At 31.4% G+C, this 144179-nt stretch overlaps 13 protein-coding genes and 1 pseudogene across 16 annotated transcripts; 9 read left to right on the top strand and 5 right to left on the bottom strand.

Annotated features, from left to right (window-relative positions):
- Positions 1-6193: 6193 nt before the first annotated feature.
- On the top strand, positions 6194-17654 carry LOC124846909 (lon protease homolog 2, peroxisomal). Its single transcript, XM_047324277.2, has 17 exons — positions 6194-6421; positions 7308-7420; positions 7711-7813; positions 8422-8591; positions 9151-9242; positions 9492-9671; positions 9754-9837; positions 10192-10319; positions 10611-10812; positions 10896-11102; positions 12853-12983; positions 13566-13779; positions 14330-14632; positions 14788-14982; positions 15739-15984; positions 16881-16982; positions 17235-17654. The coding sequence occupies exons 1-17, from the start codon at positions 6315-6317 to the stop codon at positions 17316-17318; spliced, it is 2661 nt and encodes an 886-aa protein (XP_047180233.2). The 5' UTR covers positions 6194-6314; the 3' UTR covers positions 17319-17654.
- A 10627-nt stretch (positions 17655-28281) lies between these two features.
- Positions 28282-28923, top strand: LOC124846910 (putative invertase inhibitor). The gene has a single exon (XM_047324278.2). It carries the CDS (start codon positions 28336-28338, stop codon positions 28888-28890), a length of 555 nt encoding a protein of 184 aa, XP_047180234.1. The 5' UTR covers positions 28282-28335; the 3' UTR covers positions 28891-28923.
- Positions 28924-36371: 7448 nt separating this feature from the next.
- Positions 36372-39082, top strand: LOC124844557 (large ribosomal subunit protein eL15z). The gene is made up of 4 exons (XM_088104786.1): positions 36372-37207; positions 37741-37907; positions 38358-38555; positions 38644-39082. The coding sequence occupies exons 1-4, from the start codon at positions 37204-37206 to the stop codon at positions 38887-38889; spliced, it is 615 nt and encodes a 204-aa protein (XP_087960912.1). The 5' UTR covers positions 36372-37203; the 3' UTR covers positions 38890-39082.
- Positions 39083-51472: 12390 nt separating this feature from the next.
- On the top strand, positions 51473-51928 carry LOC148206815 (putative invertase inhibitor). The gene has a single exon (XM_088108850.1). It carries the CDS (start codon positions 51473-51475, stop codon positions 51926-51928), a length of 456 nt encoding a protein of 151 aa, XP_087964976.1.
- Positions 51929-56363: 4435 nt separating this feature from the next.
- LOC148206814 (putative invertase inhibitor) lies at positions 56364-57162 on the top strand. Its single transcript, XM_088114894.1, has one exon. It carries the CDS (start codon positions 56395-56397, stop codon positions 56974-56976), a length of 582 nt encoding a protein of 193 aa, XP_087971020.1. The 5' UTR covers positions 56364-56394; the 3' UTR covers positions 56977-57162.
- Positions 57163-59326: 2164 nt separating this feature from the next.
- LOC148206813 (ras-related protein RABH1b-like) lies at positions 59327-71282 on the top strand. Its single transcript, XM_088104785.1, has 9 exons — positions 59327-59724; positions 60735-60805; positions 62083-62171; positions 62398-62509; positions 66885-66975; positions 67399-67495; positions 69291-69383; positions 69923-70034; positions 71071-71282. The coding sequence occupies exons 1-9, from the start codon at positions 59608-59610 to the stop codon at positions 71147-71149; spliced, it is 861 nt and encodes a 286-aa protein (XP_087960911.1). The 5' UTR covers positions 59327-59607; the 3' UTR covers positions 71150-71282.
- A 3373-nt stretch (positions 71283-74655) lies between these two features.
- Positions 74656-80442, top strand: LOC124822036 (ras-related protein RABH1b-like). The gene is made up of 6 exons (XM_088104784.1): positions 74656-74995; positions 76019-76089; positions 77370-77458; positions 78002-78113; positions 79609-79699; positions 80100-80442. Exons 1-6 carry the CDS (start codon positions 74879-74881, stop codon positions 80238-80240), a joined length of 621 nt encoding a protein of 206 aa, XP_087960910.1. The 5' UTR covers positions 74656-74878; the 3' UTR covers positions 80241-80442.
- A 629-nt stretch (positions 80443-81071) lies between these two features.
- On the top strand, positions 81072-83706 carry LOC148206812 (pentatricopeptide repeat-containing protein At1g08070, chloroplastic-like). Its single transcript, XM_088104782.1, has one exon. It carries the CDS (start codon positions 81205-81207, stop codon positions 82993-82995), a length of 1791 nt encoding a protein of 596 aa, XP_087960908.1. The 5' UTR covers positions 81072-81204; the 3' UTR covers positions 82996-83706.
- A 494-nt stretch (positions 83707-84200) lies between these two features.
- Positions 84201-86066, bottom strand: LOC148206811 (expansin-like B1). Its single transcript, XM_088104783.1, has 5 exons — positions 85875-86066; positions 85680-85786; positions 85079-85260; positions 84812-84944; positions 84201-84626 (listed from the first exon to the last, which is right to left on the bottom strand). The coding sequence occupies exons 1-5, from the start codon at positions 85996-85998 to the stop codon at positions 84423-84425; spliced, it is 750 nt and encodes a 249-aa protein (XP_087960909.1). The 5' UTR covers positions 85999-86066; the 3' UTR covers positions 84201-84422.
- Positions 86067-98306: 12240 nt separating this feature from the next.
- On the bottom strand, positions 98307-103638 carry LOC124836371 (phragmoplastin DRP1E-like). Its single transcript, XM_047311524.2, has 15 exons — positions 103330-103638; positions 103188-103251; positions 102904-103011; positions 102167-102268; positions 101608-101658; positions 101448-101509; positions 100905-100995; positions 100727-100791; positions 100377-100571; positions 100145-100264; positions 99990-100060; positions 99500-99725; positions 99299-99349; positions 98838-99206; positions 98307-98603 (listed from the first exon to the last, which is right to left on the bottom strand). Exons 1-15 carry the CDS (start codon positions 103456-103458, stop codon positions 98475-98477), a joined length of 1833 nt encoding a protein of 610 aa, XP_047167480.1. The 5' UTR covers positions 103459-103638; the 3' UTR covers positions 98307-98474.
- A 1021-nt stretch (positions 103639-104659) lies between these two features.
- LOC124836345 (putative purine permease 10 pseudogene) lies at positions 104660-105736 on the bottom strand (annotated as a pseudogene).
- A 6324-nt stretch (positions 105737-112060) lies between these two features.
- On the bottom strand, positions 112061-114220 carry LOC124836365 (putative purine permease 11). Its single transcript, XM_047311519.2, has 2 exons — positions 113900-114220; positions 112061-113346 (listed from the first exon to the last, which is right to left on the bottom strand). Exons 1-2 carry the CDS (start codon positions 113937-113939, stop codon positions 112220-112222), a joined length of 1167 nt encoding a protein of 388 aa, XP_047167475.2. The 5' UTR covers positions 113940-114220; the 3' UTR covers positions 112061-112219.
- Positions 114221-114686: 466 nt separating this feature from the next.
- Positions 114687-115654, bottom strand: LOC124836344 (vacuolar protein sorting-associated protein 55 homolog). Of its 2 annotated transcripts, none has more exons than XM_088104781.1 (4): positions 115396-115654; positions 115264-115303; positions 115117-115177; positions 114687-114990 (listed from the first exon to the last, which is right to left on the bottom strand). In XM_088104781.1, exons 1-4 carry the CDS (start codon positions 115492-115494, stop codon positions 114798-114800), a joined length of 393 nt encoding a protein of 130 aa, XP_087960907.1. In that variant the 5' UTR covers positions 115495-115654; the 3' UTR covers positions 114687-114797. The 2 variants fall into 2 exon arrangements, with proteins under 2 accessions (XP_087960907.1, XP_047167450.1); XM_047311494.2 differs by having other exon boundaries at positions 115117-115201; positions 115396-115652.
- Positions 115655-126486: 10832 nt separating this feature from the next.
- Positions 126487-130914, top strand: LOC124836343 (S-adenosyl-L-methionine-dependent methyltransferases superfamily protein). Of its 3 annotated transcripts, none has more exons than XM_088104780.1 (7): positions 126487-126764; positions 127549-128234; positions 128405-128615; positions 128811-129093; positions 129299-129685; positions 130205-130282; positions 130368-130914. In XM_088104780.1, the coding sequence occupies exons 2-7, from the start codon at positions 127590-127592 to the stop codon at positions 130603-130605; spliced, it is 1842 nt and encodes a 613-aa protein (XP_087960906.1). In that variant the 5' UTR covers positions 126487-126764; positions 127549-127589; the 3' UTR covers positions 130606-130914. The 3 variants fall into 3 exon arrangements, with proteins under 3 accessions (XP_087960906.1, XP_087960905.1, XP_047167449.1); XM_088104779.1 differs by having other exon boundaries at positions 126487-126813; positions 127563-128234; XM_047311493.2 differs by having other exon boundaries at positions 126488-126764; positions 127563-128234.
- The last annotated feature ends 13265 nt before the right edge of the window (positions 130915-144179 follow it).

Here is a 144179-nt window from a genome sequence, read left to right as displayed (position 1 = left end):
TCCAACGTTACGTGTGAATTAATTTACATTACAATTCTTAATAATAGAACTTGAGTTTTTGTAAAATGAATTATATTATAGTTTAGTTTTTTATTTATAAAATATTTATATGTTATTTTATTAAATCTTTCATAACTTTTTAAAATATCTCTTTTTTATACAAATTTCATATAAATTTTAATTGTACAATTTTTTTTCAACACATTTTCTTATTCTTTACATTCTAAAAAATGTTTCAAAATATATTAAGCTAAACAGATAAGTACTTTAAAATATAAGTTAGCAACTTAATACTGTTTCCTAAAAAAAAATACAATCCATCATCTTTATAATGTTTATAGATTAATTTCTTTCATTTTATCAAGGTGCTATTATCACCTTCCGTTCTTATTTCTGCACGCATATATATATATATATATATATATATATATATATATATATATATATATATATAATATGATGGCAAAAGAAAGATAAGAAAACAAAGGACACACTAAATGCAAGGAGAAATTAATTTTCATAAGAATAACGTCAATCTAAATACATTATATATTTTATAAATGTTATAAAATAATATTTGATATATATAAAATTTCATATATTTTATAAATGTTGTACAAAATAATATTTGATATATATAAAATTTCATAGGAAAGGTCAACGATTAAACATATCATAATATATATATAGATTTTTACTTTTAGAAGACTAGTATATTGAATAGACTCGTGAGACTATAGTCCCTTCATATTGACCCTCCTCCCCTTTTTCTTTACAATAATAATTCAAATATAACATCATATATCTCAACAAATATTGCAGGGTTAATTTCACTAACTTATTGAATATGATAATCTTTCATATCATATCATATTCCTGTGAATCCTCATTCGACTCTCATAATCTAGTTATTTTCTTTTACTGTGAGTTAGATACTGTAAGACCCATGAAAAATATTTACCTTAATTGTAACAATTCTATTACTAGTAGTAATATATTTATTTGTGAATGGAAAATATAATTAATAAGTTTATGTAAAAATAAAATGTGGAAAGTTAAATAAGAAATTTTGATAGCTTAAATGGTAGAAAATTGTGGTGATTTCAAGAACATGGGTTCAAACTCTTTTCTACCTTTTTGTTAAAAAAAAAATTTAAAATATTGATACTGGATGAAGCACTCCAGATTTTAAGGCATTATTGAGGGATCCAATATGTAAGTGGTGATTAAAATAATAATATTAAAAAATTGTTGAATAGTAAAATTTTTGGACTATAAATAGCCATGAGAGGGGAGACTATTTTGCATAAAGAGAGGAATAATTAAGTGAGAAATCTTGAGAAATAGAGAAGAAAAAGTTAGGAAGAAATTTTTAGTTGTAAGAAGAGTAGAGGTTCTGGAGGGTTTTCGGAGAAACGAATTCTGAGCAAGAGATTAAGTCTGGAATAGAGGTAGGGGACCTAAATTTTCTAAGCTTTTACATTATGATTTAGTATTGTTTTATTACTATTCATGTCTTAAAATTCTGTGTGAATACTGTTAATGCTTACTGTATATCTATCTATATTGAATTTCTGTGTTAATATTATATGCTGTTGTTTTGAATCTGTAAATAAGAAATTTGTTAAAGCTAGTTGAGGAACACTTTGGCTAAGGAAAGACTTGGTACTTAAGTTGTCCATTGTGACGCACCTCTCTTTCTTGGAAGTCTACTCGACCAGTTTTTAACTTAAATCTTGTTGAACAGATTATGTACTATTAAATTATTGTGCAATATATCTTGTTGGAATAAAAACTTCTGATGAATTCATGTTATTGTGGTAGATATGGAATTATGAATTATAATTGTGATGGTAGGATAGAGGAATCTTAAAAACCGGAGTTGGTACATCCCTGATCATAGAGCAGCCCTGGTCAAATCCAGTAAGTTGTGACTAGTCATATGTACTGACGTTTATGGTGAGTTTGATTCGTCAAACATTTGATTTTTCTCCGGTGACCATTTATGGTGATATTTTAGTATTGTTAATTTATTTTGTGATATATTCATTTTGTATGATTTCTGTGATGATTTTAATTTATTATATTGGATTTGAATTTATGCATCTGAACATGATATGAGTATTATTGGGAGATTTAGTAAGAGTATAATATGAGTTGAAGAATGTGAGCATGGTATGAGTATCGTGGAGAGATTCTGTAATGATATGGTATTTGTGTATATGTTGATGTTGAGGGTCCTAATGTTGGAGGTTATCCTGATACTCTAATAATCATCCAGTCTCAAGTAGAGAATGATGAATTATGTGGTGAGAGGGGCAGGAGGTCCTGGTCTATGTGCCGGTTTTGGACATAGTGTTGAGGACTAACCTTGTGGATGATATGGAGTATTTTGGAAGTGTATTTGTAAGAAGAAGTAGAAGTTATCACAAGTGCATAACCTCCCGTGACCACTCATCAACGTATCATCCGGATAAGTGTCTATTGGGTATTGTGGAATGAGTGTCTATTGGGTATTGTGGAATGAGTGTCTATTGGGTATTGTGGAATGAGTGTCTATTGGGTATTGTGGAATGAGTGTCTATTGGGTATTATGGAATGAGTGTCTATTGAGTGTATCAAAGTAATGGATGCGATTGTTGTATGATGGTATGAGGGTGTCTGACATAATTATTATATGAGGTTTGTTGAGTGTATCAAAGTAATTATGCATGTTTTATAAATGATTAGTTGCATGTTAGCTCACCCTACTTGTTTGTGTTTGTGTATGTGGGATAATCGTATAATTCGTTATACGGGAGCAGATGAAGGAATGTCGTCTGATTCAGTGCCAATGAAGAATTTTCAAGTGTGAGATTATGGGATATTTACCTTAAATGTAATGCTACAATATATAAATGACGAATTATCAAATGTGAGATTACGAGATGTTACATATACTAGTAGAGTCAGATAATCTCACACCTCAAGCCTTCTTCAATACACTTAGACTCAACTTTAATTAACATTTCTCCTTAAAAATAACCAAACAACCGCAATACACTAAAAGTCTTCATGCATATATATAATAAATTTCTTTTATTTTAAAATTCAACATAAGATCTCAAATTTCAAATTAAACTTCACTTATAAATGTTTTTCTTACCACAATACTTTCTCTTATACAACTTCACACTCAAAATCCTTTATCTACACAACAAAAGGCCTGATGAATGATCAATATACAATTTTTGAGTTTCTACCAGAAGGGATTTTAACAAGAAGGTCACATGCAATGAGAAAAAAGTTGCATTCAAAGAAAGATTAATATATCATTAGAAAAAATGACAGGAAATAAAATTACCTAAAAGGGAGATTGATAAAGAACTTTGATGTTCGCATATATAGCACTTCCTTTAAGTGGATTATTTAAAAAATAAAAACAGTTTTAGGATTTGGAAAGAGAATAGAAAGGTATTTCGGGAAAATAAGATTTAGAGAATAAGAAAAAAATGATTTTCGTTCTCAGAATCTCAACCACTAACTAATTCTTTTTACTGGGAAAATAGTATAAAATTTATTTCACATAATATACAATTTTTTTATATTACTATATTATTATATAAATTTAACTAAGTTACACTGAAACTAGTTTTAAACTCGTGTAAACACACAAGTTGATGTTGGTTTATGTGTTTAATGAAAATGAATTAGATATCGAAGAAAAAATAATAATAAATATTTTTAAGTTTATAATTAAGTTTTTAACAGAAACAATCCTACAAATAATTTGTAGTTTAGAAAGTCAATATGTATATAAAAGAAAAAGAGGGGAATAGAGATATAAATTAATAATTGTAACTCAAAATATAACTATATACAAAAGAAAGATAATAATGCATATTTAAACAAGTAATAAGCTGTAAAGAAGCTGATTTTGTCAATTAAATTATGTTTAGATAAGTAAAAATTAACATTATCAACCAACTTATTCAAATGATTAAATCCTAAGTTTCTCAATTCAATACCAATTCAAATAATGTAAATAGTACACAAACATTTTAAATAACCAGATTTTCAAACATCTCAAACATCAATAACTAATCAAACATTATCAACCAATCAAACATGAAATTTACAACTCTCAAAATATCTATGACTTTTAACATAAGGCAATTAACTTTCCTTATCCGAAAAATGATCAAATGGATCTAGAACCTTATAAAATACCCCTTAAAGTATAGAAAGTTCTATATATGCTTATGAACAACACAAACATGATCAGAATACACCATTAGAATCATTGATCAATAGAGACTTTTAAAGAAAACTCAAATGTCACATGCCATCCTAGATGGTTCACATGCATAGAAAGATTAAATAAACCAAAGAAAGAGGCAAAAAAACCAACTTACTATTTTAGAAAAACTGATTGGATGAAAGTAGAAAGCTCATGTCAAAGATCAATATGACAGTCTCTAATATTTAAACAAACAAACAGAGATATAAATTCTCGGAGGTGAGAGAGCTTTAAATAAAATGGATTTTGAAGAAATGATATGATTTTAAAATAATAAAACTTATTTATAAAATTTTATTTATATTTTAAACTTTTAATATTAAAATAATTGAATTTTATTATTTAAAATCTATTATCAATTCTAAAACACAATTTTCTATACTCTTGGTTTGTTTTATGAAAGTAAATGTAAATCATTATTCACACTAAACAACATGTGAACATCATATTTTAATTCAGTGTGAAACTCCATTTACTATATGAGAAACCGTTTATGAGAAACCGTTTATGAGAAACATTACAAATATCATTTGTGGAGAATGAAGTTTTATATTAGTATTGGTAATTGGTAATATTAATTCTAATTCTAATAATAATAGTAATAATAATAATTATAATAACATTAATACAATTAATACTAATATTAATATTAATTTAAATAATAATAATATTATTTATATTACTAAAAATAATACTAATACTAACAATTAATATTAATAACAGTAATAATAATACTAATATTTATAATAATACTAACAGCAATAACATTTATATTAATATATCAATAACACCAATACTAATACTAATAATGCTAATAACACTACTAATAGTAATACTACAGTACTAATAATATTATTGTTATTGGTAATACTATTTCTAATGTTAATAATAATACTAATACTAATACTAATAAAGTTAATATCATGACTAATACTAACATTATTTCAAAAAATAATACTAATAATATACAATATTAATTATATAATTAATACACATAACAGTAATAATACAAATATTTATAATAATACTAATAAAATTTAAAGGTGTCAGAAAAAGTAATTATGGACATTTAAGAAATTTTAATTGTACATTCTATTCTTTTATATATATATATATATATATATATATATGTGTGTGTACCGACGTAAGATATAATAATTAAGAGTACAGATACAGTATATTAACTCAATACGGAACTTTCTTCCAAGAACTTCATAATTTTTATCCTTAATAAGCACACCCCTTTGTCTCCTAATAATACCACAACAGTTTTTATATATGGATTTTTACATGATAAAATTACCCACTTTTATAATATTTTTAACAATTATACTTTAAGTAATAGTTAAAAAAATATCTAGGGGATTCAACTCACCGTTTACACATGCAGTTAAATATTGAAAATTTTACCTTTTTTCTAATAAAATATTCAATATTTTTATTTATATAAGAGACGCATTGGCGATTTTCTTTTTGTCATGGAATTGCATAGCAAAAGTTAGACTTATGTTTGGAGACGTATTTGCGGCTGCCTACAAATATCTTCCTCCACCATACCCTTTTATCTTAATTTAAAAATATGTTATATAACATTTTAAAGCATTTAATTTAAATATAATAAAATTGATAAATTTAAAACAAAGTCACATTTATAATTATATGAAACTAAATATTTGTAAAACTACAAATTGTGTTCCATTAAATAAATTAAATTATAATAAGTAGAGGAAATGATAAATGATTGAAGTTTTATTAAATGCTTTCTAGAAAAGTTTTAGATAATATGACATATGTCAGTGATAAAAAATATAGTACACGTGAAATAAAATAAAAAGATAATAGAAGATACTAATAAAAAATGAAAATTGGGAGGAAAACAGAGGCAGTTAGTTCCTATCGTTTGTCTGTTTCGAATCGGATTCTGTATTTATTCCCATCGTTGGTTCATCTCTTCACCCTTCGCTTCTCTTCTCTTCTCTTTTCCTCTCTTACAAATCAATCCAATCGAGGGCCCTTTTTTCACTGAGTTCCGACCATGGCCGAATCGGTGGAGCTGCCTAGTCGCTTGGCGATTCTCCCTTTCAAGAACAAGGTTCTCTTACCCGGCGCCATCATCAGAATCCGCTGCACTTCCCCTACCAGGTACCTCTCCTTCTCCGTTTCCCCTTCAAGTTGGCATTTAATTAATACGACATATTAACTTTTATTCCTCCAATTCTTGTTTTGAGTGCTTGTTTTGTTTGATCCGGAGGAGTTTTTTATTACTATAATCCGCAGCTTTGTCTGTTGATCTCCTTTCGAGTTTGCTCCTTAATTTACCCCAATCAGTTAAATTACAGTCTCCGAAAGTTATTTAGGTGGCTACTTTAGTTCTCAAATTACAAGAATTAGGCAAACATGGCTGAGTGTTGTTTTTTTTACTACAAACTTTAATTTGACAAATTAAAATAAATGAATATTTAGGGATGATTGATGGAATTTTTGGGTGAAATTAGACTCCATAGTTTAAAAGGATCAGCTAAAATAAATGATATTTGGAGAGGATTAATGGAATTTTCGTTTTCAGGATGAGAGAAATATTGGCAAGATAGTTTCTAATACTCTTTTTTCAACTCTTGAACGCGTCATTATTGTTAGCTTGGTATTTATTGGTAATCCTAAAGTTATGGGTCCCTCTTAAACACGTTTTTGTTGTCTGGGTATTTGCTAGTGGGTACTCTAAGTTATGGGTCAACTTTTTATTTGATGTCTCACTAGCTCGCAGTTTTGTGACTTTAAGTACATTTCATTTAACAGTAAAGAGTGCTACTGACATTGAAATTATGTTTCTAAGGATTATTTTGTCAATTCATGTAAAAAGAGGATACTTTGTCCACTTGGTATTTACTTGTTCATTTATTGTTTTTGTTTTAGTTACAATGGTTTACTAAAACAAAAGTGACTCATTGACTGTACCAAAAAGTTCAACATTTTTAATTTCTCGATGTCTTTAAGCATTACCTGTGACTGTTTCTTTCGTTTACTGAAGTGTGAAGTTGGTGGAACAAGAGCTTTGGCAGCGAGAAGAGAAGGGGTTGATTGGCATCCTGCCAGTGCGGGATGCTGCTGAAATTAAGCCAGCAGGTCCTACTGTATCTGAAGGTGATAAATTGTTTTTTTTTTAAGTTTAGTTTTTATACACTATTATTAGTGTAGAAATATTTACACTGTCAACCAATACAAATGTATATTATTGGCATGACTTTTAAGATAGTTATTATAGCATTCAACAATCATACTTCTTTATCATGGAAGACAATGGGGGATTGAATATAAAAACCTTTACATTGTTAGGATAAGAAGAACTATTTACTCTTTTTTGTTTTCACCTCGACCAAATAAAACCTGGTTTGCCAATGTTAATTTTTTTCCCCTCTTCCTTATAAGCACAGGCACTGATTCTGCAAATCAAAACACAAGAGTTCAAGGTGGTTCATCGGATTCTCATAAGCTTGACACAAAAAAGCAGAATGATGTTGTTCATTGGCACAATAGGTAAGACTCAAACGAATACCTTTTGTGTCATTCTATAATCTCAGATCAAGTTAGTTGATAATAAATGTTATACATTCTAACAGTTCATCACTCCATCTGCAATTTGGATTAAGTGGTATAAGTTGAACGTTTTTAATGATGTTATAAATTGTAACAGTTCAAAAGTCTGTTGTCTTTTTCTTTTTTGCCTGAACTGATGGCTTCTTTTGTATATCTACCTTTAGATGTTGGTAATTACAAAAAAGTACAATAATTTTGTAATTCTATCAATTGAACAACTTATGGCTTGTTTAGTTTGAACAGAATGTTTTCTATTTTCTCTGATGATAACTACTATTATCACCTTATTTTCACTTTATTTCTGATTTTCAAACATTTGTATAGGAAATTGTGTAACAAACATTTTGGTATTTTCTCCATTTCATGTAGAAATCACTAAAAACAGGAAACAAAGTGAAAAATAGGTGGAATTTGTGTAATAATTAGATAAAACAGGAAATGGAAACAGAAAATGTTTTCTTAAAACAAACTAGCCCTTACTTATCTGATCAAATGTTGCAAAATGAAACCTGAAAATTTCGGTGGATTTTTATCAACTTTGGTTCCAGGGGAGTAGCTGCCCGACCCTTACATTTATCAAGGGGAGTGGAGAAACCAAGTGGGAGGGTTACGTACACAGTTGTTCTTGAAGGTTTATGCCGATTTAGAGTACAGGAACTGAGCACAAGAGGAATATACCATACTGCAAGGATAACTTCCCTTGAAATGACTAAGACTGGTAAGTTGTTAGTACTCTTTCTTCAGTATTAGCTTCTGTGTCGGAAATCTATATTGTAAGAGTTGTATATTCGACAGTGATGGGTTCCACCAGAAATTTGATATTTTATTTTCTATAAACAGTTAAATGATTATTTGGAGACCTATGCCTTCCACTTGATGTAAACACTATAAACTGAAGTTTTGGTTTTCTGACTGAACATTTAATTCAAAAAACAAATCTTTAGAGAGTTATTCCCCTTCACATCCCTTTTAACAACTTCCTCCAATGTTCTTCATGATCCTCTACCCCTTTCATGTGACTAAACCATACCATTTACTGGTGCTTTCAAGGCACTTCTTAGTACCTGAACTTTAATACCTTTTAAACTAGCATGCTCTTTCCTCGTGAGAAGTATACAGTAAAAAGAATTTTGTTGTTTTCAGCTTAACAGTGTGGCTTTTAGCATTATGGTAAAATGGAAAAAAGGAATTTTATACTTGTTTCATGATGATTCAACCATTGATAAAATTTAATTCATTAACTCTGAAGACTAGTTGCTTCCATTTTTATAATCTAGAGCTGGAACAAGTGGAGCAAGACCCAGATTTCATAATGTTGTCTCGCCAATTCAAAGCTACTGCTATGGAGCTTATTTCTGTTTTGGAGCTGGTAAAGCTTTTACCTTTAGCACTTAACATTTACTGAAAATACAAAATTGTTATTTGAGTTTTTAGCTCTAGAAAACCTAGGATAATATAAATATTAGTTGAATTTACCATTTCAGTCTATGCTTGCCTAAAATATTTTGGGTTATTGATGTTAACTTCTGTTTTATAGTTATATGCATAAACTGTTAATTTTAATATTTTGGGATTGCCATCCTTTCTGTTTAGCTAACAATTCCTTGCTTGTTTATAGAAACAAAAAACTGGTGGAAGGACAAAAGTCCTTTTGGATAACGTTCCAGTTCACAAGTTGGCTGATATATTTGTTGCTAGTTTTGAGATAAGTTTTGAAGAACAATTATCTATGCTGGACTCAGTTGACCCCAAAGTGAGGCTTTCAAAAGCAACTGAGTTAGTTGACAGGCATTTACAGGTGAGTAATAGAGTTACTGACGCTTGACTTGGCTTGGTCTTTTAGCTTCACTAATTCTACTTGTGCCTGTATATGCCAACAGTCAATTCGTGTGGCTGAGAAAATTACTCAAAAGGTTGAAGGACAATTGTCAAAATCTCAGAAAGAATTTCTTTTGCGCCAGCAGGTTAGTTTTCTTGCACCTTTTTTCATGATTTATTTGTCATATACAAATGCAAGGGTATAGGTGTTATACTGAGAGGAGAGTTACATCCTTCTAAAATTCAATTAAATGTTTCAAGCCAATAGTTTTTTCAGATTATTATGACAAGTAGGAAGTCCTCGTGCATAGTATGCTTTAATAGATAATTTTTCTTTCCTTAATGACCGGAATATATATATAAATATGTGGAAAAATAGCAATGTATTTTCTCTCGGTTTAGATAAATCCTTGCAGGAAATGCTGCATTGGAGCATTTTTCTGCTTTGTTTATGTGTGTTAATTTAATTGAAATGTTCTCTTTATGTATTATATATTTAGATGAGGGCCATAAAAGAGGAGCTTGGTGATAATGATGATGATGAGGATGACCTGGCTGCTCTCGAAAGAAAAATGCAAAGTGCAAGAATGCCACAGAATATATGGAAACATGCACACAGAGAGTTAAGGTACTTCTCAATGGAAACATAGTTAGATGTAGTGATAAACTTAAGATTTATCTTTTTAAGGGAATAATTTGTTACATATGATTTGCAAAATGAAAAGGATAATATCAAAGTTGAGGTACTTCTCAATGGGAACATAGTTAGATATGGTGCTGAACTTAGGATTGAACTTTGTGAGGGAATAACTTGTTACATATGATCTGCAAAATGAAAAAGAAAATGATACTATCGTAATTTAAGTGCTTTTGTAGCCTCAGATAGACAATCGGTTCATTTTACTAATTTGTGTCTCAGGAGGCTTAAAAAAATGCAGCCACAGCAACCGGGGTATAACAGTTCAAGGGTTTACCTAGAGCTTCTTGCTGACCTGCCCTGGCAGAAAGCTAGTGAAGAGATTGAGCTGGACTTAAAAGCTGCGCTGAAGCGACTTGATAGTGATCACTATGGTTTAGTGAAGGTTAAGCAAAGGATAATTGAATACCTGGCTGTTCGCAAGGTTGTCAAACAACTCTTACTATACTTTTCTAGTGTATTTGAAATTTAATTAGTTACTAATTTAAGTACATGTATACTTTACAGCTTAAACCAGATGCAAGGGGTCCTGTGTTGTGCTTTGTTGGGCCACCAGGTGTTGGGAAAACATCTTTGGCATCTTCTATTGCTGCTGCCTTGGGAAGAAAATTTGTGCGCATATCCCTTGGTGGAGTCAAGGATGAGGCTGATATTAGAGGACATAGGAGAACATATGTTGGAAGCATGCCTGGGCGGCTCATAGATGGATTAAAGGTTCAACTGAATTTAAAATTTCTGACATTACTTGTAATAGCCTCTGATTTGCATGACATTTACAAATACACGGGTGAGGTTATTGATAGTTTTAGATTATGAGAGATGGAATGCTTTCATTTTCTTGTTTTCTCTGGGCCTAGGCCTTTTGGTTTTGTCCTAGTGTGTGTGACTAGAATTGAGTCAGTTTTAGGATAGGTTGGATATAGACTAAATCCGAAATTCCAAAATGCTTATGCAAAACTGTAGTACATAAATGTTGATTCAGTTAGAATACAAATGGAGGAGTTAACAGGAGACTCGGTATATTTTTTTACTCGACATTGGAAGGGCCTCTTGTACAGAAGAAAAGCTGCATTTATGAGGATTTGGTGCATTTGAATGGATTATTAGGAGCGAATCAGTATTAGTTCTAGTGAATGAGACAAGAACTTACTCAGAACTAGGATGCATCGAGACTAAACCTCTATGAATGAGTTATTAGGACTAGTGAATGAGGCTAAAACTTAGTCGGAATTAGGAAAACTGTATTTATGAGGGTTTGGTGCATATGATCGATGTATTAGGACTGAATCAGTGTTACTCCTAGTAAATGAGAATAGAACTGAGTCAGAATTAGGATGCATAAAGACTAGATCTAAGATTCCAAAATGCTTACATAAAACTTGTATTACAGAAAATGCTTATCAGTTAGAATAGAAAGGGAGGATAAGAAAGGAGATTTAGTAATTTTTATATTGAGACTTGGAGGGCCTCATTTTTGAGTAATTGGTGCATATGATTATGACTAGAGTATTAGATCAGACAGTTCTCACTTCTTTCAGTGCACTCTCATTTGAAGTCAGAGTTATAGACAGAGATGGACTAAAACGAAAACACTATTATCTAACTTGACTTTTTTTTCAATAGAGGATAACATAAGGGATATTGTCAATTACATAGACGAGTTTCAGAAATTAGAATCAGATATGCAAATGCAATAGAGAGCCCCCTTGATCTACGTTTTTTAATCAACTCTCGTTTGCTTCTTTGTTTTTAGGAGGATACAAAATCCTCCTATCATGTTATTTTCATATATAAAAACTGTTGTGGTATTAATAGGAGACAAGGAGATACAAAATCCTCCTATCATAATATTTTCATGTCTCCTTACAACTTTTTTTGTCAAGGAGGGAGGCCACTGGTATTGAACGATCGGAATGTTAAAACGTGGGTTAACAAGTAGTTTTTACTCATTAGCGGATCCACTGACAGTTTGTTTATTCTTCTATGATCGTATGATGCTGGATATATATTTTTTGTGTAATTTATAATACTTCAGAGAGAATATGGAGTTTAATAAATAGTTTTGATTAGTGAACTCATGGGGTTGTTCTTTATTCTCTTGTGGTCGTAATAGTATCTAAGTTTTCTTTTTTCTTTACATTGTAAAAATGTTCCATCTATATAATAATATTTTTCTAATTAATGTGTTTGTATGAAATTAAGATAATTTTAGTAATCATATTTTACCGATGTACATATATAGAGTGAGAAGACATCATCTCACATTAACATAATGTTTCATACGAAGTATTTTAAAGCTTGGATACTGTTTTATTTCTTTCTCACATTATAACGTGTATTTCAAGTCATTAAGGGAAAGCATTAAGATTATACCATACAAAATTGAATATATAATATGGTTGTTGATGTGTTTTTCTCTCTTTGAATTTTATACTGATCATTTCATTTTACATCTAACTTACAGAGAGTAGGTGTGTGCAATCCTGTCATGTTGCTTGATGAAGTTGACAAGACAGGCTCTGATATTCGTGGAGATCCAGCTTCAGCATTGCTAGAGGTTCTTGATCCAGAACAAAATAAATCATTCAACGATCAGTATCCTTTACTTTTCAAGATGTGTTCCTTGAATTTGCTCTCCTGCCTTGTTAGATCGGATGATACTTTTTCAGTCCCCGACATCCTTTCTGATGAAAATTTTTCCCTTTCACGCCTCACCTAGCCACATAAAAGAGCCTTAAGTTGAAAGAATGAATAATACAATAGCTATTTCCTGGTTGGAGACACCTGTTTTGCATTTTTACCATCTGCTTGTCTGCCCATAATTGAGTTTTTTTTTTTTTCTAGCATAAACTATATTCTTATTTTGAACTTGATCTAGCTACCTTCACTTTATTTTTCTGAAGATTTCACCATCTTCCTTTTTGACATTTGATTGTTAAGGGTAAGTTAATCTTGACACAAGTTTTTTTTTTGTAAGGAAATTGTGTTAATGTATACCCTAATATATCTATTACTTGACGAGAATTGTTCACTTTCGCCCTGTTTCCCTTCTAACGCACATTGCCCAAACGATTTCTTATCCTCCTTGTTACTGACAACAAAGCATTCCCCTCACTATTTAGTAATATTTTATCTTTTACTGTAAAAAAATCTGTCGGATTCCTTAACGTTAGCTAGCTATTTGAATGTTCCATTTGATCTATCCAAGGTAGTCTTTGTGGCTACGGCAAATAGGTTGCAACCCATTCCTCCACCACTTCGTGATAGGATGGAAGTAATTGAGCTTCCTGGATACACACCTGAGGAAAAGCTCCACATAGCTATGCAGCATTTGATTCCAAGAGTTTTAGACCAACATGGATTGAGTTCTGAGTTTCTTCAGATTCCAGAGGTAGCGAATGTTTTTTGATTATACAAAAATAGTTTCGGAAACATAAAAAGTTTCTTCTCATTCAAGGAAAGGGCAAAAATAAAAGGAATAAGAAGACAAACATATGAAGTATTATTAGTTTACATGGTATTGTAAATGTACGGGTGAGCAATTGATTTTGATAGTATCCATAACTGTAAATATCTTTTCAGTCTTGCCATTGTGGAAAATAACTGGTTTTTATGTTTTGGTTGTATCTTACATTTATTGATTGAATATCTAAAGTCATTCTTTTGCTAATCCTTGCTTTCTATGTTTTGGTTGTATCTTACATTTTATTGATTGAATATCTGAAGTCTTTCTTTTACTAATCCTTGTGATTGCATTCTTTCCTTCTACTTGGTCCTTGTTCTTAAGGATGCTATTAAACTAATGAAATCGTATGTAGCATAATAGTCTGAACTGAAATTACTATAAAAGGATAATCTCAACTGAAATACTTCCTATACCATTTTGTGTTCCTAGAAAGAAAATTTGTATAGAAATCTAATGAAGGGCTATTTTGATGTAGGCAATGGTTAAGCTTGTCATTCACAGATATACTAGGGAAGCTGGTGTGAGAAATTTGGAAAGGAATATAGCTGCCTTGGCTCGAGCTGCTGCAGTAAGAGTTTTAGAGCAAGAACAAGTAGTTCCATTAAACAAAGGGATGCAAGGACTTACTACACCACTTGTGGAAAACAGACTGGCTGACGGGACTGAAGTTGAGATGGAAGTGATACCTATTGGTGTCAATAGTCGGGACATCACAAACACATTCAGGATTGCCTCTCCATTGGTTGTGGACGAACCTATGCTTGAAAAAGTGCTTGGGGTAATTGATATGCCATAGTATGTTATAATGAATGTTTACAACATTTCTTTGATATATTAAGTGTAAATGAATTGGCTTGGTTGTGATGTTACCATGAAACCTTTTTCATAAGAAAATTTTGAAGGAAATTATTTATCTGATGTCATGTAATGCAGCCCCCAAGATTTGATGGTAGTGAGGCTGCCGAACGTGTGGCTACCCCTGGGGTCTCTGTTGGGCTAGTTTGGACTGCCTTTGGTGGAGAAGTTCAGTTTGTGGAGGCTACAGCAATGGTTGGGAAGGGTGAACTGCATCTTACTGGACAGCTTGGTGATGTAATAAAAGAATCAGCTCAGATTGCTCTAACATGGGTATGCAATAAAATCCAATTTGTTTAATTATCCTTCCATCTTGATTGGTTTTATCTAGCATCGTGTTCATAAAAGTTTATCTATGGTTATGGTTTGCTAGTATTGTATCTTGAATTTTATTGTTCCTGTTTGGATCCAATTATAAGGTCCCGATCAGCTATTATGATGTGGTTCTCCCAATATTCTTATCAATTTTTATTTGGGGCTTTCCTCCATATTTCTGAGTTGCCAAAAAGTAGCATGGGTGGTGATGCTAACATTGCTGTGTTCGTTAAGACTAGTCAAAGGTTTAGTTTGTGGTTAGATCACATGGGTCCTAGGATTTTGGAATGTGGTGAGATGTTAGGATTCAATTGCAAGGTATGAGATTTGAGTGCTGTGCTAGCCATGTGGGAGTCTCACTCCTCTTATTTTCCTATCTTTCAATAATATTATATACATTTCTATCACCTATTGTGCTCTATTCTATTTCTGTGCTTTCGGTATCCATCAGAGCCCATTAAGTGTGTTTGTTGAAAAAAAAAAAGAACTGTTGTTTGAATCTCGCGGTGTGCACAAGTGAAGTATTCTTTTATTTTTAAGCCTTAATTGGGTCATTCAGATTGAAGGCTGTATCAGCATGATATGCTTGTTGTACACTTTGGCTCTCATTTTCCTTTTTATAGATGCCATCAGACTGTTATATATGCTCAACATATGGATTAAATCGGGAATCATTACTTGCTTTTATTTAACTATGAAGGATTGGTTTTGTAGGTAAGGGCAAGGGCAACTGATCTTAGGCTGGCTGCTGAGGAGGGATTTAGTCTTTTGGAGGGTCGTGATGTACACATACATTTTCCAGCAGGTGCTGTACCTAAAGATGGTCCCTCAGCAGGTGTGACTTTGGTCACGGCATTAGTATCACTTTTCAGTCAGCAAAGGGTGAGATCAGACACGGCTATGACTGGAGAGATGACATTGAGAGGTCTGGTCCTACCCGTTGGTGGTGTCAAGGATAAGGTAAAATTCTTAAATCTTTTGGACCTTTGTCAACTTTCTGAGACAGGACTATTGACCTAAATAGAATGAATTCAGAGCGTGGGCTGAAATTAAGAAACATACTGATGATAAGGACAAAAAAGTAAAGTAGGATGAAAGTAGGATGAAAAATAAGAAAAATAAGTTCATAACTTGTGAGTTGTTATGGGTTAATTTGATTTGTCGTTTTTTCATGTTCGCAATACATACTATTCAATGTGTAAGTTTTTTGGTTAGATTTTATAATTTTTTCCATTCTGCCACGCTGTCCACCGTAAAACTAAGAGTAAGTTTTGCCTGCTGCCTTCCATTGACAACACAGTACACATAACAGTAACCAATTTCACTTTCTGAGATAAAATTTGGTTGTTGTCAGAAGTTGGAATAGCTTAGCATTATTTTTAATGACTTAATTAACTCTTCGATCCCATAATAGAGTATTTTAATCTGTCCTATTTTGTATTTTTTGTTTGGTTTTGGTCGAGCTTAATTTTTTTAGCATGCTCTGTCTGTGTTTGAGTTCAACACTCGTTCCTTTGAGGAAAATGACAGATACGTATCTTTGTGAATTATTTGGGATAGACATACAGAAAATGGATCTCTTTTGTGCTTTTAGGCGCTATGGGCTTCATAGCTTATAGAGACTTAATTAACTCTATTATGCTTTTTTACCAAAAGAAATTAACCAATTGCTGGGTAGAATTATATTAACCCAGTTTGCTATTTCAGATGGAGTTAATGCTTTTGTAATAGTTAGTTTTCCAGTTTTGTGCGGCTTTAACTGCATTGATCGTATCTAATTAAACATGTTCAAGAAAGAGATTAAGAAAGATTAAGGTTGTAAAAGGTGGTAAAAATGACCTTTTTCATTATTTCAGATACTAGCTGCACATCGTTATGGTATTAAGAGAGTTATCCTGCCTGAAAGGAACTTGAAGGACTTGGTTGAAGTACCATCGTCAGTGCTAGCCAATTTGGAGGTAATTCAACAGCCATGTTTTGCTGCACGGTTGCACATTTTACGACTACGAGTGACCATGTTTCCTATTAATCTAGACAATTCAACGGTCTTGAAAATTCTTTATTTATTTTTAACTAGTATATTCAAACCTTCAGTAGGTCTTGTAAATGCCTATTTTCGTTTTCTACATTTTAATGTTTCTCAATCAGGTTTTATCAGCACTGAAATGAAGCAGAAAATCACAATTTTATCTTTTAAATTTCCTTAACAGATTTTGCTGGCAAAACGAGTAGAAGATGTGTTGGAGCATGCTTTTGATGGGGGGTGCCCTTGGAGGCAACACTCAAAGTTATAACAGAAACCTTGATACGAAGGTCGTGGTAGTACCCACACCATTGTGTTTCAAATCATTAATGGCTTGTATATCAATTCAACATACGGTCCCATTCTGATCTAAGATTCTCCTTCTGATCGCGGGGTCGAGTCCAAGTACATTGACCTATTCAAGTGGCCGTAATTGAGCAAAACTCAACAGACCAACAATTTGGATGCGAGCTGACATTCAATATATCATTGAAAATTCACTTCATAATTTTAGTGTGTAAATGCTTTAGCTTGAGATCAGCTATTGTGGAAGGTGACATTTTTAAGAGCTCTTCATGCAATATACCCCGCTCACTCCTTTTGTAAATTATTTACCTTCTCCCCATACATATATATAATTTTTTTTTAATCATAGATAATTAACTTCAAACAAGAGTGTTTCCTCTCTCTTTATCCTGGTTTTTTCAACCGTTTTTCTTTCTTACGTTTTGGTCTGTTTAGTCAGTAAGAGTTTCCAAATATGCTGTCAACTGCATGTTTGCACAGAGATGGTCAAACTTTGTCCATCGTACTTACTTCAGGATGATGGAAGGGGTGCTCTGCTCCCTGGTTTCTTCGTGGTCTCTCTTTTTTTCCCCATTATAAAAAAACTGCAGTATGAATCTTGATATTTTAATAACTTTTCTTGACAAATTTTTCACTATAAATTAGGTGTCACTATTTTATTGTTTTGTATATTTGAAATGGATCAATCACAAATTATTACATCTGTTATTAAAAAGTTGTTAAATTTTTTTTTCCTATTCTTGTTCATGTAACACGGGGTCTTATTGCTAATTTTCTAATGATTAATCATATAAGAAATAAAAGATTGAATCATTTATTGAAAGTGGAATTGCAAAAAAAGATAAAAAAATTATACAATCAATATCATCCACAAAATGATGCTAATGGGTTTTCATACATATAAATGACAAAAAAAATACTATAACTGTAACTTACACATTTTTATATCTATGATGTTATATATGTACATATATTTATGTTGTTTTTTAATTGTTCGGCCGCAAATTTTGTTCGCTAGAAAATATAATTGATATGGACATAAGTAATTTTGCAAATAATTACAATAAGTAATTTTACAAGTAATTACAATAGCTATGCAAATAATATCTACATGTATTTTGTGGAAAAACTTTCACCAAAACGTCTACAACTATTTGTTATTAAAAATATCTCACAAGAAAAATCACAGTATTTCTTCCTAATTTTATTTTTAATAAAAGTATCTACATGTAATAAGTAGTTTATAAGGGCAATACCTCCCCAACACACTAATAAATGTATTTCACCATTTTTTTTACTCACTATATAATTTTAGTAATTATTTTATTTTAAATATTAATAAATTACTTAGGAAATATTTTTATGCTAAATAATTTACATTCAGAAAATTTTTAAATTTTATTCTTAAATAGAATATTTCTATTTAAACTATATTTATTAAAATTTGCTAAACGTATTTCTAGACTCTCTTACTAGCCCTTGAAAGTGTTTAAAGATATTTTTTTCACACTTTTCACACAGTTTTTACTAAAATTTTAAAAATCTTATAATTATTTTGACATATTTCTGAAAAAAAAAGTCATTTTTAAACCTTTATGCTTTGTTCGGTTGGATGTATATGTGGGAGATGATTTGTGAGAGAGTAATTGAGGGGATTTGAGGGTAATTTATTTGTTGTTTTTTTGAGTGGATTTGTGGGTAATTGAGAGTGGATTTGAAAGTAAAGTGTGTGAGAATTAGTGTAGGATTTGATTGATGTGACTGATTAAAAGAATTTGTTTAATTGATAGAAATTGAAGATTACCAAAACCCCTAGTTATTAAATTAATATAAAATAATAATTGTTAATTTTATATTTAATTATAAAAATGTTTATAGAGAGTAAAAATTAATATTAATTATTAAAATTAATTTTAATATTGTATAAAAATTGAATTTTATTAAAACGAATTTATTTTTAATTGTTATATTTTTGTAATATTATTTACCCTATCATCAAATAAACATAAGATTAAAAAAGACAGAAAAAAACTATCAATATAATTCCAAAAAGAAATATTAAAGCAACAAACTTTAGGATTCATTTTTGGTATTCTTCTACTCTCAATTTACTGAATAAAAAACACAAACAGCAAAAAGGCATAATAAGAACTACTAAATAAAAATCAAGAAAGAAAGTAATGATGGGAAAAAGACCTTGGTGGAGTGGAGAGGGTGAAAGCAGCGTCCCTTCTGTGAAGAATGAAAGAGAAAATTGAATGAGTGTGGTGTAACCGAATACATGGAGGTGTAACCGAATACACCCCTTCACTTCTCAATACAGGAGCTAGCAATGAATAAGTTGGCTGGAACCGAATAACGTAACAAGGGAATCAAATACACCCCTTTCTCTTTTGGTTGCAGGGGTGAAACCAAATACCCCTTCCTGTAACCGAATACGCTGCTTCTGATTTTCATCTTCTTCAAGGAATTCCTTTTGTACGTTTTATTTTTCGGTTGGTATTTTACAAAGCAACGAGGGCATACTTTTACAAAGCAGCGAGGACATACTTTTACAAAGCAGTGAGGGCATACATGAGATTTTACTTCAAATCATCGCAAATCATCGCATTATGCAGAGATCATAAAAACTCATATATCTCGCAAATCATCTTAATTCCATCGTTCCAAATCATGCCAAACAAACACAGTTTTCATCGCAAATCATTCCTCGCATTTTCACTTGAACAGTGACATCCACCCAAACGAACACAGCCTTAGTCACGTAACCTTCTACTCCCACTTCTCTTACTCTTCGCTCTTTCAATCATCACTTTTCTCATTTATCTCTCACTTCTCTTTAAGGCTTTGTTTTTTTGAGATGATTTGGGGAGATAATTTGGGAGAGATGATTTGAATGGATTTGAGGGTAATATTTTTGTTGTTTTTTTGAGTGGATTTGTGGGTAATTGAGAGTGGATTTGTGGGTAATTGAGAGTAGATTTGAGAGTAAAGTTTGTGAGAATTAGTGTAGAATTTGATTGATAGGACATATTTAAAAAATTTGTTTAATTGATAGAAATTAAAGATTATTAAAATGTCCCTAGTTATTAAAGTAATATAAAATGATATTTGTTAATGTTATATTTAATTGTAAAAAATGTTTATAAAAAGTAAAAATTAAAAATAATTAATAAAATTAATTTTTAAAATGTAAAAAAATTAATAATTATTTAAACAATACCATATTTTAGCTTAGTATAATTTTAAGATTAAAAAATTAAAATATACTTTTATTTTGATGATAAAAGTTTAAATAGAAAACCTATACTTTAAATAATAGTTTATTTAATTAAATAAAGTCATTTTTTCTTAATATAATTTTAAAATAAGTAGTTATGCCTTATATTTGACACAAAAAGCGCTTCAGTGGAATCCAACACTGCACTTAAGAATCAAATACACTTTCAAACGTTAATATTATAGTTTTTTTTATTATGCAGGACTGCACATTGTCTTGGAATTTTTAATAATGGTATAGGGCATATAAGTCATTTACTCATAAATCAGTGCAAATCCTTTCGAAATGGAGAGATGGTATGAAGAGTGAAATTTGTGCAAATCATCACTTTTCTATCGTTGCACAAGCGAACACTATTTTTTCGTAAATCCATCTTCCCTAATTCGCGTAAACAGGAAATTCCTTTCATCCGAACACAGCGTAAAATTTCACATTCAAACTCATTTCTTTCTATATGATTGAATCTCACATTAGTTGAAATGCAAGAAAACATTTATACTCAATTAATTTTTAAACTACGATAAGTTTCTATTTATTCTACATATTATATATTTTTTTTTATTTATTTTATGATTTTGTAATCTGTTGAGATTAACTAAGAAAAGTAATCATCTTAACTTGTTTGATCATATATTAAAATTTAGTTAGGTTTGGATATTTTGTTCTACGTCCTTAGATTTTGGAATAATCTTGTTGCTTTGTTTCGAAAATTGCTTTGAATAAAAACATTTCAGGTAAGGAAAACTATTTGTGATTTTGACAGATGACTTAAATATGAATGTGACTTGGTCACTAGATTTTGATTTTAATGTAAGAATTGTAATTGGTTAAAAATTTGTTTGAATGTTTGAACTTGAGTGTTGTTGGATTTGGTTTGATAAATGATTACTTTGGATGTTCTGAATTTAATATTATTATTGATGAGTTGATATGGTGGTTAGATTATGCATGCTAATTATAGAGTTATTTTTATTGTGTGAGATGAGCTATCATGTAAGATCCTGTGTGCTCCTACTCAAATGTTTGAGATGTTCTTATGTAGTTCGGTCTAACCGAAGAAAGATATTTGCAGACACTCCGAAGCTCAAATCAATAGTATGATATATGTGACAAGTATGTGTATATGACCTAAAGGTAAATATGTGTATATGACCTAAAGGTAACATTTTACCTGTTGATAGGTTCCCTTTATATATCTCATTGCTTCGGGCCCTTATCTAGATGTGTTTGTTGTTTATATTTTAGGAAGGCTTAGATATTGCAATAAATACCATATCATATGATACTTGTTAACTTGATTTGACTAGAGATAACAAATAAACTCGTTCCTGTGGATACTGTCCAAACTCGTCTCTATTTTGATAGGGAATTCTCACATTGACTGAGTATGAGTAATATTCGATTTTTTAAATTGGGTATTAGGATTGAGATAAATATTACATATTTGCCTTGTCCCCATCTCTATACCCGCCTAATAACTATTCCCGTTTAAATTACTAAAATACTCATAATTTATTAGGTTATATATATAATTTTTAGTCTTTAGTTTTATAATCATTTTTTAGGTGTATATTTTTTTTTATAATTGTTTGACTTACTATGAAATCAATTCACATCTTCAAGATATTTCTTCTTCTATCAGAACCTTTGTGCAATTATGTTCTAATGATGTATGCAAATTAAATACTTTTTATGTCTATATTTGAATATTTCTACTCCTTTTTAATATTTTTGTTTATTGTTTATTTTTTTCACATGAGAATGATTAACTCTTAATTTAAGTGTTCAATAACATATAAACTCTTCATTTACTAGGTAATATAAAAAAAAGATTAAATTTTTAGTCCATGAATTTTGAAACAAATTGGAATTCGTCAATGTTTAAAACTCTAATACATTTTGATCCCTAAACTTTTGAAATGAATGGATATAGTTTTTTTCACTTAGTTATGTTAAATTTTTTGGACCTGTCAAATGCGTTTTCAAGCTCACATTGAAGTGGGAACGTGGAAAACGATGTAAAATCTCAAATGCTAGTATAAAACATGTTTGACATGTAAAAAAATTTAAACGTAATTGGGTACGACTATATCTATTCATTTTTAAAGTTTATGAATCAAAATGCATTAAATTTTCGAACAATTGACGAATTCTAGTCAAAGTTTAGTGACTAAAAATACATTTAATCCTATAAAAAATTATCTTCTTTGTTAATTTATTCTTAAGTTTTCTTTCATTTGAAGAATCCTTTTTGTTTTTCTAAAATATTTTCATCTCTACACTTTGACTAGTTTGGTATATGAAAAGTTTATTTAGATATTTAAAGTATTTTTTATCTTGTCATACTCTTAATTATACATTTGTTTTTCTTTGTGTGATTTCATTCAATGGTGTATCAAATTGCTTCTAAGAAACACATTTGACTTCTTTTTTATATTTTTATTTGTTGTTCATTTTATCATGCAAAATACTATTTTGTTGTTTTTATATAATTATTTTTATTTTTTAATTCATTATCATAAGGGTAATTCTATCATCAATTATATAAAAAAAATCATTTACTATAATATAATAATTTAATGTCAATTAGTTTAATTTACATTATTATTAGTTTAATTTCATATCAAAGTTTAAAAGATGAAAGATCTATGTTGAATTTCAATTATTATTAGTTTAATTTTTATTTTTTGTGTGATTTCATTTACGTAGTATAATATAATTTTTATTAGTGTATAAAGAAAGAGATTTCATTAGAATTTAAATAATATAGGAGTAGAAAGACATTAAAAATATTTTTAATTTGATTATCTATTTTCTTTTTGTAATTTTTTAAAATTATTTTAAACTTTATCAACTTTGTTCCATTAATTTTGCAAATTTAATAAATGTTTGTCTCATAAATTTTATTTGGTATTCTAATTTGAAATACATACGATATAATTTCTTTTAAATATTTGATACTGAATAAACAATAATATATCATTTTGATATTGAATATTTGATAATGTTATATTTTCTTTCTAAGAATTTTTTATTATTTTATAAAAAATAATTAATTGATATTGAGATAGTAAAAAAATAGGTGTGGATACGGATACAGATACGAATGTATACACACCTTACTCAGTGGGATGAGGATGAGACAAAAATTTCATACTCGTTGAATTTGGGTATAGAAATGATGATGAATATATTCTTTAGAATGATTATGGATAGTGAAACTCGTTCCCGCTCTCTCCCTCTTTATACCTAGATCCACATAACTTTTACCTATACATAATACTTTTGTTATAAGCTGAGATGATCATGGTCCTATACAATACAATTTTCTTGAATAAAGTTTTGAATACACTGTATATAAGTAAAATAAATTTATATATAGATTATATGATAGATTATGAAAACATATATTATTAACCTATAACAAAGTAACACTTAAAACATGAGCTTTGAATACTATACCTCTTGGATGCTCTTTTACAAGAGACTTCAAATGCTATTGGTTTTCAAAGGCTTGTCGGACAATAAAATTTCAAAATCTTTTTGGATATCTCTAAGACATAGAATTATTACACCTTGAGCTTAATAGTTGTTTCTTCTTATACATGTAATAAATTTGTCATTATCAAATTCTTGAGATATCATACACTTCAAGCATCTTTAAATAATGTCGGCTAATGTGATTTCAGATAAACATTTAGATGGTTCTCTTTAAATAAGAATTTAGAATTTTATTTTAAATTGAAACAACTTTAGGTAACTTTCGAATAATTGTTTAAATATGAGTTCTAATACCATATTGTCTTCAAAATTTAAAGAACCAAACATGAATTACTTTAAAATTAATTTTACAAAATATATTTGATCCAAAAGCAATTTACATAGAAAAAGAAAAGATTATAGACTATAATGAATATGTTGATTTTGGTGTGATCGTATTAGTAATGGACCAAATTCTATTAGAATTCTATTCTTTAACATATTTGAGAATGAACAATATTAAGACAGATAACCTTTTAAAAAGTCTCCGTGTTATATCCTTTTATAAAAAAAAAGAAAAAAAAAGTTTGTTGACTTTAAAAATATGTTGTTTAAAATAAAACTTAATCACAAATATTTTGAAAAGAAAAAATAAATTTAAAATAAAGTGAAATAAGTTCATGTATTTAGTAAATTTAATTTATGTATAGCTTAATAAAAAAAGTTACATGTGTAACACTCTAAATTTGTAGATTTAAAGTATCAGAAATTTGTTAATTATATAAACTATCTTCGTTTACTTTAGGCAGTGCTTATGTTAATTATATACTCTGAATATATATATATATATATATATATATATATATATATATATATATATATATATAATAAAACTAAATTATATAACTTAAAAGTAATTTTGGAAAATTTAGAGGTTCTACAATTTTCAATTCCTTTAAATATATTTATGTATTAAAAGACATTCATAATATAGTAAGACGACAAAAGACATGTAGAATACAAGAATATATTAACTATTTAACAAAAAAAGATAGAAAAATAATTTGACAGTTTATATTTTCTGATATAAATCTTATTTAACAAACTTTTATGATAAGATAATTTATTGTATATCTCATCGAGTATTAATAATTTTTCATCTTGAAATGATGTTACAATCTCTAATACATTTGTCTATTTAACTCAAGGTAGTAGTAGAACTTCTAAAAACTAAAATTTCAGTGAATCTCCAAACTTAATGTTCACATAATACATCATGATTACCACCTTAAATATGGCCTACATAATACATTTATTCATCACAATAATGCAACTTTGATTATTACTATCACAACATAACATCAATTACTAAGTGACATATATCTAAGTCACGATTTATTAGTTATAAATGTTGGTTAAATGACAAATGATCAATTTAACAATTAATATAAAAATCAATGTTACGAGTATGATTTTCAGTGAGACAATTTCTAAGAATCAAGATCATGAATTTGATTTCCAATGAAACATTTTCAAGAAAAAATTATTATAGATTTCACTGTTATCCTTATAGATCATGTTGACCAAAGGTTAGATAAATTGAGTTAAATTCAAATCATAAATATCTTTTAAAAAGAAAATGATTACTTAAATATACAATAGTATTGTAACTTAATTTATTAGTATGTTTAAATTAAATTCAATTATTAATTATAAGAATAATTTAATATGTAAATATAATAATTATTTTAATTTATTCAATTAAAAATATTAATTATTAATTAAAAACTTTATATATATATATATATATATATATATATATATATATAAACTAACAAATTTTAAAATAAAAAATAAAAAAAATGTGAGTCAACTCGGTTTTTTTTTAAATCGATTTTTGATAGATCAATTACAAATTAGACCAAAATGAGTTGAACTTCTCCATATTCCTGCCCCTACATAAAGTTTTTTTTTTCTATGATAGGTACAACTTCTCAATATTTTTTTTTAATTCCTCTGTGAAAGTATTAATTTTTTATTCTGATATGGATTTGGTTTGGTTCTAAAGTTTTTATATTTGTTTTTCTCCTTATTGTATTTGGTTTGGTTCTCATGTATGATTATTGTATAGCGTCTCGAGATAACATAAAATGAATTATTTATAAAAAATAAATAATTAAAACTTTAATATATATTTTCAAACAGTTTGGAATTTTAACAATTAACATATTTATGATTTTAAAATTATTCTTAAAAAAAATAATCTTTACAACATCAATCATTTGACTATTTATCATGATAAACGCATCTGTTCACGTAAATCTGAACCACGTATTAATTAGTTTAGCATTTATCTATGTAAACATAATAACTCTTTTGAATTAGGCAGTTCCATTTTTGGATGCTAGCAGCTTCAGACTGCCTGCTTTTATGTGGTGATTGGTTTATTTTGTTAAGCGTGAAGACGTGAAGCAACAAACTAAACTACGGCTTGCAACTTGATACATCACAATATGACCTTTTATATGTTCTTTTTAATAGTTTTTTTCATTCCTTTTAATATTTTATAATTAAAATGGAACCACAAAAACCTGAATTTTTTGCATGTGCCTAAAAACATAGTTATCTTTTAGATATTTTTATGTGAGTTTTCGGTTTTCGTGGTCTACTCTCTCAAAGTTTCCGACAACGGCACAAGTATCTCTACTTCCCATACATTGTAAAATTAGTTAATATATTAATAATGTAAGATCTATCATTTTAATAAAGACGAATTTTAAACAAATAAGTAACAGAAATTTATATATGAGTTATGACGTTTAATTTTTTTTATTTCATTAATTATTTTTCTAAAATTCCATTTTTAATGTTTTTTCTAGGATAGATAGATAATTAGGATAGCTTTGTTGTATTGATAGAATATAAGAGAAGTTAGCAAAACAAAGACAATGATAACTCGATGAAATTTTAGAATTGAGTAAGGTTACGTAGTTGTCCCTCCTATGGAACAAGTGATGCTCAAGTTATGAGAAGTCATGTGTAAGTATTGGTGAATGATATTGACGCATTAAATTGTAGAAGTTGATAAATCATATGATCAAGACTCAATTGAGAGGTTGGTAGAGGTGGTGCATGTGGCTCTACAAGTTATGAGATCATACATTTACGAATGAACGCTTAAATGACAGTGTGATTGATCAAGTATAGATTTGTTGTGATTGTTCTGTGAATAATGATAGAATGATACATCAAGGATAAAATAGTTGTAATTTTCTAAAAAGAAAGAAAGTAAAAAATTCTATTATTTGTTGATGATCCGATCATATAGATAAGAATCAACTTGCGAGAAACTGGATAAGATTTCTATATCAAGGTTTTCTTATGGCGAATGCAAGGGATCACCCTAATATTAGAAACTGATATTTACCTTTACTAATTATGTTTCAGATATTAGACTTAATTGAATCATATTTAACAAGAGTCTTTGGAAGGTTTGAGTATGGCAACTGTTTCACAAATGAGGTTCACAAATATAAAAGTAATTATATTTGTGATTTTTTTTCCTGTGACTTATATAGTATGATGATTATGAGAAGATTACCAACACGAACTCAATCAAAACAGATATTAATATAGAAAGCAACATATAATGTTAGTTTCAACCTAGCTTTCCACCTTCATTATTAATCAGGGTTGCCTTCCCACAAAGTTTTTTTCATATTAATCAGCGTGTAGCATCAGATTCCTGCTGCAACACGAACACCTAACTGGATAATATATATATTCTATATATATTCAGTAATATTTTTTATTTTATTTAGTTTAAAAAAAATTGATATTATTTTATATGAAAATAAAATATATTATTTATTATTCAAATTTAGAATATTAAAATTAAGATAATGCAAATATTTAATATTATATTATATTTGGTTCTACATATAGAACATTTTTGTTTAATATCTTTTATTTAAGTTAATTTCTAAAAATCTTTCAATTTTTCTATAACTTTTTTACATAGATATAAAAATATATTTATCTATTATTGAAATTTTAAAATTTGAGATTCATATATCTTTTCTCATCTCTTTTTCAATATATATATATATATATATATATATATATATATAATATATATAGTACAAAGTGATGTGTAGAATAAATTAAATCTCATTTTTTCAGAGACATACTCGATCGTAAGAAAGAAAAGAAGAAGCCAAGAATGAAATTCTCTTCGTACTTACTGATATTCTTTATCTTTCTCTTTCTGTTCCAAAGCTCCAGTAGTTCTAATCTTATCTCTCAATCTTGCAAGGAGGCATCGAAGAACGACCCAAATTTGAAGTATGGTTTCTGTGTTGAATCCCTTGAAGATGCCTCCTCCAAGTTGCAACCACCACCGACCAACCTCGAAGGTCTTGTGTGCATGTCAACTCAACTTACCAAGTCCAACGCAAGCAACATGGTTTCCATCATTTCAAAGCTCCTGAAGGATAAAAGTTATGATCAATACGTAAAGGCTTGCTTACGAGATTGCTTTGATCTTTACTCGGATTCCCTTTCGGACTTAGATGATGCTGTGGTTGCTTTCAAGCAGAAGGATTTTGACACTGCTGCTATAAAGCTGAGTGCTTCCTTGGATAACTCTGAAACATGTGAAGATCAATTCAAGGAAAAGAAGGGTGAAACGTCTCCTTTAACAAAGGAAAATCAAGTCTACTTCCAACTCAATATGATATGCCTGGCCTTCCTTCAAATGCTTCGCCAACATTATTGACAAAACTTAAGCATGCCATATACAATTATATAATATTACGAGCTTTCTATAGCCTGGTATAGCTTGTGCAAAATTCTTTATCTGTCATGAAGTATTCAGACTGAAATTATGTCCTTCGTATGCCACAAATGCTGTGTCAACCAATAAAGTTATTCGCCTCATTTTACCCTAAAATATTATTGTATTGGGTGTCTCTTTTTCTTGGTTTGCGTGATGATAACAGTTGAGAATAAGTTTTTATTCTTTCTATTATTTTTTTTATGGGTGAGTGATGGAATAGATAAAAGAGTGGTTAAACGTTGATCCGACGCATGGATGATTGGGACTTGGAACATGCACCCATTTTTTAACGTGGGTTGGCAGTTTTCCACCACCCCAACTCGATACGTTGGCTAAAATCAATTACATAAGTAAATCTGTTCTTTTTGGCATTTGTACATGTGTTTGTTGGAATGAGTGGAAGTGAAGAAGAATTATGCTGAAGGAGAATAGAAAAAGCCCTCATGATTGCTAACTTTACGTTTAATTTGTGCCACCAATCTTATAGGGATGTCCTTTTTTTCTAAGTAAATTACTTTACCTCATTTTTCACACATTTGTCTCACCACTAACCATCTTTCTACTACTTCTTTCTTTCCATAGGTTAGATACTTTTTAAATCAATATATTTTTAATCATTCTATTCTCACATTTACATAGTTATTACTGTACATATTCATAGATTTTAAATTATGAAGCTGTACATTAAAAAACCAATATATAGATATGATTATATAGTAAAAATTATAATAAAATGATAAGTTTTATATCTTGTTTAAACAATAAAAAATGTTGGTTTAGTGTATGTATTTCTTCTATTAATCTAATTTATTAAAGCTATCATTATTTTTATCTTTTTTTATAGGGATTAAAATTATTTTATTGACTTGTTATAAAAAAATTGCTTTGATAATTTTAATTTTTTATTATTATATAGAGAAAAACCAATGATCTTACTGGTTGGCCAATAGTAATTGATTTAGGGGTGTTACTCCCTCCACCACCACAGGTCTCTTCCTCCACCTCCCCAATTTTCTAAAATGCCAATTATATCCTCAAAAGTTAAAATTTTTTACTTTTATTATTTTAATATTTTAATTTATTTAAAATCTCTGCTTTACTTCCCTGCACCTCTTCCTCTCTTCCATTTCCATTTACCATTCTCTCTTCCGTCAAGCTTTTTCTCCATTTCCGTTTATCATTTTCTCTTCCGTCAAGCCTCATCAACCTTTCACTTCTCTTTCTCCATTTCTTTCTTCTTCATTTTCCGGAAGAGCGTTTGTGGAGCAGCCGTTGGTGCGGTGGAGGTCGTTCAGCTGGGAGAGGAGCGGATCTGCGGCGTGCGGCGTGGTCCAGGTTTGTTTTCGGTGCTTTCTGCCTTGGTGCTTGTCGCGTTTCAACAGTGTCCGCGAAAGGCCGAAACGAATGTGGGAGATCCGTAAAAGGAACACTAAGCCTGAACGGATGACATCCTTCAACGGATGTCAACACGTTTAAGGCGAAACGGATGTCAACATCCGTTTAAGGCGAAACGGATGTCAACATCCGTTTTGCCTTAAACGGATGTTGACATCCGTTGAAGGATGTCATCCATTCAGGCTTAGTGTTCCTTTTACGTTTCGTTTTTATTTTACTACGTTTTGGGGGCTCATGCGAAGGATTATAGGCTTGCATATTAAAAGGATTATTGGAAGCATTATGGGAAGGGTTTAGGGTTTAGGATTATTGGAAGGATTATGACTACATACCTGGAGAGGAACCACGACAAGGACACTACACCACAAACGCACTGCACCACATACTGCACCGAGAACAAGAGGAAGATTGCTTGATAATTCTTTTCACGATCACCAAGCTTTGCAGAAAAATATTTTAGTCATACAAGGAACTACGTAGGTTATCAGTGAAATATGTTATAAATGAGTAAAATTAAAAAACAATAATTTTAAAAATAAAATTTTACTGAGGGGCAAAATAGTAAAGGAAAGGTGGAGGAAGGGGCAAAATAGTAAAGGGAGGTGGAGGGAGAAGCTGTGGAGGTGGAGGGAGCAACACCCTTGATTTAGTTAGCAGAATGTTAACCTAACTCGGCCCAGCCCAAATCAGAAATTGACACTTGATGGATTGCGAATACGTGTAGTTAATTCAAAATGATGGATTGAGTTTAGATTTCTCATCCCGTATGTATATTGTGTTTGTTCCTTTTCAAATTCAATATTGTGTTGATTATTGTTCCATATCAAATGCATGAATCTTAGGTATTCATTTTGGACCCAAGAAGATCATGTGTCAAATTTCTCATCCCAAACACACATGATGCATGAATATAGTGTGTTTCAAACCTATAAAAATGAAAAAAAATTGGTGTGATTTTTCACATAAAAATAACTAACTATAAAATTTAGTTTATTTGCTAAAAAAAGAGACTAGAATGTAATTTTTGATTATTTTTTAAAAATATTTATAATGTAACCTATAGCAAAACAAAATTGTCTATTGAGTTTTTACGTATAACTTATACACTTTTATCATTTTTATCCGTGGAAATTCTAAGTATGATTTGTAATATTCTTTAATGGTTACTTATTAAATAATTTTTTAACATAAATAATTTATATTTTAACATTTAAAATAATAGTATTAACATTAATAGTTTGATTTTAAAAATGAATACTTTATATTTTAAAATTAAAAATCATATTTTAACATATTCTAACAGTTAAAAAGATAATAAATTTCTTTTTATTAAATATTTAATAGATTATTTTAATAATTCTATAGTATTCAAAGAATATACCATAAAAAAATCAATATCTTTTACAGAGTTCCTATAGAAGAATAAGTTAATATATAAAGATTTAAAGTTTTTTCTTCCTATTTTTTTTAACCTTTGGCAGAGTTCCTATAGAAGAATAAAAAGATTCACAGGAAAAAGAAGATTCTAAAGAAAGAAAAAAAGTTAAAAACAGAAAAAAAGATGATGTTAAAAATAAAAGAAAAAGATCGAGATAGAAGCCCTTTTAAGTGGTTTAATTTTACGGGCTCGACCCGTTCTAATGTACTTATGTCATAGATATATTTGGATCTAAACAAATTCTAATTCTCAACTCTCTAGGACATCTAGCAGAAAAATGTTTTCAGGAACAAGTAAATTAAAATTCTCTTTTTCTTTGTTTTCTGTTATCTTTTGATCTTTTGTTCTTGTAATGTATTTATCAAAATATTTATTATTAACATGAATTTTTTCTGAGTATTTTTTATCAATTTTGTGTTTATTCTTATGAATTAATGAAAGACCCATCGTTTTATACTTAAAAAATTTTTTATTATTTTTTCTAGACAGGCGAACTGGTTCGATAACAAATAGTTCTTTTTTCCTAAATTTATTATTTTTCTTTTTCCTTAAGCCTGGAAGAGTGAAATTCTTCTGATTTTGAATCATCATAATATCTAGACCTAGTTCTCCTCTTTGAATAGAGGCTATAGTAATTTTTCTTAAATTTTTCAATCTAATCAGGAGACAATATACTTTTACATTGTTAAAGATTTTTTTACCTAAGATATTTTTCCAGTTTAAATGTAAATTAAAAAAATTTCTTACTAAGAATTGAAGTTCTTCCTCCATATTGTTCTTGGTTTTTTTTTTCGATGTTCTAAAACCATTTATTCTTTTTTTCTTTCTAGTAATACTCTTTTCACTAACATTTTGATTTCCTTTAGAATGTAAATAAATAGAATGTAAATAAAGTAATTTGATTGGTATAATTTGCGAGTTACCCCTATATGTATTATAAAATATCACAAATTTGGAAAAGAACCAAAATTCCGGATTGCATATGGAACGATTTAGTATTTTTCTATTGATTCCCATCCAATTCAAATATTTTCTATCCGGATTTTTTTCCATATTTCTAATAAGAGTATCTTCTGCTATATAATTCTTGATAAAAATATTACTTATTCTATCAAATAAGTCTTTTTGATATGTATTGTAATTAGAAGAAATCAATGTGTTTTTATTTGATTGAAATAGGGATCTATATCGATAAATATATGAGTCTTTCTTATTTGCATAATTCATAAAATTATAGGATAAAAGATCATGTGACTCCTTGTTGTTCTTTGTAAAGAATTAATGTAAGACCCGTTTTTTTTGTTAGAGTAGTGGGGGGCATGGTGGGGACATGGTGGTCACCCATCACTTGCATTATTTGAATGCAATTATTGGGGTGCTTGGTTACGGGGGAGGGCTTGGAAAAAGAAGGGGAGGGTCTCATTATTGGGGTGCATTATTGGAGTGGAAGGAGAGGAAGGGAAAAAGACGGGGGGAGTGACACCTCTGTGGTGGTAGCTGGGAACGAGGGAAAACTCTCTCTGCATGGACTGTGAAGTGCTGGTCTCCAAAGCTGGATGTGTGCCTCCTGGATATGACGGTTGCTGCTCACTCTGCTGGACGGTGGACGAAGATGACTGGACGGGTTGCTGCACTTCTTTGATGGCTGGTGCTCTGCCGATTTGTCGGATCGGAGAGCATCTTCCCCACTGGACTTGGAGATGGCTGGACCGTGTTGGTAGCTGCAGCTTCTTCCTTTTCTTCCAAGAGGTAAGGGGAGTTTGATTTACTTCCTTGATTTTGAGATATTTTGTGGTTACTGTAAATCTGGGTAAAATTTGGGAAGAAGGAGATGAAGATTAAGGTTTCTGGGTTTTCTCTGCATTCTGTGCGATTCTGCAGAATTCTGCAGAATGCACGTTCGTCCAATTTTGGTGAGTCAAAATTGCACGTTCGTCCAAATTTGGTGAGTCAAAAGTGGACGTTCGTCCAATTAAAGTGTAGAACGAGTGTTCGCTCCACTAACGCTCGTAGTCGGTCTAATTAACCGTTCGGTCTTGCCTCCTTCATTAACGAGCGTTACGTTCGTTCTGGGATTGTTCTGTGAGCGTTCGGTTTTGTGTTTTAAGGTTTCGAGCGTTCGCGTTCGTCCTTAGGTGAAGTTGTTATGCACAAGACATTCGTCCAAGTTACTCGACCAATTAGTGGTTGGCAGGAATGGGTTGAGCGTTCGTTTATGGTGATATAAGGTAACGAGCGTTCACGTTCGTTGGTAATTTAGACGTTCTTCCATAAGTGTTATAGTGAGCGTTCGTCCTTAAATGTTATAGTGAACGTTCGTCCTTAAATTTTATAGTTAGCGTTCGTCTGTTATAATGAACGTTCGATTTCGTATTAGGAGAGCGTTAGCGTTCGTCCTTCATTGTCAGTGTAACGTTCGACCTTGGTTTAATTGTGTTAGTGAGCGTTCATCATTAAGCTGGTATTATTAGGTTTGAATCCTGGACGTTCGGTTTTGATGTATTAGTGTACGTTAGGCCTTAGTGTATTAGCGATTTATAGCGTTCGATCTGGATAAGGTGTCCTGAGGTTTAGATTATTAGCGTTCGGAAATATGGAATTGTATTCAGCGTTCGACCTATAGAGTATGATTTTCTAGCGTTTGCGCAAATAGTCTAAAGTCAAATGAGGTTAAGAAAATACGTTCGTTCTTGGTAGTAGCGTTCGGTCTTAATCATGCTTTGGCTTAGGCATTTAGCGTTCGTTCTTGACGGGAGAGCGTTCGGCTTTAAGGGTTCGGTTTAGATCATGAACGTTCGTTTTGATGAATTAAATAGCGTTCGGTCATAAGTTGCTTATTCTTAAGTTTGGATCATAAGCGTTAGTTCTTGGATATCAGTGAGTGTGAAGCTCGTTCTTAACTTGGTATTCTCGGGTAACAATCCTGAGCGTACGGTCTCGATAGCGAACGTCCATAGGTTGTAGAGAACGTTCGTCCTTAATCGAATATTCTAAAGTTTGAATCTTAAGCGATCGATCTCAAAATCTGTTAGTGATTGTTAGCGTCCGATCTTGATCACTTAGTCTTAGGCTTCAATCTGAAGCGTTCGGTCATATTATGTGTTAGTGAACGCTCGGTCTTGATAACGTTTCAGTTAGTGAGCGTCCATAGTGAGCGTTCGATCTTGGTGATGTTTATGGTTAGTGATCGTTCATATGGAACGGTCGTTCTCGATGATGTTTGTCCTCGGGTAGTACTCGTCATAGAGAGTGTTCGTCTTGATGGAGGTTAATCGTTGAGCGCTCGTCCAAACAGTATTGAAGTCAATAGGGTGTTCGGTTTTGAGCGTTCGGCCTAGTGTTTGATCTCTCAGTGTTTGTTCTATGACTGTTCGGTCAAGGTTCGGAGTTTTAGCGTTCGGTTCAATAGTACATGATTCCCTAGCGTTGTTCCAAGTATGACCCAATCAAATAGTGTTCGATAGATGGCGTTCGGCAGATAGCGTTCGGTCTCAGAGCGTCCGTCCATGTAACGTTCAGCAAGTAGCGTTCGACCATTAGTGTTGTTCTGTAGCGTTCGCCCAGTAGCGTTGTCAGTAGCGTTCGGCCATTAGCGTTCGTCCAGTAGCGTTGTCAGTAGCGTTCGGCCATTAGCGTTCATCCTGTAGCGTTCGTTCAGTTGATTCGATGAATAGTGCTCGTTCAAATGTATTATACAAATAGTGTTAGATTCTGAATTTGAATGGAATTAAATGTATAAAGGTTGGAATATATGCTGTAATGTGATATGTGTGAATGCATGAGATGTGATAATAACTGTAAGGAATGCATTTTATGATGTTGATATGAGATTGTGGAGAGGTTTTGTAATTATATAATGTGAATTGAGAAATATGAGTATGGTATGAATCTCATGGAGAGATTCTGAAATGTTATTGTATTAGTGTATATGTTGATGTTGAGGGTCCCGTAGTTGGAGGTTATCCTGATACTCTAATATTTCATCCAGTCTCAAGTAGAGAAGGATGAATTATGTGGTGAGAGGAGCAGGAGGTCCTGGTCTATGTGCCGGTTTTGGACATAGTGAGGGGACTAACCTTGTGAATGGTATGGAGTATTTTGAAAGTGTATTTGTAAGAAAAATTTGAAGTCATCACAAGTGCATAACCTCCCGTGACCGCTCATCAACGTATCATCCGGATGAGTGTCTAGTAGGAATTGTGGTATGATGGTAAATGAGGATGTCTGACATAAATTTTATATGATGTTTATATCAAAGCATTTATGCATGTTTTATAACTGTTGTGTTGTATGTTAGCTCACCCTTACTTGTTTGTTTGTGCCGGAAAATCTTTTTGCGATGATCGTATAACGTAATTGTTATACGGGAGCAGATGAAGGATTGTCGCGTGATCATGTGCAAAGGAAGGAAGAGATGGAAGAACAAATTAGAAGGATTCAATATTATCTTTGTAGTCAACTCTGAGCTTAAATCTTATATATAGATTCAAGTATGAGGTTACGGGGTGTTACCGTAAATGTATTATTACAACATTTAAAATTTTGAATTTTAAAGGGTGAATTTTTGGATGTTACAATTAATGGCTTTTCCATATGAATCCCATTTGGTTAAATTTTTATTTTTAGCTATACCACATTTAGTGATTCTATTTCTCCATTTTTGTGATACTAATTTGGACCAGCTACTGTTAGATAAGTCATATTGATAATAATGATTCTTTAACCAATTTGTCCATTGATTTAGTTTAGAATTGAGCAGGTTATTTTGTTTTCTTTTAGAATGAACTATTCCTTGTGCTCCAAAAAAAGAATCCTTTATTTCATTTTTAAGAAAAAAAAATTTTTTATGATATTGAAAAACAAGTCTTAACTTATATATGTTTATGTTAAGAATTCGGGTTTGTAACAAATTTAAAAATACATATGGTTGTGACAAAAAGGAGACATCAAAATAATTATGGGAATTCGCATTCCTATTATTAAAGTTTTTGTGTAATTTTAAAATAAAGGGAATTATACTTTGATTTGTTTTATAAGTTCTTTCTATAGTTGGTTCATTATCGTAAAGCCATTTATTTAAAAATTTTTTTGTTGATTCAAGAAAAAGTTGTAGCTGGATTTTCAGAATACAAATGATATATAGAAAGATATCTATGTATATTTTTTTCATTAAAAATTGAAAAAAAGAATGTGATTTTTTATTTTTAGTTAATCTAATATTTCTTCTTTGGAATATCTGCAAAATTTTTTTTCCGAATTCTATCCTTTTACTATCATAAATTTTTTTCTTCGAATGAATATTTGTCTCTGGAATTACAAGTCCTCTTTTCTTTTCTTCTTTTGTCGCATTGGCTTAAGGAGGTGGTGTACGAGGAACCCAAACCCTAGCACTTTGCTACTGCGACTGCGCGCTTCGCACGATGGGTATTTTTTTCTTCCTATCTCTTCTCCCTTTGTTAATGTGTCCGTTCGATGTGCTGTTTTCAATGTGAATCTCTGTTCATAGTTTTCACTGTGACGGTCGTGTATGTGAAAGTGAAAATGGTCCTTCTCTCATTCCTTCTTGGAAGTTTTCCGGATATGATAGGAATGCGCTATTTTTTTTGAGGGTTACGAATGCTTGTGTTTCCTTTTCATTTTTGGTTTGGTTTGGTGTTGATATAATTTTGATTAATTGGACTGACTAGATTTTATATTCTATGATGCTATACATTGGTGATAATTGACAATTTTAGACTTAACTTTTCCGTCATCGACCTCGATGGAATGAATGATTAATAATGTGTGTTTGGTTCATGTTTTTGTGTGGAGATTTGCTTTCTGTTCTTATTTGGTTCTTTAAGGCTTATGTTTGTGGGTTATGCTGATTAGCTTGTCTCATAGCATTTGGTAGACAAGTGCGTTTCCGCTTTTGGCGTGTTCCAATTGTTGAGTTGTGTTCTTTTATGTTGCAATAGGTGCCTACAAATATGTCTCCGAGCTTTGGCGCAAGAAGCAGTCTGATGTTATGAGATTCTTGCAGCGGGTGAGGTGTTGGGAATACCGCCAACAACCATCAATTGTTCGTCTGACAAGGCCTACTCGCCCAGACAAGGCTCGCCGCTTGGGTTATAAGGCCAAGCAGGTGGAAATCTGTATATGTTTTCTTTCTGTTCATTTTTTCATTGGGAAACATGGAATCGTTTATCAATAAATAAACGACATTTTTAACTGGATGGTTACAAAATTGTGGGGTAAATTTCGAAGAAGTTATAGAACACGATGTGCCTATATTGAAAAAGTTGTCTGGATGAATTTATATTTTTTTGTTGTTGAACTGCCATATTTACCAATGATCTGATGCATATTTACCAATGCCATATTTTTTGGTCATCTGACGCAGTTGTTTTTCTTCTTGCCAATTGTAGTTTTCGTTTTTTACATTAATTGTTACTTAAATAGTACATAGATTTTTTCTACCGTGCGGCATAGACCTTTTTTCATTACTATCATCTAGGCCAGTCCATTTAGTGGAGCTGCCTCAGCCTGCTTCGCTTGAATTGTGATTGTGATTATAGTATTGGTGTTATTCCAGGGTTATGTGGTTTACCGTGTGCGTGTTAGGAGGGGTGGCAGGAAGAGACCAGTTCCCAAAGGTATTGTTTACGGTAAGCCAACCAACCAAGGTGTTACTCAATTGAAGTTTCAACGCAGCAAGAGGTCCGTTGCTGAAGAGCGAGCTGGAAGGAAGTTGGGTGGCCTCAGGGTCCTCAATTCTTACTGGGTGAATGAGGTTAGTTAACATATTATTCCATTCGTGTAAAGTGGAAGCTGCTTATAGGTTGCTGATTGGTTATTGTGATGCTGTTCCTGTGTTACAGGACTCAACCTACAAATATTTTGAGATCATTCTGGTGGATGTTGCCCACAGTGCTGTAAGAAATGATCCAAGAATTAACTGGCTCTGCAATCCAGTCCATAAGCACAGGGAACTTCGTGGCCTCACTTCTGCTGGGAAAAGTAACAGGGGTTTACGTGGCAGAGGACATCTATACCACAAAAACCGTCCATCACGCAGGGCAACCTGGAAGCGAAACAACACCCTTTCTCTTCGTCGTTACCGCTGATTTTATTACTGTATTGTTATCTTGCTTCATTTTCTGAAAATTTGGAGTGCATTATAAGACTATAGGAAATTATCAGTTTTGAACGCTTCATCTTTTTTTAACCCCGAACCCCGTTTTAGTAGCTAAACTGGAGAGATTAATGATGTCAGATTTTTGCTATTTGTTAGTATTGTTTGTTATTGATTTTGTGGTACCTACATCTTTGCAGTTCTCGTGCTATGATTACTTTTGGAGTTCGTTTATGTTTTTGTTTGGTGTTGGCAATTTTACCGTGAGCTATGACTGAGATGAAAAAAAATAAAATCATAACCGTGGAACGCTTTTTTTCTGAGTTGGAAAAACTTATGTTTTAACATATTTGTCTGCTATTGCTTCCTGTACTCTTGCAATAGTTAACCTGTAAATGCGCTATTTTTTAATGCATACTTTTTTTTGAGTTATTAATTATTATAATAGTGTCATTGATAGGCTATAGCCTCGGAATATATTTAATACAAATTTTAATTTTGATAGGATTGTCTATAATCCATGTAATTTCAGTTTATATACTTTGTATCTTTACTCCGATTTTAATGTTTTAGATTTTTATGAAACGATTGTGTTGAGTTTATCTGTGTATGCTAAATTTTCATTACAGAACTCAATGGCCGAAAAAGATGGAAGATTTCTTTGTATATTGATTTGATAATAATTATGTTATCAAACTCGAGTTAACTCATTAAGTTGGACCACTTTATGCTGACCTTCTGAGTGAACTCGTTAAAATTGTATAAAATCACGAGTTTAAAAAGGTAAACAAAGAAGATTTCCTTCATATTAGTATATAATTATCTGATTAGGTTTTCGTTGTCTGCGTTCCGTTTGTAGCCTTTTTGGGTCTTGTGATTGTGCTTCGATGGCCTAGTTAGTAGCAATCAACGTTACGTTTTGTGATCCTCGTTAGCCTGGCTCGTGATCGTCGACTTGCCGTAGTTGTTGTGTGGCGTCGCTGTGGTGGTGAGTAAAACAGTTTTCGTTTCAAAGGCCTTCTGGAGTTATGAAGTTATGCTTCTACTGGAGTTATGGTTGCTTTTAAGATGTGATTATAAGTTATCACTCAAAAGCCCCGAGCTGTGCTAAAAAACTTTTACTATAAAATTATATATTTTTAATTTGATTAAAGTCTGTGAACGTGATTAAATTTCATCAAGAGATGGGAGTCTTGAATATTTTATTATATTAATGGTGCCACTGCTTATCATGAGACTGTATGTTTTTATTATAAAGTATTTTATTATATAAATAAAGTCTTCATATTATAATAAAAATTACTGTGCATATATTAGAGATTTGTTAGAGAATCAGAAGATTAGGTACAGAGAATTTGAAATTTCAATTTATGTTTTATATTATATTTTTATGAATAATATTTTTATAAATTTATGTATTTCAATTTCTATAATTTTATTATTTTATTTGAATTAGGAAGGATGTTATTTATATTTTTTTAATGTAAAGTAAACTTTTACGAATTTATAAGATAAATTTATTAATTAAGCAACTAAAGCTTTATTTCTTGAAATGAAATATGTATTGTTTGAATATGTGTATATGTATGTATACATTGCAATGTCTCAATTCAAGCCACTTTGGACAAAATATATTGAGTATGAATTAGAATTCGTTCGGGTCTGTAATTTTGATTTCTAAAGTGTTTAATTTCCTCTCATTCTGATTCTGTGTCAAGTGTCACAGAGTCTCACTGATATTACTTTACTAAATAAAAAGACTTATTTAGAAAGAGTATCTAATTTTCTAGAAAGAGTCAAATTAAAATTTTAAATCAACATATTTTCTAGCTTAACTGCTAAAAACTTGTGCTAAAAAAAAATGCGAAATGGATGAGATTTCAGAAACAGGAAGAGTAAGGTAAGTTGAGACTTATATGGACAGAAGAAAGAGCAATGCTAGCAAAAAGTTAATTTAGCGCCAACCAATGTTGTTTATTCTCAGGGTGTTACTTCCTTCATCACTACAAAATGCTCTCTCCACCTCTCCATTCCATTTTTACCATTTAATAATACTTAAACGAACATGAATATGGTTGTATTCTTAAACGGATATCATTATCCGTTAAAGGACAAACGGATGTCGACATCCGTTTATGAATGTTGAAATCCGTTTAATTCCAACTTAATCCGTTTAATTTCAACCTAATGCATTTCCTGTTCATATGTTAGACCCTTTTGGCACCCATAATTAGGCTGCAAATGCAACCACCACCTAGAGTCTGGTGACAGATTAGAAACTAATGATTTCCTGTTAAAATGGGTAACATTAACTGCAGTATAATCAGATTCATCTGCTGTATTTGGCAGGCGCAATATCAACCACTTTTGATGTTGCACATGAAGATTGTCAACAAGCCAACTGGGGAGCTCTCTTCGCATCTTCTTGGACAAAGCAACGATTTGCAGTTCTCTGCCACAGAGCCCTTGCTTCTGCTCCTGCCATTGTTTATCTATTCTTTCTTCATACTTACTGAACAAAATAGAATTATAAGTAGTTAAAAAGCCTACACTTATACCACATTTACACAAAAGATAAAAGAAATATGCAAGAAGGAATTCATATAATGGTAAGCCCAAACACACTCTACGATGTTTTAGCAACGTGCTGAGTTCCAAGGTTTGGTAAGCAACCCCACCCACTCAATTTTGTTGTTAAATAATTGTACATGTATAGCCTAATTTAAAAAAAAACATATATATATATATATATATATATATATATATATATATATATGTAAACTTACATATTTAAAAATATAATTATATATACTAAAGTTTGTCCATTATTGACTCATTCCCTAACTTGTTTCTACATTTGTCCCTGATTATAACTAAAGGCTATATCCAAGTATATCTTCATCTTTCAAATACCATCTTTGTCACCAATCAAAACCAAAATGGAGATCAAGAAGTGGAAACCGATATGAAGAAAGTGAGAGTTGGGAGATGGAAAGAAGGGATCTGGAAGTGAGAGTTGGGATGAGAACAAACGAATTTGAAAAAGTGAAAGTTGGGAGAATTGGGGGAAGGGGCGGGACTAACTCGAAAGTAAATAAATATGATTAAAGAAAAAATGGGTGTTTTTGTAATTAAATTTTTTTTGAAAAGGTTTGAGGAGGTGCAGAAAGCATTGGTGGTGGTGGAGGGAGCAACATCCTAAATTATTCATATGGACCTTCACAATTCACCTTTATCATTACCATTATGTTTGCATGTATGTTTGGAAAGGAAAAACATTGTTTTTTATTCTCTACACGGAGGCATAAAAGACATACGAAGTTTGATTATTCTTTTTAGAAGTGCTTCTAGGCTAAAGATAGACACAAAAATGTCATTCTCCAAGAGTATCTTTAATCCTGAAAGTGTTTTTACAAGGTACATTCAAAAAGATAAGAAACTCTCAATCATTCAAATTTTATGCCTATGTAATTTTATACAAAAAATAATGAAAGATAAAATATAATCCATAAATAATGGTAAATAATTATTATTCCATACATAAATTTACTCTTCATGTAACTGTCAATAAATTTACAAACAAAATATGTTTATATATAACAAATGCGAAAATTATCTATTAAATTTATTTGTATGTAAATTGAGTAATTCTACACGTGAAATGGATTAATAATCTACGGAAATGACGCATATATAATGTTTAAGTAATCTTTTATGTCACCAAATCCGTATGTAACGCGTATAATAATAATTTTTTAACATTTTAATAGCAAAAATATTTTTTTTGTTAGTCAATTGTAATAAAGTTAAAATAAGAGAAAGAAACATTAAATCAAATAAAATGAAATTATAATAGAACATCCAAAATCAAGTCATAACAACATATTTTTCAATGAAAAGCTAAGAACATATATATAAGAAGTAAAGTGATCATGTCTTTGGTGGATAGTTTTGTATTTGGTGTTATCCCAGATGTTATTAATTACAAATATGACCTGTTATATCATAAATTAAATAATAATTATTATAATAATAATAATGTTATAACTCATAAACTTTGAAAAAAGAAAGTATAAAGATCTTTTCTTAATCAACTATTAATCATATAAATAAATATTTTTTCATTTTTATGTTTCGTGACATATGATGTAATTTAATTTATTTTAAAAAATGAAGTAAAGAAAATATTCAATTTATAGTCAAATATTAATTTTTTAATTATCAGTGTTATATTATTTTATTCTATTGTTCTTAATAAATCTTTTGAAAACAGTTAATTTCATTCATTATTAATTATGTCTCATGAATTTATATATTTCTCATAGAAGAAGTGTATTTCACAAATTTCATATTTTTGGGAAAAGTGGAGCGCGTGAATTTCTCATACATTCTCAAAGGGTTTTTGAATATTTTAGGTAATATTAAAGATAATTGACTACAAATCAATATTTTATGAATAAAATTAGCCTCACCCTTGCCAAGATACTAGATTTAGTAAGAATAATAGGCGAGAAAAGAAATGGGAAAGCATTTACTATTGGATTTTTATCCTTACTCTAATTATAATGTTTGGGTATACTCTAGTTAAAACTTACTATAACAAAATATAAAATAAAATATTACTGAGTGCATTCACAATATAAAAAATATATTACAGTTCTTTTAATTAAATAATCATATTTTAAAATAAAATATGTAATTTATTTTGCATACAACAAATATATATTAATTACATAAATATTAAAGTTAAGATATTATAAATTGATAACTTATGTTAAATGTTTTAGTATAGTTAACCTTTTTAAAAAAAATTCATTTGATTAACTAGTTTTAAAAAATTGAATAAATTACAATTCTAATTTAAAAATACAGTAATATTGTAATCATTAAAAATATATTAAATAATTCATTAAAATCTCATATAAAAACAAATTATAGAGATTTCTTTTAATAAAAATAATTATGCAGTATTATATATAAACATATCCATATTTAAATACTAATATGAGTTCGCATCATATTGAAAATTATATTAATATAATAAACCTATAATATACAATAAAGATACTAAAAGTAACGTATAATTATATATACATTAATATTAAAAATGTCTTTAAAGATTTAAATACGGAGAATCTATAATTGAGAGCGATTTGATAATATTTTTATATTTAAAAAGAAATTGTAATTAAGAATTATATTAGAATTATCATATTTAAGAAGTCAGTTTTGAAATAATTATTATCAACACATATTAATATTATGTAATAACATTCTTTTTATTCAATTTTATGATAACTTTGTGTTTTTTCCTTTTTTTTTTCTCACTTTGTCATGCATTATCGTCAACAATGCTTAGAAATTACATTATAATATGCTAATTAGAAGGAGAGAATTAGTAGAGGAATGTAGGGATATAGAGGTAGCACAATCCCTAAGCGCATATTTCGTATTTCAATTATGAATTTATACCTCATTTCATACTACTTCTATACATATTCATTTTACGTCTTCTTATATGCACCTCACCATTATTACTTCAAATTCTGCTTTTTATATAAACATGTCTATATCTAATCAACAAAATATGCAAGCAACAACAAATTACTTATTATATTTATTTTAAATTTGTATAAGTTGTTTATCTTTTATCTTTTTATTGGTGTGATCCACCACCTCACATTTTCTAAATAATAAAAAAAAAATTGAAAGTAGTTGAAAAACTTATGAAGAGACCCAAATGTGAAGATGTTATAAAATTTGTTGTAAAATTTCTTTATTATTCATAGTTATGTTTGTTTCACGGTTTCATAAACAACGATAGAATGTTGCATTTGTTGTAGTCAAAACCCTGATTTACAAGTCACGACATTTTTCGTGCTCCCGAATAATTTCACTACCTCGCAAATCTCATGATTCTTTACGAGGGTTTTGGATTTGAGCTGACTTTTTTTTACTTTTCCACTTTATAAATAGAGTTGATGTATTATTCCAAAGACACGGAATAATAGATGAGTTCTCTATCTTTAGTACAGTGACACTAATTGAACTCTCTTTAGAGTTTTCACGAGCTTTTTCTCTTTATTTTCTTCTTTCTTCCCTTATGCTCTTTTGTATCCTAAGTTTCACTTTTTTTTTCATAAAAATTACTTGTTAGTTATGCGATCTTTGAACTTTTTTCAAAAAGTTCCATTGTATTTTGGAGGACTTACACATTACACTGCAGATAAATACTTAAGGACAATAATTCTAAACGTCTCAAAAAATTATTTTTCGTACTATTATTAGTTTCTACAATAGATGTGAGTTGAAGAATTCCTCTTTTAATCATCACTTTTACTAAATTCAACTTTTAAGATGACTACTTTAACAATCTTCCACATGTAATAATAAGGTTGGATATTTGTATATGGAGAAAATACAAGTAAGTTCTTACACATTATGCACGATGTAGAAGAATATATGAACATAAAATCTTGAGAGGCTTCTAAAAATGCTATGTATAAAGTTTGGTAAGATGGTGATACGAGAGCTTTGATTTATAATGGAATGAGACAATAGATAAAAAAAAAATGGAACAACCAAGATTGGTAAGACAAATCAAAGACTAATAGTGTCCATAACATAATTGATTATTCTTTGGATGCCAAAGGATTAATCTTTGCATCATTGCATTTTAAAAGAATACACTTTAATTTTTTCATTCCATTTAGAAATGTAGTTAACTTGATTATCTTAATTTACAAACAAGAGACGAATATCATTCCTACATGTGGAGGTCTTCTCCAAAAGACCCCATAAAACTACCAAAATTTATGCATGTGTGTATCTTTTATAAGGTCCAAAAGTGCTGTAAAATTATATTATCTTCTATCACTTCAAGTTTTTAATTCATTACTTCATATTCATATTATGTCTCATTTTCCCTAAAATCTCTCTTTTATTTCTTGGGATAACTATGCAAATCTTATTATTTATTGAGGCTCATCATAAGACACATGAAAGACATATGAAACATGAAACATTTTGTTTCCAACTTAGCGGAAGAAGATAAGAAATTGAAAGACATGTTATTTGATGAAAAAGAGAGTCACATTATTTATTTAGAGGGTATATGAATTTATGTTGAATATTTTCACTTAGTCACTCATCTTAATTAGTACCACCTCCTCAAATACAAATTATACCTTTCCCTTCTCAACATAACAGCATGATGATGACTAGTTTTCTTTTAAATGTATTTATTTTATAGTATTATCAGTGAAAAACATATGCTCTACAAGTCATTTTTTTATGATAATAAAAAGTAATAAAATTATTATTATTATATATATAGTTATAATTATAAAATTAAATATAAATAATTTTTAAAATTTTATTGTAAATAGTTTTTATTTATTTTGTAGGTAGTTTTATAATTAAAAAAATGATTTAGTTTAAAAAAAATGGTTACATTGAAAAAACCGTTTAAATTTAAAGAAACGGTCGCTTAAAGAATAAAATTAATAAAATAATAATTTTAATTTTAAAAAAATTGTTTAAAGGGAGGAAAAATAAATGTGGACAAAAAAAAGGAGAATCTATTTTATATATAGATATAGATTATAATTGTGATATTTATTACTATTAATTTTATCACTTAAAAATAATGATTGTGATATATTTTATTTTTAATATTTATTAGTAGTTCCCTTCCTTTAAATTCCACTCAACTAATTTGCATATGCCATTGTTTTTAGTTGCCAAAATTATTTAAGAAACATATCTATTCTCGTGATTATTACCTTATGTCAAAATTTATTTTAATTTTTTTATTAATTTAAATTTTTTTCCCTTCTTAAATTTTCTTAACAATAAATGCGTTAATAATAAATACTATTTTATATTATTTTTATAATCTTTAAATTTTATATAAATTTTATATAAATTTTCATAAACTTATTTTCAAATTCATTTTCAATCACCTTTAAATTTAAAAAAAAACTTTCAATTTATTCTTTGTTTCAAATTCATCCATTCAAGTAAACACATTCTTAAAGACACTAAGATTGTCCAAACTTCCCAACATACTACGACACAAAACCTAAAGATACTATAATCACTCATAAATAAACGTCATATAATCGTCTATATTGTCCATATATAAACACTATAGAGTTGGTCATGCTTAGACGCTATAGAGTTGGCCATACATAACACTATTGAATTGGACACATAATGTGGGCTAAGTCGTCTCTAGATTTGAAATTTATAATTTGTAGAAACCGCTGAGACTGAAACTTGATATTTCTATTTTGAATGGAACAAATTTGGATTAGTTGCCCAATAAAGGACTTGGTGCAGCAAGTGAGAGCTTTTGCTTGTGATGCTCAAACTAAAATCATAAAACTGCTTTTGATGAAATGTGATTTAAATTTTTATTAGTCATTATGCACAAGTTGCTGGATGTGGCTCCAGCCATAGTTAAACTACTATTAAATGGTTGACTAATTTGATTTCTTATAGCATTTAGTAATCACAGCTCTTATTCTTATTCCATGAATACATGCTTTAGATGATTGGGTTTGTACAAATAGTGGTATGCTATAATTCTGTGTACCGAAAAGATGCTCTTTATAAAACATATTTTCCTTCTTACAACCTTTCTGGTGTCATATAATTCTCTTAATTGATTGTTACATTGTAATGTACTTTTGTTTTAATTTATTCTGGAATATAATAAGTTCTTAACCCACTTAAAAAAAAACTTAAAAAGTAATTAGATTTTTAAAAATACTTCTGACGAAACATGCAGATAAAGAGTCACCACTTGTTTACAGGATTTTACTCACATTTATGCACATTGTGGTTTAAGTACGGCTATTTTATTTTCAATGCTTAGACTTGGTTGACTGCACATTTACATAATTAATTAATATTGAATCTGGTTCTTCAGGTAGCATTAAGTTTCTATTTTACCTCTTATGTAATTCTGTGACATTAAACATTATCTTTAAAACCTTTCACATTGTACCTTTCATATTATTATTATTTTATTTTTATTTTTATTAGTATTAGTATTATTTTTATTTTTATTAGTATTATTTTTATTTTTATTAATATTAGTATTATTTTTATTTTTATTATTAGTAGTAGTAATATTATTGTTATTATTATTAGTGTTATTGTTCATATAATTGTATTATTATTATTAGTAATAGTAGTATATAAGTATTATTATTATTGTTGTTATTTTATTAATATTATTATTATTATTATTATTCTTAGTGGTAAAATTATTATTATTATTATTATTAGTGTTAGCATTATTAGTATTAATATTATAATTATTATTAGTATTATTAATAATATTATTTTTGAATTAATATTAGTTTGGGTATATCAAAATCATTATGGCGATTTCAAAATCCTGTACCTAAGTTGTTTCGTCTTTTTTTTCCTTTCCCATCTCTTTGGAGATTTGTTTCATCATTCTTTATTTCTGAGGAAAAAAATCAAGAGAAATAATCACACACCAATGAGCGGTTCACCTCCGACTCTCCATCATTACCACAACAGCAAAGAAGAATTTTGAGTTTTTTCACATATATAGACAATTTTGAAAAATATTTTATGGATATAGGAAATTTTTTTAAAAATTACACATTTAGATAAGTCATGAGAGGTCCAAACGACTTCAATTGAAGAAGTTGTGTCTCCTTCACGACTTCACCTTGATACATGAACCATAGGTGAAGTCGTACACTCCTAAAACAATTTCAAGCCTTAATAATCGATTAATAGACCTTCTAATTGATTACAGGAGGTTGAACTCATGTAAAGGAATAATCGACTAATAAACCTTCTAACTGATAATCAATTACAAGCCTATGATAATCGATTACCAGACGATTTTAGTGTTAAAATAAAGAGTATTTTTTGTTTTTAAGGCCATGTTTGTTAATTATTAGTAATTATTAGATTTTTCATTTAAATTGTTACCAATTAAATTAGCATTTCAATTATTACATTGTTACCGTTTAAACTAACATTATTAGAATTTTCATTTAAATGGTTACCATTTAAATTATTAATTATATACAAATTAACATTTTTATTATACATTTAAATGGAAACTGTCATAATTACTATTATATATAAATTAACATTTTTATTATTATATTTTGGAAATTGTAATAATTACTAATTTTATACAAATTAACATTTCTATTATTACATTTAAATGAAAATTATAGTAATTATTAATTATATATAAATTAAGATTTCTATTATTACATTTAAATAAAAATTGTAATAATTACTAATTAAAACGGTAACAATTTAAATTGAAACTCTAATAATTATTAATAATTAACCGCCTACACAACAAAAAAAACTCTTTGTTATAAAAAAAATATGAATAATTTTTATAATTCTTTTAAGATAATTTTTATTTATTTTATAAGTAATAATTTTATTATAAATAATTATTTTACTTTAAAAAAATATTAAAAAGGTTAAATTTAAAAAGTTGTACTTAAAAAATAAAACTCGTAAGATAATTATTTTAGTTTTAAAATATAATTGTTTTAGTAAATTTAAAAAATAACGTATAATATATATTGTTAATTATTAGTAATTATTAAAATTTCTATTTAAATTGTTACAATTTAAATTAGTAATTATTATAATTTTTATTTAAATGTAATAATTGAAATGCTAATTAAATATATATATGAAAAACCTAGAATTTTGAGTTTCCTACGTTTCTTTACAAAACTAGAGAGGAAGGCGAACTCTGTTCTGATCCTACTGACGACGATGCCAAATTGCCAATATTCTTTTTCACCAATTGATTATAATAAAATTGATTAATTTTGTTGTTTTTCATATTATCTTTCATTTAAATATTATATATAAAAATTATACATAATTATAATATTTAAATATAATTATATAAGAACCATATTTATTTAATATAATTATATTTATATTAGTTTTTTAATAAAAAAATTTAAAATATATTTATTTCGCTTATTCAGTGTATTTTCTTTTTAAAAAAAAATTAAAATAAAACTTTTTACTTACCACAAAACATGATTCAATAAATATGTTCTATAATCTGATTATTTGCTATCAAAGCTCAAACAAAATGATATAAAGTATATTTAGTAGGGATCATGTTTCATAGTATATATTTATATTTTATTTTAAGAATGATTTATATATAGTATTTTATTTTAATACAATATATAATTTAAAACTTGTAAATTTTAATGATATAATAATATTATTTTACAACATATTATTAAGAAATTATTATGTTAATTTTATAATTTAACACAATCAAATTCATATTAAAAGCATAATTTCAAACAAAAAAAAGTATGCATACACGTATCATAGAATTAATGTCTATTGATATTTGTATGTATTTTTGTTTACAAAATTTAATCTCAAATTTAAGTTACTCTATTTTTTTTTAAATAGGAATTATATTTCATGTTTACATTTTAATATCAACTTTTGTGTTGTATTTATTTTTACTGGATCATATAGTATAATATATTCTATTATAATTATTAGTATTAATATTATTAGTTATACTTTCTATGATCCATTATTTTAACTTAAATAAATTAATATTAAATATTACAATATCCATAGTTAATTATTTAATTTTTTTATATTATCAATCTCTTATTTAAAATATTATATTTACAATTATATATAATTATAACACTTAAATATAATTATGTAAATAAATGATTGTTCTAAATATAAAATTAATGAATTAATTTTCTTAACACATTAATAAAACAAAAAAAGACCCGTACGTACATACTTGTGTAATCTAAATAAACCCTTAAACATGTGAAGTATATATTATTCATTTATAAATTATTTAAAAAACAACATCCCACGCATTATATATCAATTTTTATTTATTTATTTAAAAGGTCATACTTTCACATACATAAATATTGTATATCATTTGACACTATCATTTATTATTTTTCTACTCTTTTTTTAAAATAAATTACAAAAAATTGTTTTGTTATCATTTTATTCTTTGTTATTTGTTATGTTTATCAAATTAATGTTAACATGTGTTATTTGATCGGTTACACAATAATTACTAATTGATAAACTCTTTTTTTTTTCCCTTAAAGTGATTTGAAGTTGATTTAATTAATTTATCTAGTAACTTGCAGCAATTAATTAAGAGCTTTGAAAGTTATATATTAAAAATATTTCTGGAGATAGAAAGCTTGTAAGAGAATATTTCTCAAGTGGACTTTTTTTAAGTTGGAAAGATTTTTGTCTGATAACTTTTATTACTCGTGAATGAAATAAACACTGCTATCTCGACTTTTAAAATGATATCTCCCTTCTCATTATATATATATGCAAAGGGAATTTGCATTGCATCACTGTATTCCTTTGACATCTAAGTTTGGTTTTTCATAGATTTCAATTTCAATTTGTCACAAACAGAAACCAAAAGAATGAAACTCTCGGCCTTCCTTATAATAATTTTCTCTATCTTTTTCTCTCAATGCTCAAGTGTCTCGAATCTTGTCTCTGAAGCTTGCATGGAGGCGTCGAAATTTGACCAAGGTTTGAGCTATGATTTCTGTGTTGCACACCTCTTTAATTGGCAGCCACCAAGCAGCAACGTCGAAGATTACTGGGTGAAGTCAATTCAGTTACTCAAATCCAACGGAACCAACGTGCTTTCCTTCATTTCGAAGCTCTTGAACGACAAGAGATTTGATGAACGCACGAAGGATAGCCTAAAAGGTTGCTTTGATTCTTACAAGGATACGATGTCGGAATTAGATGCTGCTGTGGTTGCTTTCAAGGCCAAGGATTTGGACACTGCTGGCATCAAAGTGAGTGAATCCTTAGATACCCCACTTATCTGTCAACGCTCATTCAACGATCCCAAAGGTAGAAACCTGTCTCCTTTAACAAGCCAGAATAACGCCTACTTCAAACTCAATGTAATACCTCTCGTGCTCATCCAAATCTTGTCCAAACATTCCTAGTCAAAACTCTTATATTCAACACATGTACCTCATACTTCAATAAACAAACTAATCTAGTTCCATCATTTATTATTTCGCTCTTTTACTTCCTGTCTTGATTTTTTCCTTTTACGTTTTTATCTCTCTTTTTATATATATGCGATTTTTTTTTCTCTTTTATTTTATTAACTGTAGTGGATCAGTAATAAAATCTCACAAAATCATGCATGCATTACGTGACAACAAATTCCAGTGGTTTCTTCATAGTATATTAATATTTGACAATAACAGAAAGATTACCAAGAAAGAATTAAAACTGTGTAAACACTAAACATAACAATGTTTTAGCTCTGCTTTTGACAAACTATATATATATATATATATATATATATATATATATATATATATATATATATTATAATGTATTGGTTTATTATTGGAATGTTTAAAAAAAAGTTAAAGGAAGTTAAGAATAGAAGTGGGCAAGCATTCATGGATTCGATCTGGTCATGGGTTGATGCAATACTAATGATGATTCCTCTCTCTCTCTCTATATATATGATATAATTATAATGTATTGATTTATTATATATTGGAATGTTAAAGGAAGTTAAGAATAGAAGTGGACAAGCATTCATGGATTCGATCTGATCATGGGTTGATGCAATACTAATGATCACTAGTGTAATTTAGATTTACTAACAAATTCATTGTCAACGCTAATTAAATAAATTATTGTACTGTTATAACTTAAGTATGTTTTTTTTCAAAAAAAAAAAGGTAAATTTTGACTTCGTTCTTTAAAAACTTTCTTTGTTTTTATTTTTTAAAATTGAAAACTAGTTCATATATATTTTTTCATTTATATAACAATAATTAACATTCGTACTTTAAATAAAATGTTAATATTCTAATTAACACATATTAAATTGCTTCACATATTTAAAGACCTGTCTTACTTTAACTACGTATTGCAACTTTGTCATGATCCTACAATGATTTCCATTTCGGTCCCATAAGATGTATAGCACCATACTAAATAATGTGTTTATTGTGATTTAGCATCGAAAAGTAGAGTGAAACAGGCTCGATGAAAACTCTCTCATTGGCTAAAACTACGATTATGTTGATTTATATAATACATTTCAAGAACTGCTTGATGAATATGAAAAACTAGATGGTACTTGTAAAAAAATGAAAAATTGGAAAAGGATTTTAAAAAACATAAATTTGATCAAGCTCTAGAAGAAGTTTTGAAAAGGTAGAATTTCAAATTTAGAAAAGAAAAATACTTTGAATGTTGAATGTAACATCCCAATATCTCACACTGGATAATTCATAATTTATATATTGTAACATTACATTTACGGTAACATTCCGTAATCTCACACTTAAAGATTTACAGCTGATATATATCTATACATATTTTAAACTCAGATTTCAACTATAAACTTCTAAATATAACTCAAATTCTTCTAACTTATTCTTCAATCTCTTTCTTCATTGGTACTGGATCATACGACATTCCTTCATCTACTCCCGTATAACGAATTATACGATCATCGTACATACCCAAACACAAACAACACAAACAAGTAGGGTGAGCTAACATGCAACACTCATTTATAAAACATGCATAATTGCTTTGATATTAACATCATATAATAATTATGTCATACACCCTCAAACCATCATACCATAATTCATATCAGACACTCGTTCCACAATACCCAAAAGACACTCATCCCACAATACCCAAAAAGACACTCATCCCACAATACCCAAAAAGACACTCATCCGGATGATACGTTGATGAGCGGTCACGGGAGGTTATGCACTTGTGATGACTTCTACTTCTTTTTACAAATACACTTCCAAAATACTCCATACCATTCACAAGGTTAGTCCCCTCACTATGTCCAAAACCGGCACATAGACCAGGACCTCCTGCTCCTCTCACCACATAATTCATCCTTCTCTACTTGAGACTGGATGATTATTAGAGTATCAGGATAACCTCCAACTACAGGACCCTCAACATCAACATATACACAATTACCACATCAATACAGAATCTCTCCACGAGACTCATACAATGCTCACATTCCTCAACTCACATTATACTATTACGAAATCTCCCCATAATACTCATATCATGTTCGGATGCATAAATTCAAATCCAATATAATAAATTACAATCATCACAATTAAAATTCACAATTTCGTATCTACCACAATAACATAAATTCATTCCAACGAGATATATTGCATAATAATTTAACAGTACATAATCTGTTCAACAAGAATTAAGTTAAAAGTTTGTCGAGTAGACTTCCAGGAAAGAGAGGTGCGTCACAATGGACAACTTAAGTACCAAGTCTTTCCTTAGCCAAAGTGTTCCTCAACTAGTTTTAACAAATTTCTTATTTACAGATTCAAAATAACAGCATATAATATTGACACAGAAATTCAAGATAAATAAATAGTAAGCATTAACAGTATTCACACATAATTTCAAGACATGAATAGTAATAAAACAGTACTATATCATAACATAAAAGCTTAGAAAGGTTAGCTCCCCTACCTCTATTCCAGACTTCTCTTGCTCTGAATTTGCTTCCCCGAAAACTCTTCAGAACTTCTACTCTAAAATTTCTTCCTACTCCAAAAACTTCCTAATTTCTTCTCTTCTCCTAATTTCTCTCTACTTCTTGGTGCAAAAACTCCATTCCTCTGATCTCTATTTATAGGTAAAATTTTTTACTATTCATTAATTTTTTAATATTATTTATTATTTTAATATTATTTTAAAAATAGTATTTTAATGAACAACTTGATAAATCTTATCACATCTCCTTCCATGCTACGTAGGAATTCTTATCCTTCCAAATTTTTATATATATATATTTTTTTCTATTCACTTTTTACTATTCACTATTCACTATTCACTATTCACTATTCACTATTCACTTTTCTTAAAAATTCTGAATAAGTAAAAAAATTTGAACCTCTAAAATTACAATAATTTTATATCCAAAAATTTAATTTTTTTTTTCTATCCATAAAATTATTATTACAAATAAAATGCTAAAATTTACTATTATAAATATTTTTCACGAGTCTTACATTGAATATTAGTCGTATAATAGCATATGTTTGATATTGACATTTTAGAAAATTTGCTTAGAGAAACTGTCAAAAAATAAAAATGTTGAAAAACCTATATTTTTTGAAAAGGTTTTCAAAAAGAAAAACCTAATTAAAAGAACTTGTAAAGTATGAGTTGAACAAGGAACAACTAGCTCTTATAAATTGTCCTTTGTTACTTGTTTGTTTTTATTGCATAAAAAAGAAACACACATCAAATAAGTGAAATATAAAACATGTTGCAAGTGAAAAATATGTTTGGGTGCAAGTCATAAAATGATCTTGATATATTATTAATCCCAAAGAGTCAAACAAGTTGTTGAAGACCCAAAAGAATTGTTAAGTCATGTTTCCCGTCATTAATAATAATATAAAGCATGTCTAACTTAGTAAATCGGTTAATGAATTAAATTATGTTTAATTTGATTTCTAAACTAAACAGGTCTTTGAATTATGTTAATTTTTTTTATAAAACTTAGGTCCATAAATTAAATTGCTTTTAATTTGACTTCTAAACTAAAAAGACAGGTCTTTGAAATTAGTTTACGTCGGATAGAAACTAATTGATAGTTTTATAGAAATAACTAAAAGAAAAAGTTACTCCATTGAAAATTATTAAAAGGTTATTTGCTATTAACATAATAATTTCTAAAATTTAGAAGTTTCAAATAATTTTAAAAAAGGTGTAATTTGCCCTTCACTTCATTTAATTTAAACCGTTTTCATGTATGGATATTAGCCTATATTTATAAATCGAAACTATGGAAAGTGGCTACATTTTAGGAACTTATATGAACACACTTAATTAAGGACTATACCACACTTGCACTTTTAGAAATTCTCTTCAATTTTTTTAATTCCGAAAATGAATGCGACAACAGTATACATTTTAAACGATAACATTACTTTTATCCTTGAATAAAAATGTAATTTGTAGAACTATTTGAAAATTCTAAAATAGAGTTTAATGAAAAAAAGGTATGTTGTTGCCCGAACCTTTCGTCCGTACTGAATCTGTCATGTATATGTGACCCCACGAAGTTTCCGCAGCTAAATGGTTCCACGAAATTACTAACGAACCGTACTATTCCACTTCTGCTGAAAGTGCTGCATATCCAGAAAACACTCCCCTTAAATAATTAACCAATATAAAGGCTAAAACAGTACTCTCTCATAACTAAGCAACAACCAAAAAGCCGTTAAGGAAACTTCCGTTTTGACACTACATTTCCACTATGTCCTGCTATCCCTTCACGTACATGAACCATATATACATACCTTTGCATGCATGAGTAACACTTCATATAGACGCACCACTTTCAGTCCATACCAAACCAACGATGTCTCGGCCATTTTTACTGCTGTTCTCTTTCACCCTTTTTTCCTTGTTTATCACCACACTCTCTCTTGGAACAAGCTCCACCTGGAGAGTGCCCAAGGACATAATCGAGCAAACCTGCGAAATATGTGCGAACCAATCTATCATATTGAGCTACGGGCTATGCTCAAGTTCTCTTCCGGTAGTTCCGGTGAGTCACTCTGCAAATCTTGAAGGGTTGGCGTTGGTTGCAATGGAGCTAGCACTAGAGAATGTGAGCAGCTCGGTGGCAACAATAGAGATGCTATTGAATAGCACAAGCGTTGGTAGCTTTACTTTGGGGGCCTTAAGAGATTGCTTGGAACTGTACTCAGATGCAGCATGGACAATAGTGAACTCGGTGGGGGTTTTCTTGTCGGGGAATTATGATGTAACTAGGATGTGGATGAGTTCAGTTATGGAAACAGCATCAACATGCCAGCAAGGTTTTACAGAGAGAGGTGAAGTTTCTCCTCTGACACAGGAGAATTATAATCTCTTCCAGTTATGTGGGATTGCGCTTTGCATTATCCATTTAGCTACCCCTGCGCAGCTTCTAAACTGATGATAAGTATTGTATCTTAATAACTCAAGGAAGAAGAAGAGGTTTATCATATGCTGTTTCTTTTTATTATTTTAGTTTTTAGTAGAATTTTTTCTTTTAGCAGCGCGACTTTCTAGAAAAAAATTTCTTGATGTAAATATTTTAATGTTGTGCGATCCCAGATATATAATAATCATAATTATATAATTTAGGTGTTCACATTTCAAAAAGAGAAGAGTCAGAATAGAATAGTATATTACAATCATCCATAAAAAGACAGAACTTGAAACTTAAACGGTTTAGAGTACTTCAAAATAACACTAACTTAAATTTAGAAATCCTAAAAATAGTATACTGCATCATCAACATCCTCCAACTCTTGCTACAAGGTAACCTCCTCAACAACATCTGCTCCCATCCAAGTGGATGATCACTGCAAAGAAAAACATACACAAGCAGCACACAACAAAGAAAGCAAGGGTGAGCTAGATAAACAAGGAGTAATCATATAGTTCAATCAATAAATATCATCGTGCTTAGCTACATATAAAGAACAATCAAGGCATACCACTTTAAACCATGACTCAAACACTCACACGACTCATCTGGATTGGTATAACTGTCGAACTATTGGTCGTCTTTGCACTTGCGTAGTTCAACTGGCACTCCCCAACACTATGCAAGGTAAATCCCCCATCTGTCTATGTCTAAACTCTAAGACTATAGACGAGAACCTCCCTTTACTCTCACCACTTACACTCTATTTGAGCATGAACAGTGTTTCGAGTGTAGGGATAGACATACCAGTTCAAAGCTCCATTAAGTTATACCGAACAACAACAACACCCCACACATCACTTTCAATCATCTCACCCTGAGATGTCCACTTCATACTCAATTACATCATTGTAGTTCACATTCATATGCTTTACAACCACTCAACAACACCATACATACATCCTGTCAGTCAAACAACATCAATCAATCCAAACAGAAAAAAAAAAATGAATAAGATCCCCTCCATGCACCAGTTTACGTTTATATATATACATATATATATATATATATATATATATATATATATATATATATATATATATATATATATATATATACATATATATATATACATATATATATACATATATATGTGTACATATATATGTACATATATATATATATATTTTATGATAACAATTTATATCATACGTTTTATATATTAATATAATATATATCATACTTTACTAACTTATATTTTCATAACATTTAATAATATTATTAATTTTACAGCCCTTATATACGTTACGTACAAATAATATTAAAATAATTAATAATAATTTACTAGATGTATTTTTTTGGTAGTCTTTTTTATCTGAAAACTTTAATTGTTAATATGTTAATTTTTGGTTGGCGATAAGAAAAACTCAGAATGGTTTTGTGAAGCTGGACATTAAAGATTGCATTGTTATGGCTTCGGAAACTATTAATTTTTCAGATAATAAACCTTTTGGTGGCAATATGGCTCTCAAATGAACATAAAAAAGGCTTTTGGCACTTTGGATTGGAAATCAGATGATAAATCTTATTACAGTTTTTAGTGGGTTTGGATTTAATACCAGATTTTGCAGTTGAATAAAAACTATTCTAAATTCTGTTAGGCTTTCTCTGTGTGTTAACAGTAGATCTGTTTGTTTCTTCCGTTGTTACAAGGGTGTTCGTCAGGTCATCATCTTTCTCCCTTATGTTCTGCATTACTGAAGAAGGTCTAGGTAAAGGTCTTTTTGATGTAGTCTTCCTCTAGTGCCAAACAAAGCAGGATAAGTTATTACTTTTATCTCTTTTAATTCCTAAGCATTTAAAAGAAAAATTACGAATGATATGTACGAGAAGTAAACGAGATTAAAATAATATTTACAAGAATTAAATTAGATAATTTTTAAGTATGGTATAAAAGATAAAATATGTATGAAAACTAAATGAATAATATACTTTTAATGACATTTTACGAAACAAAAACTTGATTCTAGCTTTACTTTTTAACCCGTAAATCAAACTTGTTTAATCAACAAAATTAAATACATTTGTTTAGTTTAAGTGACGTCATTTTAATTTTAAAAAGTACTTGATCCTAGGCTGTCATGGGTAATTGCTTTGTATTCCTTCTTTAAATCAGTCTTGCCGACATGCACTGTACCGGTTCAGGCTTCCAGCACCAATTGATAAAAACAATTCCTCTTCATCAATTTTTTTTAAAGTACAATTAATAACCTATATTGTTTTTATTTTTTGTAAATGTAAATAAATCTAAAGTAGTATTTATTTTCTCAAAATTTATCTAAACAGAGCCATAAACACATTCATATTCTCAAGTTTATGCAATATTGTTGCCTCACCAGCTAAGATCGAATCTTAACAAATACTAGAGGATATAATAATAATAACTAGAGAGAGTAAGTAACACCAGCACACACCCATCATAATTAACTTAATTTCCTCTGTATTCTTTCTCTCGCAGTGCTTTTCTTTCTTTGTGAGATTGCTGAAGAGAGAAAAGCAAAATCCAATTATCGAAAGAATTGAATTGGATTCGTTTACAGAGTGAAGCGTTCCACAAATCTGAAGTGCACATTGCATTGTGGTTGATTTGTGAGAATGGCGCCAGTATCGGCTCTCGCAAAGTACAAGCTAGTGTTCTTGGGCGATCAGTCCGTTGGGAAAACCAGCATAATCACTCGCTTCATGTACGACAAATTCGACAACACGTATCAGGTTTTCTTCTCAGATCCGATCGTACTTTCATTATTTACAGCCCAGTCTTTCTCCATTCTTTATAAAATCATGAGATCACGGTTTTACTGTGGGATGGGCATGTGATCATTACAGTTGGAAGAGGATTGGTGATATTTATCGAATTTAGCTTCGTCGTTTGTTTTTAAGAAAATCTTAGTTCAACTACTATCAGAACCGTTGGATTAGTAAGGATTACTGCTTAGAAGCAATAATCAGTTAGTTAGGTTAGTTGTTAGTAAGGCTTTTCCCTTCTTTTCCTTTTTCCCCCTTCTCTGTTTGCGGAAATCCTATATGCTAGGTTCCCCTTTTCTCTCATGTATGAAAGCTTACAGATTCAGTAAGAGTTTTGAGTTTCCTTTACCTGTTTCGAGCTTTCCCTTTGCTTCTATGCTTTCTTCCATCTCCTCTGCCATGGACGCTTCTACGACGCCAATGTGTTTTGGGATGTGGAATTATTTTTACCCTTCGCCTTTGACCTTTTGAGTTTTACCATTTCCCCCTCTTTACAATACTGATTAGCATGCAGACATTTCTAATACTTTTCATCCTAAAAATTTGGTGCCTAATGCAATTGTGATTTTTATTTGTTTATGATTAATGATGCGACTCCATGTCAGGAAATAGCATAGGGAGGAGAGAAACAGAAAACAGTTTCTTGTGTAGCACATGTCTCAAAAACTTGAGCTATGTGGAGGTCAAATAGTTTAGTTTAGTAGTACATTACTTGTAAATAAAAAAACCAGGCACTAAAAGTACTCTATCCCTTAACTGGTTGTGGTTCATTGCGTCTATTCTCTCAACCTCTGTAGCACCTGTAATGCTGTTTCCACATTATGAGCAGATATAATTGTAGATATTTACTGAGTTCTTTACTTTTTTCTTGAATTATGTCTTATACTATTCTTGGTTTACGTTCATTCCCATTTTTCCAAATTGAGTCGTTTACAATTTTATAGTTCTTAAAACTTATTTTTACTTTTGTAAAACAGGCTACAATCGGTATTGACTTCCTGTCAAAAACTATGTATCTTGAAGATCGAACTGTTAGACTGCAGTTGTGGTAAGATGTTACTTGATCATTTTTGAAAACTCTACTCTGAAGTGTAAGGAATATTTACGATAAAAAAAGGTTATGGGAAGGGAAGAAAATGTTGTTTCGTCTAGATTTAAGACGGAAGGGCAAAGGGGAATGTGAATACTATTATTTTAACAATCTAATTTTCGCGTTCCTTCTTCAGTATAAAGTCATACTGGAATAAGAAATTTTGGTATCCTGAGTGAGTAAAGATAACTTCCCTGCAAATAAGGGGCAAACAATGTCTCGTGCAAATTACTGAACTGCGCACACATTATAATTTGATGTTTATCTTGTTTCTTTTGTATGTTATATTATATTATATTTTATTTTATTTTATTTTATTTCGAAGAATTATTTGCTATATGAGAATGTGCATTAGTGAAGATGTGATATTTTATGATTATTAACATTTTGCTTTCTTCCCTGAAAAATTTGGAGCAAATTAAGTTGACACTTCTTCTGATTAGCCAATATTACCCTTGTAACCCTCCATTTTTGAGATCGCAAAAAACCTTCTGAATTCTATAATGCCATGGCATCTCACCCTTGCTTCGTTAGGGAACTGTTCCCATTAATATAAGGTCGTCATGTGAGGTTAGTATTAAAGAAACTCCAAAAGCACGCACATAACTTGATTTGAAGGAGTTATATATGAATAATTTTAGACATGAAAATGCATTAAACAGATATTTTAGGTATGAAAATGCATTAAACGGACATGTACAACTCGTGTGATAACTTTACATTAACAGACACGGCCGTGAAAGGAATAGAGAATAGTTAGTGTGTAGCATTATAAAGTCAAAACAAGAAAGGTGTGAGTGTAACATAAACGGGGAAAGGTCTCGGAGTAACTTGGCAAAAAATTTATCCATTTAACTTTTAAACGTTTTTGTCTTAATCTCATAACTTTTAGCTCACTACAATGTCTATTTGCAATGGTTTCCAAATATTGTTAGCCCTTCTTGTGTATTCCTTTGTAATTTATAGTATGAAAACAGTTTATGGTTTTGAACTGGATTTTTAAGCTGAACATGATGCTATAAACCATATTATAATCAGCAGTCTTTAATTTCTTCTGCTTTTGTATATTTGGCTTTATTTCGAATATTGATGTACAGTGGGTAAAAATGGATTGAATTCAATTTGGTTGGTAGTTTTTTAGTTTCCATGCAAAAGCATGACACTGTTGTACTTTAATTCAATGATTTCAAGATTTTTTCTTCTCCAAACCTCACCTTTCTTTTCATGGGTCGCAGGGATACAGCTGGACAGGAAAGATTTAGAAGTCTTATTCCAAGCTACATTAGGGATTCATCTGTTGCTGTTATTGTTTATGACGTTGCAAGTAAGCCACATAGATGTGCTTTCTTTCACCTATTTCCTTCGCAGTTTATAGTTTCTTGGACATTTCACCACAACAATTACTGATAGATAATTATAGTTGTTTTTTTCATTCAAATAACTTGTGCATAGGTTTTGTTCATTGCTCCTAAACATAATGATGGTTTGTTTATTGCTCCTAAACATAGTGATGTGATGCTTTCTTATTATTTGCTGTTCTCATCATATAGGCCGCCAGACTTTCCTAAACACACCAAAGTGGATAGAAGAGGTGCGTAGTGAAAGAGGCAGTGATGTTATTGTTGTTCTTGTTGGGAACAAAACTGATCTTGTGGACAAAAGGTAATTGCTAATCAGTGGTAGACTGACTTCATCAAATTCTTTATATGCCCCTGTTGCATGTCATGGCTCTTTTGTCCGCAATCTTGTAATGACCTATTTCATGTTCATGTTTTGCTAATTACTAATTCAACTTTAACGGAAAGTTTGGGCTAGTTTATTTAGATATTGTTTGACCAAGGAAAGTACACCAGTACAAATAATCATTTCATTCTTTAGTCACGGGCATGACTGTGGGATGAGACTCAGAGAACAATACCTTGAGCAATAGATGGAAGTTAATAAAAATTGGTCAACCATATAAAAGAGGATTAGTGTTTCATGGTTAAATGAGTTATGAATAGTCTAAGATATTAACTACATACCTGGAACAGTTACGGTGCCACTGTTCCCAGCCTTGAATAGTTCCTTGAGAATGAATGACTCACAACAAGTCCACTATGATGAAATGAATAACAGATCAAGCTTTAGATTAGACAGATACATCACAAACTTCCTTTGCAATGTGTAAAAGATCTAGAGAAAACTAAGAATCTAGTTAGCTGACGAGTTCCTCCATTGTCTTCAATGACATTTTTGGGGCTTTATTCGTTCTCTTCTTTTCTTCAATGTATTTATGATCTGGATATGTGAACATCAGAGAGAGCGAGATATCTGGGCAAAGTGGGAGGAGGGATGCTATCCTATTTTGGCTGTCCTTGCACTGTCTGCTATATTTGCAGCAAAAACCTGTTAAAAGCGTGTCTTTTTCTTGCTAATGACTGAATATTCTTTCCTGACCTAGTGAATTTGGAACAAACCGTGCAATTGGGAAATAATATTTCTGGTGATGAAATATCTCGTTTTGTTTAGAAGTTCTGTCTTGAAGCTGCAAAAGAAAAAGTGATTACGGGCTTCCTAAAATAAGCTAACTGAAACACGCATAAAAATGTTGCGTAGCTTTTGTTAATAAATATTATAAGAGAAGAGTTGCGATTTGGATCGCGATATTCCAACAACGCCAATTTGACAAAGATTTGACAACGCCACGTGTCAAGTTTTAATTGGTCGAATTTGAATGTTTTTTTTAATTTAAAATCTGATTTAGAATGGGTTGAAGTTTGGATTCCGAAACTGCCCTCTTCGTTTTCGAACTCTATCTTCTCTCCTTTTCACTGTCTTCTCTCTCCATTTTAAGGATTTGAATTTCATTTCAACTTCTCTCTTCATAGCAGTGTTCTCCCTCCTCCATTTTTGCAGTTGTTTGTTCGTCATCATTGAAAGACCAAGTTAAGGTGTTTCTGGGTTGAGAGGTGAGTTCCTGCACCATTGACAAAGAACTGATGTTGTTGTAATCGATTACAGGGAGCTGGTAATCGCTTACCAGTAGAAAAATCTCCTTTTGTACCGAAAGTTGAAGAGTGCTACCCAGACGTGGCTTAAGCACTCCCCAGTAATATTTTGGATTCGTTATGACTGTCTTTTGAAGGTTTTATGGATGGATCATTAATGGAACACTTCAAGTTGGAATACTTCAATATTAAACAAATATAAACGAAATAATGAAGGGTATTGAGTAATGAAAAATTATAACAATATTAAAAAGCACATACATTAATAAAAAAACGTAATGACATTTCACGAAACAACAAGTTTTGAAATGAAAAGATACATAACAGTATACAATGAAATGTAATTTAAGAAGATGGTTGTCGATCAAATTGATTGCAGAAGTTAATAACTTCTTCCTCTACGAGTTGTGCAAAAACTGTCATGAACTTGAACTACCTTGGTTCGTGGTTTTCTCCAATTGAGGTGAGGTGCATAACCCATGCTGTCAACTTTGACCTTTGCTGACTATTTTAATCATAACTTTTTCCACAGACCTCCAATGATGTGATTCTTTTTTTATTAGAAAGTAGACTCAAATATCTTTCCAATGACTACTAATTTATAATTTTTGGACACCTGAATAGGTGCAGTTAATTCCTTAAAGTTAACGTTTTATATATTTCTACCACCTCTAACCTTTGCTGGTTGTTTTGCTCATAACTTTTTCCACAGACCTCCAAATGATGTGATTCTTTTTTTATTAGAAAGTAGACTCAAATATCTTTCCAATGACTACTAATTTATAATTTTTGGACATCTGAGTAGGTGCAGTTAATTCCTTAAAGTTAACGTTTTATATATTTCTACCACCTCTGACCTTTGCTGGTTGTTTTCCTCATAACATTCTCCATCGAACTCCAAATGAGTTGATTCTTGTTTTGTTGGAAAGCTCTTTGAGTCTAGATTCCAACAAAACAAGAATCAAGTCATTTGGAGTTCGGTGGAGAAAGTTAAGAACAAAACAAGTAGCAAAGTTCAAAAAAACAGAGTTGGGGAGCAGTGTTCATCTAGCTGGGGAGTACAGTTGAAGTTTTTGTACACATTACCCTTTTTCCTCTGGTAATCGATTACAAGACCCCTATAATCGATTACCAGAGGAAAAAGGGTAATTTGTACAGAAACTTCAACTGTACTCCCCAGCTATATGAACACTGCTCCCCATTCTCTATTTTTGTTGAATTTTTCCTTTTTTCTCAACAATTCAATGAGCTAACATGTTCCTACACCATACACACTGGACATATGCACTTATAATCGCTTACAGAGAAGTTGTAATCGATTACCAGGTTAAAATTGTAATTTTGTACTGAAAGTTGATCTGCGCTACCCAAATGTGACAATTGCGCTCCCCATGATTGTTTTTTGTTTGTTGTGAGTGTCTTTTTAAGATATTGTCAATGGAGGACCCTTGTTGGTCATGGTTGATGGTTTTCACAACTTGTAGTGTGAAGTTTAGTAAGTCTTCTGTGTAGGGAAGACCCATCCTGGGTGGTCTTAGCAACGCAGGTTAGGTCCTGCACCATACACACTGGAGACATGCACTTGTAATCGCTTAAAGAAAGGTTGTAATCGATTACCAGGTTAAATTTGCAGTTTTGTACTGAAAGCTGATCTGTGCTACCCAGGTGTGACAACCGCGCTCCCCATGATTGTTTTTTGTTTGTTATGAGTGTTTTTAAGATTTTATGAATGAAGGACCCTTGTTGGTCATGGTTGATGGTTTCTACAACTTCTAATGTGAAGTTTGGTAATGAATCAATGGTGTGTGCGAAAAAGCCCAAACCTTGGTGATACCAACCTCTACGGTGTGTGTGAGAAAACCCAAACCTTGGGAGAAATACCGCCAACCACAATGGGAGACAAAAGCCAAAGACTTACATAACCACGAAAATGTCGCCAACGACAATGCACGCCAAAATCAACAAAATTCCAAAATGAGGGATATATACCGCCAACGAGCCCACAGTCACAGCATCAAAAAATGGGGAAATTGAGAGAGAGACAAAATCCTCGACAGTGACCAAATGACCCAAGAAACGAAGTAAGAAAAGTCGAACTCAAACTCAAAAGGGAGAGAGAAACAACATTTCAATAGTGGTGAAGAAAAGCGAGGAACGAAGAGAACCCAAACGGTGGAGAGAGATGGATGCTTCAATGGTGGAGAGAGATGGAAGCTTCAATGGTGGAGAGAGAGTTGAGAAAACCAAACTGCAAGTGAATCTGAAAAAATAAACTGCTAAAAGGAGTTTCTATCCAAATTCATTCCAAAATTGCCCTTCTGAACAAATTCCACCTTTTAAAAAAGCCTTTTAAAACCAATCAATGAAACAATGCCACGTGGCGTTGTCAAAAAGTTGGCAAAATATTGTTGTCGAACAAACATTTTCCTTGTGATTTATACCTGTTAGTAAGACCCAATTGTTTTAGTAGTTATTAGTTATTTTAGCAGTTATTAGTAAGCGTAACTGCCTCTGAGCAATTGTTAGGTCTATTATAAGTAAATATTATAAGATGAGAATAGGGGTTTAGGCTTTTTAGTAGGACTGAATTAGTTTAGCACTTAAAGCCTAGATCTCGATTCTCTTCTTATAATATTAATTTATAAGAGGCCTAACACACTGTTATCCGTTAAAAATTAGCAGAACCCATATCCTTTGATAATCTAAGAAAGTGAGAACTTCATTTACTATTTTAGGCTTTAGCATGAACGGTTTAATCCGTGAGATGCTTCTTCAATGCTCTGCATTCAGGTTTGAATGTCTTATGAACTGTTTTGCATTTTGCATTTCCATTCAGTAGCTTATTTCCACCATGACATTGCTATGGTACAGTGACTAATAATTTTTTACAAATATTTAGAAATCCCTTATACGCAAGTAGCTGCCAATGAAATGCTTGACAACTCACCTTGCATCCTAATAATACAGGAACAAATTTGTTGCCAGAATAATGTATTTTATGCATTGTCTTTTCATTACAACTAATATTCTATAATATGAAACTACAGGCAAGTGTCTACGGAGGAGGGGGAAGGAAAGTCCCGAGAGCTGAACGTTATGTTTATTGAAGCTAGTGCAAAAGCTGGTTTCAATATAAAGGTAAACATCTCCCTTCTTTGCCATAAATATTTAACAAGTATCAGCTTGAAATTATCCAGAAAAAAAAGTTATGTTCACCACTCGGTAGTGAGAAGCGTGTATTTTATTTTTATTTTTTAACAATTTTTTTGTGTGTAGAGCCAATGTTGCTTTGGATGAGATGTTTTAAATGGTTCAAATGGGGGATAATTGATAAAAATCCCTCTAGAGAATGGTTTTAGGCGTCATTTCCGATTGAGATATGTTCTTCGGAATGAATACAACAGTTGGTTTTTTTCTATAAAACAACATAAAATTTTCCTAATGTTTACTCCTTGTATGTTGGAATTTAGATATACTTGCCGGCATTTACGATATAGATATTGCTTTATATGCTTGGTCCATACATTTTATCGTGCTGCTTTATCAAACCTACATTTTTAGGCCCTCTTTCGAAAAATTGCTGCTGCATTACCCGGAATGGAGACACTATCTACCACAAAACAGGAAGATATGGTCGACGTGAACCTGAGGTCTTCTGGTAACCATGATTCCCAATCTGAGTCGGGTGGATGTGCTTGCTAAATGTGCCTTTTCCTAAAGTTTTGTATCTTTCTGCTTCAGTATATATATTTTGAAATGTGTTTGTCTCAGTTCTGTAAAGATTCATCAGTCCTTACGACTTAAACAACTTCATGTGAGAAAAATTACTAAAATCAAGTGAAAGAACCAATATTACACATATCATTGGTTAGTTGGTTATTCATTATTGTTTTGTTTGACTAAAAGACAGAAGTTGTCATTGTCGCATTTTCCTTCTACTGTTCTTTATCATAATTCTGAAAGCTAGCAAGGAATGTATTCAAAGGTAGAAGAATGTATTACCCCAGAGTACTTCAAAAGAATAATAAGTAATTGCTGATATAGGTTTAACATCTTTATCTCAAAGCTCATATTCAGAGTTATAAATTTAACATGTAAATTTTATAAAACTTTTTCAACGTAACTTGCTGATAAATATATCATGTAGGACTCTTGAATTTTAAATAAAATATTAAGTCATAAGAATAGAAAATAAGTTTTTATGGTAAAATTAATTATTTTTTAATAAATTATAAAAGTAATAATATTAAATTAGATTTTCTAATATTCTTTTATGAGATTAAAAATTATAATGAGATCTTAAAAATGATGAAATATAACGAGAATAAAAGAGTAAAATAAAAACTTATGACATGAGCTTTAGCATGAAGATAGTTTAAGATGATATTCAGTCTTCTATTACACAACAGGAAGAAATTGATGGAAATATTTGATGAGCAAAGCATGACTGTGAGCATATTATATTAAGATTGAAAATATTATTTTCCTAAGAGTTTCAAGATATAAAATTGAATAGACTTTCTCCATTTTATTTTAAAACCTCAAATCGTTGAATGGAGATGGTTAATATTTTCATGAACATTGAAAATCGAAAGGGTAAAGGTTATATAAAGTTAACGGGCAACACAGACAAAAATGGATGAGGAAAGTAGAATGTAATGTTAATTCCTCAAGGAAAAGAGTGTTAGGGGGAAACAGGAGCAAGTGCTCTTTGCGGCACTGGAGTCATGGAAGGAGGTGCAGGAGTTGACCCAGCTTTTGGTCCAACTGGTCGTTTCTGGCCTCTCCCAACACTCTCTCTTTGCCACCTTAGCCATCAAGAAACTGTGTTCCCATTCCCTCACTTTCCCACGCGCCACTTCCTTTTTCGACCATCTCCACAATGCCGATGCGTTTCACTGCAACACCATCATCGCGCCTACACTCGTAAGCCCGATTTCCCTGCTGCTCCTTGCTTCTACTACCACAGAATGCTCGCCCGCTCCGTCCTTCCCAAACAGTGCACTTTCCCCCTCTTGATCAAACTTTGTACCGACATAGGGTCGCTCCGAGAAGGGTTAAAGGGTCATACCTAGATTATTAAACTTTTTTGTCTTAATCTCATAACTTTTAGTCTCACTGCAATGTCTATTTGCAATGGTTTCCAAATATTGTTAGCTCTTCTTGTGTATTCCTTTGTAATTTATAGTATGAAAGCAGCTTTTGGTTTTGAAGTGGATTGATTTAAGATGAACATGATGCTATAAGCCATATTATAATCAGCAGTCTTTAATTTCTTCTGCTTTTGTATATTTGGCTTTATTTCAAATATTGATGTACAGTGGCTAAAAATGGATTGAATTCAATTTGGTTGGTAGTTTTTTAGTTTTCATACAGAAACATGACACTGTTGTACTTTAATTGAATGATTTCAAGATTTTTTCCTTCCTCACATTTCTTTTCATGTGTCGCAGGGATGCAGCTGGACAGTAAAGATTTAGTTAGAAGTCTTATTCCAAGCTACATTAGGGATTCATCTGTTGCTGTTATTGTTTATGACGTTGCAAGTAAGCCACATAGATGTGCTTTCTTTCACCTATTTCCTTCGCAGTTTATAGTTTCTTGGAATTTCACCACAACAATTACCAATAGGTAATTATATTTGTTTTCTTTGATGCCGGTTAATTAAAACATAGATTTTGTAGAGCTGAGTTTGCATTCATTATTTATTTCTTACTGGGGAAGAAGAGTTATATCTGAGAGGAACATGTACTTGGAATATTAAAAGAGAACAAAAAAGTTTCACCTCATTTAAGTTATTCCATTTTCTTTCTTTAGAATGTGACTGAAATATTTATTTTTCACATAAGGTGGGTCTAAAGGTTCCTGTGGCAACTAGGTGATACATTATCAGGAACCAGAGCTTCTCAAAAGTAGCTTCCTCTTGCAGCTGCTACTTATTATTCTTAGACAACATGATCTGAACGATTCAAATAACTTGTGCATAGGTTTTGTTCATTGCTCCTAAACAAAATAATGGTTTGTTCATTGCTCCTAAACATAGTGATGGGATGCTTTCTTATTATTTGTTGTTCTCATCATATAGGCCGCCAGACTTTCCTAAACACACCAAAGTGGATAGAAGAGGTGCGCAGTGAAAGAGGCAGTGATGTTATTGTTGTTCTTGTTGGGAACAAAACTGATCTTGTGGACAAATGGTAATTGCTAATCAATGGTAGACTGACTTCATAAAATACTTTATATGCCCCTGTTGCATGACATGGCTCTTTTGTCCGGAATCTTCTAATGACCTATTTCATGTTCATTTTTGGCTAATTACTAATTCAACACTAACGGAAAGTTTGGGCTAGTTTAGTAAAGAAGATATTGTTTGACCAAGGAAAGTACACCTGCTCAAATAATGATTTCATTCTTTACAGTCACTGGCTAGACTGTGGGATGAGACTCAGATCAATGCTTTGAGCTATAGATGGAAGTTAATAAAAATTGGTCAATCATATAAAAGAGGATTAGTGTTTCATGGTTAAATGAGTTATAAATTATCTAAGATATTAACTACATAACTGGAACGGTTAAGGTGCCACTGTTCTCAGCCTTGAGTAGTTCCTTCAGAATGAATGACTCACAACAAGTAAGTCCACTAAGATGAAATGAATAACAGCTCAAGCTTTAGATTAGACAGATACATCACAAACTTCCTTTGCAATGTATAAAAGACCTAGAGAAAACTAAGAATCTATTCGCTCTCTTCTTTTCTTCAATGTGTTTATGATCAGGATATGTGAACATCATAGAGAGAGATATCTGGGCAGAGTGGGAGGAGGGATGTTATCCTATTTTGGCTGTCCTTGCACTGTGCTGTTATATTTGCAGAAAAAACCTGTTAAAAGCGTGTCTTCTTCTTGCTAATGACTGAATAGTTTCCTGACCTAGTGAATTTGGAACAAACCGTGCAATTGGGAATTATTATTTCTGGTGATTAAATAATCTCGTTTTGTTTAGAAGTTCTGTCATGAAGCTGCAAAAGAAAAAGTATTACGGGACTCCCTAAAATAAGCTAATTGAAAATTGTTTTAATTGTGATTTTTTCTTACTTCATTAGATATCATGAACTTTTTCTTGTTCTTCACTTCTAAATCCTAATCATTTGCTTAAAGTTTTTGCATTTGAAAATTTTGTTTTAAATCGTGGTTTGTCCTGTGTCTAACTTGCTATATATTATGTTATGTACAGGCCCCTTTTCAGAAAAATTGCTGTAACATTACCAGGAATGAAAACATTGTCCCGTGCGACATGGTTGATGTATACTTAAAGTCTACAACTGGCAACGCTCAATCTCAACCTAGTCTAGTGGATGTGCATGTTAATTGTAGTTTTTCATGTGTTGTCCACCTTTTGTTGTGTTTCTGGTTTTATGTAGGATTTTTCTGTAGTTTTCTACAACATTATCTAAAATCAGATGAAATAATATATACAAGCAGCGTAGGGTAGGGGTTGAATATAAGTTCAGTAGAAAAGAATTATTGTTGTTAATTGGGTATGTTTGCCATAATGCATAAAAGTATTTAAGCTCCCCAACCCAAACATGATCACTTCTTCCCAAACAATAACAGAATTGATCTAAGTAACAACATCGCATGAAACAAAGCAGGTTTACTTGTTAAAATAAATAAAAAACGACCATCGAAACAAGAAAAAGTATAGGAAGCAAAGGCAAAATAAACGAAGAGTAGCGAACAAAATTCTGTAAGGGTCTGACTAATTAGAGAACAACAAAGTTTCATACACCAAATATGGTCACTTCCTCTCAAACGACAATGGATCTAAGTAACCACATCAAAGTTGAAACAAATCAGGTTAATTTGTTAAAATCAAAATAAAACTTACTTTCAAAACAGAAAAATAGTAGGGGGCACAAAGGCAAAATTCATGGAGAACAGCAAACAAAATTATGTACAAGGTCTACCTAATAGAGCACAATAAAGTTTCGAATTCATATACCAATCATGCTCACTGCTTCCAAACAACTGCATAATTATACTAAGTAACCACATCACAGTCAAAACAAGTCAAGTTAATTTGTTAAAATCAAAATAAAACTGACTTTCGAAGGACAAATATAAATGGAGAACAAAGACAGAATAAGTGAGGAGCATCAAACAAAATTCAGGGTTTGTCTAACGAAAAAAAACAAAGTTTGATGTACCAACCATGGTCACTTCCTTCCACAGAATGTATCTGACTAACCACATCATAACTGAAACAACCCAGATTAACTTTTTAAAATCAAAACAAAATTGACTTTCGAAAGACAAATATAAATGGAAAACAAAGACAAAATAAGTGGAAGTAACGAACAAAATTTTGTACCAAATCTGCCTAAAGGTAAAAAAACAAAGTTTGATGCACCAACCATGATCACCTCCTCCCATACAACAACATAATTGATATTATTAACCACATCACAAATAAAACAACTCAGATTAACGTGTTAAAATGAAAATAAAACTGACTTTTGAAATAGGAAAAATAATGGAGAGTAAAGGCAAAATAAGTGAAGAACAGTGAACAAAATTCTATACAAAGTCTACCTAATGAAAAAAAAAAACAAAGTTTCATGCACCAACCATGGTCACTTGCTCCCAAACAGCTGCACAATTGAACCAACAATTACACTAAGTAACCAAATCACAACTAGAACAAGTCAGATTAATTGCTTAAAATGAAAATAAAACTGACTTTTGAAAGACAAATATAAATGGGAAACAAAGGTAAAATAAGTGGGGAGCAGCAAACAAAAAAATCTACATAAAAAAAAAACAAAGTTTGATGCACCAATTACGGTCACTTCCTCCCAGACAACAACATAATTGATCTAAGTAATCGCATCACAACTGAACCACGCCACAATTATTGGTTCAAATCAAAATGCAACTAACTTTTGAAACATTCAAATAAGTGGGTAGCAAAGACAAACAAAGTGGAAATCACCCCACAAAATCATGTATAGAGTTTGCACAATAGAAAACAACAGAAATCTTGACAGGATTTACAGAATGGAAAACAACAAAAATCTGTATGTTGACATAACAAATTACAATGGATGTGCTGCCACAATTTATATAATAACTAACCGTTGTAGATGTTCTTATATTAAACTTTACAACAATTTGTACAAATAAAAATTAACTAAGTCATGTTCTTTGTATTCAACTTTATACAAATGACAACTTTTACTATAAATTTCAGTGCCTTTTACTGTCATATTCGACAAATGGAGTTTTTATGACTTTTGAACCGTATTGGTGATCTAGCCATCATCTGCTTATACATATTGCTTTGCTATATATCAATATCAACTTCAAACTACGTGTTTTTGTGCTCATGTTTAATAGAAGAATACTATCATAACCTTCATACGCATATACATATTATTTTGCTCTCTTTCAACCTAGTGTTGAATTGTGTCATATCTTCTTGTCTAACCTTCAACCTACGTCTTCGTCCAGTCTTCATAGATATCATGTGTGTCATATATCATGTAAAGAGATTTGGATACCATGGTTTGCTATATAAAAGGTTACGGAACTTGTGTATAATCACTAAATCATTATGCTACTTTCGTGGTTCCAACAGAAAAGGCATAGCATCACAGCACATAGTATTTAAAATAATGTGAAGCTCATGAGTTTACAATCAAATGAAGCAATTAGCAGCCGTAGTTAGTGAGTCAAGGCCTATTTCGATACAGGTTGGTAATGTTTTTAGTAGTTCCTCTACTGGAAATATAAAGCTTTTTCCGATAGAAGAGATCTCAAAAGTTCTTCTAGATTTGTTGTATTCAGAGATATTCTTAATAAATAGGCTGTTTTTTTATTCTTTGAATAATTTCTCGGCATGTTCAAGCTAGTATTTATCGAAAAGTAGTCTAAAATCTAAAAGGCAAAGGGGAACATACGAAAATTTAAAGTGCACAAGCTGAATCAATTGTAGGATTTAAATCAAATCTAGATCATTTATTTGAATTCTTCCTTCTTTTAAATAAAATAACAGTAATAATAATATAATAATCGTTTAGCACAACAGTTTACTGGACAAACTAAACTGCAAGGAAAGGCAAATCAAATTCAAAAGCAAAGATAAATCTGAATTGTACAAGTTAAGAGCCTAGGATTAGTTTTACTAATATACATAAAAAACAACAAATCAAATGATAGTAAGGGTTTAGAAGTGGTTTTAGCCTTAACGAAATAAGGAGTTTCTTATGCAGTTTTGGATTGAATATGAGGGTTTAGGGACAAATATGGTAGGTGTTATCGAATTTATCGTACATGAAGCGAGTGATGATGCTAGTTTTGTCCACCGATTGGTCACCCGACAACACCAACTTTTACTTAGCTAGAGTTGAAACAGACGCCATTTCAAAATCGAAAACGAAAATAAACAGAGAAATCGGAAGAAGTCGAGAAAAACTCCGTGATTCGTAGGGGTTGATCTTGGACTCTAAGGAAAAGGAACAAACAATAAGACGCGGAGAAAGTTAGTTCTTGTTGCGAAAATGTCATTTAATGGAATCGCATGAGACGAGGGATAGAACCCCAAAAGTTCTATTTAAGTTTTGCAAAAGAAGAATGAAAACTCCAAATTTTGAAATCAGCCCATGTTTCTTTCACTAAATAATTCAAAAATGTAATTATTTGGACTAATGATAACGTGACACGTGACAGTTTCAAAATCTTATGAAAAACAAATTTCAACGTACACCAGCTAAGATCGAATAATTAACCAAAAACACATACTAGAGATCTGTTTTGGAAATAATAATAATAACTAGAGAGAGTAAGTAACACCAGCACACACCCATCATAATTAACTTAATTTCCTCTGTATTCTTTCTCTCGCAGTGCTTTTCTTTCTTTGTGAGATTGCTGAAGAGAGAAAAGCAAAATCGAATTATCGAAAGAATTGAATTGGATTCGTTTACAGAGTGAAGCGTTCCACAAATCTGAAGTGCACATTGCATTGTGGTTGATTTGTGAGAATGGCGCCAGTATCGGCTCTCGCAAAGTACAAGCTAGTGTTCTTGGGCGATCAGTCCGTTGGGAAAACCAGCATAATCACTCGCTTCATGTACGACAAATTCGACAACACGTATCAGGTTTTCTTCTCAGATCCGATCGTACTTTCATTATTTACAGCCCAGTCTTTCTCCATTCTTTATAAAATCATGAGATCACGGTTTTACTGTGGGATGGGCATGTGATCATTACAGTTGGAAGAGGATTGGTGATATTTATCGAATTTAGCTTCGTCGTTTGTTTTTAAGAAAATCTTAGTTCAACTACTATCAGAACCGTTGGATTAGTAAGGATTACTGCTTAGAAGCAATAATCAGTTAGTTAGGTTAGTTGTTAGTAAGGCTTTTCCCTTCTTTTCCTTTTCCCCCTTCTCTGTTTGCGGAAATCCTATATGCTAGGTTCCCCTTTTCTCTCATGTATGAAAGCTTACAGATTCAGTAAGAGTTTTGAGTTTCCTTTACCTGTTTCGAGCTTTCCCTTTGCTTCCATGCTTTCTTCCATCTCCGCTGCCATGGACGCTTCTACGACGCCAATGTGTTTTGGGATGTGGAATTATTTTTACCCTTCGCCTTTGACCTTTTGAGTTTTACCATTTCCCCCTCTTTACAATACTGATTAGCATGCAGACATTTCTAATACTTTTCATCCCAAAAATTTGGTGCCTAATGCAATTGTGATTTTTATTTGTTTATGATTAATGATGCGACTCCATGTCAGGAAATAGCATAGGGAGGAGAGAAACAGAAAGCAGTTTCTTGTGTAGCACATGTCTCAAAAACTTGAGCTATGTGGAGGTAGACATGTGGAGGTCAAATAGTTTAGTTTATTAGTAAATTACTTGTAAATAGAAAAACTAGGCACTTAAAGGAATCTATCCCTTAACTGGTTGCGGTTCATTGCGTCTATTCTCTCAACCTCTGTAGCACCAGTAATGCTGCTTCCACATTATGAGCAGATATAATTGTAGATATTCACTGAGTTCTTTACATTTTTCTTGAATTATGTCTTATACTATTCTTGGTTTTAGTTCATTCCCATTTTTCAAAATTGAGTTGTTTACAATTTTATAGTTCTTAAAACTTATTTTTCCTTTTGTAAAACAGGCTACAATCGGTATTGACTTCCTGTCAAAAACTATGTATCTTGAAGATCGAACTGTTAGACTGCAGTTGTGGTAAGATGTTACTTGATCATTTTTTAAAACACTACTCTGAAGTGAAGGAATATTTGCGATAAAAAAAAGTTATGGGAAGGGAAGAAAATGTTGTTTCGTCTAGATTTAAGAAGGAAGGGCAGAAGGGAAATGTGAGTGCTATTGTTTTAACAATCTAATTTTTGCGTTCCTCCTTCAGTATAAAGCCATGCTGGAATAGTAAATTTTGGAATCCTGTAGAGTGAGTAAAGATAATTTCGCTGCAAGTAAGGGGCAAACAATGTCTCGTGCAAATTACTGAACTGGGCACACATTATAATTTGATGTTTATCTTGTTTCTTTTGTATGTTATATTTTATTTTATTTTCTTTCGAATAATTATTTGCTATATCAGAATGTGCATTAGTGAACATGTGATATTTTATGATTATTAACATTTTGCTTTCTTCTCTGAAAAATTTGGAGCAAATTACATTGACACTTCTTCTGATTAGCCTATAATACACTTGTAGCCCTCCATTTTTGAGATCACAAAAAGCCTTCTGAATTCTATAATGCCATGGCAGTATCACCCTTTTTTCTTTAGGGAACTGTTTCGATTAATATAAGGTCGTCATGTGAGGTTAGTATTAAAGAAAACTCCAAAAGTGACACGCCCATAAGTTGATTTGAAGGAGTTATATATGAAAAATTTTAGACATGAAAATGCATTAAACAGATATTTTATGTATGAAAATCCATTAAACGGACATGTACAACTCGTATGATAACTTTACGGTAACAGACACGGCCTTGAAAGGAATAGAGAATAGTTAGTGTCCAGCATTATAAAGTCAAAACAAGGAAGGTGTGAGTGTAATATTTGCCTAAACAGGGGAAGGTCTCGGAGTAATTTGGTAAATAGTTTATCCATTTAGCTTTTAAACTTTTTTGTCTTAATCACATAACTTTTAGTCTCACTACAATGTCCATTTGCAATGGTTTCCAAATATTATTAGCCCTTCTTGTGAATTCCTTTGTAATTTATAGTATGAAAGAAGCTTTTGGTTTTGAAGTCGATTGATTTAAGCTGAACATGATGCTATAAACCATATTATAATCAGCAGTCTTTGATTTCTTCTGCTTTTGTATATTTGGCTTTATTTCAAATATTGATGTACAATGGCTAAAAATGGCTTGAATTCAATTTGGTTGGTAGTTTTTTAGTTTCCATGCCGAAGCATGACACTGTTGTACTTTAATTGAATGATTTCAAGATTTTTTCCTCTCCAGACCTCACCTTTCTTTTCCATGTGTCACAGGGATACAGCTGGACAGGAAAGATTTAGAAGTCTTATTCCAAGCTACATTAGGGATTCATCTGTTGCTGTTATTGTTTATGACGTTGCAAGTAAGCCACATATATGTGCTTTCTTTCACCTATTTTCTTCGCAGTTTATAGTTTCTTGGATATTTCACCACTAGAATTACCAATAGTTTATTATAGTTGTTTTTTTGATGCCGGTTAATTAAAACATAGATTTTGAAGAGCTGAGTTTGTGATTCATTATTTATTTCTTACTAGGGAATAAGAGTTATATCTGAGAGAAACGTGCACTTGGAATATTAAAAGAGAACAAAAGTTTCATCTTATTTAAGTTATTCCATTTTCTTTCTTTAGAATGTGAGTGAAATATTTATTTTTCACATAAAGTGAGTCTAAAGGTTCCCGTGGCAACTAGGTGATACATTACCAGGAACCAGAGCTTCTCAAAAGTAGCTTTCTCTTGCAGCTGCTACTTATTATTCTTAGACAACATGAACCTCTCTGAACGATTCAAATAACTTGTGCATAGGTTTTGTTCATTGCTCCTAAACATAATGATGGTTTGTTCATTGCTCCTAAACATAGTGATGGCATGCTTTCTTATTATTTACTGTTCTGATCATATAGGCCGCCAGACTTTCCTAAACACACCAAAGTGGATAGAAGAGGTGCGCAGTGAAAGAGGAAGTGATGTTATTGTTGTTCTTGTTGGCAACAAAACTGATCTTGTGGACAAAAGGTAATGGCTAATCAGTGGTAGACTGACTTCATCAAATACTTTATATGCCCCTGTTGCATGACATGGCTCTTTTTTCCACAATCTTCTAGTGACCTATTTCATGTTCATTTTTTACTAATTACTAATTCAACAGTAACAATGTTTGGGCTAGTTTAGTAAAGAAGATATTGTTTGACCAAGGAAAGTACACCTGCACAAATAATCATTTTCGTTCTTTTGTCACTGGCTAGACTGTGGGATAGGACTCAGAGAACAATACCTTGAGCAATAGATGGAAGTTAATAAAATTTGGAACAGTTAGGGTGCCACTGTTCGCAGCCTTGAATAGTTCCTTGAGAATGAATGACTCGCAACAAGTAAGTCCACTAAGATGAAATGAATAACAGATCAAGCTTTAGATAGATTGATACATCACAAACTTCCTTTGCAATGTGTAAAAGACCTAGAAAAAACTAGGAATCTAGATAGCTGACGAATGCCTCCATTGTCTTTAATATGACATTTTTGGGACTTTGTTCGCACTCTTCTTTTCTTCAATGTTTTTATGATCTGGATATGTGAACATCAGAGAGAGATATCTGGGCAAAGTGAGAGGAGGGATGAAATCCTATTTTGGCTGTCCTTGCTGTGTGTCTGCTATATTTGCAAGAAAAACCTGTTAAAAGCGTGTCTTTTTCTTGTTAGTGACTGAATATTGTTTCTTGACATAGTGAATTAGGTACAAACCGTGCAATTGGGAAATATTATTTCTGGTGAGGAAATAATCTCGTTTTGTTTAGAAGTTCTGTCGTGATGCTGCAAAAGAGAAAGTGATTACGGGGCTCCCTAAAATAAGCTAATTGAAACAAACATAAGAATGTTGGGTAGCTTTTATTAATAAATATTATAAGAGAAGAGTTGCGATTTGTGCCTGTTAGTAAGACTGAATTGTTTTAGTAGTTATTAGTTATTTTAGCAGTTATTAGTAAGCGTAACTGCCTCTGAGCAATTGTTAGGTCTCTTATAAGTAATTATTATAAGATGAGAGTAGGGATTTAGGCTTTTTAGTAGGAGTGAATTAGTTTAGCACTTAAAGTACCAAAATGCTAAAAAGCCTCGATCCCGATTCTCCTCTTATAATATTTACTTATGAGAGGCCTAACACAATGTTATCCGTTCAAAGAATTAACAGAACTCATACACTTTGATAATCTAAGAAAATGAGAACTTCATTTACTATTTTAGGCTTTAGCATGAATGGTTTAATCCGTGAGATGCTTCTTCACAATGCTCTGCATGTAGGTTTGAATGTAATATGACATTCCTATGGTACAGTGACTAATAATTTTTTACAAATATTTAGAAATCCCTATACGCAGGTAGCTGCCAATGAATATGAAATGCTTGACAACTCACCTTGCATCCTAATAATACAGGAACAAATTGGTTGCCAGAATAATGTACTTTTTGCGTTGTCTTTTCATTACGACTAATATTTTATAATATGAAACTACAGGCAAGTGTCTACGGAGGAGGGGGAAGCAAAGTCCCGAGAGCTGAACGTTATGTTTATTGAAGCTAGTGCAAAAGCTGGATTCAATATAAAGGTAAACATCTCCCTTCTTTGCCATAAATATTTAACAAGTATCAGCTTGAAATTATCCAGAAAAGAAAAAAGTTATGCTCACCACTCGGTAGTGAGAAGTGTGTATTTTATTTTTATTTTTAATAATTTTTTTGTGTAGAGCCAATGTTGCTTTGGGTGAGATGTTTTAAATGGTTCAAATGGGGGATAGTTGATAAAAATCCCTCCAGACAATGTTTAAATGTTTTTCAGAATGAGTACAACAGTTGGTTTTTTCTACAAAACAACATAAATTTTTCCTAATGTTTGCTTCTTGTATGTTGGAATTTAGATATACTTCCCGCCATTTACGATATAGGTATTGCTTTATATGCTTGGTCCATACATTTTATCGTACTGTTTTATCAAACCTACATTTTTAGGCCCTCTTTCGAAAAATTGCTGCTGCATTACCCGGAATGGAGACACTATCTAACACAAAACAGGAAGATATGGTCGACGTGAACCTCAGGTCTTCTGGTAACCATGATTCCCAATCTGAGTCGGGTGGATGTGCTTGCTAAATGTGCCTTGTCCCAAAGTTTTGTATCTTTCTGCTCTACGCTATTTATTTTGGAATGTGTTTGTCCAAGTTCTGTAAAGATTCATCAGTCCTTACGACTTAAACAACTTTGTGTGAGAAAAATTATTAAAATCAAGTGAAAGAACCAATATTACAGATATCATTGGTTAGTTGGTTATTCATTATTGTTTTGTTTCATAAAAGACAGAAGTTATCATTGACGCATTTACCTTCTACTGTTCTTTATCATAATTATAAAAGCTAGATAGGAATGTATTCAAAGTTAGAAGAATGTATTACCCCACACTCAAAACAATAATAAGTAACTTGCTGATATGGTTTAACATCTTTACCTCAAAGCTCACATTCAGAGTTATAAATTTAACATATATATTTTATAAAACTTTTTCAACTAAACTTATAATATGATATAGCATGTAGGACTCTTGAAATTTAAATAAAATTAAGTCGTAAAAATAGAAAATAAGTTTATATTTTAAAAGTAATTATTTTTTAATAAATTATAAAAATAATAATGTTAAACTAGATTTTCTAATATTCTTTTATTAGATTAAAAATTATAATGAGATCTTAAAAATGATGTAATATAACGAGAATAAAAGAATAAAATAAAAATTTATGACATGAGCTTTGACATGAAGATAGTTTAAGATGATATTCACTCTTCTATTACACAACAGGAAGAAATTGCTGGAAATATTTGATTAGCAAAGCACTGTGAGCATATTTTATTTTAATTGAAAATATTATTTTCCTAAGAGTTTTAAGCTATAAAATTGAATAGACTTTCTCCATTTTATTTTAAAACCTTAACTCGTTGAATGGAGATGGTTAAGATTTCATGAACATTGAAAATCGAGAGGGTAAAGGTTATGTGAAGTTAACGGGGAAAAGAGACAAAAATGGAGGAGGAAAGTAGAATGTAATGTAAATTCCTAAAGGAAATGGGTGTTAGGGGGAAACAGGAGCAAGTGCTGTTTGCGGCACTGGAGTCATGGAAGGAGGTGCAGGAGTTGAGCCAGCTTTTGGTCCAACTGGTCGTTTCTGGCCTCTCCCAGCACCCTCTCTTTGCCACCTTAGCCATCAAGAAACTGTGTTCCCATTCCCTCACTCTCCCACGCGCCACTTCCTTTTTCGACCATCTCCACCATCCCGATGCGTTTCACTGCAACACCATCATCCGCGCCTACACTCGTAAGCCCGATTTCCCTGCTGCTCTTAGCTTCTACTACCACAGAATGCTCGCTCGTTCCGTCCTTCCTAACCACTACACTTTCCCCCTCTTGATCAAACTTTGTACCGACATTGGCTCGCTCCAAGATGGGTTAAAGGGTCATGCCCGGATTATTAAATTCGGCTTCGGGTGTGATTTGTTCGCTCGGAATTCGCTGATTCGGATGTACTCTGTTTTCGGAAGAGTAACGTTTGCCCGCATGCTGTTTAACGAATGCTCTAGGTTGGATTTGGTTAGTTATAACTCCATGGTTGATGGATATGTGAAGAATGGGGAAATTGGTGCCGCTCGCCAGTTGTTTGATGAAATGCCTGAGAGGGATATTTTAAGTTGGAATTGCATGATTGCGGGGTATGGGGGAATTGGGGATTTGGATACAGCTAATGTGTTGTTTGAGACAATGCCTGAGAGGGATGTTGTTTCTTGGAATTGTATGATTGATGGGTGTGCCAAGGTTGGGAATGTTTCTCTGGCTGTTGAGCTTTTCAATCGGATGCCTGCGTCTGTTAAGAATGTGGTTTCCTGGAATTCCATGTTGGCGCTGCATGCACGTGTGAAGAATTATGATGAGTGTTTGAGGCTGTTTGGGAGAATGATGGAAGGAAGAGAGACAATGCCGAATGAGGCTACCTTAGTGAGTGTGCTCACGGCATGTGCGAGTTTAGGGAGGCTTGGTATGGGCATGTGGGTTCATTCTTTTATCAGAAGTAACAACATTAAGTCTGATGTCTTGCTTTCAACATGTCTGCTGACAATGTATGCAAAATGCGGGGCTATGGATTTGGCCAGGGATGTTTTTTATGAGATGCCGGTCAGAAGCGTTGTGTCATGGAACTCAATGATCATGGGCTATGGATTGCATGGGAATGGAGACAAAGCTCTTGAACTGTTCTTGGAGATGGAGAAGGAAGGTATGCAACCAAATGATGCCACTTTTATCAGTGTGTTATCTGCATGTACGCATGCCGGAATGGTCATGGAGGGTTGGTGGTACTTTGATCTCATGCGTCGAGTTTACGAAATTGAGCCCAAGGTTGAACATTATGGTTGCATGGTTGATCTTCTGGCCAGAGCTGGTTTGGTGGAAAATTCAGAAGAGCTGATAAGGAAGGTGCCCTTGAAGGCTGGATCTGCAATATGGGGAGCTCTACTGTCTGGTTGTACGAACCACTCTGACTCCGAGCTTGGAGAGATTGTAGCTAAGAGACTTATTGAGTTGGAGCCACAGGATATTGGCCCTTATATTTTGCTTTCAAATATGTATGCTGCTCAAGGGAGATGGAATGACGTTGAACGTGTAAGATTGATGATAAAAGAGAAGGGGTTGCAGAAAGAAGCAGCATCCAGCTTGGTTCATCTCGAAGACTTTGAATCTAAATATTTTTTTAAGAATAATTCAGGCTATAGGAAAAGAATAATGTACTCGATGTTGAGTGAATTAGGAACGCAGATGAAATTATCCGTTGGGCACTCAATTAAGGAAGACAATTTCGTACCTTGATAAAGAGCAGAGTCCCTATTTCAAACACTACCGAGAGAGGAGCATTACGAGTTAAGAAATGAGACATGTTATGGATATCAAGGAAAAAGATATCGTAACACATAATAGCAGATGGCACTAAAAACGATGAGTTGCAGGATGGAGATTCTACGATGGGCCGGATCGGTTCCAATGAAGGCTTTTGGTCTCTGTATTTTCTGGTAAAAGATAATTCATTTATTTGATGAAGACTGGCATACTCCTTGTCTTCTTGGTTGATTAAGTGACGTTGATAAATATCAATCCATAAAATCCACAGCAGAGAATAAATATTTGTAAGATGGGTTGTGAAGATGGGATGCATAAGAAGATTTTATCGACTTTGTTTCACAAGTGACAGTTCTTACTAGGCAAGAGTGTTGGGTCGTATGGTGGTGCATATATGAAATAGAAAATTAAGGAAAGCCAGTGGCAGGTCTAGGATGAGAGAGTGATATATCAATACAAGGAACACACCCACATACAAAGAACATTTATAAACTACTTGTATTTATCTTGTATCAAAGATACAAACTAGGACTCAAGACTACGTCTTTACTATTTCCTTAAGATTGATATCTACATCCATATCTTTCTGTTCAAATGCATGTAATTTTTGCATTTTCTTTATTACATTCATGGCTGTATAATAGTTTATTTGATGTACTCTTGGAAATACCATGACATTGAATATTTTTTTAAGCCTTCAAATCTGTCTCTCTGCCCGCACAAACGCTCCAGTGTTGTTGGGCGAAGAGCTGGCAAACGAAATAGTTGGAGGAATTCTTTTGAGTTTATTAATTATTATTTTGGGTAAGTTAATTCATTAATTTGTCAGTACTATATTTGCTCCATAAATTGTGAACTTGTTTGAGAGAAATGAAAGCATCACTCCAACTTTAAGCTACTTGACTTTCCAACATCCAAAATTCGTCAGGATGCCATACTATATGTAAACCATCACAATGAAATTTATTCCATTTATTAATATTTCATGGCTTATTTTTGCATGGGGAGTTGCAATGACCGAATCTTTTCTTGAATATTAGCGATAACCTTGATTATTTCCTGTCTCAAAGTATTGATATTCGTCTGTTTACCTTGTGATTGATTTACGGTATGACAAGTTCAGTGGCTCAATTGTTGATCAATTGAAAGCTACAGAGAAACTAAATGACATTTCAGCATGCTTGTGAACATGATCGAAATATTTTAAACTATGAAATATCCAGGGAGTAGGGTGACATGCTACAGTAAGATCACAAAATGTCCTCAGTCCTTGCTACTTCTGAGAAAAACAAATTATTGGAGGGCAATTAAATAGGGTAAATCGATTGAACTCACTATACTTGACTTATTTTTTATTTCGTTACAAAGCAGATTAATAAATCATTAATTTTCTGCTTCTATTAGTTCACTTGTACCCCTAAGTCGTACGTTTCTTCAGCCTTCCAGTCCTGTGGAATGTTATTAACCGGAACGATCCATGATTCGTCTTCCCCTTCTTCATCACTAAACAACATCCTCAAACCCAAAGGTCCACTCGGTGGCGCAGTGGTGGTCCATACTGCTCCATGACTCCGATCCAGTAACTTGCACACAAAGTTCTCAGTCTGCACTCACCAAAAAGATATTAAATTCATCACAATACTTTTCATCTATCTAACTGGACCCTACTGTACTGGTTCACCCTTTTAAATGAAATATTCAACTTTCGCCAAGGTCTTAACTAAATTACATATTCAAAGATTTGATAAAATTGCTGATAAACTATTACCACGGGAAGGATAAAGCATACCTCGCAAAGTTGCACAGCAGTTATGTCTTTACTTCCTTGTTGAAACCATAAGACAAAAGCCAAATAGTGAGGGTTGTTGCTACTCTCATGTATCTTAACTGTAATGTTTTTGCCTGGGTAGCTGCATGAAACCCTGCAGATAACGAGAGAGGCCTAGTTCAGTCTCTTTAATTTATTGACTACATTCTACCTATAATTAAAGAAAATATAATAGTTGATGCAGCATGAATTAAAAAGATTGTTCCACATGTGGAAGAATCATCTCACCGTCTATATTCAATATCAACTACGCCAAGAGCTAATAGAGAAGCAGCTGCATCCTTGTTGATAGCCATCCCACCAAAAGCTCGTTGGCTAAGAATGAAGTCGGTGTTAGCACTTGAGCCTTGGTCAGTTATTACTATCGTCACACCATTGCCTGAGCAATAAGCACTATTGCTACATCTCACCTGGCCATAGACTCAAATCCAATCATAATGAGATATAATACTTTCAAACAATGAACTATAATATAATGTATACTGTTATTTTGCCACGCGCTGTTGTAGAATGTCTATCAAGTACAACTCATAAAATAGTGTTAAGATAATATTAAAAATAATAACTTCAGTTTGGAATTTTACTGTATACTTTATTGTTATTTTAATTTATATGTTGAACCTTTGATGGAATTATAGATTATGAGCTCTTGCAATGCAAGATTAACCAAGAGGAAATGTCAAACACAACAAAAAATGAATAAAGTTGTGTGTATTAAAAGTGATATAAACCTACATATGGGTTCTGCATTAATTAATTGTGGTTTCCATTATCAGAAAACATATATGCATGCTTATGTAACTTAATATGTAGCTTGATGAGAACTCACCTGGTAACAGGCACCACAGCCAACACCATTTCTATAAAGATCAGATGCAGCTGATACATCCCCACCATTAACAGTGGCACCAAAGGAACCAAATCCACATGCACCAACTGCATTAAGTTATTAGAACATTTTATGTTAGCAAAATCCCATTACATCTTTGTGTTTGGTGGTCTTCAATCAGTTTAATTTTCTTACCGTCTGTGCCATTTTCTTCGGAGTTTGGGTAATATGCTGCACGAGATTGAATAAAGGAAGTATCTGCCAGAGTTTGCATGAAAAGAAAGGTGGCAAGAAGAGGACACAAAAGAGAAAGAGCCATGCTAAGGACAGAATTATAAAAGACTAAAAGGAAACAATTAAGATAAGAAGACAAAGACAAATTTAGTGATGAAGGAGGGAACCGAATTTCTCCTATTTATAGAGAATTTGGTCAATGTTACCAACTTTGACATTCCAAATGTGTAGAATCAAAGCGTTCAGATTTTGAATAAGAGGAATTTTGCTACCTTACGTTGTCTCAGTTATTTGGTTAGACTATCAGCTGTTTGTCTTAATTTGACGAGTAAAACCACTTTAATTCTTGTATAAAATTAGGATTTGACTACTAATGAAATTCATAGAACTACAAGTAAAACTTATATACGCACATTTTTTTCACTTCCTCTATTTTTAATGGTTGCTACAACTTATACTTTGAAAAGCTTTTAATAAGCTTCATATAATAAACGGATAAAATTTTTGTGAGATGTGCAGAAAGTGAAAAAGATACAATTCTTTACTCAAACAACTATTATGATATTGCACATGGCTATTTGCTCTGCAATGGAAACCAATGGCTTTAAAGTACACCACAATTATGAGAACATTAACAATCACTAGCATACTTAGGTTGGTGATACAATAGTCAATGTAGAGGAACATGGGTGACAACTTTATAATTATTTACTACAGTGTTTCACCGGCCTCTGACGTTGAAAGTGCAACAAATTCAACTTAGCATGAATGTGATATTAGTTGGTGTTTTAGGTGTGGGGTTAAGGTTAATTGTTTGGTCTTCAAAGTGTCGTCTAAGGTTCAAGTACTATTTTGTGTGCATCCAAACCATTAGGATAGTACGTGCAGAAGGTAATTCAATGTCAAAATCAAATCAAATTAGATAGATAACGTTGTAATTAATGTGTAAAATACTTTCTTACCTTAAACATTTATTTATAGATTATGAGGTAAGTTTTTTATTAAGATTGACCTAATTATGATTACTGACCTAATTATGATCCAAATATGAGTAATCATAAGTTTGAGTAAAAAGGTTTTAAGATTGATCTACTTTGGTCTTGTTCAAACCATTTTGTCTAATGAATGACCATCTAGTTTGTTAGATGACCATCTGGCCTTCATAACTTGTCATCTGGATGTTGGAGTTGATCTACTTTGGTCCTGTTTAGACTGTTTGGTCTAATGAATGGTCGTCTAGTTTATTAGATGACCATTTAAACTATTTGGTTGATCATCAGAACTTGTGATTGGTTGCGATTTAATGGTTAACTATTCGAATTGTGGTTAACCGGTTGGTCATATAATGCAGTTGATATTTTTGTCAATATCATGTTAACAAACCAACCTTGATATTTTTATTTTTTAATAAATAAAATAAATTCAAATAGAAAGAGAAATCTGCAAAATTTATTATGAAATCCACTGAAAATAAATTCGAAATTCAAAATAGAGTTGGAAAGAAAAATAATAAATACTCTAAAATTATGATAATAAGGAGCAGCATAAAATAGTTGAGAATCTAAATTTGGATTTTTGCATAGTCTATTTCTAGAGTTGAATCCACTGTGATGGGAGAGAAAAACACTAGTTCAATTGAAACTGACCTAACAAGAGGATTTCATATGGATCTTGTATCTTTCTTAATATAACTTGCTATATATGACAAAGGTTGGAGAGAATTCAAGTCCAACATAGCATAGGTTGAAATATCTTTTAAATTTCAACTATTTCAATCATATAATATAATATTCATTCTATAGTTTTGGATCATGTATTTAAATTAAAATGAATAAATTATTACATATAAAGAATAGATATAATATAAATTGTAATATAGACCGAAACTCTATTAATTAGTGATAACTGCTGATAGGTAATAGCAGAAATGGTAAAATAAATTTGTGTCTGAATATCCTTGAGTAATTTCATTCACAAGGCATTGACGTTTGTTTGATTATGAGTTATGAGAGAGAATTGAGATTTTGTGACCTAATAGGTAGGCTAAAGCCAAAGATTGAAATGAAGGTATGAAGTAGCCTGAATTGGAATATTAGAAGAGTTGGCCTTTGAGCACTGAATTTGATGACCCCACTTGGCCAATTAAAGACCTTCATCTCACCATAGAAGCTGCTTAGAAATATCCATCTAATTCAGATAGTTGTCGTATATTTCAAGATACAATACACTAATGCAAAAAGACCATACTCTCGTCATATCATCTTCAGAACATAACCTTACCTCTTACTTGCTAGGTCGTGTCATGCCTATGTCATCGCATAATGTCATTATGGTGATTTTCAAAACTCGATATTTACTTTGTGTGTGTTTCTAAATGTCCTGGTGGGAACTTCAGTGAGGTAAGATTTACCTCCATTGCATAATTGACTAAGACATGCAAATGAGACTATACTTGTGTTCGAGTATTAGATCATAATCCAAAGGAAATAATCGATTCTTATCCAAGTACAATCAGTTTTCGGTTGGAAGTCTCACATCGATTAGAGATAAAGTCAATTTATAGTTTATAAGTGAGTGTAAACCTTAATTTACAAATTTGTTTTATGGAGTTGAGTTAGATTTAAAGTCCAATTCTAACACTAAAATTCATACAACAATTAAATCTCAAATACATATTTATGCATATATTTGTGTGGTGGTTTGGTTGATCCATGATTCAACTTTTTGTGTTGGGTCAAAATCAAACATGGAGCATATTCTGATTTGAAAAATTGTAGTAACCATTTATGATTAATGCTTAGCATTTATAAGTAGTGATCAATTAAAATTTCAATTTTATTTTATTTAAATTAGTTACTCACATTTTCTTTTAACTTATTTCCTTTATCTATTGCACATATTAAATCATTCACAAATTTTAACAAATATTTTTTTTCATTCTATTCACTTTAAATCATTTTTCCCTTAATCCAAATAATCACAATTCTTACTTTCTTTCTTTTCAAATCCATCATCAAATTCCAACAAAGCATAAATTTCTATGACAGTGTGCTGTCTTAGTCTATAATAAGTTCCCTATTCCTGCTGCCAACTTTAACTTCATGTTTTTCTATTTTTCTAAAATGCTCATGAGAGATGTGGTGGAAATGAGAGGACACGGGCCCTTTGAGCTTGAAATTTTGGCTATTAAGAAAACGAAATTATGAATTGAATATGTATAATAAGATAACGATTTTATCCCTAAAGACATGAAAAAAAATCAATTATCATAATCATTTATAGTGCATAAGTATCTTGATTTGTATCAATAAATGAATAAATCGAATAATACAAGAGAATCGAGAGTTGGCATTTATGAATGCTATAAACCTCATCCGTTTTAAAGGTAGATATAATTGTTTTTGAATGATCAAACATAAATAAAAAGTAATTTGAGTTATAAATGATATATTTGAACATAGAGTTGGGTTGACAGAATTGATTTTAAGGATGTAGGGAAGAAGGGTATGGTGGTGACAAAGACTGCCACCATGGAAACCATTTAGAGGCACTGGACCCAGCGTGCCATTCGTAATCATTAATTTCTACACCAACTTCTATACATAATATAAAGCTCAGATATTTTATCATAAACATTTAAAAAAGCTGTATTTCTTTTCAAGCTATGGATAAAATCCGAAGGAATGGAGTAGGACCATTCCATGGTGGAGTTGAGCTCGATCAAGACATAATATTCTTCCAATATGCTCCTTCAAAATTTCTTTTCAACTTTGCTTTCTTCTTCACTTTCTCTTTTCATTATTTCTTTATAGGAAAAAAACTTCATTTTCTACAACCTAAAAATTACTAATTTACTAACAAAAAGTTCATTTGTGAATGAAATCATCAAGTATGTAAAACTTTATATTTTCTATATTAAAACAAGTTATAATTTTGTTTACAATAATTTTTCTATTTACTTGAACCATTTGTAATATTTGTCTCGTCACCACTTGGATTTCGAATTCTTGTATGAAAAAACTCTACTGCAATTATGATTTTCCACACATAAAAAGTTACATGTAGAAACTTTTCTTTTCCGAATTACTCATATTTTGAATTCACAGTTGTGCTTGAATGTTATATTCACTCTACCACTTACCATATAATGTTCCATTACAGTTGCTTTGAGCTTTCAGTGAGTTGAACAGCATTCCTTGCTTAAACTCAAAATTATCCACATTGCAGTAGGTTTGTATTTCTAAACTCTTTTTCTTACAGCCTATCTTCCTCTTTCTTCACTGATACAGTCACACTCAATACCTCATCATCACTATTTGAGTGACCATTATCATTTCCCTCTCGAGTTCTTGAACACCGTCATCATTATCTCCTTAATCATCATCTTCTCCATGTAAAGGTTTAAACTTAACTCAACCCCATAAAATCGGCTTATAAGGTGAGGTTTGCACTTCATTTATATATTATAATTTGGTCTTATTAGTTGACGTGAGACTTCCAATCCACCGTCTTTACGTCGAAGTATAGACATCTCGTGCGTGATAGTAGAAATTTCTAATATGATATCAGAGCCATTGTTAGAACCTATCCTAGCGATATTTCTTGGTTCTTGAGCATTTCTATTTTATCAGGGTTGTTATCGGACCACCTAATTTCTACTGTCATGCACGAGATGTCTATACATCGACATGAAGGAATGTGTTGGAAGTCTCACATCGACTAGAGATAAGACCAAATTATAATATATAAGTGAGGTGCAAACCTCACCTTACAAACTGATTTTGTGAGATTAAGTTAGACTTAAAAATCCATTTTGTAATCATCTCTTTCCACATGTTATCATTTTCATGCATATTATCTTCCATTTTTTTTCTGACATGGTACTGTTCATAAACAGAATTACGTAAATGATATATTGTAGATAATATTTACCTACATAGTATGGTTTGCTTGCATGTGAGAATTCGGTTGTTTATATTTTTTTTTTCTCCTAAAATCAGTCAAAATTTAGTTTTCAGAAACTTAACTCTGAGTTTAATATTTTTTTTTTTCATTTCGAATTTAATTAAAAATAGTATATTTAAATAAAGTAATATCATATTTTAAGATGGAGAAAAATTAATATAGTAATATTTGTAGTATTTTGGAAGATAAAAGAAAATTTTTATGTATATAAGATGAAATAATTTTTATATTTATGGTTTGAATTTGAAAATTTAATTTTGAAATGTTTTTTAGTTATACTTTTTTATTAAGAATAGTTATTAAATTTTAACTATTAAAATTTAATAATAACATGAATGTATATTTTGGAATTGATGAATGTATATTTATACTTATGTTTTGTTGAAAAAAATATTAAAGGAATTACTCAATGTTAGTTGTAAATGTTAGAATAATCACTGTTACATATCATCATTAAGGCTAGTCTGCTAGACCAGTAATGATTAGTACCTAGTTCTGTACCTAGAGGTCTAGTGTAGACTCTTAGTGTTCCATGTACTCTTGTGTTTTCAATATATATAGAAGATAATGAGAGGGATCTTGTTAAGCCCTCAAGAATATATTTTATCAGTTTTAATCTCAAGTTGGTATCAGAGTAGGTTCATCCTACTCTGGTTTATGTCTAGGTTGTCCACCAGCATTGTCATTGTTGTTCGCATCTGTTCGGTGCCCTTTACCGTTGTCTGCGGTTGCCTTGTCACTATCTACAGCTGTCAACTGCAGTTTGAAGCTCTTCAACTTGGTTCTCTGCCATCTCGCATCTGTCCGTCGTTGTCCGCCGTTGTCCGTCGCTTTCTGCCGCTGTCCGTCACCGTTCGCCGTCACTGTTCCGTCCAACGACCACTGGATTGGTTCGTCTCCTCACGCGACGACCACCCCCACCGGTGTCGGAGTCTGATTCTCCTCCACGCTCCACCACGCGCAGCTTCTTTGTGCACTGCGAACAGGCGTGTATTGTTCACGCGTCGCCCTCTACCCGTCAGAAAGTCACCGCGACACCTCCATAGTTGTCGCCTGAGCCTCCTCTATCTGTTCCGACCCTCAAAATCCTACTTCAGTGAAGTCCAGAAGCTCCCCTTGAAGAAAACCCTAAGAAGTCCTCTCGGGTTTTTCTGGTTCCTCTCTGTTCTCAATTTTTTTCTGGTTCCTTCTCCTATTTTATCAAGAATGGCGTCTGGAAGTGTTCTTTTTTTCTCTGGAAGTCCCTCAATTACTTCCGAAAAGCTAAACAAAAAGAATTATTTGTCTTGGTCTGCTGCCGTGGAAATGTGGTTCCTCGGTCAAGGACATTATGACCACTTTGAGCAGGATGGAAGCCAAGTACCTTCTGAAAAAGCTGAACAATGGAAACAAGCAGATTTCCAATTGTGTGCCCTATTGTGGCAATCTGTGGAACCCCGACTTTTGATATCTCTTAAAGCCTTTAAAACATGTCACTCTTTTTGGAAGAAAGCTCAAAGCATTTATGTTAATGATATTCAACGTCTCTATGATACGGCAAACAAGCTTGCATGTCTCAAAATGACAGACCATGATATGGTCTCCTTCATGAATGAAGCCCAAGCAACTGTGGAAGAGTTGAGAATGTTCTTGGAAATGGAATCTTCGGAAGACATCAAGAAGAAGCTTGACAAGTATTATATGGTGATGATCCTCCGTGCTTTACATCCATATTTGAATCATATCATAGATCAACTTCTGACAAGTCATGAGGTCCCTTCCTTGGAAGCCTTGACCACACGTCTTCTTCGTGTTCCTGTGCCTCAATATCAGGAAGCTTATGAAACAATGGAACCATCTATCATGGTTGCCACGCGAGGAAGAGGAGGACGTGGCCCTAGAGGAAGAGGATGTGGAGGTCGAGGACGTCCACAATGCACTTACTGTAAGAGGGTGGGTCACACCCAAGAAAACTACTACTCCTTGCATGGTTTTCCTTCAATAACAACCAATATCTCTAAGGCTGAAACTCCCACTTCCGACTCCAAGTTCACTGAGGAAGAGTATCAAGAGTATCTGCGATTAAAGTCTAACAGCGTGGCACAATCATCTCAATTCCCAAGTACATCCACAGCTTGCATTTCTCAATCCATGGAAGGTCAAAATTCATGAGTAATTGACTCGGGTGCTTCTGATCACATCTTTGGTAATACCTCATTGTTCTCAACCCTTTCCCTCCAAGAAAAACCATATTTCATTACCCTTGCAAATGGCTCTAAAACTTGTTCAAAGGGAGTCGGTCAAGTCTCCCTCTCTAACTCTTAAATCTGTTCTTTTTGTCCCTAACTGTCCATTCAATTTATTTTCCTTAAGTCAGTTAACCAAAATGTTACATTGTTCAATAACTTTTGATTCAAAATCTTTTGTTATACAGGAGTGTGGCTCGGTGAGACAGATTGGAGAAGGATATGAAGCTGAAGGTTTATACCATTTTGAATCTCATCCACAGGTATCATGTGTTGCAGCTCTTCCCCCTAAAGTGTTACATGACCGATTTGGCCATCCTCACTTGTCAAAGTTAAAAAAGATGTGTCCTGAACTTAGTGGTCTTCAGACTTTAGAATGTGAGTCTTGCCAACTAGGAAAACATGTTAGATCTATCTTTCCTAAAAGGTCTTAATCAATGTGTAATTCTAGTTTTTCTATTATTCATTCTGATGTCTGGGGACCTAGTCGTGATGGAAGAACAGTTCCGAGAAGTGAACGAAGGCGCGATGCGGACTCCTCGAAGCTTCCTTCAGAAAGATGACGCAGCGGAATTTGAAAAAAACTCGTAGCAAAACAAAAAAAGAGGGTTAAACTCGATAGATACCCTAGAAATGGAAGGAAACGCAATATGAACCGATTAATCAGTTCAAAATGAAGATTAAACGGTGGAAAAGGTTTGGAATGGATCAAAAGTGTTTTTAATCGGCTAAAATCAGAGAAAATAATGAAAGATGAAGAAACCCTAGTGGAGAAGATGATATTCGGTGGAAAATGGTGGAGATGAGTGGAAACCCTAGAAGAAGATGAGGGAGTGTGGTGAACGAAGAGAAGATACCTTCGTGTACGGAGTGTGGATCTGTGGTCGGAGATAAGGAACTCTCGAGAGCGAGAATGAGACGCTCTGAGATGTGAACGGATGCGTCGAGAGAAAGAAATGAGAGGCGCGGTTCTGTGAAAGTGAAGGAAGATGACGCGTGGCTAAGGAGACTGACGCCACTGAAGCGGATTGGAGCAAGGGTGACGTGAGAGAGAAGCACGGTGGAATTTGAAAAGAATGAAAGTGAGAGAGGTGCTTGGAAGGTGGCTAGAGGGAGTCTTTGGACTCTCTAGCCTGACTTTCAAGAGAGAATAATTTCTGATTTCAGAAAATTCAATTCTCATTAATCTCAAAAGTCCCAATTCAATTCTCGGAACTGTTCTTCCATCAAGTCGCGTCTCTTCTTTTGGTTTTATGTATTTTGTTACATTTATTTATGAGTATTCTAGATGTACTTGGGTTTATCTAATGAAAGATCGATCTGAATTGTTACCCATCTTCACATCCTTTCTGAATGAAATCAAGAACCAATTTGGTCAAGTTATTAAAATCTTAAGAAGTGATAATGCTAAAGAGTATTTCTCCTCCATTTTTTTTGCAATCCTTAGCTCCCATGGTATTTTGCATCAGTCCACTTGTCCTCATACACCCCAGCAAAATGGTATAGCCGAAAGAAAAAATAGAAACTTGGTTGAAACTACTCGTACCCTTTTGCTTGGTGCCCATATTCCTGTTCATCACTAAGGGGATGCCATCTTAATTGGATGCCCTCCTCTTCTCTCAATAATAAAGTCTCTTTCTCCATTCTCTTTCCCAATGATCCTCTCTTTCACAACCCTCCTCGAGTTTTTGGTTGTGTATGTTTTGTTCACGACATGTCTCCGGGGCTAGACAAGCTCTCCGCTCGTGCGATCAAATGTGTCTTTTTAGGCTATTCTCGGCTTCAAAAAGGGTATCGGTGTTACTCTCCTGAAACCAAGAAGTACTACATGTCTGTCAATGTTACATTCTTTGAATAGACACCTTTCTTCTCTTCATCTGTTCAAGATGTTCATATCCTCCAACAGGTCCTTCCTCTTCCAGTGGTTGAGTCCAATATCTCCAATGTCTCAGTCAATCCAAGTCATGCTCAAGGTCCTCCTGAACCTTTCCCTCCACATATTGATATCTTCCGACACAGTACCCCGATGGGTAGTCCTCTTCCAGAAACTGGTGGATCTCCTCCTTCAGAGTCTTCTCCCTCACTGCCTCCTACCACACCTCCTGGTGAAGATGATTCTGGTTGGCCCATTGTTCTCAGAAAAGGTACTCGTTCCACTCGAAACCCTCATCATATTTATAATTTTCTTAGCTATCACAGATCGTCGCCCTCTTTTTATTCCCTTTTATCCTCAGTGTCTTCTGTGGTTATACCCAAAAATGTGAAAGAAGCACTTGATCATCCTGGATGGCGACAAGCCATGATTGCAGAAATGCAGGCTCTTGACCACAATAATACTTGGGAGCTTGTGCCACTTCCCCCGGGAAAAAAGTTTGTTGGTTGTCGCTGGGTATGTGCAGTTAAAGTCGGCCCTAATGGTGACATTGATAGGCTAAAAGCCCGGATAGTTGCAAAAGGATACACTCAGGTTTATGGCCTTGATTATTGTGACACCTTTTCTCCCGTGGCCAAGATGACTACCATTCGTCTTTTCTTCGCAATGGCAATCATTCGTCATTGGCCACTTCATCAATTGGATATCAAAAATGTCTTTCTCCATGGTGATCTTGAGGAAGAAGTTTATATGGAGCAACCTCCTAGGTTTATTGCTTAGGGGGAGTATGGTATGGTTTGCAAATTACACCGATCTCTATATGGGCTCAAGTAATCACTACGTGCTTGGTTTGGAAAATTCAGCTCCATTGTTAAAAAATTTGGGCTAAAACGCAGTGAAGCAGATCATTCAGTCTTTTATTATCATTCGTCTCTCGGGAAATGTGTTTACTTAATAGTATATGTTGATGATATAGTCATTACAGGAAATGATACTGCTGGAATATCTCAATTGAAGGAGTACTTGTGTAGACATTTCCAAACCAAGGATCTTGGAAGCCTCAAATACTTCTTAGGCATTGAAGTAGCTCAGTCAAAAGATGGAGTTGTAATCTCCCAAAGGAAGTATGCTCTGGATATTTTGCAAGAAATGGGCATTATTGATTGTAGACCGGTTGACAGTCCTATAGACCCAAATCAAAAATTAACAACAGAAGAAGGTGAGTTATTCTCCAACCCAGAGAGATATATGAGGCTAGTTGGAAAACTAATCTATCTCACTATTACAAGGTCGGATCTATCTTTTGCAGTTGGAGTGGTTAGTCAGTTCATGCAAGCTCCATGTGTTGGCCATTGGAATGCTATCATTCACATTCTAAGGTATGTGAAAAAGGCTCCCGGGCAAGGGCTGTTATATGAAGAAAAAGGAAGCCTTCAGGTATCAGGATATTGTGATGTCGATAGGGCAAGTTCTCCTATTGATAGACGATCTACTACTGGATATCGTGTTTTCCTTGGAGGAAACATTATCTCATGGAAAAGTAAGAAACAGAATGTAGTGGCTCGATCAACAGCTGAAGCTGAATATAGGGCAATGACGTCACTAACATGTGAACTTATATGGGTGAAATAGTTCCTTCAAGAGCTTAGCTTCTGTGACATCCAGAGTATGAAGAAGTATTGTGATAACCAAGTTTCTCTTCACATTGCATCAAATCCAGTGTTTCACAAGAGAACTAAACATATAGAAATTGATTATCATTTTGTTCGGGAAAAGTTATTGTCAAAAGAAATATGTACCGAGTTTGTTGGATCAAATGACCAACTCGCATATGTGTTGCCTAAGTCATTAAGGGGACCTCAGATTGAGTTTATTTGTTCCAAGCTTGGTACATACAATCTGTATGCTCCAGCTTGAGGGGGAGTGTTAGAATAATTACTGTTACATATCATCATTAAGGCTAGTCTGCTAGACTAGTAATGATTAGTACCTAGTTTTGTACCTAGAGGTCTAGTGTAAACTCTTGGTGTTTCATGTACTCTTGTGTTTTTAATATATATAGAAGATAATGAGAGGGATCTTGTTAAGCCATCAAGAATATATTTTATCAGTTTTAATCTCAAGTGTAAAGAAATTTTTTTTCTTTTTTTTTTTCATTTTAAAAAAGTTATTGAAAACAAAATTATATTTTAAATAAGTTTTTTTTTATAAAATATAATTTTTAATTAGACAATTTATAATAATAAAATTATAAACATATAAGTGAACAGAAAATTTATTTTGACGCACTCTTTTAATTTAAGTCTCAAAATGTCATTTATAAATATATTATTTATTTATAAAGAACGAGTACGGAGAGGATGAAAAAAGAATACTTAACGCATAGAAAATTGAGGAAATATGTGGAGCTTAATTTCTCAAAATATATTTGGCTCCATAAGTACACACTAGAAAAAGTTCAACATATAGACTCATTTGTCTCACAAGACACTCAACAAAGCATTGAATTATTCTTCCAAACAAAAAATATATATCTACAAACACTTGGCGAAGAATAAGAAGATACCAAACCTTGAGTTATATGAATTCAAAAGAGATATAAGATTTAGACCACAATTATTATAATTTTTCATTTTATTTCATTTTCAATCATGTCTACTCTATTAAGTGTAATTGCTTTCATTTAATTTTCTATTCATTTAATAAATAAGAATGTTTCTAGAGATAGATAAAAAACGATAATATTTATTTAAAGAAAGATATTATGGTATTTTGTTGACATTATTTATGATATTTATTTTAAAAATATTTTTATATTGTATAAATTTATTTATATCAAGATTTTTAATAGACATCCATATTTTATTTCGTAGAAAAACATGCATTTAAACTTGGCTGAAAATTTTATAAAGGAAAACTTTAATAAATACAAAAAACTAGTTACACAAATTCACAGGTAAATCTATTGCCTCCTAATCCAATAAAAAATATATTAAATTAGTTCTTAAATATAATTTACCAGCCAAATTAGCCATAAAATAGTGAAATTTTAGTCCAAAAAGTTAACTAATTTGATATCAAAAATTGCAGTCAATCAATTTATAAGTCTTACTATTACATGTTATTTTAATTTAATGTTTAAATTTGACAACTATTAACTAATTTAACCCCTCGATAAAAACCAAGTTGACTAATACATGTCAACTATTAATTAAAATTGCATATAGTTAGCTAAGAATCACATTGACAGCACTCAATAATCAACGAGTCCTGATACCAGAGTTTTGTTTTTTTTTTTTTGTTTTAATTCAACAATTATATCAATGGATATAAATGAAATTAAGAATTAATTTAATATACCCTCGTAAAGAATTTGGAACTCTGGTACACATAAGTGGAGTTCTGAATCCGAGATCAGCGTAAAAGCAGAAGAAAAAAATCAATAAATGGAATTTTTTATGCGAATAGTAACAAGCAGGAGCCATCATCTAATTCTTTTTATCCCGACCAACAAACAGCTTCAATCTCATCCCTTGCTGACCTGTATAACTCTAACCTATTGGCACATTGCTGTCTCCTTTCCGTCAACTCGGAATTTTCACCCAGCAACTGTGAAAGTTGCCTTTCCTGAAAAATAAACAGAAAAATATTAGTTGAAAATATTTCCATCTATTTTGAGATACTGCATTTTGATTATCAGACAAGACTGAGTTTTGACGTTGTATATCAAGATATCTGATCCTGTGAAATATTTAATAAATATTTAGCAGTAGTTCATCCAATGCCCCCCATATATCCATAGATGTTTGATCCTCTAAATGAAGATGAATCCATGTTATTCATAAGTTACGTATTATATACCTCCTTTTTTCCCAGTTGTGCGTAAAAATGGTCTAGTAAAGATCGGTTAGCCTCCCTCACTTGACAATGAACCACGGCCTTTGGAATGGAATTCCTCAACGTTTCTGACACCATCCCGACATACGATGAAACATTGGAACCAATTCTCTGGAAGTGTCCCTCAGCATAGTGTTCTACAGAGGAGGGAGCTGGATTCATTCCCTTCTCAGCTTCCTGAGGAAGTTTACGGAAGAAATCAACGGTAATGTAGGATGATTCCATTTCCACCAGCCGTAACGTTGTCTTCCTACCGTCTTCGCGGAATCTCTCTAATGCCTCATTAGCTGCTGCTGCTACTTCGGCTTGAAGGGTTGGAAACCGCTTCAATTCCTAAAATCATTGTCATATTTAAATAAAAGCATGTTACTTCATTCATCCCCATCAGCAGTCAAAAATTCAAAATAAATAAATTCAACTCAAACCTGTGTTTCTGCAATTGACTTCCTCACTATTTCCTTCAATACGAAATGAACCTGCCACAAATATAGCATTAAGTGTAGCTAAGTATAGTCGGGATTGAAGTTGGTCTCAAAGAAAGCATAAAACAAAAATCAATAATGAAGCAAATTAGTTCCGATCGAAGAATAGAACTGAACCAAACAATCTAACGCAAAGGCACTTACAGCATCTACTGAAGCTTGAGCAGGACCTTTGAAGTAGTGAAGTGAGCTCTCCAGGAGGCGCCGGTAACCTTGCTCTGGAGCGATTAAATGAGGTTGGTACCCATCTGCTTCAGATATCACTTTTCTCACATTTTGTAACGATAAATGACGGTCCAGTGGAAGCTTTCTCAGTGCAGCAGGAAGCTGGTGATCGAAAACCCTATAAATTCTATCGCCCCCTGGTCGCCTTAAGATAGGAAATACAATAAACTAGAGAAGGTCCAGGCTTTTTTGGGTGACAAATAAGAATTAATAGCATTGATATAATGAGGTCTAATCATGAGAAAGTTAGTTGTAATTACTTATCACGCCCAAATATTGTAAAGAAAAACACAAAAACAAAGTATATGATTGTGATTTAAGTTTCTCAATAATTATTAAATAATCAGCTCCTCCCTTCAATTATTGATATTGTCACCAGTTTGAACCGAAAATAAAATAAAAATCTTACCCTCCATCTAAATGCTCCTTAAATACTTGTTCAAAATCGCGGCATAATTCTAGAATAGTGTACAGCTGAGCCTGATAAAATTAGAGGGATAAAATTAGAAGAATTACTTGAACTTTTATATTGTAGTATAAAGAAGTAAAAATATAATTCCTCACCCCGGCATCAACAGCAACTGGTCTACCAAGGCGTGTCACCTCTTCTTCGAGCTCGTCAATGTTTCTATTAATTAAAGATGCAATTTTTGGAATCCGAACTCTTATCACAGACTCTAAATGCTGAAACCAAATCACTTCTATAAGTAACCAACCAAGTAAACTCTGGACAGCAGAAAAAAATTAGCAAAAGAGAATGTCTTCGCAACACTAAAAACTGCACATAAATAGAAACCTTGGAGAGAATCCTGGCTAGATATTCCGAGCCCATTTGGCTGGCCAAGTGTGAGTAATCAGGGCTGGTAGTGAAAAATTCACGTTCTCTCCTCCGAGCAGCAATCATATCCACATTCCTATTAATATCTGCCTGAGAACGGTTTACAATTCCCACCCAAGGGTTTTGAAGTCGATAAGATCTTCCCTCAAGGACCTAAAAGATGTTCAAAATGGTAACATGAAGGGTGAGATGTAAAATTATTTTGTACCCATGTCAATAAAATTCACGTAAAATCGGGACTAGGTTCATCACAGGTCAACAATACAATATAACGAGTTTACAGCGTACTAGAAAACCAAGATTCTTACGTCCAGAGCATTTGTTCCTTTGTCCATCAAATCGAGCTTTGTCAGCACACCAAAAGTTCTTTCCCCTAAACATTTTGAACGCAGTATCAAGAAAACACCATAATAGCATAACAAAACAATAAATGCATATAATTTGAATAGTTGAAGCATGGCGGTGTACAAAATGCATGAAGCATACCAGCAGGGTCAACTTGTCTAGAAACCTTGATGGCATCTGAAGTTGCTATATCTTGATTTGCAGGAGTAATTGCCAAAATTAAGCAATTAGGCTGCAAAAACACAAAAAATAATGTGATGGACAGATTTCAAAAAAGTGCCCTTAGCTGAAACAACAGTAAATCCATGAAAACGTCAAATTCTGTAAAATGAGAAATTAATTGGAAGGTGCAAGTTCAAATTATTATCATCGTTCTGGCACACGTTCAAGGGTATAATGTAATAAAGGAAAAAGTTAAAAAGTCCCAACAACATTTAAAATTCAAAATGCTAACACCTTTTGACGAAAAAATTAATGTAACCGACGATTGCCAGTACATTAATCACAGGAAATGGAGAAGTAATTTAAATTAAGACAATAAACTTATTATATATCATCTTTCATTGGCTTTTATCCAACATGGGACAGGCAACTACTTTAAGACAACCAAATAAGAAAAATAAAGAAAGAGATAAGACCAAGAGAAAGTTCTTCCCTAAGCTATAAAATTACGTCTTCAGTTACCTTGTCAACATATGAGTGAATCATGTTTTCAATGTCTTGAACAATACTTTCTGGCTGTTCCTCTGAAAAAATAGAAGATCCTTGACTTATTATTGGGAAAAAGGTAAACGATAAAAAGACTTGGTATATATGAAAAAAGAACAATAAAAAGAAAGCATACCTACAGCAAACTTTGTCAAACCAGGCAGATCGATCAGTGTTAGATTGACAACTATCAACAACAAAATAGAAAACCTTTAATGTCACAAAAGAAAACGAAAAATTGACAATTCACATACAGACAGCAACCTCACTACAGGCAAAGGCAGCCAAGCACACGTAATTCCCTTGATTGTTATAATAAATACGCAATTCAAAATGATATTAGTTCTTGAGCAACTTATAATGCAATTCAATTATAAATACGGTACTGGAGAAAAAACACTGGATCGCTTTTAATTGATACGCAATGTAAGTCATATAACATGGTAACTATAATCTGAAAATACAGCATCAAATAAATCAATAAGTAAATAGCACAAATGAAACTATCAAGATTTCAGGAGACAAGGACTGATTACATCTTCTCTCCCACAAAACATCAATTATGCTTTAAGACAATAGAAAAAAGCCTTTTTCTTCCCATATCCCAGAACCATGAGAGGGTTTCTAAATCGAGGAATAGTGCAGTACATATCACACCAAAAAATGAAAATGTAAATATACATATAAAACTTTACCGTTCGGGGAATATATGCGGAGATGAATAGGAACAGGAGATATCCGCTTTGTTTTCTCAGTCAGTCTATCAGTTTCATCTTCAATTTCCTTTCGAACCAAAGCTATAGAAGATGAAAAGATATCAAACATCAAATTGAAAATAGTTTATCTAAAACAAAAGATAGGAAAATTGCTTATCTACTTCTGAGTAATGTAAACCATATATTCAAAGATTTTCCTGGTGTCAACTTCCATAATATTTACCAAAAGACATAACACTTGCAGCGAATGTCATTATATAATTTTGGGCAACCAAAGAAGCATGCATAGCATGCAATCAGTGGTAGACGGATGATCTTTGTAAAATGTCCTACACTGTCAAAAACATAATAATTCATGTCATCACGAGTCCAGAGACCATCGGATGAGGTTTTAAATCTTTAACCAGGAAATGCTAAAGTAGCAAGCCAAATAGAGATTAAGATATCATGTGTTGATGAAAAGCATGCAGTTGCGAGATACATATATTTAGCCACCAATGCAAAAAAAGAATTAAACCTGAAAGAATGACAGATCAGAAAGAAAAAATTTTCAAAGATAAACCAGGCTACAAACACTTCATTGAAAAGAAAGAAATAGAGAAAGAAAGGCATGCATGCTGAGTATGCAACGTGTAGTCTAAAGAACACTTATTTCCAGAATCTTAAAATGGGGAATAAAAATAAATATCATTTGCATGAGAAACAAGAAGACGTACAGAAATCAGTAAAGCGTTTCTTAGGCAAGTGCAGAAATTCCGCATAATCCTGTAGTCCCTCGTCTATTTTGTGCAGCTGCAGCACCAAAGGCCTTCGCGTCACAATCCCTAAAAATGACAAAAAAAAATTAAATTACACAAGCAAGATTAAAAAAAAAAACAAATGAATTTCTCTTTCAAAAGATCCAACCATTTCCCTCTCCTGACCAAACAGGACAAATCGGAATGAAAAACAAAAATTAATAATCAAAGAATGAACAGTTGAAGCTATAAGAATAAATAACCTGATCCTCGCGGAAGAAAATCGCGACCGACAATGCTCTCCAGAACCGAAGACTTTCCAGAACTCTAAAAGACTTAAAATAAGTGGCGTAGATAACGAAATGGATAGAAAGGGAAGGAATGGAAGAAACGAGAAGAGCGAACCTGGCCGCCGACGACGGCAACGGAGGGAAGGGCTTCCCAGAGTGTAGGCAAAGCGGCGCCGGCGCCGTGGTCGCCGAGAACCGTACAGGCGTGCTGAATTCGGTTGACGAGTGCGATCAAGGTGTCCATTGGTTGGTTGAGCGAGGGAAGGAATGAGAGTGAGGGTGTGGAAGTGGAAGAGCGAAAGAGGAGTAGCAGAGTAAAGAGGAAGACGAACAGAGAAATGAGAATAAGGGAAGCTATTTTTGTTGTTAGTGTGTTTTCCGTTACGTGCTTACGCTTTTCTGAGAGAATATTTTTAAAATTTGGAAGGAGAGAGTTGGAACGATGGACCACGTAAGCGAGAGGCGTCCTTTATAGTAGACTTGCGTTAAGGCTATTGGCTTCGCAGCTTTCTCTTTCTTCCGTTTTTTCGTATCAGTCAATTCTTTTTTATTATTTTCACTCTCGGTGAGAAATGTCGAACCTGAATATTATATTTAATAAAATAATTATATTAGGATATTATTATTTTCGTATCAACCATTTTTTACAGAAATTTTACTTCTATTATATTTAATTTTTTAATGATTAAAATACTCTTAAAAATAGATTGTGAATTGGTGGAAATAGATTGTGAATTAATTTTTTAATGATTAAAATACTCTTAAATATATATATATATATATATATATATATATATATATATATATAGTCATTCATATTTCATATTGAATCAAAAAAATCAAATATTATATATACTCATACGCATATCAATGCAAATAATCTATGTTAAAATTGAAACAAATTCAGATAATTATATTATGAAAATTAGTTATGATATTGATAATAAAATTTTATTTACAAGAAAGTAGCTAACTAAAAAGAAGATAACCAAATTAAAGATATGAAAACTCTAAATATGTTTTTTTTAAGTTTCACGACTAGAAATTAAATCAATTTATAATATTTAAATGATTATAAATTTTACAAGTTGGTTCATTAGGATTTAATTAGATTTAAAATTTATTTTTTAATCTAGATTAGAGTCTATCTTAAAAAAATTTATGTTGTTAAGTATAATATTTCACTCTGAATATAAATTGTATGGAATTGAATTAGTTTTAAAGTCATTTTTATCACAACAACAAAAGAAACTTGCTAATGAGATCGGTAAAAAAATGAAAATATCTCAATAATCACGTGCTGAATAGAATGTTGGAACTAAAGAAAAATCAACATTGACCATAGTACTGAAGACGATATACAAAACTTTATTTTATAAAACTCAATGCATAAATATAGTTTTGATAAAACTTTATTTGTGCTGTTGTATTTATGAAATTAATTCTTATACCTTTGAAAGGCCAAGGCCATCATCAATTTTATCTTGGTTGGCCTTTTGGGCATCGAGATAATATTGGTAAATATAGGAGAGCAAGCCCCATATAGCTAACAAGAAGGATATAACCTTCATCCCATAAATCTTGTCATGAAACACAAACACAGCAAGGATAGGAGTTATGGTGAGTTCCAGGTTACCTATTACAACAGAGAACAACGAAGATGCCTCAAAAATCAATCCTAACATACCAATGCATGCTATTTGCCATGTCACAGCAGTCCAAACCAGAGTCATTACGTAAGACACTCCACCGTATTTAAACTCCTTCATCTCTCTTCCCATACTTCTCCAATCTCCGCTTCCAAACAATCCCCCAAGGCCAGCGACTGAAGCAATGAGCATGGGGTAAAAATTCATCCTCAACAGAGAAAGATAGGTTTCTTCTGTTTTTGCAATCTTCACAAAATAAAGCTGCAAGAGAGCGTGGTGCAAAGCAAACATGGCAGATGCAGCAAGGGCACAGAAGATTCCGATTAGTTGCTTCTCTTTCGGAAGGTTTTTGTCCTCGGATTCAGTGTTGAGTGCGACTAGGACAACTGACATAGTAAGAACAACTATAGAGTTCAATATCAATGCAGTGAACTTTTGGGAATTGAGTAAGAAAGTAGCTATCGCATTGAAGACTAGTTGGGTGGCACAAACTAGGGCAAAAGTGGAAAGAGGAAGACATGAAAGTCCATAGGAATACAAGAAGTCCATTACTGCCAACAGTAGACCAAAACCTAGGTACAAGGGAATCATAACTGAGCTTCTTGGTTCGGTTTTGGTTTTGGTTTTGGAGGAATCATGGTTGGTTGATTTGGCAGAGTAAATTAGGAGTGGAATTAGTATAGGGAACCCACAAGATAGACTAGCTGTTGCAATCCATTTGCTTTTACCACCTTTGTCAAAGTAGAACCTTCCCAAAAGTGTGGCTGTGCATTGGCCTGCCAGAAGTAATATTGTATAAAGGGACAAACGCAACCAACGTTTGTATTTTCCGAATGCTGAATGTTGAGGTGGCTGAGTAAAAGCTGTGGACATTGTGTTCGAGCTGCACACGGTAATCTAGCAGAATACAAATATAAGAAATTGAGATTAGTTCTTTTACTTTCTCTCTTAAATAGAATTGGTTCAATTGAGATAAGGGAGGGATGCAGGAGCAATTTTTTATGATTTTCACCATATCTTTCCACTAACTAATAAAATTGGATTGAGTTGGACTATTGAAACATTGTTTGGGCAATCAAATCATTTTATAATATCTGGTTTAATCATATACTCTTTCTTACTGTTTTTTATATTGGTTTCCAGCATATAGACATTACCTTTTTTTTCGTGATGATATTTCATCTATTTTTCTTGAAGAAACATTTTTGGCCCTGGCCTTCCTGAAAAGTTGAAATACCTGACTTATAATTGTTTTTATTAAATATTCATATACGTATACTTTTTTTTACCGTCCACTGCGCTAATCAAATAATTTTTTTTTTCAAAATATGCATCTCCGTAATATTTTATTCATCAAAATTTTTGAAATACTTATTTGATTTAAGCAATGGGCAGTATATATATATGCTGCAAACTAAATGCTGATTATAAAATTTAAAACTAGACAAGGATATGATCAAGCTCCTTTAAATAAATTTCTTTAATTCGGATAAAATGAAATTTAAAAATCCAAATGAAATTCCATATTTGTAAGAAACGAGGGTTAAGTTAGATTATTAATTTATAAATGTTCATCGGAAATATTTATTTAATCAATAATAAATATAAAATAATTGTAATTTTACACTGAAAAAAAGATTGAATTATAGATGAAATTTTATTGACAAAAATAATTTGTCGATAGAATTTATCAATTAATTATAGAAATTTAATTAATATATTTGTTGATAAAATTTGTGGATAATATTCATTAATAAATTAGAATGTTTATTATTGACAGAAATGTAATAACCGTCGATAAAATTTATCAACATATATTTTTTTCAATAAATGGATATTAAAGTTTTCATTTTTTAGACTTTAGCCATATCACACGATAAAATTAGTCATTAAATCCATTTGTAATTTAATTTTTTTATAATCCATCGATAATTAAATATTTTTAAATTTATAAGTAAATCTATTGATAAAATATATGTCAATTTTCTCACCAAATCTAACAAAATATTTGTTATAAGTTAATTGAAGATATATGAGAAGAAGAAAAATGAGAAGAAAGAAGAAGAAGAGGCAACAACAACATATGTAAAGGTGACGACAATATCGCAAAGACAATATCAATAACAATGACAACGATAGCGACAAAAAGAGGATGAAAAGAAGAAAACAAAACAGGAGAAGGAAGCAGCAAACACTAAAGTGACAATAACAACGAAGGAGAAAGAAAAGAAAAAAATTGAAGATAAAGAAAAAGACTAAATCATAATAATTATTTATAAATAATTATTGACAACCAAAATTCATTAATAATTATCAATAAATACTTATTAACGAATTTTAATAATTGATAATTTTCAAAAGGTCTTTATATCTATTAATAAAATTATTGACAAGTATATCAACAATTTTTTTAATCATAAGTAAATCATCAATTTACCAAAGATTTTGGTGATAATCGACAAATTTCGTTCATCATTAAATTTGTTTCCTTTTATAATGTTATGTTTGCGTGATATTTCATAAACATTTTAGTCTAAACTTTTATTTTCTCTAATTAATTTGTAAGAATATAGATGTTCATCAAATCAAGAGAGGTGGTTAAAAAATTTTGAATTATTTAATATAGATGTTCAACAAATTTTGAATTATTTTGATAGTTAGTTTGAATGGTTAAAGAAAAGTAAAGTAGAAAACAATAAAGAAGAGATAAAAATAAAAACAATAGGTAGAGAGATATTGAGATTACATTAACATAAGTTAGTTTAATTAGTTTACATTAACCTAAATCTACTATTAATTTAATTCAATTAATTTTGATTATACAACATAATTATATTCTTTCTATCAGGAGTAATATGCAGTGCACTTAAAAATATTACTTTTTAAAAATTTATCAAAATAAAATGAGTGTATCTCCCTTCACCTCACCAGTCTCACCCTGTGTCTCACCCTGTGTCTCCTTAGTTTTCTATTATTCCAACTGTGTTCCTGTCAGAACTACAGAGAATATTTTGATTGCTTTTACCCATTCAGCAGTTAAAAGTTAAACACCAACACATCAAATTAAATTGTAGGAATTTATCTAATGATGAATGAATTTGAAAATATCACCTGACTAATTTCTAAAGTAAGAATGTACAAAGGAAGAGAACAAAAATTCCAATAAACTTCTTGGTGCAATTTGATCTAAGAACTCTAAGTTGTTTAATGAAGCTCAAAAAGTATTTTAGGAGAAAGTATCTTGAATAACTCTTAAAGTTTGTTTTCTATAATGTGTAATATATTCTCTTCAATTTTAAGAAATAATTTTAAATACACTATTCAAAAAATAAATGTAATTGATTATTATTTAAAATAATTGGCTATAATATTTTTAATATGATATGAAAATTCAACAAAAATAATTTAATGAAAAAATTATTTTAAAGTAATAATTGGTTACATGTTTAGCCAATATTTTGAAAGCTTCAAAATAATAAATTGTACCTTTAATATAATTAATTATCATCAATTATCATTGCTAATGATGACTTACTATTTAATCCAACGGTCATATTAAGTGGCACCTTACTTGAATTCACAATCGTTTTCTTAATTTTGAATTTTTTATACGTTACAAACTCTTCATTTATATTGAAAGTGTTATATCCACGAATTTCTCTTATTTGTAAAACAGTTTAGAAACCACATCAATTGTTGAGTTTTTCAGATAAACATAGGAAGAGTTCAAATAAATGAAATATTATGTCTATCTCACTATGGATAATTATAGAAAATGTTTGATGTGAGACCTCGGAAAGTACACACCCATAATTACCGGTCCCATCTCTTAATGAATCCCGAAAACCCCTCTGCAGTGCATTAAAAACGCACTTTCATTCTCTCTGTCTCCTTGCCAAGTGTCACGGTGGAAGGTTCTGAAATCAGTATTGGAAGCCAGGTGTCAGTGGGGGAGAGTGTGTTCGTTTGAATTGGAAAGAAAGCTGATTTTCTGAAAAACCTTTTCCTCATTCCCGCATACACCTTTCTTCTTCCTCTGAATCAAACCTTGCATTTTTCTTCTCCTTCTCTCTAGAACCCTTTCATCTTCTCTCTACTGTAACTCATCGTCTTCTTCTCCGATCAACTTTCAGAGACCGTGGAAACGTTCCCTGAGACGTGAGCGTCGTTCTGGACCGAACAGAACTGAGATCTGAGCTGGTAAGTTCTCGTCTCTGATCGTTCGTCTATTTGATTCATGCGAACCAAGTTCTGGTTGCATGCATGGGTTATAGGTCTGAGTTGTTTATGATTTTTGGTGTCTTAGATTAAGTGAAAGTTGTTGAGTGACTCCTTGGATAGAAAGCTGTAAGAGGACGAACAAAACCCTTGCATTTGGGCGTTCACTACTGAACCAGGTAAGGGAAGCTTAGTAATTTAATTGATACGGTATAATGCGTGTGAAAGCATGAGTTGAACTGGATGCATGAACTGTATGCTGATTTGATTGTCAGGAACGATTGCTATTGTGTTGAATATGATTTCTGTGAGTTTAACTGCATGTTGATCTTGATACGCATGGATTTAGAGATGTATGATTTTGGTATGGTTTGATTGGTTAATATGAAGAATTCTATAAAGTATGCGAATTAATGATGTATGTGAAAGTATAAGGTTTCGAATTGTATGAGAAATGTTGAATTAGAATAGGATGAAAAATCTGATTATGATATTTCTTCCCTATGATAAAATACGTTCGTCATCGTACGGTCTTATACCGTTCGGTTTCCCCTGAAAATGACTTAGAATAGGAATTCTTTCATTCGGAAAGAATTCTGTTTGAGAACGAGCGTCCTCTTGTGAAAGGCTAGGTTTGAGCGTTCGACTCAGCCTAGTGGTATCCAACGATCGTAATTAATTGAAGTTATATTAGTAACGCGCGGTTTTATGATCCAGCGTTCGTTATAGGTAGCGCTTAGTCTTATACTAAGCGTTCGTCCAAATGAGCTATCGGTCTTATACCGAGCGTTCGTTCAAAATTAGTGCTCGGTCATCTACCTAGCGTTCGTCCTAAGTAGTGTTCGGTTTTACACTGAACGCTCGTCCTTATCCTTGATTCCTACACGGACGTAAATAGCGTTCGTCTAAATTATTAGCTGACGTTCGGTCATTAACTGGTAGTCGGTTTCTTTTGAATGATTATTATCAGTAAAGTTATATACTTCTCTTTCGTATCCTTATACATTTGGATTTGGTCTAGAGCCTGTACACTTAGTATTTTTATGAATATTGATTTCATAACTGTAGAGTCAGTTCCCCTCAATTGATTGAATAGCCTCCACGTTCGTTAAGTACCTAGTGTCGTTTTCTTCAAATCTTGGAACGAGTTGTCGTAAATCCATTCCTTAGCGTTCGTTCTCGTTCTTCAGAGGATTGAACGTTCGTTATTTTACACCCTTAAAACTAAAGATGAAAATGAATTAAAAATGTAAAATTTTGAAGTGTGAACCATGTTTGGAGAAATTTTATGATGATGGATTTTGAACGAGCGTTCCAAGGAGGAACATCTCTATGATTTGAATATGAGAAGTTGTGTAGTATGACCATGGTAAAGTTGCTGATGGCTGTTCATCCTGATATTCCGTGAGTGCTCGTCCTCATGTAGAGGGGAGTAGGTCATGTGTGGGAATGGCAGGAGGTCCTAGTCCTAATGAGTACTTTGGACTGATAGGGCTAACCTCGGGTGGCAGCTGTTGAATGTTTCCAGTTATCACATCACCCGAGTGCACGAACGCCTGTAGATACATGGATTCATACAGTCCGGACGGTCGGTCTTGTGAGAGCTGGAGTGATTATTTCTATGCTGATAAATTGTTGTATGTCTTGTATGTTTATTTGTACATGTTAAATTGTATGATGGTTGTATGAATTAAATTACCAATTAAATTACCTAAGCTTACCCTTGCGTTTCCTTGTGTTGTCTACTGTTTATGTACGTCCGTTTTGTCCATGCAATGATCATCCGTGTGGATGTGAGCAGATGGAGATACTCTTTTGGAAGAAGTGATTGAAGAAGAGAACCTGGTGGACGTCGAAGTGAAGGCCGAGACTTAGATCGTACAGTAGACTTAGTTTACTTAAATTTTGGACGTTCGGTTATTAGCTTTTGTAAACCGTTCGTCATCGAGCTTTGGTTGTTATTGTATTATTAATCTTTGAACCCTATATTTAATTAACGTTCGGCTTTGATAGCTGTTTTAGTTAAGACTGCACTGTTTAATCATGTAAATGTGATTAGTTCTAATTGATGGTAATTACTATATTTTGGGATGTTACATTTGAGAAATATAGGATGCCTGAATCAAAATTTGCTTGAACACCTCTAGGACATCATTGTTAATGTAATAGAAATTTTTTTAATAGAAACTTAATTGCAAAAGTTCACTGAGAGAGTTAACACTTAACTAATTAATTTTTTTTTTTCATATGTAAAAATATGCCAATAATGACAATGCAAAATAACAGCCATGTAAACTAAATTAATAACAAAATCAAATAACAGTGACTCAATTTAACAATATAAAAATTTTCTAAGTACAGGATGGAATTTTATTAATAAAAAATTGATTAAAAGTACTAAAATTTATAAAACACTTAAAACTTAAGTAACCTATTATTCTTAATGAGATAGATAAATAGTATTTCATCAAAAACAATTATAATATTACATAACCAGGATCTTTCTATTTAGTGTATACAATATTTTTTTAACATTATTCTTGAAATAAAAGGAAATGTACTTATGAATTAGTTATAATATTTAATAATAATTCAATTTTAGTTTAATTTTTAAAAGTGTGAACAAATAGGCGGAAAACCTATGTTTTGGCTAGTTTATTATAAAAGTAATGAATGTTAGTATATTTTAAAAAGTACAGAGATAATTATTTCTAGGTTTAATTTTTTTCTATAACTTATTTATTTTTTGAAAGCTTCATTTTGACCATGTCTAACGGAAAAGAAGGAAAACAAAAAGCAGGTTTGCCTTTTGGTGGTGAGTACTTTAATTAACTGAGATGAGTGCTTCCCATGGTCCAATTAGCATTTCCATCACAAAGAAGGGTTAAGAATTTAAAATGTGAGAGGGTTTGTTCTTAGTTTTTTCACACATGAAACAGATATGCAATGCAGGATAAAAAAAGTTATGTAATCTAGGAATGTCAGAAATATATATAATAATCTCAAATGTAATTATAATCAATATTAACTAATCATATGAATTTCTACAAAATATTTTATTTTCCTTGTAAATGTACAAATCAAGCTGTGCCAGACACAATTCACAAACCATTCTCTTTGGTCCATCCGATTCCACAATCAGCAAATTTCTACCTCAGCCAGTGAAACCCCAAGGCCATTACTTTTATCTGTCTTGGCTTTTTTGTGATCTATATAATTTTGATACACATAAGATAGAAAGCCCCACACTGCTAACAACAAGGCTATAAACTTCACCCCATTCACCTTGTCATGGAAGAAGATCACTGCAAGGATGGGAACAATGGGCAACGACAAGGTACCTATTACATTTGAAAACAATGAAGATACCTCAAAAATCAACCCCAGCATACCAACAGATGATATTTGCCATGTCACGGCGGTCCAAAGTAGAGTCATTACATATGACACCATTCCCTTCTTATAATCCTTACTTTCCTCATCCAAACTTTTCCACTCTCCACTTGCAAACAAGCCCACAACACATGCACAGGTAGCAATGAAGGATGGGTAAATTTGCATGTCTAACACAACAGTGAAGGTTTCTCTCTTGATAACCTTCTCAAAAGAAAGCTGCACAAGAGAGAGATATAAAGAAAATGTAGCTGATGCACCAATAGTGCAGAAGAACCCAATTATATGTTTATCTCTGGAAAGTCCCGTTTGATCCTCAGAATCAGCATTGATTGCAAGCAGGGAAGCTGATATGGTAAGTAGGACTATAGAATTGAATATGAATGCTGTGAACTTCTGCGAATTGAGGAAGAAAGAGAATATTGCATTGAAGCCTAATTGGGTTGCACACAGCAGAGAATAGGTGGAAAGAGGGAGATATAGAAGTCCATAGGAGTACATCAAGTTGTCCCCTGTCAGTATTAAGCCAAAAGCTAGGTAGAGGAAAACAAGGATAGAAAATTTTGGTTTTGTTCTATGGGAATCATTGTTGAGCTCGTTAGTTAATTTGTCCTGCTTTCTTGTTGAGAAGTAAAAAAGGAGTGGAAAAAGTATAGGGAATCCTGCTGATTGAACAAAAGTTGCCATCCATTTGCTATTACCACCATTGTCATAGTATAACCTTCCCAGAAGAGTAGCTGCAGATTGGCCTGCCAGAAGAAAGATTATGTAGAGAGACACACGCAACCACCATTTGCATTTTTCGAATCTTGGATGTCCAAGTTTCTGTATGACATTTGTGCTTCTGTTAGAGTCGTGCACTTTTCCATCATCTGAGGATATACACACAAGAAACTTAGAGTAGTGCTATCATTTCTGACATAATCAGAAGTAGTTTAAACTAGTGGGACTCTAGAGACAAATTTCTTTGGTTTTTTGCGAAAGTAGTTCCTCTAATCCAAATACTAAATAATATAGTTAAGTCTTATATCTTTGTTTAGTTTATGCCATTAAATTATTGAGAAGAAAATAGACATAAAACCAAAGACAGGTTTCCAACCAAACAATCTCTAACTTAGATATTGAAATGGGACATGACAATGTTATTAGCCAATTACAAGGAACAATTTCCTACGAGAATTGACCGAACACCAAGAGGCTCGCCATCCACCTGTCTGTCATAATATCTAACTTAATATTAAATCCTATTAGAAGAAACAGTGATTCTTAAGCAATCAATAAAGGAGGAGGATGTTGGAAATCAGTGAGAAATTATGTTCCTTTAGTGTCTGTTTCTGTTCCAGAATAACCAAGCAGGTCCTACTCATCCCTCCCTTAAAAAGATGTAAGAGTTTCTCTTTAACGAGTAGTGTTTAAGAAACTAACCTGTATTTTGTAGCTGCTGGTCTTGAACCATCATCTCCATTGAATGAAAAGTAATAAAAACTAAGAAGAGGACATCATCAAGATATATGAAGTGGAGCTTGCAAGCTTAAGTAAGCCGCGGATGTTGAAGTATAGGAAGTAAATTCAAAGCCGACAAATTAATGTTTGACTTCACTGAGTCGATCTTATTGGACTTTTCCGTATTTCTATGAACACTAATTTGGAAGTGTTGACATGGTAACTATTGTGAAAGTCATAAGCACCATGGCCTTTTGGGCATTTTCTTTGCTTGCGCAATCTACTTTCTCCTAATTCGTTGTTGCAACGTAAATAAGTTGTCTCACTCTTTTGTGTTTTCTCATGAGCAATATTTTGAATCTTAAAACATTTCCGTTTTGATTCTCATTAGATATTTTTGACATAAAAATATTATTTATTCAGAAACAATGATTTGATAACTATTATACATATATATAATATTAATTATCAATAAATAATAAAGAAACAAGCGCAAAAAGACTAGACAAAGTCTAATGAATTAGACACAAGTGATTAAGGCAATACACACCTCAAATAAATAGACAGCGTTAACACGTGTATATCACAAGATGCATTTGATAAAATGCACGAACGTCTAACGTGAAGAAAGTTTACTCATGATACAATCAGATTGCTTTGGATGAAAAACCTTCCAATTCTGGTCCTCTAACTTTGAGGTCTCTGCAGAGCGTTAAATGTTAAACGCCATTTAACAGGGCTCTTCGTTTCAAATGGGTTAAAGGTGATGAATTTGTTTTGTAAAAAAAAACTAAATGACGCTTCTACAAACAAAAAATCGACTGCAAAGTAAATAAATACTTTTTTTTTAGAGGAAGAAGCAAGCCTTCATGCCCTCACTTCAAAGAATACTATAATCATCTTCATCGTTCATCCTTATGAAAAACATTATGGCAGATACAAACACAAAGAATGAAGAGAGTTCCATAGCAAGTGCTCCCCAACTGATAACACCAGCATGCTTTAATATGGCTGGAATGGCAATGCTTCCAACAGCTGATACCCCACTTATGAACTTGGTTGCATTCACCCAGCTGTTCCATCATTTATCAGACCACAAATTAAAAAAAAATAAAAAAATTAAATCATTCCCCAGCTTGGACTAGGAAAATTCAAACACAAACTTGTTTTGTTTTTCCAGACAAAAGTTAAGGATTTACGTGTTATCTGATTCAGAAAATACAGAAGAACGTTCAGATCCCGCAAAGAAGAGCAAAGGTACTGGAAGAATCACATATGTTATAGCTGCATGAGGAATATTTTTTAATTAGCATTTTAGATAATCAATTCAATGATGCTTATCTTACCGGTTAGCATTGGCCACCAATTTTTATATAACGCACATGCCTGCCACACAGAACAAATCTTAGTATAAACAGTGAAGTTTTTACCACTCCCTGCAGTCACATATTTATATAGGTGGAGAAAAAAATACTGACCAAAATGTGCAAGACAACTCCTCCAAGGACCAAAACTGCTAAAAGGAGAAGTTTCCCTGTGTTCAAGCAGTAACGAATATATCCTGGAAACTCTGCCATCTCCTACTCAACTCATTTTATGAAAACAAATATCTGAATAAAAATATAATAACATAATGCTGTGATGCTCGAAACAAAAAATAGGATAAGAATGTTTGGAATGATATTTCGTTGATCTGCAGCAGCAAAGGTTTTTAAGCGGTTGGAGCTAAGTTTGTTCATACATATATAGGGCAAACTTATTCCCAACGTTTTTATGAGATAAAAATAAAAAGAAAAAATAAATTAATTTTTATATACTAATTTATAGAAACTTGTAGATATTGTATTAAATTTTTATTTTTCATTAATGAATAAGTTAACGTTAACTTGCAAATAAAAAATATTTTTTTATTTTATTTCTTGTTCTCTTCAGGATATTAAATAACTAGTTCAATCCTATCTTAAAACAGTTTGTTACATCTACTCCACCAGCGTCCATCCACCAGTCATAGAGCGTTGCCCAAAGCTTCGTCAAATAGAAATTGTATTGACAAAAAATAAAATAATTTTTTTTATTAGGCATCTCGACCAGTTGTTGTTGAACTTCTTTTTACTTAGACTGGTAGTGGCATTCTCGTGAATGTTATTTTTTTACTCGTCTTTCAAACATGTTCTTTGTTATTAGTTAAACTGATAATATCGTAAATAAAACTAATCAAATAAGTGTAGTGTGATTCTTTGAGTTCAAATAAATTGTAATAAATGAGTTAACATAGTGACAATAACTTGTAACTCTCAGTCCAATAAATAAAATTTGAGGTACCATAATTTAAATAATTCTATTAAATATTATTTATTTTCTAAATGGTGGAAGTTAGGGATGGTAAGAGGGTAGAGGCGGATGGTGTTCGGGTATGAGTATTATATCTTTATCTCTGAAATAAAAATTTATCCTGTCTCTGATATTTAATATAAGAATTATTGAAACTCAGGGTATATCAGGTATATACAGATCTGATAGAAAATAACTGAGGGTCTGTTTTATTTGATAATGAAATATGGCTTATATAAGCCTTACTGTACAGCAGAAAAATAGGAGCCTCCTAATAACTAGATATTAAAAGATTGGTTCACCCAACAAAGTAAGAATCTTTTACTGACACATAATTAACCAGTAAAATTAAACTTAATATTAACAAGAATAAAATTGTTGTTTCAATTTTTTTTTTTCAGAAAATATATATACTCGTATTGTATTTATGTCCACTCTTTTACTTTTGTAAATATTCATTAATTATTTTTATAAAGATATAAAATCACAAGAAAACGTTATATCGTTAAGGATTAGATATATTTTTGTACTTGGTTAAAATTGGAATTAGTATTTTTTTTCAATTTAGAACTAATTTAATTCTTTAGAAATGTAGAATTTAATCATTTTTAACTAATTTTTTTAGTTTATTTAATATTTCAAATTTTATAATAATATTTAAATTGTTTACTTCATTTGACACATTTTTAACTGAAAAACACGTTAAAAACATCAAATAAATTTAACAAAATTTAATTAAAATGATTAATTCGATGCATTTCACACATTGAATGACTAAATTAAATCAAAGTTTTAAAAAAGACTAATTTTAATTTTTACTAAAAATTAAGAAACAAAAACATATTTAATCTTATCGTCGATATTTAAAGTCAAATATAAAAAGGAAAATTATATAAATATTAAATAAAAATATAAGATAACAATTTATTAAAAGTATTAATTATAAAATAAAATAAAATTATCAAATATATGTAGCTTATAAATAAATAAGTTATGATTAGAAAAAGTTAATACAAATTTATTGTAATATCTACAAGAGTAAAATAATTTTATATTTAAAACATGAATGGGTTTGAAAATAAGAATAAAAACGGGAAGGATATGTATTTCTGTACCAAATTTAAAAATCTAATATCCAAACATGAAAGAAGTGTTGCTAGGATAACTAAAGTGATGTCATCAGAATGTTTCACTATATTTAAGGAAAATGTTACATATACATCCAAAGTAACAATGCATACCTCGTCTATAATAATTATAGAGAGAAAAAGCTAATATAAATATATGAGATATATAATATGATAAAAAAAATAAAAAGAAACAAATGGTGTATAATAGGTATGTTAGGTGCGTAGTAGTATTATCTTCTTACAGTTTTCTTATTATTTATTTTTGCTTTTTTTTTTGCTATGTTTATTTGTAACATTAAATACTTAAGAATGTGTTCAAAATTGTAAATTTTTATTAGGAAACAGAACGTGAAACTAATTATTTCCTATAAAATTAAAATAACTAAATAAACATAATATTAACAGTTGTATCAAATTTATCAAAACCCTTAAATTCTGTAAAGTAGTGGAAGCCAAGTGGAGGAGTGAGAATTTAGAAATTTAGAAAGTGAAAGACTGGTGTAAGCAGCGGAGTGGACCGATCGGTTTTTGACGGTAGTATTTAAGGGGAAATTTCAAATCAGGTGCCACTTTCTGCATGTAATCTCTTCTCTAACTTTCTGAAAACTCATTTTCTCCTCCTTCTCTCTAACTTCTCCCTAAAAATATCATACTTTCCTCCACTGATTTCACGTTTTCCTTCATTTGATCATTCATCAGAGGGTGTTTGAGGTTTGCTGGTCGCAAAGGTTCTCTTTTCAATCGGTCAAGTGGTGCTTTTAGTTGGTAGGTCTTTCTACTTCTAAGAAAGTTTAGTTTTGGGCACATGCAAACCAAGTTTTTGTTTGCATGTGTTTATTTTCTTCTTCTTCGTCATCTCTGGTCACGTTTCTGATCTTGTGGGTGGTCTGTTTTCCTCAAACAGTGAATCTTGGCTTTGCGTGTTTGGTGGTGGGCAAATTCTGTACTGAGAGCGGTTCGGTCTGTTAAGAGATAAGGGAAGCTATTTAATTTAATTGTGTGTGATATGATTCTATATGGAATGAATTGATTTGATGATTGGTATATGATTGTATGAAATGTATGTTTCTGGGTTTTGGGAAATTATGTATAAGTTTATAAGAGTTCTGAAGAATTATGCAGAAAGGTTGAGTGTTTGGTCTTGACTGTTCGGTTATGATTGGTTAAAAATTTATCAGTAGAGTTAGCATTTTAGTCTCAATCGTACATGACCGTTCGGTTTAGGGAGTGATTGATATATCAAGTGTTAATGGTTCTGTCTTAATGATCAGTCTAGTTGGGTTAGGTATTCTGGTTAGTGATAGTTACTATATTATTATTATTAGACCTTGTCCTTGTACTAAGCTTAAATACATTGGTTATATTGAGACAGTTGTTCCTGTATATAGTTGGACCATATTATCCTAACGATTGGTTTCCTTAAAGTATTAGGTTTGATGAATAGTTTGTAGGAGTAATCATAAGTGTTCGGATTAAGTTGTAGTATTCATCTTAGGTTATACTATTCGGTTTCGTAGTAATAATTTAGTTGTTTCTAGTAGTCAGCTATTTCTCATTCTTGCTTAGTGAAATACCGTTCGGTCTTGTTTTGTGGATAGTGGAATACCGTTCGGTCCTAATTTGTGAATAGCGAAATACCATTCGGTCTTACATTAAGTGTTTGATCCTATCAGAGTATTCGACTTTAGGCGAGCATTCGGTTTTGGAAGTATTCGGCTTAATTATAGTGTTCTATCCTTAAATGTGTTCGGCTCATGTTTGACCCTTACTTGTTAAATAACCGTTCGGTCATAATTGTAGGTTGTATTGATCTTTTCCGTTCGGTTGTAGGCAGGGGTTGTATTGGTTAAAGTTCGGTCTTCTTTTATGGTATGTTATTTGATCTTCCAATGCTGATTTTATGGTGTGGTTCTGGTTGTTTATTATAGTATTGATCCTTTATGTATGGGAAATATTATTGGTATTTAAGTAAAAGTTGATACTGATAAGTGCAAAAAAGTAGTTAATTTTCATATGGAATTTGAGCACTTATGTTTTGAATTGAGTACATTTGTATCAATTTTCCCCAATCTAAGAAAGATGAAATGTAATCACATGTTTCTGAGTTATTGAGTAAAAGGAAATCATTTGATCCCTAGTTTGTATACATTTCAGGTAAACTAAGAGAGAAGAGCAAATTCTGCAATATTTCGCCCAAGCTAGAATGGTTTCGCTTAAGCTAGAATTGTCCAGGAAGCCATTACCTTAAAAGTCATTCTCGCTTAAGCGAGAATATTTTAGCTTAAGCGAGAATGATTATCTTCTCCAAGAAGTTTCTTCTCGCTTAAGCGAGAATAATTTAGCTTAAGCGAGAATTCGGGCAGTTTATATACTTACGAAGCAGAAAGAAAGAGAGAGACGGAGAGCTACGGAGAAAGAGTACCCAAAGAGTTTTTCTTCCATTTTAGCTTTAGGACCTTCTTCTTCATCTCTTAGAATGTCAATGGCTACCATGAGTGGCTGATCTCTTCTCTTGGGATTGAATGTAATCGATTCGAACTCGGATGTAATCTGGTGATATTTATATATAGCATTTCTGTTTTTATTCAACATTGGTATTTTTGTTCTACTCTTAATGCTTGACTCTACCTGATCAATAGTTTCATGAATGTGGATTTTAGACTTGACTGGGAAGTATTTCTAAAACCCTGATTTGAGCAAGAATACTTGATATTCTGTGATGCTAGGGATAGATTTCAGTTTATCAATTGCTTATAACACTTGAATATAATGCTGGACAGTTTGTTGGATATGTGAGGAATCAATATTCAAGGAACTGATCTTATGAATTTTATATGCGAGGAATTGATATAAATGACTTTTGTGTGTTGCATCAATATTGGTAATTTCAGTTGCTATATGTTGGTATTCATCCAGATTGCAGACGAGTGAGATAGATGAATTCAATCCCAACTTCTCATATTAACCTTCGTTAAGTTATTTGTTGTTATTATTTTACTTTCACGCAACGTAGTTTTATTTATCAACATCCATCATGAATCAAATTGAACATCCTTGTATATATATTGTTTGAGATAACAATTTTTCTATTTAATCGAAACTGTTCCTCGTGGGTTCGACACTCTTACTTAAAAAATCATTATACTACAGTTGACTATTGGTACGCTTGCCAAAAGTTTAACAGATACTTCAAGTAATGTGGAAGGGAATTCCAAGGAGGAATGTCTCAGGGTAATGAGTACTAATGTGGTAAAGTATGAATATGGATAGTGAAATCCACGGAGTTCATCATGATATTCTAATGATTACCAATTCTCAAGTAGAGATGGGTAATGCATTGTATGAGAATGGTAGGATGTCCTAGCCCATAGGTTCTTGGGTGAGTTTTAACAGACTAACCTCGGGTGGCAGATGATGGTTTTCCAGTTACTACACCACCCGAGTGCATGAACGGCCTCAAGCTACATATTCATACAATCCGGATGGTCAAGTCAGGTATTGGTTTTAACTGTTGTAGTGCTCGGTACTGTATTGTTTGTGTTTGTATGAATTGTATGTATGAATGCCCAATTAAATTATAGTAGCTTACCCTTATTTCCTGTTTTTATCCATGTTATCGTTCGGTTTTCTATTCCAATGATCATCCTTTTTGGATGTGAGCAGAAGGGGAAGAGTTCACTTTGGAACAGGAGCTGGACAGTGAGACTCCTGCTGTTTAGGTCATGACCGATCGGTCATATCAGTGTAGATAGTTTTGATGAAACCGCTCAGTTATTATTTTTGTTTTGTAAATATAACCGTTCAGTTATATGAATCTAGTTTGGTAGTAGTATAGGAAGCTTATGTAAAGATTTAATTTTATGGTTATTTATAATAACTGTAAGTTTAACTTTATTAATACAGCAACTATTCTATTATATTGTTAAATGATGACACCCGTATATAGTCTTATGTTATATTTTTTGGATGTTACAATATGTAAAAATTAAATATTTCATAAGAAAGTATAGAAAAATTATTGTCTAAATTATTAAAAAATTATATTAATTAACTATCATCTTGTCTTTATCCACAAACATAATTTTTGTTTTTCTATTTCAATAACATTGGATGGAGCCTCTAAAAAAACAATCACATTTCACATTTTCATAATTATAAAATTTTCTTATTATTATTTTCATATATTTTAACTATGATAATTGATGAATTAAAATAAAAACAATATAATAAAAATACGACTATTTAAAAGGATTTTATTATTCTCATAATTGTCATCCCTGAATAAAATGTTAAACAATTTACTTTTTGTAACTTTATATTTTTGAAGATTTATTTCATTAACATTGTCATCTCATTTAATGTTTCTCTACTTCGAATGTTTAATAAAAACTTCATTACTTTGATCATATTCTAATTCTCCGAAAACAAAAACATGAACATCTAATCTAAATCACTGGTCCATCGTTATTATTGGCATGTCACTTTCTCCTTCGAACACAACCACTTCGTTATAACTGCCTCTTTATTTTCTAGTTTTCTCTCTGCCACACCTTCATCCTTGTGGCAACCAAGTTGATCATCATCTGCCCTTCAAATTCTACTACCTTCATCTTCTCATAAAATTACTCACACTCCAAAATTTTTAACGTGAAACAATAATTTTACTTTCAATAATAACTATATGGAAATATTTTTTATTAGGAAGATCAAAAATTATTATTAAAAAAATTGTGTAAGCAAAATGACAGTTTTTTTTTTCTGTCGTTTTTAACTACTGTTATTTATTGGAGCGATAGTTTCAAAAACATTGTAATTTTGGTCGTAGTGTAATATGGATGATATATAGCTGTTGTTAGAATTTGTGACCCAAATTGCTAACAGCTGTAACAACCATTATTTTATACATGTATACATTAATGATCTAAATAACATAAATGTAATATTTTTACTAAAAATCAAATTCAATAGTAAAACCGCTACTTAAAACTGACATTATTATCATGATATTATTACATTTTTAATTATCACTATTATAATTAATATTTAGATATATTATGTCATTATCAAGTATCGTAATTTAATATTTAACTATTTATTTTTTAGCATAATTTTACTTTCATAATTCAATAAAATTAATTTTTTATGATAATTTAAAATATATGAAAATTTATAACATACAAAAGAAATCAACAACTAAATTATTTCATTGTCAACATAATTATAACAAAATACCAAAATATTCAAGCATTCAAAAATATGACAAGAATGCCAAAATATTAAAGAACATTAAAAAGTTCTAATTCTAAGCTGTTTCTCTTCCACACTTATATTAGTATATCGTGTGGGGATGACACACCACTTTCCACGTTCAGTGTGTGCAATGAAGAAAAAATATAAGTATATGAATAAGTGAAATTAAAATAAATTAAGAAATCCATACAATAAATTTAAGTAATTTACTAATGTAAATTATATTTCATTAATATATGGATGTACAAAACTAGCAGCCATTACAGCAAGATTTTTAGGAACATCTTTAAAAACAATATTGGCAAGTAGTGTTTGTATTTGATTCTTGATGATTGCAAGCTCATTTTCAATTTTCACAAACTCCATCTGAAAATCCTCTAACTCTGGATGCTCAAATACCACACCAATGGGATCATTTGGAGATATTTCTAATGTGTTTTATGAATTTTTCAACATCAATTCATCAATCAATGTTTTCCTACATAAAATAGGAATAATAGTTCAACATCAATTTATCAGTTTCTAGTTTGCACATTATTTTATTTATAGCACAACATCAATTTCCTAGATAAAATAAAACTATGTTGCATACATATGTGCCCCAAAATCTTCAAGCATTTATGATCGAGGTCTTGGGTCGAGGAGGAGGTTCCCTATGAGTTATACAAACACCAATAACATCTTGAGCTAACTATATAAGGGATCAACACCACTTTCTACCCAAAACCTTAAGGCAATGAGTTAACCATCAAGAAAAACCATTGGCTCTGATACCACTGTTGGGTCTATCGAGGAGGAGGTTACCTGTGGGTTACATAAACACTAATAACATCTAAGCCAACTATATAAGGGATCGACATCACTCTCTACCCAAAACCTCAATTTTACTTTCTCATTTCTATCCAATGTGGGACTTGGACTCACACTTGGATTCTCAGCTCTGATACCACTGTTGGGTCTATCGAGGAGGAGGTTACTTGTGGGTTACACAAACACCAATAACATCTAAGCCAACTATATAAGGGATTGACACCACTCTCTACCCAAAACCTTAAGGCAATGGGTTAACGAGTCTTTCATCTTTATATATTGCGCTACTTTCTCATTTATATCCAATGTGGGACTTGGACTCACACTTGCATTCCCAACACGATGGATATCCACAAAAATTGCATCTTGTGTAAGAAAATTGTAAAAGATACTTGCTCAAGATATGTTTGCGTTAAGTACTTGAGTGAGTTGTTGAGCTTACTCGTTTTCATCAAAGGAGGGTATTTTGCAGTGTTCCCATTCAAAAGGGATTTTAAGTTAATATTTTGATATGTTCAAAGTATTAAAGTAGTAAACCTATATGTTTGTGTTCTATACCATATATTTGTTTCATATGTAAAGAACTTCATTTAAATAAATTCAGTTATACAACAAAAATAAAATGTTTTTTCTTTGTTAACAATGAAGTTTCTATACACTATAATCCTTAGGATCAAATGACGTGCGCACACACTTTGTTCCATTTAAGTTTGTTTGTTTCTTTTTTATTTAAACTAAGGAAAGTTTTGTTTTTACATTTAGTTTAATATCGATTTGGGTTCTATTTTGTCAGTTTTGTTTAAAGTGGTCTCAGACTATTTCGGATGTTCAAAATGGTCTTAATTTTTTATAATTTTTATTCAATTTAGTCTTTTTTTCTTGACGGTGTCTAAAATGTTAACAACACAATGTTCACGTGAGTTATCAGTGAATGACGTGACTACCACGTCATCTTATCTTCTTCCCAACATCCTCGATTTTATCGCTGTCGCATCCTCGGTCACCAAACTCTCCTTCCTCGTCATTATGTCGTCGCAATGCACCACCATCTTCTTCCTCATATCACTACTACGAGACAACCAACATATTCTTCGAGCAAGCCGCAAATTGCAGATATGTACCTCATAAGTAATCAGCGAAAAAGTATAAATCATGCACGTGACCACGAGAACCTCCATAGCCAGCCACCCAAACCAAACGTGAAGCCACCAACAATACAACCATGAACCACCGCAAAAACCTCTATTAGTCACCACTTCCTCGTACCACCAATAGAAGCCACGACAAAACCCTAACAACCCATTTTGTGCCTCCTCCATCTGAAGCCCTATTGCATGTTTGAACGTGTAAATCAAAAAGCCAGATACCACAAATTGCAAATGAAACCCAACATCTCCACGGTTGCAAATTGAATCAACCACGGTGAGACACCATGTTCGTTCAACCACCATAGATTTCATAGTCGCGAAACCCAACTTGTGAATCATAATCGCGAAGCATCAAGAACCACAAAACTCTCACATCAGTCACCTGCAAATACAAGTCCTAAATCGTGAACTAGAAAATCCTAGTCACGAAATCCACCTTCATGTTGTCATGGGAAGCCAAATCCCAAACTAGAAAACCCTAATTGCCATGAGCAATCACGTTAGAAAAAATGGACTATATCATTCACTAATGACTCGGGTGAACAATGTCGTTAATGATTTAGATATCGTCAGAAAAAATGATTAAATTGAAAAAAATTAAGACAACTTAAAACGTACGAAGAAATCAATTACCACTTTGAACAAAGCTAACCAAAATAGAGATTAAAATAATATTAAATCATACTTTTAATGTAACTTTAAAGTGAGTTTCTATAATTTTTTTTTATTTCAATATATATTTACGTGTTTATGTATTTTTTTCATGTTTTCTTTTAATGTTATGATTAAATTTTTCTTTATATTTATTAATTTTTTATATCAATTAAGGTTAAAGTATAATTAAAAAATGTTATTTTCTTGTATATTAAAAAATAATAGATAGAAAATGAGTCAAAAGACCTACCATTAAAAAAAAAGGAGAAAGTTTGACATTCATGCATTAAATAGGTTTAGATTAAATCAATTACCGGAACCCTAAGGTTATATATTGCTTGTCGCTGCTTAATTAAATTAGGGAAGTGGCCGAATGGGAAGACATTACTAGATTTCTTAATCAACAACTTTTACATATTTCATTAAAATTAACTCATGGGTCAGAACTCAAATCTCTTCATACTTTTTCTTATTTAAATAGATGTTGTTCTTAAAATTTTGATTTTAAATATGGACATATTCTCTTGTAAAATGAAATATTTATTTTATTTTATATTTCACATAATTTTAAATATTTTTTCAATGTACATTATAATTGGTGATTAATTAGTAAATGAATAACCACAAAACGCATAATTTAATATCACAAACTTGTTCACTTCAAGCATTTATTTCAAGTTTGAGTTTTAAATATATAAATATAATTATTTAAATATATTTTAATTTAAATTTTAGGATAATTTTAGTTTTGGCTCCTGAATGTTTTTATTCTCTAAATTAGAAAACAATGATTTAAAATTTTAAACAAAAATATTTAAAAAAAACTAATTTTTAGTTTTTCAAACTGTTCAAAGATTAAAACTATATTTCTTTTAAATTTAAAGATATTTAATTTGTGAATGAAGACCCAATTCAATTGTAATTTTTGAAACTTAGAAAAACAATTAAACAAGTTAACTAATGAAAGAGAAGAATCTGTGATTCATAATAGTATTTCATTCGATAAGATCTATGGAAAAGTTAAAGTGGTAAAAAAAATAGCAAAAAGGTGGAGAATTTCCTAGCATGGCATTATTTATTTTTGTGGTTGAAAAAGGGGTAAAATTAATACTTATGGAAGAAAGATAAATTAATAAGATATGTTGAGTTGGTTGGGTAAAGTTTCATGAGCACTGGAATTCAATAAATTGAGGGAGCTCAGGGGCAGAATTGCAGGCCAAACGGTGTTAAGTTCTGGATTTGGATGTATTTGAAGCTGTAAGAACACGACAGTCCAAAAACTAGTAGGGGAAGTTAAAAACCAAGCAGTAATGAGTTTGTGTTATTGTCTGTCGGCAATAATAAAGGGTTAATAGCCAAAATTGATGTAGTCCCACTACACCAACTGTCAGAACTCATTTTTTTTCTTCTCTTCCCCTTCTCATTTCCCATTTACCAGTCACTTTCCAACTTTCTTCCACTGAAACACACACAACGAGACTACACTGCCAACTCTCTTTCTTTCTCACTCTCTCAAAGTATCAGGTAACTCACCTCGCTGCTGTCTCTCTTTTGAGTGATTTGGATCTACAAGGTGAAAGAGAACTAGGATTCATTTTTTCATAAGACTATTCTTTCTGGGTCATTTCTCGAATGATACTTTCATGCTCCTGTTGCTTTCTTCTCTTTCTTTGCCAAAACATAGCATTTATTTGGCTGTGTCATTATTATTATTGTAATCATCTTTATTGTCTTGGAATTATTTGCGACCTTCCAGCTTAATTTGTCCATCGTTTGAGTTAGTTCACGTTTGTGCTGATAAGTTTCAATTTTTGTGAGCTTTATCTTTCGCTGGATGTAATTAATCATCAGCTAACCCGGATAAAAGTTTGAGATTGGGGGTTGGGAGACTGTTCAAAGGAGATTGTTTGAAAGTGGCTTTCTGGATTTTGTTAGATCGGATAATAGTGGCAAATAATTCCTGATTTTAAAGTTTGCTTTTATCTTTGTGTAAATTCATTAGCAATCTCATGTTAGATCGGCTTGCATACTTGTGAAAATAAAATAAAACTAAGTTCTGATGAAGTTTTTGGTTGAAAGAGAGTTAAAGACGTTTCCTTTCATTTAGTTATCATTTTAGTTTACGAGGGGAACACAGATCTTCCATGCTAGAAATTTTGCCTCCAAAACTGGCTTATAATTCTAAGTCGGTACTACCTTTTTGTTAATGAGTACTGATAAATTCTGTGTTTAGATAATTGTTTGTTCAATTTTTCTGGTTTTCTTGATTTGTGATGATACACTGCAACTTGTCACCCACTAATTTCAGTATACATGGCATAGGGTTGAGAGGGTGCTAACGGCCGATTAATGGGTTCTAAAACAAATCCATCGGGCCATAGAGGACGAAGGCCACTGTCAATATTTGTTGTGCTTGCTCTGTGCTGTTTCTTTTATCTTTTGGGAGCATGGCAAAGAAGTGGATCTGGGAAAGGAGATTACCTTGCTTTGAATGTTAACAAGATGATGACAGACTGCACTGTTTTACCCAATTTGAGTTTTGAATCCCATCACAATGATGTAGAAATTGTTGAACCTTCTGAGCCAAAAGCTAAAGTATTCAAGCCGTGTGATGTAAAATATAGAGATTATACACCTTGCCAAGAGCAAGACCGAGCAATGACATTCCCAAGAGAAAACATGATCTATAGGGAGAGGCATTGCCCTGCTGAAAACGAAAAACTGCACTGCCTCATTCCAGCCCCTGAAGGGTACACAACTCCTTTTCCCTGGCCTAAAAGCCGTGATTATGCCTACTATGCTAATGTTCCTTACAAGAGCCTCACAGTGGAGAAGGCTGTTCAAAATTGGGTGCAATTCCAGGGAAATGTTTTTAAATTTCCCGGCGGAGGGACTATGTTTCCTCAAGGAGCAGATGCATATATTGATGAACTTGCATCAGTTATTCCAATTGCAGATGGGTCTGTCAGAACAGCACTGGACACTGGCTGTGGGGTAACTTTTAATGTTTAATTTATTCTTCTGATAGTATGCTCTTTTTCTTTCTTTCTTTTCTTATGGTTTAAGGATAGATATTTGATGGAAAAAAGCTCCTCTGATGTAGATTGAGGCCAGGAAGCTTTGTAAATCAACTTATAGATGTAAATCAATTTATAATTTTACAGGTTGCAAGCTGGGGAGCCTACTTGCTGAAGAGAAATGTGCTGGCTATGTCCTTTGCTCCAAAGGACAACCATGAAGCACAGGTTCAGTTTGCTCTAGAAAGAGGGGTACCTGCTGTTATTGGTGTCCTTGGCTCTATCCGTCTTCCATACCCATCAAGAGCCTTTGATATGGCCCAGTGTTCTAGATGTCTAATTCCATGGACTTCAAACGGTCAGTGCTAAATTGGACAGCCAATACGATGATCAGGAATACTTTGTTTTTCTCCTTTTATTATGCAGATGATGATACATCTGAACTTTCAAACAAAATAATGCAAAGTTCTGTAGATTTGACATCTTTTTGTCCTATATGCCAATGCAATTGCTTGCCAAAATTAATGAACGTCCACCCCATTATTGAATGCAGAGGGCATGTATCTAATGGAAGTTGATCGAGTGTTAAGACCAGGAGGATACTGGATTTTGTCTGGCCCCCCAATTAATTGGAAAACATACTACCAAACATGGAAGCGAACCAAGGAAGATTTGAAGGCAGAACAGACAAAAATTGAGGAGTTAGCTGAAAGTCTTTGTTGGGAAAAGAAGTATGAAAAGGGTGATATCGCTATTTGGAGAAAGAAAATAAATTCTGAATCCTGCAAAAGAAAGTCTTCCAATTTATGTGACTTAGCTAATGCTGATGATGTGTGGTAAGTCTTGCTTATCTTTATGCACTTCATTCAGGTAGTTACTTACAGTCATGTATAGTTGAAGAGATTTGGATAATGAATAGTTACACAAGATTTCAAACACTATTCCTCTGGTTCTTTTTATTTGTTATTCACATTCTTGGACAATGAGGAGATTGTGAATAACTTCATGCCGTGGTCTAAAATTCAATGATTCTTTTTGCAGGTACCAAAAAATGGAGACATGTAAAACCCCATTACCTGAGATAACCAACAAAAATGAAGTTGCTGGAGGGGAATTAAAGAAGTTTCCTGCTAGGCTTTTTGCAGTCCCTCCTCGAATAGCCCAGGGGAATGTAGCAGGGGTTACAGCTAAATCTTATCAAGAAGACAACAAATTATGGAAAAAACATGTTAATGCTTACAAGAGAATGAATCAATTGATTGGCACTACTAGATATCGGAATGTGATGGACATGAACGCAGGTCTAGGAGGATTTGCAGCTGCACTTGATTCACAGAAGTCTTGGGTGATGAATGTTGTGCCCACAATTGCTGATAACACTTTGGGTGTTGTCTATGAGAGAGGTTTGATTGGCATTTATCATGACTGGTATGTTTCTAAACTTTTCTTAACGTTATAGGGTACCTCCAATTTCATGAAAATTGACTTCCTATTCTTCCACAAAAATGATTCATTAAACTGAAATGCATGGAAATGATCTTTCATGTATGAATACTATAATGCAACATAGGTTTCTTGTTTAGGGATGACAAATAATCCTGTTTTCGTGGGTATTCTTCGAACATGTCTCTATTTTGATGGGATAATAAAACCTATTTGGGTCACATTACGACGTCATTCCAATTCTTGTTAGAATTTAAGGAACTTCTTCCTGTCTGCTGGGTTACTTTTTAATGGGTTTTTCGTTATCATTCACTGTCAATTTAAATTAAAATAACATGTGAAAAGATTAATAGTAAATGCGAAATGTGAGCCCTTTCTTTATGTCTACAAAAGCAACTCTCGGTGTTTCTTCCACTGATAAAAACAATTCAACAGGCAATTAAAGCTCCCTATATATATGTTATGGACTACGAAATTGCAATGACTTTATTTTTCTTTCTTCAGGTGTGAAGGCTTTTCTACATATCCAAGGACATACGATCTCATTCATGCTAATGGTTTATTTAGCTTGTACCGGGGCAAGTAAGTTTCTTCTTTTTTCTTAATTCCTGATCGTGCATCGAAAATGGACATTCAACGAAAATGTTGCCACTGTTTTGATTAACAGATGCAACTTGGAAGACATCCTTCTAGAGATGGATCGCATCCTAAGGCCTGAAGGAGCAATCATCATTCGGGACGAGGTTGATGTTCTTAATAAGGTTAAGAAAATTGTTGGAGGGATGAGATGGAATGCGAAAATGGTGGATCATGAGGATGGCCCACTTGTGCCTGAGAAGATTTTGGTTGCAGTGAAAGAGTATTGGGTTGCCACCACCAAAAAAAACTCATCCAATGAGGAATAAAACCGCCACTGTTCTTCTGTGAAACTTACACCTCAGCCTGTAGTCACATTCACGGCCTAAACCCAAAGCAAAGAAGAAATGGGGAAAAGAAAATAGAATGTTGGAGTTTATTCTACGTCTGCCTTATACCAAGTGTAGAACTGTAGATAAAATGGTCCTAATTAGTCTTCAGTAAATTAATTTTGAAGGGTATCAGCAAGTTTAGCTCCCCAAATATTTTAAGATGTTCTTTTGATGAATATTGGTGATGTTAGAATATTTAAATATTGCAATTTTATTTATTCTATCAAATTAAAATGTTTGTGTTAATTTTAAACTCCATTGGGACTTTTTTGGATGTGTTCGTCGCGAGGGAATTGTTAAGCCTTGTCGGCTCATTTTTTATTCAGCTTTTGCTTCCTCCACCCTTCTAATTTCTTTGCACACCCACCTGAATTTTCAAAATAACTATTTTATCCCTCAAAAGTTATTGATTGAAATTTGCTTGAACGAGCCTTTTGAAATTTTCATAATAAAATTCATGGTATGAAATATATTTTGGAATAAACTTTTCAAAATAGGATTTTCAGAACAAGTTTTCTGAATAAGCTTTTTAGAACAAATTTTCTATAATACACAAAATACTAGAAAAAAAAAACTTTTCAAAATAAGTTTTTTTTATAGTTTGTTGTGTATTGTAGGGAGTGAAAAATGAAGGTTAATGAATGTTTATGCGTCGGTGTTTTTTTATGGAGGAAGAAGAAGGAGGATGGAGAAATCGAAAAAAGGATTATATAACAACAATCTTCTTTCCATATATTAAGTGTTCTTGAAGTTATTTTAAAAAATCTATAAAATACTACAAATAAGGAGGTATAGGTATTTTCATTATCTTTTAAAGGAGAGGTGATTTGGGAATTACAGTTTTTATGGAGGTGCGAGAAGAAAAAAGTGGGGCGAAGGAAGTAGCAGCCTAGGAATAGGGTGACAGATACTGGTTGCTCTTAGTACCACCACATCCTAAGACATAGGCCTATGTCTAGCGGGTAGTTAACATTTCACAATTACCATATTGTCTTCTATTACTCAATGTTGGTTCTACCCACAACATCCTCTGTAATAATTGATTTTTAATTATTTTCAAACATCCCATAATAGAATTTATTATTACATTTCTGGAAAAATTTACATTATATTTTAGAGTATTATTTTCAGAAACATAATTTATTGAGGTTCAAATACTAATTGCCAAAATTTTATCAATCTAGGAGTTATTTTCAGATTTATGGGAACAGATTTACAGAATTTGAGACGGTTCGCTTTTAAGGATTTGTAAACGAGTAATGGAGAGGAATTGTGGGATGCTATCTGACCAAAATGAAAAGAAATTTGTGAGGATAAAATAACTTTTTACCATAATATCTTAATATCTAAACAGATAATCAACTCTAATCCTTTCTGAAATCAGTTCCTTTCCTCTCTGTAGTCTCTTTCTCCTCCCCCACTTTTATATGTATATGTCATATCATATTATAATAATAATAATGATAATAAAACAATAATAGTATATTTTAACTTATTTTTTAAAATATTTATAAAAAATCTATCCAAAGAATTTGTAAAATTTATATTTCTCTATTTTACTATAATCTACATGTCTCTTTTAATTTTTTTTTAATTATATTATTTCAAATAATTTTTATCAAAAAATTTTACTCATAAATATTATTTTATATTAATGTATCTAAAGGCAATTTAGTAATTTTGATCATTTATTTATTAAAACATTTTTTAAATTTATCATATCGGTCAAATCCTACACAAACTTTAATTCTAAATCTAGTTTTAATCACCTCTAAATCCATTAAAAAAATAATACACAATTTACTCTTAAATTCCCTCAATTTAATTCATTCCCCCTCTCTCAAATTATCTTCCTCAAGCGAACAGACCCTAAAAATCTGAGACAAATGAACTCTTTTAGTTTAACAATAAAGAGTTTGACTAAAATAATTTTTTAAAATGTTTGTAACTTTCTTTTTCTCATTTCTTATTCCTAAAAAAAATTTAAATTTCACGATTTTTCTCTTTTCAAGCTATATGACAATGGGTGTGATTAGGGATTTAAAAAAAATCATACTAAGAGATATCTAAAAATACAATATTTTTTATAGCCCAATATAGTCTTACATGTGGATGTTGACAAAAGAAGAATATAGACATATTGTTTTAATAAATAGTTTTGACGATAAAAACTATTGAAAAAGTGTTGAAGATTTAAATAATGCTTGAATTCGAGAAATTAAAAAAAAAAGTTAAGAATTTAATTATTGGAGTTGTGTAAGATATATATAATTTAATTTAGTAGATCAAAAGTTAGTTGGCAGAATTCAAAAACTGAAAACTCTGACAAAAGTTTTATTTTTTTTTATAAAAATTTATGTAATAATCAATTATCATGATAATCGATTATACAATTAAAAATAAGTTTTTGAGAGGTATTTTTATGATAATCATTATCACTAGTAATTGATTATTATAATAAGAAAATATTATTTTAAAAATTTCTAAAATAATCTATTATCACTGTTATTAACATCAGTTTTGAATAAATTTTTCAAGAACCTAAATAGTTTTTAAGAGGATCGAGAATTTGACTTGTTTTCTAGTGTCAAAATGAAGTTTATCTAACAAATATAAGCCACTGTGAGTGTTTTCTATTATGTATTTTTTCTTGAGTTTTTTAGTCTTCTGCGTAGATATATTCCTGCAAGATACATCTAAAATATTTAAACATAGTGAATTGGATGGAGAAGTGTTTGAGTTTGTGTTGTTCCCACATAATAAGTATGCAATGTATCAAAGTCACCACAAATTGGTTGGACCCATTGAGGAGTTGGAGAGATCACATCATGAATACCAATAAACATATCCAAATAATTATCCAACATTAACACATTACCTTCTTAGTCCTCACACCCACCACCACACACTCCTTTGCCTACGAAATACTTATTATGCCTAAACATCTCTCAAATTCTTATCATCACCGTCACAATTGACAAATGGACAATACTATATATAATATATATTAACAACTACTCCAATTAATTAGCTCAATATTCAACACTACCTTATAACTACCTTAAAGAAAAAAGAAAGAGGGATTCAACACTTCGATATATCATTATGTTACAAATTATATAAACTCACTTTTATTATTAATGCCATAACTACATGGTTATTTATTTTGGAATGAAATTTCTTATAATACTATTATGTTGGTTATTTATTTTGGAACGAAATTTCTTATAATACTATTATGAAATCTAAAATGTTTGTATCTAAATTGACTAAAATTATTTGTAATACCTCTAGTATTGTTTTGTTATCTTGTGATAATATTAGGTGTGATTCTTGGCTTTCAATATGTAACATTTATGGTGATTATTGAAGAATATATTAATGCAAATTGGATTTTGATTCTAGTGACATAAAATCAGTTATCTTTTTCTTTTGGTGGAAGTGCAATATCTTAAAAATTTATTAAGCAAACTATTCTTGCATGTCTACTATGGAAGTGAGGTTACTGCTACAACATAATTCCTTAAAATTGTCTGCATGATTTACCATTTTTAAATAAGTGTATCTCCTACTGCATTGTGATAGTCAAGTTTATATATATATATATATATATATATATATATATATATATATATATATATATTATATCAACGATTTAGGCAATGAGAGTCAGACAGATGCATATGTATATAAGACATATTACAAACTTATTATTAACAATAGATAAGATAATGAAGATTGGGATATTTTGATGATTATAAAATTAAGTCTAAGAATTCAAACATGTAAAAGATATTGGAAGACTTGTAGGTTAGTATATTTGAAAATTAAGTTTTTGTAATAAATCTTATTATGAACAAAGTGTAGGATTTAGTTTAGAGAGTCACAAGCAGTCTTGCACAAAATCACTTAGGAAAGTTTTAAATGATTCAAAAACCTTATATGTGATAATCGATTTACTAAAGTGGTAATCAATTATCCAACTGAATTTAGATTATTATTTTTAAAAAGTCTCTTTGATAATTAATAAAGAAAATAACTTTTAGAAAAATCTCTATAATAATTTATTATCACCTTCTAATAATCGATTATCACATGGAGAATTTTTTTTTTAAAAGTTTTTGTGATAATCGATTATCTCTTAAAATAATTGATTATTAATGACAGTTGTGGCTTGTCTCTTTAGTTTATTGGCCCAATTCTCAAAAGAGAGAATATATATCTTTTGACAACCTAATTCCTAAAATAACTTTTCATTTAAATGTTTAGAGTTGTGACTACCAAAAAAACTCTCTATGAAAAGAGACTTTGTAAGATTTAGTGTGGGTAGAACAATAGTTTTCACTAAGTGTATTTTGGAGTAGAGTGTTGTTGCTATTGCTAAGAATAATTGTTCATCATTTTTGTAGCTCAAATGAGGTGTTTCATTACTTGTGTAAATCAAGGAAGGTGTTGTTCATCTCGTGTCTTCAAGAGAGATGTTTTCTAAACCTAAATTATTTTCTATGTGATTATAAATTGTTGTTTAGTTTAATGATTGGTTAATTCCTCTTTAGAGATATTAACAACTAGACGTAGGATCTTTTCATGTGAACCAATATAAAATTACTTGTACAAATTTCTCTTTTCCTATACTTTTTATTTTTCCTGTTATTATTTGAAAGGAATTAATTTTAATTGTAAAGTTACTTTATAAAAGAGAGAATTTTTTTAAAGCACAATTTTATAAAAGAATTCAATTCATTCTCTCTCTTGGTTTTGTCCAAACGTGATTATTTCGTTGCGCGATTCTAACACTTATTACTCATGATATTATTTTTCTTGACTTTGTCACATCAGAAAAAAATATTATGGATATGCATAAGCAAGAGTTGATTAATCAACAATAGTTAATTTGTCAAGAGGAAGGAGACTAAAGCCCATATAAAACTAGTTATAATAATGAAAATTCATCTCCATATGAATGATGATCCCATGAAATGAAGTTTAATGGGTAACAATGAAATTGTTGTTGAGTGAAGTACACCAAATGATATGAATGAATGATATATCTCATTCTTATACTAGGTGTATTATAAATTGTGAAAATAATAAGGTTGAGGCATGTGTATTATTATGTTTATTAGTTTTTAAATACCTCCTAATAAATTCAATGACAATTTTTTGTTGGGACGTAAGTTTATAAGGTGCAACCATAAATTAGAACCTAAAATGAACATTAATATTGTATGTGTTATTTATTAAAGTCTGATTATAAGGGATATAGCTCAAGACAATTAAGTCTTTCTATTTTCTCGAGTAAAAGTTTATAAGCATTAAGTGTAAGACTCAAACCTTGAGGATACCTTATGTTGAAATACAATATTTTGTTTTTAAAAGATTTATGTTTTATTTTATTTTTTAAATTATGTGAGAGATTGTGGAATATTTAATAAATTGTTGAAAATATTTAATATAATTTAAAAATAAATAATTAAAATGAATTCCTATTATTACTAATATTTCTATGCAATATTAATTTTAGAGGTAAATTTTATTTATGGATTATAACAATTTGAACTTTAATACCAATTATTAGTTTTTAATCATATTTATTACTATTTACTCATATTTTACTAAATTTTTATTTATTTGCATGAGAAAAAAACACAACATCAACTCATAAAAAATGTTTTCTATTGTATATTATCTTTTTAGGAATATGACTGATGAATTTGATTATTTGATATATGTGATTATGTTATTCGTAATTGTGGGTGAGATTGATGCACGTGTTTGGATGCAAACGTGTGGCTGGAAATGAAGAGAAGGAAGGGAATTTGTGTGCGCAAGTGGGTAGTGGTGTCCTAGTCCGACATCATTGATTAGAGTTTGAAAACACTGCGTTGCTAGTACTGGGTCCACACAGAAATCTGCACAAACCATTGGGAATTGTACTTTTTAGTTCAACCTTTTGCTCTTTTCCAGTAACGTCTACCACATGGATTGCTGCATGTTGGACAACTGCACAAGATGACAACCCTACTTTTTCTCTTTTTCTGCACTTCTGTACATGCACCTCATTCACTTCAAATTAAAATTATCCACATCATCTCACATATTTATGTTCAAAATCTCTATTTCCATCTCATATCACATTGATAATGATGTGGAATATAGAAGATGGTACTAAAATTAGAGGTTCAATTCATTCATTTTATCAACTTCCATATTTTAAATATTTTTAATTTAATTTTATTTTTTTAAATGGTTTAATACAGATTTTCTTATAAATTTAGCACGTAATAAGACTAACAAATGTAACCATATCAATATGATTGACTTATGAATAAAAGTCACAAATAACATGAATTTGATGAAGTCTTTAACAAAAAAACATTTTTTTACTCTAATAGTATGTTTGATAAAAAAAAAAGAAAAGACAATGAGTAGAAATAAATATTATTCGATTTACTTGAAATTAGAGGAAAAAAGAGAGAGAAAGAGGTAAAAATAATTATTGAAATTAAAGATATGCAGTTGAAAATAATAATAATAAATTAGAAGTTAATTTTCAGACTTTCAAATTTAATAAAAAGATATTATAATTATTTATCAATAATATAGTTGTACTAATTTTATTACCTACAAAAATATTTTATTATTATTCATAATACCAATTTTATTATAGTTTATTTTTATTGATTTTTATAAAAAAATTCAAAATAATAAAACCAATTTTCTTTTTTTTTTAAATAAGTATTATAAATGAAATATTATATATTATCAATTATTTTATTTAAATTTATTTAATATTCAAATGGGTTCAATTATATTAATTTTAGTTTTTTTTAAAATTAAATTATTATCTGAAATAAAACCCATGCTTAAGTTTTTATCTTAAAAATGTGACAAGAAATTTGATGTGATGATAAATAATTGATCTACTTTTGGGATTTCAGCCTAATCAAAATGTCAAAATGTCAACTTACATACCATGGAAACAATATTTTAGTATATAATGCTCTCTACATAATTTTCTACATATCGACAATGACGAACCATTATTGTTTTTAGTCGATTAGAAATTGATGAAGTAGGATGCATAGGTCTTTTTCACAAGTTCGTGAAGGTAGTTGTTAATTTTGGAAATTGCAACTAAAACATTTTTTAGCTTTAATTTTAGTTTAGCATTTATATGTACTTTCAATCTCAATCCATAACATTGGTATATGACATTATTTATTAGACTTAAATTAAATTCATTTTTATGTGATTTGAACTCTAACTAATGTGTTTTTTATCATTATTATTTTAATAATTAATGTTAGAAGTTTCACCTAACACTATTTTACACTAGATGTATGAATATAAATGTAACTTAAAGTTAGTTTTATAAGATTGAATTAAATTTAAAGTTCACTTTTTAATCTGGTATCATAGTTATGAGTTGAAGTCTATTTTAACAAAATTTGTTGTTTGTGGATTTATTGTTTCATTCCTTATCAAATCATATATTAATATCTAGTTTCACATTCAAGATATATGTCTTAATGTGAGGGAGTATGTTGAAAGTTTTACATCAACTAGAGATATAATCAATTATAATATATACACAGATGTAAACATGATTTATAAATCGTTTTATAAGGTTTACTTAAGCTTAAATATATATTTATACTAAATTAAGAATGACTAAAGAAAAGTTAATTATCAAAGTGACTAAGGCATGCAACAATTTACAAAATAGATAGAAGATGTGCACATGTGCTTGATAATCGTAATATGGTTGATAAGACGAGAAGTTGTAATTTGGTATATGGTACTTGGACAATTCAACCATATACTATATATTAAAACCTTAAGATAGGATGAGGTTGACTAGATTACCAAAAAAAAAAAATTTGTGAAAAGTTAGACAAAAAGTTTAAGAGTTGAATGACATGAAGTTCATGACCTTGTTTAGTTATCCAAGTGGTTTGCGTGAAATAAGGTAATATAAGTACAATTAACTTTGTACATTACAAATTATGTTTTCTATTTACGTAAAATATTTCTTTAAACCAATAACAATAAAATTGAGGAAACATCAAATTAGAATACAGTCTTCTAGAAGAATTATAGGGTTTTGGTTTGTTAATAAACACTTTTCTGGAAGATAAGGCAAAGATGTAAATTGTGTAATCGAAAAATCCCTTATAAAACATGCTTTCATGGCATCATTTGATGACATGTCATCTCCATCATGGTTGGACTTACATGGTCTTAGAATATTTCAATTGATCTCTTTTAGTGCACATAAAAGTATAATCTTTTACGATAAATTTATAGATGTATAATTTGAAAAACTGACAAAATGATTAGATAAAGTTGATTGAACATTGAGAACTGAAAATATATTAACATAGAAAATATCATAAGTGACAAGATACAAATGTGATATTGCCATGAGACAAGCTTTTGTAGTTAAAAAGTGAAACAACCTCATGCATGAACAAGTGAATATCTTACAACAAAGTTCAATCATTCAATGTTCATAATTTAATATATTGGAAATGTTGATCAAGATAAATTTACAAGATGAACAATTTCTCTTCAAAATTATGAATTTTTGTGTAACAACATGAGGCAACACTCCTTTTGCGAACTAACCATATGTTAAAGTTTATGAGTGAAAATGATTTTATTAAATCAGTTGTTATTGTATCATATGTATGTTAAAAGATTGAAATAAGTTTGAAGTTATATTGAAGTGTATTTTGATTAACATTATTATAATGTGTCTTAAGAACATTTTATGTATTTAGATTGTAGTACGAGTCTAATTATATTTAGGTAATGACAAAATTGAATGTAGGTTTTATTCTTATTATTTTATGATTCATTACCACAAAATTAAAATTTATGATGATTTTTTATGTTGATTATAATCCATCAAGTATAATAAGTGATGCAATGACAGAGTTATAATTAAGGTAAGACTTTCTATGTCAGTTTTCACTTAAAAATTTTGGTCTTAAAATTTTCTCTTCTATTCGTTAGCTTTCTTCATTTTTCCCTTTAGACAAATCAATGTGGATAGATACCTGTAGGTGGGTGAAAGTGTTTCTTTAATTATTTTTTTGATGTTTTTTGCTCATAAATTTTATTTTGTGGATATCAAAGTGGTGTAAGTGATTCAATTTGGGGATTTAGTGGTGGTGGTGGAGATTTAGGGTGTTTGAAGAAGATGAAGAAGAAAATTCTTATGCGATGATGGAGAAACTCGACGTTTGTAATGCAGATGAGTTGTTAGTTTTAACGAGGTTAAGCGATAGCAACTCGTGTCTGGAAGGAGGAAGAACCCTCATGTGAAGGAGAATAGGCCATATTGATGCAAGTGGTGGAGGTGAACATGGCGACAATGAGGAGGAGTGACCATCACATGTGAAGAAGAAGAAAGTAAGAGAGGAGTTTGTAATAGAGAAAAGAAAATCCTAAATAAGGAAAGTTATAACGATTCTAGAATAATGGATAAGAAAATGAAAACTTTCTATACCACATGTATCTATGCTGATTCTAAAACCGATATAGAAAACATTTTTTAACCTATGTAAAAAGACTTCTATGCATTAAAGATTAGTGCATATGATTTGATTACTAACTTGGATTAGAATTAAAAGATTAATATAATTTAATTACTAACCTGCATTAGAATTAAAAGGTTAAAAGTGATGATATTGTCTAACATATATAATTAGAACATAACTATACAAAGTCACATTTGAAAAAGTGTAGGTAATTTCATTATATAAAACATATTATTACAATGCTCATATGTTTAGTCTTCGGGGTAGCGAATATGCACATTGATGTATGGAGATATATTTCAAATGGAACAATATATTTAAATTAATTAGTCACATAGTATGCCTCATGTGAAAAAAATATTAGTTATATTTCTCTTGTGATGTTATGGTAACTCATTTTGGAGCATATATAAAGATTCTAATATATTTTGGAACATATACGGACCATGACTCTGATATGCATGCAGAAACATAAACTAACATAAGATATAATTGATTTAATAAATGTCTTTGAAAAATAATTAAATATTATTATGTTGGAGTTTGACAACATGGAAGGAATAACCATGAACAACCACGTGATAATAAGCAAGAACACCTATGAATATATGATGAATGTGTTAGAGGTAGGAGACAACAACTTAACTTCAATATATACTTCATTAAATATAAATATAATGTCAGATTTATACATTATACAAAGAATTATATAATCTAACATTAACTAGTCATGAAGGTTTTTAAAGGTTATAGTTATAAATTTATTGAATTTTGAACAAAGATATGAGGATTTGTATATAAACTTGAGTAAATAAATGTTTTTCTATTAATGTTCTGTATTCGAACGTGAACTTGATATTTATTTTTATATAGATTAATGTAATTTAAATTTAAGATAATTTTTTTCTACATATATTTTTTTATGATTTGTCATATTTTGATGTTAGAATATACCATTTGATCAATGGAAGATAATAATATCTGTGTTTGATGTTAGAGTGACATGTGATAAAGTAGGTGAATTATGCAATCGAATATGTGGAGATTAGATTTGGTTGCAGCTTCTATCATCCAAAGAAGACAATGAATGAATTGAAGAGCTTCACAGCATCAAAAACACTCAAGCGCATAGCATGCAATTAATCTGCTGATGTGGTTGCAACTTATTAAGTTTCGAACTCCCTTGTATTCACCACCTATGTACATCACCAATTAATGATGACTTGTGCAAGGGGAACACTTTTTATTTCTACGACAACATGTTACTTCACTTCGTATTTCGTGTGTTACAATTTAATATAGTCGCTTAAATCATTTGGAGTTTATAGCTCACCATCTATAATATTTCTTAATTTTTTAAAATAACAGTCATGTAAACTTGTAAATCATTAAAATTGATCTAATAATTGCAAGTTTAAATAATGTACATATTTTTACTAGCTTTTTTGTGCATGGATTTTATTAGAAAAATAATGTATTCTTTTACCTTATGTAAATAATAATTTACAAGAAGATGTACTATTATGTATTACTATGTTCTTTACATATACAATTATATTATCAGTCTAAATATTGATACATAGAGTTTGATTAATGAAAAAATAATTGTAAGAATTCAATGTTTCTTGAAGAAAGAATATTAATGTACATGCTAACCTTCTCCCCATGCGTTAACATTATCAAGGGTTTTGAACTTTGAGTAATCTTCAAAGAGTATTGCTGGAATATTTGTTAAATATATTTATTATTCCATAAATAAAGTAAAATGTAAACGATGATGGATTTTTAGTAAATATTTTGAGATGTTAAAATAAATAAATAAAACTTTAGAAATATCACGTACTTAAAATATACTAAAATTAAAATATTTTTTATATATTTAGAAAGGTCAAAATTCTCTTATAACATTGAGAAGCTCCACCAATGTAAACAGTATTTTTAGTCATCATAAGTAAGAAAAAACATTGATTTATATATCATTAGAAAGTTGAAAAATTATGAGTTATAAGATTGACTTAATAGTAAAATTTAGAAAAAAAAATTAACTTATAAAAGATATAAAATTGGTTTAAAAGGTTTGGAAAAGAAAATGTATAAATTCAATTTCACTCACTAAAAACTAACCTTTGGTTTAGATTACATATTTAATATTCACTATTTTATTATTTTATAGAAATTTTTAAAAATTAAATTAAAAATAATTTCAACAGATTTTAAAAGATGCGAATAATAAGTTAATTGAAAAAAAATATTACCTGCAATTAAATGCTTAATATTATTTCTTAGTTATGTTTAATTTTCTTACATACATATATTTAGAAAGTAGATGGCAAATCTAATGAACGTCAATGCATCTCTTTGACTTTTTGAATTAAGTTAAATGAGTTATTTTTGTTTTGTTTTTTCCTGCTCTAAATCTCAAAAACTATTATTTAAATAATTCATATTTTAAATTGAATAGAGTTTATTTTATTAATTATTCTTACATATAATTTATTTTTTATTAGTTTATTTTACTAATGTATATTTATAGCATAACCTTAATTTTAGGTGAAAATGATTGATCATGTACTTTATTTCTATTAAGATTAAGATAAGATATTTAACTCTATTATTCATAACCTGCGTCAGGACAAATGTACCCTCCTTACGTGTTGGCTTATCAATCACTGTTCTGCTGTGAAAAGTTGATTCCGTAACACTCTTTGCTAGAATTTGGTTTATTTTCTTTTCGAAATTTCATTCTTCTACAAAATTATCAATTTTGTTTAATATGTTTTGCTTGTGTAAAGTGTTTTTAATAGCTGAGTTGTAATCCCACGATACCGTTAGTAATACTATTTTAAAGAATTTGTATTATGTAATTACTAATCGGAGAAGTACGACCGAATAATTGTTATTTTGTGTAAATATGAAGTTATATTATCGAAATTTAAATTTTATTAATACATTAAGTTGAATAGATGAAAATATCATATATTAAAAGTTAATAGAAAGTTTACGTTAAATTGAAATTAAAGAGTTCTCAATACTCTATAAAATATGTAAATAAGTATCTTCAAAGAAGATATTACCGTATAGAATATATTGGAGAGCTTAAATTATTAAACAAACTAAACATCATAATGACGATAAGTTTATAAGTTTCAACAATGTTAATTGTAAAAGCCTGAAAATAATAAGGTTATTGGGTCCTATGTTGAGGCAGTCAGTCCATAAACTAAGGACCCATGACCTTAGGAAGAGGTTTCCTAAAGATCAGAATTCCTTCACTTTGCCAGCTTTTTTTCTCTCTCTAAAACCTTTGTCCTAAAATTCTCTCTGCCTTCTCTTTAGATTTTCTCTTCACTGAACCGATCAAATTTTGATTTGAAGGTGTTTCCGCGCTCGCTGCACCAAGGGCTTCAGTTTGAACCAAACGTTTTTCCATTCCGACCGGTAAGTGTTTTTTTCCCTTTTCTTCAACCGTTCTTGAACCTAAGCCATGCAACTTGCTGGTTGCCTGTTACTGGTAGTTTTTCCTTTAGTTTCTCTATCCCTTTCAACTCTAAGAAATATGCTCTGCACCAATTTTTGGTGGCTTATAGGTGCTGTCAAACTCGCCTTTGTGAGGAGGTACTGCTAGAGCGTTCCTAGGAGTGGTACTGTTAAGCTTTCTAGGTAAGAGGAGCTAATTATTTTTGTATGAATTTATTTTATAAAAATATATGGATATGAATGTTGAACTGGTGTGCTCTTGTGAAACTGTTTTATGACTTTTATTGTATTAGGTGTTATAACTGAAAGTGTGAAATTATGCATGTTGTTATGTGATGAATTTAATTTGTTTTGAATGAGTTTCTTGGCTGAAATTGATCTTGTTGGAAGGTCTGGAGTAAGGGTTCTGTAATAGCATGTATATGGGTATTAAATAGATATATTGTTTGAGATTGCTGTGAGAGGAATTGAAAATATTAAAATTAG

Source organism: Vigna umbellata, chromosome 1, assembly GCF_029865625.1.
Source record: "Vigna umbellata cultivar VRB3 chromosome 1, Vumbellata_1.0, whole genome shotgun sequence".
In the NCBI taxonomy this organism is placed as follows: domain Eukaryota; kingdom Viridiplantae; phylum Streptophyta; class Magnoliopsida; order Fabales; family Fabaceae; genus Vigna; species Vigna umbellata.
This window is presented reverse-complemented; position numbering and strand designations above follow the sequence as displayed.

Excerpts from the sequence above, each read along its gene's own strand:
- LOC148206811 (XM_088104783.1), bottom strand. The coding sequence starts at position 85,998 with ATGGCTCTTTCTCTTTTGTGTCCTCTTCTTGCCACCTTTCTTTTCATG. Across the intron at positions 85,261-85,679 it reads GCTGTGGTGCCTGTTACCAG|GTGAGATGTAGCAATAGTGC; the intron begins GTGAGTTCTCAT and ends GTCTATGGCCAG. Across the intron at positions 84,945-85,078 it reads GTTGATATTGAATATAGACG|GGTTTCATGCAGCTACCCAG; the intron begins GTGAGATGATTC and ends CGTTATCTGCAG.
- LOC124846909 (XM_047324277.2), top strand. The coding sequence starts at position 6,315 with ATGGCCGAATCGGTGGAGCTGCCTAGTCGCTTGGCGATTCTCCCTTTC. Across the intron at positions 6,422-7,307 it reads CGCTGCACTTCCCCTACCAG|TGTGAAGTTGGTGGAACAAG; the intron begins GTACCTCTCCTT and ends CGTTTACTGAAG. Across the intron at positions 15,985-16,880 it reads TTGGTGGTGTCAAGGATAAG|ATACTAGCTGCACATCGTTA; the intron begins GTAAAATTCTTA and ends TCATTATTTCAG.
- LOC148206813 (XM_088104785.1), top strand. The coding sequence starts at position 59,608 with ATGGCGCCAGTATCGGCTCTCGCAAAGTACAAGCTAGTGTTCTTGGGC. Across the intron at positions 69,384-69,922 it reads TATTGTTTATGACGTTGCAA|GCCGCCAGACTTTCCTAAAC; the intron begins GTAAGCCACATA and ends CTCATCATATAG. Across the intron at positions 70,035-71,070 it reads ACTGATCTTGTGGACAAATG|GCCCCTTTTCAGAAAAATTG; the intron begins GTAATTGCTAAT and ends TGTTATGTACAG.
- LOC148206812 (XM_088104782.1), top strand. The coding sequence starts at position 81,205 with ATGGGTGTTAGGGGGAAACAGGAGCAAGTGCTGTTTGCGGCACTGGAG.
- LOC148206815 (XM_088108850.1), top strand. The coding sequence starts at position 51,473 with ATGGAGGCGTCGAAATTTGACCAAGGTTTGAGCTATGATTTCTGTGTT.
- LOC124836365 (XM_047311519.2), bottom strand. The coding sequence starts at position 113,939 with ATGGAGATGATGGTTCAAGACCAGCAGCTACAAAATACAG. Across the intron at positions 113,347-113,899 it reads CCAGCAGCTACAAAATACAG|ATGATGGAAAAGTGCACGAC; the intron begins GTTAGTTTCTTA and ends GTATATCCTCAG.
- LOC124836371 (XM_047311524.2), bottom strand. The coding sequence starts at position 103,458 with ATGGACACCTTGATCGCACTCGTCAACCGAATTCAGCACGCCTGTACG. Across the intron at positions 100,996-101,447 it reads TTCACTCATATGTTGACAAG|CCTAATTGCTTAATTTTGGC; the intron begins GTAACTGAAGAC and ends GTGTTTTTGCAG. Across the intron at positions 100,265-100,376 it reads TAGCCAGGATTCTCTCCAAG|CATTTAGAGTCTGTGATAAG; the intron begins GTTTCTATTTAT and ends ATTTGGTTTCAG.
- LOC124846910 (XM_047324278.2), top strand. The coding sequence starts at position 28,336 with ATGAAATTCTCTTCGTACTTACTGATATTCTTTATCTTTCTCTTTCTG.
- LOC124836343 (XM_088104780.1), top strand. The coding sequence starts at position 127,590 with ATGGGTTCTAAAACAAATCCATCGGGCCATAGAGGACGAAGGCCACTG. Across the intron at positions 129,094-129,298 it reads GCTAATGCTGATGATGTGTG|GTACCAAAAAATGGAGACAT; the intron begins GTAAGTCTTGCT and ends TTCTTTTTGCAG. Across the intron at positions 130,283-130,367 it reads TTTAGCTTGTACCGGGGCAA|ATGCAACTTGGAAGACATCC; the intron begins GTAAGTTTCTTC and ends TTTGATTAACAG.
- LOC148206814 (XM_088114894.1), top strand. The coding sequence starts at position 56,395 with ATGTCTCGGCCATTTTTACTGCTGTTCTCTTTCACCCTTTTTTCCTTG.
- LOC124822036 (XM_088104784.1), top strand. The coding sequence starts at position 74,879 with ATGGCGCCAGTATCGGCTCTCGCAAAGTACAAGCTAGTGTTCTTGGGC. Across the intron at positions 74,996-76,018 it reads AATTCGACAACACGTATCAG|GCTACAATCGGTATTGACTT; the intron begins GTTTTCTTCTCA and ends TTTGTAAAACAG. Across the intron at positions 79,700-80,099 it reads AAGCTGGATTCAATATAAAG|GCCCTCTTTCGAAAAATTGC; the intron begins GTAAACATCTCC and ends CTACATTTTTAG.
- LOC124836344 (XM_047311494.2), bottom strand. The coding sequence starts at position 115,494 with ATGGCAGAGTTTCCAGGATATATTCGTTACTGCTTGAACACAGGGAAA. Across the intron at positions 115,304-115,395 it reads GAGTTGTCTTGCACATTTTG|GCATGTGCGTTATATAAAAA; the intron begins GTCAGTATTTTT and ends TCTGTGTGGCAG. Across the intron at positions 115,202-115,263 it reads TTGGTGGCCAATGCTAACCG|CTATAACATATGTGATTCTT; the intron begins GTAAGATAAGCA and ends TTCCTCATGCAG.
- LOC124844557 (XM_088104786.1), top strand. Across the intron at positions 37,908-38,357 it reads TGGGTTATAAGGCCAAGCAG|GGTTATGTGGTTTACCGTGT; the intron begins GTGGAAATCTGT and ends GTGTTATTCCAG. Across the intron at positions 38,556-38,643 it reads ATTCTTACTGGGTGAATGAG|GACTCAACCTACAAATATTT; the intron begins GTTAGTTAACAT and ends CCTGTGTTACAG.